At 34.9% G+C, this 128,251-nt stretch overlaps 1 protein-coding gene across 5 annotated transcripts; it reads left to right on the top strand.

The window, feature by feature from the left end:
• The first annotated feature begins 6,712 nt into the window (after window positions 1-6,712).
• LOC126881413 (zinc finger protein 664-like) lies at window positions 6,713-106,640 on the top strand. 5 transcript variants are annotated; one of them, XM_050645682.1, is made up of 3 exons: window positions 6,729-7,145; window positions 40,598-40,699; window positions 106,536-106,640. In XM_050645682.1, the coding sequence occupies exons 1-3, from the start codon at window positions 6,878-6,880 to the stop codon at window positions 106,571-106,573; spliced, it is 408 nt and encodes a 135-aa protein (XP_050501639.1). In that variant the 5' UTR covers window positions 6,729-6,877; the 3' UTR covers window positions 106,574-106,640. The 5 variants fall into 5 exon arrangements, with proteins under 5 accessions (XP_050501635.1, XP_050501639.1, XP_050501638.1 ...); XM_050645681.1 differs by lacking the exon at window positions 106,536-106,640 and adding an exon at window positions 101,307-101,411; XM_050645680.1 differs by lacking the exon at window positions 106,536-106,640 and adding an exon at window positions 51,581-51,686.
• The last annotated feature ends 21,611 nt before the right edge of the window (window positions 106,641-128,251 follow it).

Raw genomic sequence — 128,251 nt, 5'->3', positions numbered from 1 at the left:
GATAATGGAGCGAGTCACCAGTGATGGTGCAGCTGGAACAAGCTATGAATGAGATGGTAAGGTGATCATTGTAGTAAAGGGGACAAAGGGAAAGTACTCAGCGAAGAGGAAGGAAGAGAAGATCTTCGGAAGAAGATCTGTTGGAAGATCTCCAGTCAGGGGTAACGACCTGATGAAGACGGATCTTCCAGAGGAGACAACCTTGCAAAGGAGCTCCTCACTTGGGGAGAAAACACCTAGAGACTTAGAGAGAAGGAGGAGAGCTCGGACATAACAGCCATGGTAAGAGCAATGGTGAAACTTACCAGCGTTACAAATAATTTAGTGAAACTAATGTCCGACCAAACAAACATTAAGGTCGAGATCAAGAATGATGTACAAAACATTAAGAGAGTCACCGAAGACATGGAGGTTACTTTCAGACAAGTCGCCCTCGGCAGCATTAAGAAACGAAATAGAATAGTGTAGAAAAGCGGTGAGGATAAAAACGACTAGGGAGACTGTACGAATGTCCACACAGATGGATTTCGACGAGTTCTTCTCCGAAAATCTTAGTGAAGGAGAGATAAAAATGATCGCAACGGTCCTGAACTCGGGGGAGTGGGGCTTTGAAAAAATAAAAGACATTTTAAAGTCAAATTGGAAGAGGATCACTATAAGGTCGCTAAACCGGGAAGAGGAAATAAACTTGCAGGCGACTTAGTAATAGTCATGGAACATGGACTTTTCGGTGAGGAAGAAAGGTTCCACGAACTGATAAGGGAAAAACATGAACTGGGAATATGGGCAGAAGGTGCAAACACACCAGGAGAGGTGGAGTACCTCCAACTTAATTCTATGACTACAATTACAAGGAAGAGAACCGAGGAAACCGTCAGACTATTTTCATGGTTCCCCGTAGAGACAAGGGTGACGGAAATGGACGGGGACGAGAGACTACTGGCAATTATTTATAAATTGAAGGAAGACATGGAGACCAAAGAGGCATAGCTAAGAGTAGTGGGGGCTACAGAGATAGCAACCTCAGGAAGCTCCTGGAACTCACCTTTATGGGTGTGGTCGTAGAGCGTAGAAACGCCGTAGAGGTTGTCCGGGGCTATCAGGTCCAGGTGTACCTATTTGATATAGACGGAGGAGTCCCAAGGTAGAAATCCTGAGACAAGTTCGGGGGTATACCGGCAGCAGGGAGCCTGACGACGTCTGTATAAGGGAAATAGAGAACACAAACATCACGGTTCGACCGACACGTATCGCAGCCAAGAAGGCACTGGAAAGAGAACATATACCTATTGGCTGGAACTCGTGTAAGATACGAGAGAGCCTGCGTGTCCAGGGGTGCTTTAGATGCCTGCAGTTCAGGCATAGTAAAACGGACTGCAAGAGAGAAAATAGGGAGGACTCCTACTACAGATGTGGTAAGGAGGGGGTACCAGTCACGACAGTGCAGTAGTGAGACGACTTTTTCCCTCACTTGTAAAGAACCCGGTCACAGTGCCCGGAGTGTAAAAAACTGATCCTGAAAAAGCGGGGCCTCAAGAGACACCCTGCCACAAGCGATGAGAAAAGGGTGGGTGAAAACACCTAGGACCAGGAATCAGACAGCATATGGGTAAGTAAGTTAGAAATATATGAACCATCTAATACGCAGTTCCTTTAAATAAATGTGGGAAGAGCGAGGGCCACTCACTACGTTGCAGAGGCACTCGCACGAAGGGAAGGTATGACATTTGGTCTTTCGACAGAGAATCGTTAAAGATAGGAGATCTGACGTGACCGTATACGTGATGAACCGAGGTATTGGAATCACCAGACACTCTGCTAAGAATGTTAATAGGTATGTTAAGGCATAAGTTGTAGACCGGCTGGCGTATAATTGTTATGTTTAACCAAACGTCCCGCTTCGAGAGGGGAATACCTATCAGAATGGATCCACGCCATGGCGCTTACCGTGCTAAATGACGATAAGCCACCTACGTTCGTAAGAAGTAATAGTGAATCCTTTCTGGACCTCTAGCTGGTTTCAACATCACTTCTAAACAGTTTCATAAGCTGGACTGGTTTGGAAGAACAATCGCTCAGCTTCCATAAGTATATGAGTTTTGAACTAACGAGCAAAAGGAAGAAACGGAAAGATGAAGATAGCGATTTAAAAAGATTTTTCAAATCAGGAAGCTTTTGTGGATGCTCTTGGCTTGATTGGTCCGATATGCGAGGATGTGAAGGAGTTGATCGAGAGATCAGGTGTCAGATAACCAAATACCTTAGATGCGACGCGTAGTGCTTTCGCGTATAAATATCCGTTATTTGATAAACAGCGGAAATTGATACCCACAAAAGGTGCCCCAATCGTAAAAATGGTCTTCGAGGGCGCCGCTCGTTGCATCTAAGCTATTTTTTGTAATAGAAACAGCGGAAATTGATACCCACGAAAGGCGCCCGAATCATAAAATAGTCTTCGAGGGCGTCGCGCGTCGCATCTAAGCTACTTATTATAATATTTAGAAACAGCGGATATTGACCCTACGAAAGACGCCTGAATCGTAAAATGGTCTTGCTTTGAGGGCGCTGCGCGTCGCATCTTAGCTATTTGGTTATTTTACCCCTGATACTCGTACAAGTTGTATTTTATTGTACCCACTGGCTTCATTATTTAGGAGTTTGGGACACAACAATCCTGCATGTATAATGTAGTTTTGGAGCACTGAAAACCACACCTGTACATTTTAGTCCAATTGTGGGATGCAACACTCTTTGTATCGAGTATCAGATAGTCAAATAGCTTAGATGCGACGCGCAGCGCCCTCGAAGATCATTTTTCGATTTGGGCGCCTTCCATAGGTATAATACAGGGCCGCCGAGAGGGCGGTACAGCCGATACATTTTATCGGGGCCCGGCCATCTAAGGGGCCCGCCGTCGGCCAAATTTTTCCCGTTTTTTTTGCCCTTCACTTTATGTGCATAATGCGTTTAGTATTAATTCTCAGCTATATTTAATATGACTTTTATTTCGACTTTGAAATATATTTTGTTTTATTGCTGTTACGACATTCCACGTTGTTTTGGTTATGGTGCCGGCGTATTGCTTTCATTGATATAACCATATCCAATGTCACTTTAAAGGAATTCGCTGCTCGTAATAAATCTGTACTGATAGACAAAATACCAAAATACGCCGATAGACAAATTGCTGCATTGCATATTGCTTTGGTAGTTGGGTCATTCAGACACATTCTGTTGTGCTGTCTACTTTAAATTTATAAATAATATCGATATTGTCACGTAATATTCATCTGTTAAGAAGAATTAAGGATTATTGTCAGTAGAAAGGGGATACTCTTATGTTTACTTTGTTTTTATAAGGTAAGTTTTAACAACTGTAAATTTTATACTTGAAATTTTAAAATTGTGATTCATTTTTTTTTTAGAAATTCCGTTTATCCATGAAAATGTCTTATCACCATAAATCGGGTGCTGTAAAACGAAAGATACGGGAAGAAAAAGAAAAAAATGCAGCCGTTGGAAGACAAACCTTAGAAAATATGGGATTTTTGACTTCATCTTCTTCTAAAAATGAAAAAATTGAGCATGATGTAAATGATGCACAAACTGAAATAAATACACAGGACGACACAGTGCCACTTGAAGTCGAAGGAGCTAAATCGTATGTAAATATTCAAACTTTTTTACCAATAGATATAGGATCTTTACCTGTCAATATTACTGACCATCAAATTAAAAATGCTGTTGAACAAGGACCTGAAAGTAATCCCAGTATATTTCCAAATGATATATATGGAAATTCATTTCCAATGTATGTTTTGAGGTGTAAAATGCAAAATAATGAGTATGTAGATCGTGACTGGCTAGTATGGAGTCATAGCAGAAAATCTCTTTTTTGTTTTCCATGTCGTCTATTTACGACAATCCCCCTTTCACAAAGGTCTGCATTATGTAGAGCTGTTGGTTGGGGACAAGAAATTGGTTATAGACAGTTATATAATAGAATTCCAGAGCACGAAAGTACTGCAAACCACAAAAGTTGCTATTTGAAATGGAGACAACTGGAAACTAGTATGAAACATACTACAGGAGCAGATAATTTACTTTTGAAAAAAATGGAAAACGAAATTCAAACCTGGCGGGAATTGTTAACAGTTTACCTAGACGTCATACTATTTCTCGCGGAACGAGGTATTTGCCATTAAGAGGTGCCTCAAATTTAATTGGTGATCCAAATATGTAATGGCTTATTCCTAGGAATGTTAGAATTAATAAGCCACTACAATCCAACGTTGGCGAATCATTTGAGAAAAGTCCAAAATTCTCAAACTGATAAAAGGAGGCTGCAAGTGCATTACCTATCACAGGAAATACAAAACGAGTTTATATCGGTTTGTGCAAACCAAGTAATAAACACAATTTTATCAGAACAAAAAGTAGCAAAATATTTTTCGATTATAATAGATGCTACGCCAGATATTTCACATATGGAACAGCTAATATTTATATTACTATATGTATATCTTCATGACAACGTATATAAAGTGCATGAACGATTCTTAAAATTTGTTAGTTATTCAGAGAAAACCGGAAATGCAATAGCCAATTTAATTACAAATGTTCTTGAGAATCATAATATTCCGATTAGCGATTGTCGTGGACAGGGATACGACAATGGTAGCAATATGAGCGGAATGTACAAAGGTGTTCAAGCACGCATATTGCAGATCAATTCGAAAGCTTTGTTTTCTCCATGTGCCTGTCACAGCTTGAATTTATGTGGAGTGCATGCAGCAGAATGTTGTCCTGAAGTAACAACTTTTTTCGGAATTGTACAAAATCTTTACAATATATTTAGCAGCAGCCCACAACGCTGGGAGATATTAAAGAAAAATATAGGTGTTTCTCTACATTCAATGAGTTCCACTCGTTGGTCTGCTAGATTGAAAGTATTAAACCATTAGCACAGAAATTACCTGGAATTAATAAAGCTATAGAAGAAGTTATAAATTTAAATATAACAGCAGAGGTAAAAACAAATTTAAACCAAATAAAAAAATACATTAACAAATTTGAATGTGTACTAATGTCATCGATTTGGTTTAAGATTTTAGCAGCAATAAATCACAGGAGTCAAATACTACAGTGCAGTCAGATAACTTTGGATATAGAGATTAAAAATATATCAGAGGGCTTCTAGAAGATTTACAAAAAATCAGAAATTCATGGTCTTCCATCGTTCAAGAATCTAAATTAGTTGCCAGCAATTATGGAATAAATCCAGAATTTGCATAAAATAAAGAAAAACGGCGCAAGAAGCCTGCGAGATTTTTTTATGATTTGCCTGGCCCTATAGGGGCATAGTAGTAACGCGACTGATAATTTTGAGCCCGACGCAATATTTCTCTGTGAAATATTGTCATAGATTGTCATAGATTGTATAATAAGTAATTTAACCAGAAGGTTTGATGCTGCGAATGAAATCTATTCGCTATTTAACATTTTATGGACATTCCGAGATGAAGATGACGACAATATTAAGAAAAAAATTTATATATTGCTCGAGTTTTATAAAGAAGACATCAGTGAAGAATTAATGGATGAAATCTTTCATTTGAGAGCAATATACAAAGATAATATTGGTGAATCTCAACTTTCTCCAATAGATTTGCTTAATAAAATTAAATATCTAAAATTGGAATCATTATTTCCTAACGTGATTATCGCATTAAGAATATTTTTCACATTACCGGTGACAGTCGCGGAAGCGGAACGATCTTTTAGTTGTCTTTCTCGAATAAAAAATGCTGTGAGATCGACAATGAAACAAGATGGGTTAACTGGCCTGGCGACTTTGTGCATCGAGAATGGTTTGGTAAAATCATGTGATTTTTCCAAAATTATAGACATATTTGCCAAACAGAAAACTCGAAAAGCACCTACGTTAATAGATATTTTCACTATTATAAATGTACCTAATTAAAATTTAATAAAATATATATTTGAAATGTTTCGTATTATTTTTATTATTGATAATTTTGTTTCTGTAAAAATTAAACAATTTTTTTTCGCTCTTCACTTTTTGCGAGGGCCCGATCTTCACTTCTTACCGGGGCCCGCTCAATCGTAAAAATGGTCTTCGAGGGCGCCGCTCGTTGCATCTAAGCTATTTTTATAATAGAAACAGCGAATATTGATACCCACGAAAGGCGCCCGAATCAGAAACATAGTCTTCGAGGGCGCCGCGAGTCGCATCTAAGCTATTTATTACAATCGAAACAGCGGATATTGAACCTACGAAAGGCGCCCGAATAGTTAAAATGGTCTTCGAGGGCGCCGCGTATCTTAGATTATCTGATATCTGGTATTTTGTTGTACCCACTGGCTTTATTATTGTAGGTTTATGGTGCGTCTTCGGTGCCAAACGGCGAAATCAGAAGCAAGTTAAAACATTTTTTAGGAGAATGATAGCTGCATCATTTTTGTAAAATGTTTTTCAGCATTTAATTTTTTTAATGGACAGATACTAACCAAGGCAAAAGGCGCACCGGCCCGCGGGCCACCAGTCCTGGCCTGTATCTAACATTTGTTATAATATGTAGTATATAAATATTGTGTTCTTATCCGATGTTGAATTTTAGATGTTACAGTAAGAAATATTTTATAATATGGCAACAATGTCAATGTTTTTAGCTTTGATCAAATGTCAACTACATAACTACATTATTATTATTGGTTATGTTTGCATTTGCCATTGCCATGTTTGGTTGCCGTTGCCCTAAACACTGCCATAAACTCTAAACTGTAAGTTTTCACTTGTCCCCGTTGTCCCCCTTGTCCCTAATCTAAAATCATACTGGTTAACTGGTTCAAATAAATGGAAGTAAAACAGGGAATTTGTGATGAGTTTAAACAAATAGAAGTAAAACAAGAAGTTAGTGATGAGACCTGTCGAGCAGAAATATATGCTGTTGATGATGGTAATTTGGATATTGGTAAAATTGAAATAAAGGAGGAAGTCAAACGAGAAAGTATACATGATACATTTGATTATGTAGCCTTAGAGAAAAGTCCCATAAAGACTGAAATAGAACAAGAGGAACATAAACTTACATCCTGTAAAGAAAGACAAACAAATCTAAGAGGTAAGTAAACCACAGAATACTAATAGTATATCCATGTGTTGGAGTTCCATGAACTTAAAACATATCAATGCATTCAGCTTCAGCTAGTGATTCAACAATGCATCATATTGGGTACTCAATGTTATTTCTTATGTATTTTTTACTTAACCCTTTCAGGATGCATATTTTTCCTTGCACTGCCACACAGACTGCAGTTTAAAGCCTGCCTTTGTGGATGGACAGAACATAATATAACGGTCAGAAAAAATAATATGGACTTGTATAAGTAGATCTGTGATCTATTTGGCAGATTAGCAAGTCATCTTATATAATCTGTCAGTTTCATTATCAAACTTTGTACTTTTGCTTCTGTCAGATACATTGGTATATGAAACAGTATATATAACACCTCTTGAAAGGATTATTTCACAGATCATTTTTCACCATGAATAATAATTACACTAGTTTACAACCAATTTGTGACTGGAATGCAAAATGTCGTTTTTTGTTAATTTTTGCTCTCTGAATATGAATATTATGATGATAAAAAGTTCCTAACACCTAAGATTTTTGAGTTATGATTTTTTCAAAAAAAATGAGTTAGGATTTTTGAGTTATGAGTATTTTACTAAAATTTTTTTAAAACAGTAATTTGTAATATATTGGTGTGATGTTATCAAATTAACGTTTTTCCTAAAAATTGTGCATAATTTGACAACACTGGGATATCTAATGTCTACGAATAACATACTTACTTAGTCCTAAGCCTTTCTACCTTTAGGTGTAAGGCTGGTGGAGTTGAGTTTGGCATTGTAGTCTCCATGCTTTCCAATCTTGCATTAGGTTTCTTGCACTTTCCAATGTCAATCCCTTCTTCTCGACTTCTTTCCTGATTTCATCTACCCACATAACTTTTGGTCTTCCTCTTTTGTTTTTCCCCTGCACTCGCGTTTTGAACACTCGTTTTGTAAGCCTCTCGTTCGACATTCTACACACGTGCCCGAACCATCTAAGTTGTCCCTCCACTATTTTTTCATTGATTGGTTCTAGTTTTAGGTTTTGTCTAATTGTTTGGTTTCGTATTTTGTCTGTCCTCTTTCTGTTTGCTATTTTCCTCAGGAACCTCATTTCCATAGCATTGACTCTGGATTTTTGTCTCCCTGTCAATGTCCATGTCTCGCTACTATATATGATTGTTGGTCTAACTACTGATTTAACGACTGCCGTTTTTACTTTCTCCGGTATCTCTTTTTTCCCCAAAAATGTTGTTTTCATAGCGTTAAATAAGCTTCCTGTCCGTCCCATTCTCTCGTTTATTTCTATGTCTTGTTTACCATTTGATTCGATTATTATTCCTAGGTATTTAAAATATTCCACTTGCTTTAGCTGTTTCCCGTCTAATTCTATTGCATGTGTCTTCCTCGTATTTGAAATTATCATTGTTTTTGTTTTCTCTGTATTAATTTTCATATTTATGTTCGGTAGTTCTTCTTCTAGGATTTCAAGATTATTCTGCAAGTCTTCTCTGTTTTCTGCTATCAATACCATGTCGTCTGCAAATAGTAACTCCGATAGTTGAGTCCGTTTCATTTGCCAGTATCCTAATGTTAGTTTTCTCATTCTTCTCTTGGCTTTCTTTATCGCTTCATCCAGTACCACTGAGAATAGCAGTGGACTCAGCACGCATCCCTGTTTGATGCCCTGACCCGTAGTAAATTCTCTGGATTCCTCGTTATTGGTTCTTACTGTATTTGTATTATTTTTGTACATATCCTTTATTACTTCTATTATGTGTCTGTCGACTCCCCTTTCTTTTAGTGTCTTCCATACGTCCTTTCTTCGGATTCTATCAAACGCCTTTTCCAGGTCAATGAAGCACATATGTATCTCTCTATTCTTCTTGATTACCTTCTCATTTACTTGTATTAATGTGAATATTAGGTCTTGCGTGCTTCTGTCCTTCCTGAATCCACACTGTGTGTCTTCCATAGTTGTTTCTATTTGGCTTTTTATTTTTGTCTCTATTATTCTTGCGAATACCTTCCCAGGGATACTTGCTATGGTTATACGTCGGTAATTATTACAGTTTCTCTTGTCTCCCTTTTTGTGTATTGGTAATATAATGTCTTTCTTCCAGTCCTTTGGTAATTCTGCTCTATTTATGATATCATTCATTAGTTCTTTCATGCTATCCATTCCCTCTGTCCCCATGAATTTTATCATTTCCGGAATGATATGATCCTTGCCTGGTGCTTTGCCCAATTTTACTCTTTCTATTGCTTTCTCTAATTCCTCTCTTGTTATGGATTCCACTTGCTGTTCTTCATTCCTTTCTTGTATCTCCCCTAGATGTTGTCCGTGTCTGTGTTCTCTCCATCTTTCCATTATTTGTTTTTCTTCTGTTAGTACGTTTCCATTCTTGTCTTTTATATTCGGCATCGTGTGCTCTTTCTGAGTTGTTTTAATGCGCTGTAGAAGAGTTTTTGGTTTTCCCTATAATTTTTTGTCATTTTTATTTATTTATTATTCATTTACGGACCGAAGTCCATTAGTACATGATCCTATTAAAATGTCACACAAATTAGAAAAAATAAGATCTAGTAGGTACAAAATTGGTAAATACATAACAAACAACAATAAAAAATAAAATTACTTATAAAAATTACTTAAAAGACAATAACAGTAATTGACAAATCATTTTGAAATTAGAACATTAAGGGCCGGTTGTTCGAACGCTAATCAACATTGATCACTATCAAATATTTAATTACTGTCACAACTGTCAATGTCAACTTTGGTTGGGTTGCTGAAAACATAGTTAATTATAATTATGAGATTAGTTAGTCAATTAACATAACAATTATTAACATAATTGATTAACTAATTTCATAATTGTCATGAATAATTATGTTTTCGGCAACCCAACCAAAGTTGACATTGACAGTTGTGACAGTAATTAAGTATTTGATAGTGATCAACGTTGATTAGCGTTCGAACAACCGACCCTTAGTTAAATATAAATTTAATTGTGTGGAAAACGCAGTAAAGTTGTTCACAAAGAAATCAATATGCGGAGATAATGTGTTTGCTAATTTAATAGTTTTACAAAGATAGGAACTTGAACCATAGTTTGTGCCGTTAATGACTTCGTGGAAGGTGGTCACAGAACGGGTGGTTCTTGAAGGTACATGTAGACCAATCTTATTTAAGAGTGAGATACAGAATTTATGACCATGAATTAAGTTATATAAGAAGCAAAGATCTCTATGTTGACGACGACTCTGTAATGAGTCAAGTCGAATAATTTGCAGTAAAGACTCATAACTTTGACCAGTGAGATGCATCTTATAAGCATAATAACTTAAGAATTTACGCTGACCTTGTTCGATTTTATTAATGTGACAGTTATATTGAGGTGACCAAACACATGATGCATAATCTAAATGTGGTCTAACCAAAGAACAATAAAGAAATTTTAAAGAACGACCAGTCGTAAAGTCATAGCTGCATCTTTTAACAAAGCCAAGCATCTTTAATGACTTAGAAACCATGCTATTAATGTGTAGGTTGAAATTCAAGTTAGTGTCAAGAATAACACCCAGATCTATAACTGAGTCAACTAATTGTAACCTAGTGTCCCATATATAATAAGAATTATTCTCAAAGTGTCTTAGTCGAGTAAAAGTTATAGCATGGCATTTGTTTGCATTTAAGTCCATACCATTAAGTGAGCACCATTCCACAAGACCATTAAGATCTGATTGCAAATTGTAGTGATCCAAATCAGAGGTAATTATGTGAAATAATTTAAGGTCATCAGCAAATAGAAGAAATTGAGCAAAATTGAAGCTTTTATTTATGTCATTTATAAATAAATTAAAAAGGATAGGTCCTAAGTGGGAGCCTTGAGGTACCCCCGATTTAACTATAATTTCATTAGAGAAATAATTCTTAATACGAACTATCTGCCTTCTATCTAATAGATAATTTCGAATCCAACTAAGCAGAGGATCAGAGAAACCCACCTGTTCGATCTTATGTAACAATAACGTATGGTTGACTCTATCGAATGCCTTGGAAAAATCTGTATAAATCGCATCTACCTGTTGTTTGCTTTCCAATGCTTCATTTAAGAAGGAGGTATAATTTAACAAGTTCATTTCAGTTGATCTCCCCATAACAAAACCATACTGTTGTTCAATGATTACATTTTGTATAGTAGGCTTAATTTTGTCACATATTAAACTCTCGAATAGTTTAGGTATAGTATTAAGGATACTAATAGGTCTGTAGCTCTGAACCCTGCTTCTATCGCCATTCTTGAATATCGGTGATATAAAACTAACTTTCCAAACGGGAGGGAATTCACTCGTTTGTAATGATTTTTGAAAAATAAAGAATAAGGGACAAGCAAGATTAAAACTACAGTATTTCAGTAACTTGGGTGAGATTCAATCATGCCCTGGACCCTTATGTATGTTTAGCTGGGATAATTTGGTATATACCTCTGAAATAGATAAGTCACAACCAGTAATGTTGAAACTAGTGTTAGCCCTTGCACTATTTGGAATAGGACATTCGTCCTCACTATACACTGCAGCAAAGTACTGAGCAAACATCTTGGCTATGGTAGTGTCATGATGACATCATTTAGATGGCTGGCATTCGCTAGAAATTGCCTATTCAATAAAGTGACAAAAAAGAGAAGAGGAGGGAGCAGCCCCTCTCAGATGTCAATTTGAACCATGTGTTTTATTAATTTTATTTCATCCTATAATTATCCAATTAATCAAAACAAAAGTAAGTAAGCACACAATTATTATATGGCGCAGTCATATTTCGTTGTCTTCGCACCCTAAGGAGAATTGATAAATAATAATACTTTTTAAATTTGACTTAACCTCCAAAATGAACGACCACATTGTTCCAGTAACAGAACTGTGTTTTGATGGTAATATGGGAGATAATTGGAGTTTTTTCGAACAAAAATTTAATATATTTTTGGAAGCCAGCAAGCTTAATGAAGAGACCGACAGTTTGCAAGGCAGCGTACTGTTGAATCGAGTTGGAGATCGGGCTCTTCGTATTTATAACAATTTCGAGTGGTCTTCAGATGAAAAGAAAACGTCTTGTAAAGCTATTCTAAAAAAGTTTAAAGAGTACTTTACACCCTCAAAAAATGTCACATATGAGCGATACTTATTTTTTACTCGAGACAAGATAGGGTTAGAGACATATGACTCATATGTAACAGAACTGAGACAGCTTGCAAGTACCTGTGAATTCGACACTCTAACTGACAGTTTAATACGTGATCGGCTAATCCTTGGAATCTCGGATGTTTCGTTAAAGGATAGATTGTTACGAGAACAAGGTTTAACACTGAGCCGAGGATTAGAAATATGCAGAGCTGCTGAGGTGGCAGCAAGACAGTTGAGCGTTATTAGTGGGGCCAATAGTAGTCAATCATTAGAAGTTCTAGAAATACAAAAACAGAAAAAACATCAATCAAATAGAAACCAGCAGCCGAAATCTGCTCCTCAGTATACAGCTGATCCTGGTCAGTCTTACCGAAATCATCCCCAGACGTCAGGAAATCAAAAGATAAGTAACAATTTTATAAAAAACTGTTATAAGTGTGGTTCTAATCATAGTTTAAACAAGTGTCCGGCTTATGGATTACGGTGTAAAATTTGTAATAAGTTTAACCATTTTGCAAAAGTTTGTAATGCTAATAGTTATAGAAACAGAGTCCATAATGTAAATGTCCATCAAAGTGATACCGATTCAGATTCTGATTTTTCGCCAGATCAGTTTTTTCTAAATAATATAAATGAAAAGTCTTCAGAAAAGTGGTATGAAGACTGTTTTATAAATAATAAAATAATTGTATCTTTTAGATTAGACTCAGGAGCAGACTGTTGTGTTTTGCCATACACTTATTTTAAAAAATTAAATATTCAAACTTCTGAACTTACTAGTAGCACCAATAAAATTACTGATTATAATGGAAAAATAATAAATACAGTAGGAAGTGTATATTTAAAAGTCAGGCAATGCAAAAATAAAGAAAATATAGCTAAATTGAAATTTTATATTGTTAAAACACATAATGATGCAATACTTGGTCTTGATGCCTGTATAATGTTAAATTTAATTCAGAAAAATAATATTAATGTAATAAATGATAATTTACACAATGATATTGAGAGTATTAGTCAAATAATTCATGAATATGATGATGCTTTTAGGGGTGTAGGATGTTTGAAAGGTAAACATACCATAAAAATTGATGAGAAAGTAGCCCCCAGAGTCCATCCACCTAGAAAGGTACCATTTGCAATGCATGACAAACTGATGAAGAAACTGAAGGAGCTGGAAAGACTTGAGATAATTAGAAAAGTGACAGAACCAACGGATTGGGTAAATTCTCTTGTAATAGTTAATAAAAAAGCTAATAATGATATAAGAATTTGTATGGATCCTAAAGATCTTAACAATGTTATTAAGCGTGAGCATTTTTATATCCCTACACTTGATGATATTTCTAGTCGACTAAAAGGTTCTTGTCATTTTTCTGTCTTGGATCTTAGCAACGGATTTTGGCATATTCAGTTAGATGATAACAGCAGTAAACTATGTACATTTAATACCCCATTTGGTCGATATCGTTTTTTAAGAATGCCAAATGGCATAGCTTCAGCTCCTGAGGTTTTTCAAAAGAAAATGCAGCAATTATTTGAAAATGTAGAAATAGGGTTATATTTTGATGATTTATTAATATATTCTGATACTCTTGAGGGTCACAATAAAAAATTAAAACAGGTTTTAGATATTGCTAGAAAAAATAATATAAAATTTAATAGAGATAAATGCAAGTTCGGGTTAGCTTCTGTAAATTATATGGGATATAATATTTCTAAAAAGGGTCTGGAACCTGATGAGAAAAAAATTGAAGCTGTTACTAAGATGCAAAGACCAAGATCTGCAAAAGATGTACAACGATTCTTAGGTGTTGTAAATTATTTATGTCGTTTCATACCTAACTTTTCTGAGCTTACAGAGCCATTAAGACTTCTGACAAGAAAAAATATTTCTTTTCATTGGGAAAACCAACAGGAAACTGCTTTTCAGAAATTAAAAAAGCTGTTAGTTGAAGCACCTATCCTACAGTTTTATTCAGTAAAATGTCCTGTAGTGATTTCAACAGATGCCAGTCAGTTTGGATGTGGTTCTGTTTTACTACAAAATAATAAACCTGTGGCATATGCCTCGAAGGCTTTTACACCAACTCAGAAAAATTATGCAGTAATTGAAAAAGAGATGCTGTCTATTGTTAATGCTTGTTTGAAGTTTCACCAGTATATTTTTGGTCGTGTTGATGTGACAATCGAGACGGATCACAAGCCTCTTGTTGGAGTTTTTAACAAACCTCTAGTGGATGCTCCAGCTAGACTTCAAAGAATGCTTGTCATGTTACAACCATATAGTTTTACTATTGTTTATAAGAAAGGTAAGGATATGTTTTTTGCTGATGCTTTAAGTAGGGCTTTTCCAAAATCATATGATGAAACATTTGAAAATAAATTCAGTGAAATTGAATCACAGCTTCTAAGCATTACAGAGAGTTTCCCAATTTCAAATTGTAAAATTAGAGAGTTTCAAAAACAAACTGCAGAAGACCCTCATTTAATACAACTCATGAAATTAATTACAGAAGGATTCCCTGATAGTAAATACATAAATCAAGAATTTCAAAAATATTTGCCATTTAAAGATGAACTAAGTGTAGTTCAAGGTATAATTGTAAAAAATAATAAATTGCTTGTACCTAAACATCTAAGGGAAGAAACCCTGGATAAATTACATATGTCACACCAAGGAATACAGAAAACAAAATTATTAGCTAGGCAATATTTTTTTTGGCCAGGAATGTCAAGAGATATAGAAAATGTTGTGAAATGTTGCAATATTTGCCTATCAGAGAGAAAATGTAATCAGAGAGAACCTTTACTGCCTCACACCATTCCTGACCTCCCTTGGGATAAAGTCGGAATTGATTTATTTGTTTTTAATTCACAAAATTATATTTTAGTGGTTGACTATTATTCAAAATTCGTGGAAATGTCTGCTTTAACGTCACAAACTAGTAATAGAGTAATACAGTTCTTAAAACAAATTTTTTGCAGACATGGAATCCCTACAGTTGTGTTTTCTGATAACGGGCCTTGCTTTTCTTCTATGGAGTTCAGTCGTTTTGCTGCAGAATGGGGGTTTTCTCATAAAACATCTAGTCCCCATTTTCCTCAATCCAATGGTCAGGTAGAAAGATTTGTACAAACTGCAAAGTCAATGTTAAAAAAGGCATTCAAATCTAATAAAGATCCTTATTTGTGTATATTAGATTTAATGAATACACCAATATCAGATAAAGTTCCAAGTCCTGCTGAATTGCTATATAGTCGCAAAGTTAGAACAACTTTTCCTGTATTAAAATCAAATTTGAGACCACAAGTGGTAAAAAACAATGTACGGAAGGAATTAACACAAAGGCAAAATCAATATAAAAAGTACTATGATAAAAATACTAAAGAATTGCCTGTATTAAAAATTAATGATCAAGTTAAAGTAAAAAATTTTAATGAATCTAACAAAGAAAAATGGCTAGATGGTATAGTAGTTGAAAAACTGTCTAATCCGAGATCATATAAAATAAGATTATGTGGAACTAATAATGTTGTAGTAAGAAATAGAGCTCACCTAATAAAAGTAGAGTTGAAAAATGTAAATTCAGGTGAAGCTTCATGTAGTTACAATCAGTTTCAATATGATAATGCACCTTCTGCAAATAGCACACACATACGCGACACTGTTGAAAATTCATTAAATTCAAGTGTAAGTTCTAATCACTCTTCCAGATGTGATACAGATTTATCAGATCATGAAATAAATAATTCAACTGTAATCTCTGAGCATACATCTTTTAGAACAAGATCTGGGCGAATTGTTAGACCTCCTGTTCGACCTAATTTATAATGTGTAAGCAATGTATTTTATGATTTTATAATTTGGTAATTAACTTTCTGCTAAACTTTAATCATAGTGTATAAGCTGTTTATCTGTATATGTGTGTATATATGTGTATGGGTCTACATGTTTATTATTGTAATAGCTTCTAAGTTCTTGACATGTTCTTTTCTAGCGAATGTTGAATTATTATCTTAGGAAGGGAGATGTCATGATGACATCATTTAGATGGCTGGCATTCGCTAGAAATTGCCTATTCAATAAAGTGACAAAAAAGAGAAGAGGAGGGAGCAGCCCCTCTCAGATGTCAATTTGAACCATGTGTTTTATTAATTTTATTTCATCCTATAATTATCCAATTAATCAAAACAAAAGTAAGTAAGCACACAATTATTATAGGTAGGACCATCGGTACTGGTTTGGCCATTATGGTTTAAAGTGTTCGGAATGCTTGTTCCTTTTAGAATTTACGAACCTCCAGAAGCTTTTAATGTTACTGGGAAGTGTATGTTCAACGTTTGCTACAAACTGATTATATGCTTGACCTGATAAGGACTTGCATTTTTTGTCCAAATGTCTCCCATGACCTTTCCTTTCCTGCTTTCACCGCTATTTGAACCTCTTTCCTTTTTTCTTTATATGCCTCGTAATCTTCCGGATGTTTTGTGCTTAGGTATCTCTTCCATTTTTCTTTTTTGTTCTTTATTTTCTCTCGTATTTCTTCCGTCCACCATTCCGTTCTCCTCATGTTAGTATTTGCTATTTTTGCTTTTCCGCAAGTTTCCTCAGCTGCTTTGATTATGCTGGTTTTTAGATATTCCCATTTTTCTTCTATATTTGTGTTTTTTGCCCTACTTTTCAGAGTATTATCTAATTTTTCTTGGAATTTCTTCTTATATCTTTCCTCTTTTAATTTGTAACTTTTTATTTTTTCGTTTACTACCTTTTTTCTCTTTTCTTCTTTTTCCTCTGTTGCTGTTGTTCTCATTCTCATTATTACTAGATGGTGGTCACTGCCAATCTCTGAGCCTCTTTTCACTTTCGTATCCTGTACTCTTTTCCATTTGTTGCTGCTTACCAAAAAGTAATCTATGATTGATTTTTCGTTTCTGCTGTCTTGTACTCTCGTGTATTTGTGTACTTCTTTATGTTTAAATTTTGTATTTGTTATAACTAGTTTGTTGTCCATACATATTTCTATTATTCTTTCACCATTTCTGTTTAGTATTTCTTCTCCTTCTTTTCCCATACACTCCTCTATTCCGCTGTTGTTGTTTCCGACTCTACCGTTTAGATCTCCCATTAAAATTATGTTTTCTTCTCCATTATCAATTTGCATTTGGAACTCCTCGAAAAATTTATCTTTCTCTTCCTTTCTTGCATCTTCATTTACTCCGTAGGCTGTTATTGTCCATATTTCTTCGTCCATCAGTTTCATTTTCACCGATAATATTCTCTGGTTAACATTTATGTTTCTTCTCTAACGTGTTGTAGCCTATTCGGTGCAATTATTATCCCGACTCCTTCTTTTGCTTTCTCTTTTGTATCCGCTCCTACCCAAAGCAACCAATATCCTTTGTGTATTTTCTTAAGACCTTTTCCCTTCATCTTCGTTTCCGTTATTCCTAGTATTTCTATTTTTTGTTTTATCATTTCTTCTACCAGTTCTTCCTCTTTTCCATTGATGCTTCTCACATTCCATGTTCCCATTTTTATCTCTCCTTTTTTCTGCAATCTAGCTTTCCCCTTCTTCTTATTTTCATCCTTGTTTACCTGTGCATCATCTTTTTCCCTATCGAATAACATATTAACATTTAAATAAACAATAAACCAAAAGTAATCCTTAATCAGTAAACCTACCCATTTAAACTTATTTAGTTCTAAACGGTTTTAATGACTGTTACTTTTGCATGACAAAAGTGTCTGGGTTTCCAAGGAAAAGCAAGCATAAAATTGAATATCCAGATGTTATCTCAGCATTAAAACCGGTTTACCAGTTCCAGGACCCCCGGCAAATTGGGAAGAAGATTTGGAAATGTGTGGCGATAAAAGTAAACCCGATGATGTATCAGAAAATAATGATTCTTATTTTCCCGAAAGCGACGAAAAAGCACCTTATTGCATCCAACAAGCCGAATTACATGATTAGAGACCTTCACTTGCCCAAAGGACATGCTTAACTCTAGGTTCTACATTACAATAATGGATTTTTTTTAAATGGAATTTACTAGCCAGTAAAACTTACAATATTTAGGAACCGTAACCAGGAGCTGTCCTAGTTTTTTACTATGCGGGATAAAATGTGTGTTTGTATTAATCCACATAATGTTATCGGAAAATTGGGATAGGCAGAAAATTGTGTACAAAAGACTATCGTTTTTGTTTCTAGTTCTGAACTTATGTGTATATAGTATAAAAACATTTTTATAATAAACAGCTATATTTGATGTATTCTATAACTCAACATCTAACATTTCACCTGACAAGACAATGTATGCGTGGACCCCTACGCAGAAATGCACGGCATCTTAAGAAGATAACTCAAAATCTATACGTGGTGGAAAATTTTAGTGTTTGAATTCGCAATCAGGACGCTTTAAACTTCCCGTTACAGCCATTTTAACATCAGTCGCAATTTTTTTTGTTTTTTTGTTGACTAGTGTTATTATGTATCATGCTTTATACACCAGTCAATGGGAGCAATAATAGGATATTACCTCCGAATTCTATCCTACTGCATGGTTTGGAAAGAGTCTCTACTTATCTCCTAATTCAATAGTCTACCCTAGGCCGATGTGTGCTTTTATCTTGGGGTTGGTATTAGGGGTGCAAAATTTTTTGGTTAAAATAACCACAGAAGTGGCTAGAGAACCTAATTATAAGCAAACAGTGTTCTATAATTTTTTTTTTGAAAACTCAATACCTACTTTTTGAATTATTCGTGGTTGAAAATTGGCCATTTTCATTGAAACATTAACACCTTTTCTAAGGGTTTTTTTGGGAATACCTTAAAAACTATGCATCTAACTAAAAAACTATATAAAATATTTTTGTAGCTTATAAAAAACAAAACAGATTTGTTTCTTCATAAATCTTCTAGTTATAATACAATAAGAGATATGGTAGGTGAGGAGAGTTTGTTTTTTGGTGTATGCTCAAATCGGTGTATTCAATTTGAAATAACAGAGAAACAGTCGATTTTAGGTGTATAGTGTGACCAATGCGGCTGCCCCAAGTAAAAACACTGTATATCCATTTTTTTAAAATCACTTTTATAGCATTTTTGGATTAAGGGTGTTGTTATCTACCAATTACCAAGGAAGAAAAAAATAAAAAATTAGTAGAACCACAATTTAACATTCCATCTTCACTTCACCAATTTAAAACACATTATATCCATATCCACAAGTATAAACACTAAATACGGGATATACAGTGTTTTTATTTGGTTTGGATTTACAGTGATTTACCGTGGTAATCGCATGATTTACATTTTACATTCGCCAAGACCATTGATATTTCCAAGGCAATTTTTAGTTGTTTGTTAGTTATTGATGGTTATTGTGATAAGTGCAGTAGACATTTATCGTGTATAAAATGTTAAGTTTATAAGTCGGCTGAATTTTGAGTAAGATAACTTTATAATAGACCAAATAAATAAAAAAACTACAAGCTGTAAAACTACACCTTAATATAAATATTGTATATACAAAGTTATAACAATAAACGAAAATTTTTTATTAAAACTGCATAATATAATTTGTTTATATAGAGAATTTAATATAACATAATAGAGAAACTTATTTCTTTGATTCCTGAAAACGGATGATCGTTTTGGCGTAATTGGTCAGTCTCGGAGACACTAGTGGACAAGCTTTTCCATAACCCTGGATGACAGCAATTACATGACCCAGACACTGACCATTAAATTGTTGCAATTTGTTATATATTTGTTAAAGGAACTTGAATAAAGTATAATTTGTGGTACTTTTTAAAACGTGGGAAATTTTATACTATATTATCAGGTTTCCCAAATAAAACACTGTATGTGTTCAAAACCTAGTCAGGAAATAAAATTCAGACATAAAAATATTTACTGAAAACAGGAGTATTTTTTACTAAATTAATGTGTGTTCATTTTAATTTCAAACAAAACAGAAATTTGAAAAGTTGAGTCCTTTACGTTTTCTACTCTGGTGAATATTTTTCGAATTGGCGCTTACAGTGTTTCTACTTGGAACAGCCGAATGCCTTTTGTAGTCCTTAAAAAGACTTTTAAAATGAGCAATATCAAAGGTCGATTACATTCAAACTAAGCGAGGTATGCTGCAAAAAAAATGGATGACTAATGTATTTTAAGAAAAAATGAGAAGTATATTTAACCCCTCATCCACCAGAATTTAAATGCATCGTTTTCCTTCTACAATACTTTTTATTATAGTGTTATTTATATGTTCAAAAAGTTGGACGGGTTTATAATGAACGATTTTTGACAAAAAAGTATAATCAAATTACTTATGGAGCGCATTTTTAAATTTTCTTAAAAATCTTCCATTTTCTGCATGTAACTGAAAATAATAAGAGATATAGTAATGAAAAACAAAATTTTTATTTTAAAAAACCCTACATTTTTGTGCAGTATCTTTTTTTGTATCTCTTATCATTTCCGAGTTACATGCAGAAAAAAAGATTTGTAAGAAAATTTAAAAATACGCTCCATAATTTGATCTTATATTTTTCAAAAACCATTCATTTTAAACCCGTCCAACTTTTTTACAGAGAAATAACACTATATTAAAAAGTATTGTAGAAGGAAAACGATGCAATTAAATTCTGATGGATCAGTGGCTAATATACTTCTCATTTTTTCTTAAAATATCATCCATTTTTTTGCAGCATATCACGCTTAGTTTGAATGTAATTGACCTTTAATATTGCTTATTCTAAAGGTCTTTTTAAAGACTACAAAAGGCATTGGTCGCATTATACACCTAAAGTCGACCGTTTCTCTGTTATTTCAAGTTGAATACACTGATTTGAGCATGCACCAAAAAAACAAACTCTTCTCACCTACCATATCTCTTTTTGTATTATAACTAGAAGATTTGTGAAGGAACAAATCCCTTTGTTTATTTATAAGCTGCAAAAATATTTTATATAGTTTTTTTCGTCAGATGCATAGTTTTTAAGGTATTCGCAAAAAACTGTCTGAAAAGGTGTCATTTTTCAATGAAAATGGCCAATTTTCAACCACGAATAACTCAAAAAGTGTTTGAGTTCTCAAAAAAATTATACAACAGTTTTTGCTTAGAATTAGGTTCTCTGGCCACTTCTGTGGTTATTTTAAGGGGGGGGGTATAGTTAATTCTGCGTTTTTTTGCATAATTTTAAAACGTTTTCCCTTGAAAGTGGTGAGGTTAAATTAAATAGGTAAAAGGATATCTTAAAGAACAACACTTGAAGATGATTCAGTTAAATTTTTATTGAAAAATATTAAAAAATGAAGCAGTGGCGTCATTTTTAAGTAGACGATCCAAAAAAGAAGATGATTTGCGGTGTACACTATATATTCGGACAGAATCATTTGAAACATATAAACCAAAAAGATTATTTTAGTTTAAGCGTTTCTTGAGGTAGTGACGTCGAGTTTTTATGATTATATTGATTTTTAAGTTCATGGTATAACTTTAAAGTGAAAAAATCGAAAAAAACAAAAAAAAAAGTGTGTTTGGTAAAGAGAAAAATGGTAATATAAAACAAAAAAATTGTTAAAATAAGCAAAAACTAGACGTCACTACCTAGTAAAATATCTAAAAAAGAAGTGTGCAAAATTTCAGAAAGATCGGGCATTACTTTTTGAGTTATGATGTACACCGCCTCAAAAAAACATGTTTTTCAGAAAACGCGTTTTAAAAAAAAATGTAGTTTTGTCAATAATACTAAGAAAATTTTTGTATATATCCATATCTCCGTCAATTTTGCTCAGATTAACTTGAAATTTTAATGGTATACTCTTGAAAATATTTACAATCGAATAAGCCAATAAAAAAATCGAAAAAAATAATCAAAAATACTATACCCCCCCCTTAACTAAAAAAATTTCCACCACCAAGAAGGGGTCGGAACCACCCCCAAGATAAAAGCGCACATCGGCATAGGGTAGACTTTGTTTCGTGTTCTATTCCCTACTTACTGTGAAAATATCAAGTAAATCGATAGAGTAGGATTGAATTCGGAGCGAAATACCCTCAATAATCCTTGTCAAAGATGGAAAACATATTAAGTTGTGATATAAAAAGAAATGAAACTAATGGAGGTGGGAGATTTAGCGATAAAAGCCTATAAACTTACATTATATTTATTGTTTCCCACCTTTAGACTTATCAGAGGAGTATATCAACTAAAACTGTCACTGTCACAGTGTGCCAAACTCGTCCAATATGTCTAAAGGTGGGAAACAATAAGTAGAATGTAAAGTTATAGGTGTTTATAGCTAAATCTTCCACCTCCACTAGTTTCATTTCTTGTTATCTCACAACCTAATATGTTTTCCATCTTTTGAGCTATTTTGACGGTGGTTAGTGCGCTCATCACTGTATACAGTTTTTTTGACATTTTGTACAGTAATGCAGCGTACATAACCAATGTTGCCAGAGAAATTTTTGTAAATGTACTGGAATAGTGACAAAAAAATGTAGGTACCAAATCAACACATTTTGTACACATACTTAAAAAAAAATGTTGTTTAATGTTATTTTATAACAAAACTTTAGGTAATAATAAAACACTGAAAACGTTTGTTTTCTATACTTCCACAGAATTTATTATAACTAAGTGACTACAGCTGTTTCGGCAGAGTGCCTTTCTCAAGTGATATAGTTTACAATGTGTTTGCCTTTTTAAGTCTTCAACTGAAGAGGTTGAGGAGTGGGGAGCTGTTTGTCTCGAGTTGGTCATTCAGAATTATATCTGTATTTTTCAGTTTATTAATTTCCATAGATTCTAAAAAAGATAGCTTAAGGCCTTTATTTTGAATATGCAGAATTTGAAACTCTTCATTGAAAGAATGATTATGATCTAGAAGGTGAAGTGCGTATGTAGAAGTGTCTGTTTTTCTATTGTTGAATGCCCTTTTGTGTTCTGCTATCCGTTTGTCAAAAGTTCTGCCAATTTGACCGATGTACGTTTTCGGACAGTCACCACACGTTAGTTTGTACACACCACTCTGTAGTTGCTTTCTCTTTCGGCTTTTATTGTTCTTAATATATTTGCTTAAGTTGTTGTTAGTTTTGAAAGCTGGTGTTATTCCTTTCTTTTTTATGTATCTGGCTATTTTTGTTGTTATCTTGCCAGTATATGTGAGAGAGCAGAAGGTACTGGGTTCTTTCTGTGGTGGTGGATAGACTAATTTCAGGGCTTTCTTATGGAGTTTTTGGTTTAAAATTTTGTTAACTGTTTGTTCGTTATAGCCGTTGTTTACTGCTATTTGTTTAATGATGTTTAGGTCTATCTCGAAATTATTTTTTGTCATGGGAATTTCTGTCAGTCTATGTATCATGCTATGGTAGGCTGCTAATTTGTGTTGTGTAGGATGGGATGATGAATTGTGTATAGTTGTGTCAGTATGGGTAGGTTTATGATATACGGAGAACTCATGTTTGTTGTGTAGTCTGGAAATCGTTACATCTAGAAAGTTTATGGAGTTATTCTGTTCTGTTTCTATTGTAAACTCAATATTATTATGAAGTGAATTAATATATGATAGAAATTGGTCAAGTTGTCTGTTAGTTCCTGTAAAGCATACTAGTATATCATCCACGTATCTCCACCAATATAAGAACTGTTTAAATACGGGATGTTTAGAAATTGTTGTTTCAAGTTGGTTCATAATCTCACATATACTGGCAAGATAACAACAAAAATAGCCAGATACATAAAAAAGAAAGGAATAACACCAGCTTTCAAAACTAACAACAACTTAAGCAAATATATTAAGAACAATAAAAGCCGAAAGAGAAAGCAACTACAGAGTGGTGTGTACAAACTAACGTGTGGTGACTGTCCGAAAACGTACATCGGTCAAACTGGCAGAACTTTTGACAAACGGATAGCAGAACACAAAAGGGCATTCAACAATAGAAAAACATACACTTCTACATACGCACTTCACCTTCTAGATCATAATCATTCTTTCAATGAAGAGTTTCAAATTCTGCATATTCAAAATAAAGGCCTTAAGCTATCTTTTTTAGAATCTATGGAAATTAATAAACTGAAAAATACAGATATAATTCTGAATGACCAACTCGAGACAAACAGCTCCCCACTCCTCAACCTCTTCAGTTGAAGACTTAAAAAGGCAAACACATTGTAAACTATATCACTTGAGAAAGGCACTCTGCCGAAACAGCTGTAGTCACTTAGTTATAATAAATTCTGTGGAAGTATAGAAAACAAACGTTTTCAGTGTTTTATTATTAGATAAAATGAACTTCCATCAAGTAACGGTCGAATCCATCAAAACTTTAGGTTCTTATAGGAGCAACTAATATGATAAATAAAAACTACAGTTTATCCCGAACCCTTTATTCAGTGCGTCTTAGTTAGTTGAATTCGCTCTAACGCATTAAGCTCAAAGTGACAGAAAAAATCATACATCTGTGATTATTATACATAGAACTTCGAAAATCATGTATTTGCTGTAGGGTATTTCCATACTAAACCGACTTATACTTATAAATGTTAAATTACTTGATATCATAATTACAATACTCTAACTCTAAATAGATACTCCACGATGCGATTAATTTGAAACAAAAGTAATCTATTGTGACGGATGAAATGACAATTCTAGGTTATAAATTTGTCAATGATGTATAATGTAAATGTTTTATTTCATTGTATTTAATCACTGTATAAAACTGGCACATGAGGCAAATATCAGATATTGGGCCTGAGCTGAAAGTGTTAATAAATATTTTTTTAATGGTAAAACAAAAACGTGCATTGAATGAGAAACGAACATTCCACATAATTTTGAGTTGCGTAGATAGGTGGTCAAGGTGGTTTAGATATCAAAATTTTGAAAATGTACCAGAAATTGTTAAATTATATTTTTGCACAAGTATTGAACACAACATGCTGAACACAACATGCATTTATGTGGCATCCTGGCCCTGGCATCTGAATCTCAATATTTATATGTTTGCGAGCCACATTGTTGCCATACTTTTTGTATAATCTATAAGAGTGTTTAAAATATAAAGATAAAATTGTACCAAATTATATTTTTTGTTATAAGCTAAACTTTTTTAATTTATATAAAAAAGCAATTACCTATAAAAAATTTTTTCTTAAATTTAAATGCACCTAATATTGTATTTTCTTATGAAAAGTTGTGTGTGTGTGTGTATGTGTTTGAGCATTATTGGCTTCGGAGTCAATGTCCATTCGCCATCTTACCTTTTTGGAATTGTTTGTATTATTTATGTGGAAGATCTAAAGGAGTGCTTCCTGCTTTCTACTGGTTTGTTTAGGTAGGTATCCAATCACAATCCTGCTCCAATTTTACAAAGAACTGTTTTATATATCTATATCTAATTTTTCAACGATTTTTATTTCTATTTGGAATTATTTCCTTTCGTTGTAATTTTTTTAAGCTTTTTTTTTTCATTTTGTTTTTTTTTTAATTTTTAATTTTCCATTTTTTTCATTGTCTTTTTTCCAATATAAATTGGGATATTAGACTAGGACACAATTTGACACTCAGGGTCGATCAGAGCATTTAGACGAGACAGGTGGACCTCGGATAGACATAGGCCTTAACACGAAGGGAAAAAACATAGGTTATATACTTAATCTAATACATAAAATATTTTTGTACAAAATTTGATAAATATTGTAATCTTCTTCTCGTAATAGTTGAGTTAGGTTATACGGTCTGGTGATTTTGGGTATTTTGTCCATTTCTTCATTTAATACTTTAACCTCGTTTATTATTTTAGAACAGTCTAAGATTATGTGCTCCGCTGTACCTTCTTCTCCACTTGAACAATTAGGAGAATCACTCAATTTTATTTTAAATTTGTACTGGGGAGTTAAAACATGGTTGAACCTTAACCTGCACAAAACAGAGAAAAACCGCTTGCTTCCTGTATAATCCCTAGGGCTCAGTGGAGAACGTTGTTCAGATAGAATGGAAACACCAATAGCGATAAAAGTATTTATTTATAGAACCGACACTAGGGTATTTTACCCCGGGAGAACTTTGAATACTGACTTGTTACTGGTACGCGTTTAGTTGAAGACTGTTGAAGACTCTATTTGAAGTTACATCTTGACTGCTTGAGTTGATTCTTGAGAATGATTCTAAATGTGTATACTTTCTCAGCGGTGGCACTTAGCATTGGTGTCAAGCCACGCGCTGAGTATATTTACAAATATTGAGAACAAAGAAATATATTTGATCATCAAATTAAATAATGCAATTGCCCGAATTATTGTTTACAATTTACAATTCGTGAACTAAATTAGAAACCCGTACATGTATTATACCATAACAAATTGGTTCATGTCATATACGGGGTGATAAAAATATACTGTTCAATATCGAATATGAATAATGAATGTTTGATATTGGACATGCTGCGGGGGCGAAATTACTGCCCGACGAAATAAGTAATAACGAATGTAGTCAGTGTTCAAAGTTTACAATAATCATGATACATTAGTTTACAAAGATAGGTTAATATAATGTGTGATGTCAAGACACTAGTCTTTGAACAAATAATAATTTTCCAACTGCAACACCTTAGGTAATAAATCAAGGTTAAATCTGAATCAGAATTTAAATCATAACATTCAAATAAAAGTTTAGGTTAGGTAAGGTAAATAAAGGTATTGAGTTGGATATATTTTTCAATCTGTTAAGAATCATATTATTATTGTATATTATTATAATCGTAGTATTAGTTGTTTTATTATTAATGTTATTGAATTGTACTTCGAGCTCTCTGTCTATAATTATATATAGATATTTTTAATTGTAGTTTATTTCATCCAAACAAACCTGAATGGAATTTGCCACTCCTGCTAACGTGATATGTTTTCTGTTACTCGTTTTATATTAAATCATATTACATGTGTAATGAAAATAAAGTCGTGTTTTCTAACGATAAATATTTTGAAATAGGTAAAGTTATTAGATTTTATTATTAGAGTATTTAATATTCTTCTTATTATAGCATTGTATGTGTGTGTTTAAGTATTAATTATATTGGTCACCTTAATGTTGTTCTGAAGCTATTTTCTTGTGGCATTTTTACAATTTTAACTATTTATAGTGGGAAATAAGCGACAATATTATAAAAAAATTATTTTTATTAACGTTTCGACGCCCAAATCGGGTGCCGTTGTCAAAATACAAAATACTACTAACATAAACAAAAATGTTGTTGCTTAGTAAAAAAATTCTTCTAATAATTTATTTAATTTGACTCATTTATATCGGCAATTCAGATACATATGATACATTTTAAAGTAGAAGACTTTAAAATGATATTGCCAATATTTATGAGTTGCGTTCCTGGGACGACTTTACTAAAAGATAGTTCATTCGATTACATGAAATCAACCCCAACTCAAGAATATCCGTCACAAAATAATCATAGCATGTGATCTGTCTTTAAAAAGACAACCACATGCAACGGTGACATTAAAATTCTCGCGTTAGAGATCTCATAGTAAATCACGAGGGAAAATCAGGAAAAACCTCGTGATACTATCCCGACATCGTAAATATTTGGTCTTACATTTAATTTACTCTCAAAATTAATACCAAATTCTGACTTTACTATAATTTTGTTTAAATTATAAATAATATCAATAATACATGGATATATAAGTAATACTAAAATATAAAACAATATGTACTATGTCATGTAGTGATTTCAGTGCTCTAGCAGAAGATTCCTTTACTTCTTGCGCTAGTAGCATCCTGTCTATTAGTTTAAACAATATCATCCTCGGGTTTTCATATCTTTCCTTTAACATGTTCCATGCCACTTCGTAGTTGGCCTCGGATATGTGTAAGTGTTGTATCATTCTGTTGGCTTCCCCTCTTACTTGAGTTTTTAGGTACTGCATTTTTTCTGCGTTCGACAATTGGTCGTTTTCATGTATTACTTTAGTAAACAGATCGTGGAAAGTTCTCCACGTTTCATATCTTCCTTCATATACAGGGATTTTTACCTGCGGTAATGTCACACCATCTCTTCTCTGTGTGCTGTCTGGCCGTTGCATCCCAGGCCGTATTTTCTTTAAAGTTTCCCTGACTTTCCTCCTTAGCTGATTTATTCTCTCTACTTCTTCACTGTCTAAAACGTCTAGCTCCTCATTTACTGTTGCTTCGATGACGAGTGTATTTATTTTCTCCATGTGTTCTTTTAACTCTGCTTGCAGTTCTTCATCGTACTGCAAGTCTTGCTCATATTCTTGTAATAATTTCTCGATTTTTTGTTTTCTTATCTGTATCTCCTTTACTTTTGTTGTCTTTCCTCTTTTCAAGTTTCTTCCATATTCTTCCAATAGGGTTTTTCCCTCAATATATGTCTTAAAGACCTGATCGTAGTATTTTGTTTCGAAGTATTTGTCTTTCGTTATTCCACTCTCTAGTAATTTCTCGTGGTTATGCAAAAATCTTGTCCAATAATCCTCCAACCTATCCTGACGCTCTTTAATATATTGTTGATTCTTTCGAGATCCAGGGTCCCTCTTAAGAGACGATACTTGTTTACAGATCTCTGATCCGATCTCTACCTGCTTGCTGTGTACAGCTTCCATGTTAAAATTTACCTACTTTTATTCAGTAGTAAGTGTTTTTATTGTATTTTTAAAATGTTGTTTATATTTTCAATTACTATGATTCACGTTTCTTGCAATAATATGATGAGGGAATTTTATTCCGTTTTACCATGCTGACACTTAATTTTACTGTAGGTCAGTTAAAAATATAGGTGAATGTTGTATAATATTATGTTACACAAATATAAATTGAAAACTCTTGGCTACGATGTTTAATTAAATTATGCAATATGAATGAACTACAAACGCAATATGTACCTATTAAAGTATACGTTTTTTCTTTATCAAATTTTTAAATAAAATAAATATTTAATAAATATTTTTAGAGATAAATACCGTTTATTAGTATTATATAGGAAAAAAACATATATCTATGTATAAGTTAAATAGTTTGGGTTTAAATGAAAAGTATTTCGGTATATGATACGTAAAAGTTAAAAAAATATTAACTAATTCAAAAACTTACGGTTTTTTTTTTCTTTGAGCGTTGAGTCGCTCTTCTGGTTGTGGATTCTGCTCTGGATGCTCTCGGGCTCTCCTGGCTCTCCTGATTCTGGTTTCTGATCTGGAAGCTGTCCGGCTCTCCCGATTCTGGTTTCTGATCTGGAAGCTGTCCGGCTCTCCCGATTCTGGTTTCTGATCTGGAAGCTGTCCGGCTCTCCTGCTTCTGGTTTCTGATCTGGAAGCTGTACGGCTCTCCTGCTTCTGGTTTCTGATCTGGAAGCTGTCCGGCTCTCCCGATTCTGGTTTCTGATCTGGAACCTGTCCGGCTCTCCTGCTTCTGGTTTCTGATCTGGAAGCTGTCCGGCTCTCCTGCTTCTGGTTTCTGATCTGGAAGCTGTCCGGCTCTCCTGCTTCTGGTTTCTGATCTGGAAGCTGTCCGGCTCTCCCGATTCTGGTTTCTGATCTGGAACCTGTCCGGCTCTCCTGCTTCTGGTTTCTGATCTGGAAGCTGTCCGGCTCTCCTGATTCTGGTTTCTGATCTGGAAGCTGTCCGGCTCTCCTGCTTCTGGTTTCTGATCTGGAAGCTGTCCGGCTCTCCTGCTTCTGTTCTCCCGGGCCTAGCGTCGTCTATCTGCTACTGGGTTTGTTTAGTGTGGACTGTAGTTGTAGGTTTGTCGAATCTCGTTTCTACCTCGATATCTCCTTTTTTCTCGATAAGGACCATGTATAATCCCCACACTCTAACACAACCCGTATCCGGGAGTCCTTAAGTGACTCGAAGGAGTAAGTTTATAGGCACATGTTGCTTGGTGGAGCTGATTCTTGTCCGGCTCGAAGGACCATGTATAATCCCTAGGGCTCAGTGGAGAACGTTGTTCAGATAGAATGGAAACACCAATAGCGATAAAAGTATTTATTTATAGAACCGACACTAGGGTATTTTACCCCGGGAGAACTTTGAATACTGACTTGTTACTGGTACGCGTTTAGTTGAAGACTGTTGAAGACTCTATTTGAAGTTACATCTTGACTGCTTGAGTTGATTCTTGAGAATGATTCTAAATGTGTATACTTTCTCAGCGGTGGCACTTAGCATTGGTGTCAAGCCACGCGCTGAGTATATTTACAAATATTGAGAACAAAGAAATATATTTGATCATCAAATTAAATAATGCAATTGCCCGAATTATTGTTTACAATTTACAATTCGTGAACTAAATTAGAAACCCGTACATGTATTATACCATAACAAATTGGTTCATGTCATATACGGGGTGATAAAAATATACTGTTCAATATCGAATATGAATAATGAATGTTTGATATTGGACACTTCGCGACAGTCTTTGAGAACCAAGACTGGCCAGGAGGCTTGGTAACTATATGTTTATAAAATTTTCCTTTTGGACTGTTACTGTACATTTCTCTTCATTCTGCTAGTATTATGGGTTTTACGTGGCAGGCAATTTCACTGTGGGGACACTTATATCTTAAAAGCTCTCCTGTTCTACTTCCTTTCTTAGCATCTTCGTCCACTTCTTCATTCTCTTTTATTCCACAATGTCCTTTAATCCAAACTAATGATACATTGAATTTTCTTGTTTGTAATTCATGAAGTTTAATAATTATATTGGTCAAAATATAATTACTACTGACTTGGTGGATATTTTTTATTTTCCACCAAGTCAATAGTAATTATATTTTGACCCAATATAATTATTAAACTTCATTACTCATAACTTATGAGAGTTAGATAGACTTTTATGAAGGAAAAGAGTCTACAAAGAAAAAAAGTCTGTGTGATGTACCTCTCGCTATTTAAAGAGCCTCCACGTAGACACTAAATTCGTACTTACTCTCAAGGAAATTCCACCCCAAAACATTACAGTGCTTCCATTAAACTAACTCGTCTCTCGTATATTGCACTGTGCATACCACTTACCTGGTCCACAAATAATCCTTATAGGTTGTAAGAAGCCGTTGAGCATCTTCTCTTTGGTTTAGTTTAGACTGTTGGAATTGTTTTTCTATTTCTATCGATTCTCTGATTTCACGTTTTCTTTTGATTTCTATGTTAGTTAACATCTTCGGTTGGTTCAGGTTTTTTGTATGTCGTTTATTTGCAACATGGTGTGCAAGGGATGACGTAGTTTCTCTCCTTTATATGGCGTTTCAGTGTTCTTCTCATCTCACATAGATTCTTCGGTTGGTCTGTCCAATGTACGACTTTCACATGGAATCTCGTATGCTTTTTCTCATGAGGATCTTTCAGTGCGTCACAGTTTTTCGGTTTCTTTCTAACGCATTAAATTGCATGTGACAGAAAAAAACGCACGTCGGTGATTACATTTCGTCGGTGACATTTATAACATTTATTCTAGTTGTCAATAGATGGCGCTAAATTGAAAAAAAAATATTTACGAATTATATAATATATCTACGAATATAATCTGTACAATTTATAAGACTGTACAAATCAAAGAAAATACCATTTTATAAATGCAATAAACACAATTGATTTGTTTTTAGGCCAAATTCTAAATAAAACGTGACAACTGTCAGAGTTAACTAAAATGTCATGTCACTAAAATGTATATTATCACGGACTTACCTTTTTTTTTATCATTTGTGACGCACTGAAAAATGCTCATGAAAAGAAGCATATACTCCTTGATTTTCTAACGATATTTTATTTTTTGTTGTTGGCAAAATAGTTAAGATCTTTCTGTCTGCGTTAAATATGGTTTCTATTTTATGTTTCCCAGCACTCTCCCTATTTTCTCCGTTGTACCCTTCACATATGGCAGAATGGTTTTGCCAATCGGTTTTTTGTCTTCTGTTCTTCGAGAATTTTGAGCTTTTTCGCTTTTTCAATGGAATATGTTGAGAAGCCGTCTCGTCTTAACACTGTTTTCACATTATGCATTTATTCATTTTGATGTTCTTGGTCTGTCAGTCTTTCGGATCTTGTAATCAAAGTTTTAATGACTGAATGTAATTGTGCAGGATGGTGATGTGAAAGAGCATGTAGATATCTGTCGGTATGTGTCGGTTTCGGTTACACCGTATGACCTATGTGTCCGTCTTGTTTCTTTATTATTAACACATCTAAGAATGATATTTGATCGTTTTCTTTCAGTTCAACACATCTAAGAATGATATTTGATCGTTTTCTTTCAGTTCCATAGTAAACTGAATTTTTTGGTGGATATTTTTGATGTGTTCTGAAAATGCCTTTAATTTTTCTTCTTCGTAGGTCCAGATGACAACAGTGTAATCCACGTATCTAAGCTAAAGTTTGGGTTTGTATTCAGCTGTTTCTGTTGACCGCTGTTCTATTTCTTGCATAAACAAGTTCGCTATTTCAAGAAGAAAATAAAAAAGTAAGACATTGAAGGTCGAACCCCGTCTTCTTCTTGTTTTCTCAAAATATCATTTTAAGCGATTTTATAGTGATTTGGTATTTATTTAAACACATTTTTGGTAACGGTTACATTTTTGGTAACAAATTTGCATTTTTTATTGTGAAGGATCAATGGAAAAAATAATGTTTTAATAGAAGAGACTCAAAAATGTCATTATTAGGCATTATTACAATTTTTTTTATTCAAAACAAGTTTTTGATTAATTTTAGTGTAGAAAACGTTAAAATACATTACATTTTCCTCCATTCCCAAAATACATGTCCTTCGATTTGGCTGAAAATTTGCACACAGATAGCCAAAACACAGAACTTCAAGTGGTTAAAAGAATTTGTGTAGTTTTACAATACAAGAAAAGTTACATATAATAATATCAGAGTTCATATTATACAGGGTGAGTCACCACTAACGCGACGGAAGATTATAGCCAAATGGTAAAAGATTTGAAAAAAAAATTTAGTTAGTGGTTTGTAAGTTGATAAAATCTACATTTTAAAATTATTTTGAAATATACAGGGTGTCTCAATAAATGGCGGCGTATCAAAGTTATATTTTTTCTTATGGAACCCCCTGTATTTTATTGCATTTTTTAATTGTCCGCAAACAAATAAGATAGTTTCATAAGGCTTCCCTATACCTATGTACAGAGTGTTCTGAGTTATGTTGACTTTTCTTAAAATGTAAAGTTTTAAAAGAAGACTTATTCTCAAGTTATTTAAGAAATTACAAAAAAATACTTTTACATCTAAATAGTTGGATATTGGTTGAATGTATTCCATGATTGATTATTACACATTTATTTACAGGGTGTTCAACATTTACAGTTTCACTATTGGATTATGTGTCATCATGTGATGCTTATTTGCGTATTGTATACAGACCAATCTACCTACTTTTCATAATAATGGTCTAGAAAATAGACATAATTTTCATTTCATTATGATACAGTAAACAAACATTTATTTCGTACAGTTTAAAAATCGAGAGTGCATAAATATTATTTTTAAAATCGATTTACCGTTTAAGAAAATTGTAAATTACACAAAAACTATGACTCCTAGTTATGGAACATCCCTATAGTTTCCATTCGAAAGAGGAACCTGTGTTTAGTATAATAATTTATTAACATACATGGTGTTTTATTTAAAATAAGCATCATATGACACATTAAATAATCCAATAATAAAACTGTAAATTTTGAGCACCCTGTAAATAAATGTGTAATATAATCAATCATGGAATACATTAATTATAAAATAATTACCAGACCGTACTGTCATAAAATGACAATGTCATACAATGCCATTAATTAATTACATCTTTTGTTTTAAAATCGATTTACAGATTAAGAATTTTAATAATTGTAAATTACGCAAAAACTATGACACCTAGGTAACCATTCGAAAGAGGTAGAGTTGTTTAGTATAATTATTTATTAATATACATGGTGTTCCATTTAAAATAAGAATCATATGACACATTGAATAATCTAATAATAAAACTGTAAATTTTGAACACCCTGTAAATAAATGTGTAACAATTAATCATGAAATACATTCAACCAATATCCAAATATTTAGATGTAAAAGTATTTTTTTTATAATTTCTTAAATAACTTGAGAATAAGCCTTCTTTTAAAACTTTACATTTTAAGAGAAGTCAACATAACTCAGAACACTCTGTACATAGGTTAGGAAAGCCTTATGAAACTAGACCTTATTTTTTGCGGACAATTAAAAATGCAATAAAATACAGACTGTTCCATAAGAAAAAATATAACTTTGATACGCCGCCATTTATTGGGACACCCCGTATATTTCAAAATAATTTTAAAGTGTAGATTTTATCAACTTACAAAACACTAATTATAATTTTTTTCAAATCTTTTACCATTTCGCTGTAATCTTCCGTCGCGTTAGTGGTGACTCACCCTGTATAGTCCACTCTGGTTAGCATTTGATCTTGCATGCCGAGCTACCCAAAATTTTATTTCTATAATCATTAGGGAGGTCAATACTAGTCTAAATTTAAAATCGCGAATGACTTCCGCCGTTGCGTTAGCCGCCATCTTGACTTTAAAAGAAGAACCGTTTTTTCTCAATATCTCGGCCATTTTTAACTTTTCGACAAAAAGTGTAGGGGCTGAAATTGTTGAAAATGTGATTTTCTATAATTTTTTTGATTATAATTTTTTTGTGCCGCCAATATTCTCCGACTTAACGGGGAAATAGTGACAGAGCATAATTATTGAATTATCTCGTTTATTATTAGTTATAGAACAAAATGTACGTATACAAAAATGGAGAGAATTAAATTTTATACAATTTTGATCTCAGGTAGTATGTATGAGGTTAACCCAATAACCTTGACCATGATTTTCAAACGCAGACGTATTCATTCTATTCAGCGTTGCAGTTAGAAACATGGGTTCCCGCTCGAATAAGAACGCGTGACCTTGGCATGACCTTGAAGGTCAAGGTCAAAGTAAAGGTCGCCATTGGATAGCCAGGAAAAAGTCCTAGAATTCTATACTAAATTTACAATCAAGATGCAGTAGAAGTAAACAAACCAAGACACGTTAAATGCTACTAGGAGCACTCCCGAATAATAATTTACAATGTTAGGTAAACTTTGGAAATCATGATTTGGGATTTATAATGTAACTATATACATTGTAAATTAGGATTCGGGAGTGCTCCTAGTAGCATTTAACGTGTCTTGGTTTGTTTATTTCTACTGCATCTTGATTGTAAATTTAGTATAGTACTTTTCTTTGATCCTAACCTCTACATGTTGCTAGATAACCAGTAACTCCGGGAATTGGAATACCGTGTTAATCTTATAATTTTCCGAGTTTGTGCCTCTATATCTTGAAAATCTTCCATCAGATTGAGATCTGCCCATGAGAATTTTTCATCAGGATGCTCCAAAGAGTATCTTTCCAAAGTATGAACTAAATCCACTGGGATCTAATTTCCATAAGATTTGTGCGGGGTACTTTAATATTATTTTGACTAAATTGGAATGGTAAAAAATAAAAGATACTAAATTATTCGAAATTTTATAAACAAAATGGAATATTTTAAAAATGAAAAACTCTAACCCATTCTATTCATTGTATCTATGTAGTTTTTCAATAGGTACTTATAGTTTTTACGCAATTCGATATTACTTAGCAAAAACTTTTTATTTTCATCCAGTGGCGGTACTAGACCAAAAAAACTGGGGGGGGGGGGGCAAGTCCCAATAGATTTTGAGTGACCGGAAAAGTGATTATAGTACATAAGTCCTGTAAAAACAGGGGGGGGGGCACTGTTTTCATCCTTTTCAAAGAAATTCCTGTATGTTTGTGCGTTGTACTTATTTTCAAATATTTGTCTTAAAATGTATAAAAACAACTCTCTATTTTTTGCCTTTTGATTAATACTACAATTCTATGTATAACAAACTAATGATGTGTGAATGGGAGTTTTCAAAAACTAATAATATTTATGCTTTTTTGGAAGATTAAACATATTTTTACTATTATTTTAATAGTAATCTTATAAATTGTAAATTAATTAATTTCAAATTCACATTTTATAGACTTATAGAATCTTAATACAACCCTGTACAATGATATAAATATCAGGTTTCACGTGTTCTGTGCATGTATTTGTTGACATGCTAGTTTTCTTTAACCTTTAACTACACGCGCTGGCGTATTTTGTACGCCAGATATAAGAATTCTACTACAAATATATTTAAAAATTTAATATTTGACCTTGTCTATCTTTCTAACCTATCACTGGAATGTGCTTTACAATTTGGTTTTAGTTTCGTTATAATTGGCGTTCTGGAAAGATCGTAATTTACAGTTTATTATTTGTTATTTCCGGTGGTGGGCAATGTACGCCACGATTATATTAATATAAGTAGTAATATAAGTACATATTTCAATAATTGTTTTTAGTCATTATGGCACAAAATATATTTTTCTTTATAAACAATACTTTTTCTCCTGTAAAAAATCACATTTCAAAAAAATTTTTATTAGTAATTTTATTTATCATGGAATCCAGTTATTCCATGATTCCAGTTATAAATCCCAATTGGCTTACTGAGAATTAACTCCAAGTATTCACTAATCTGAATAAGGTTTATAACAAACAACTAAGTGTATTTTTTCAAAAAAAAAACAAACCTGCTGTTTTTAAGTGCATTTTCTTGTGGCGTATAAAGTACGCCACGCGTGCAGTTATGTTATAACTTGATGCGCGGGTAGTTAAAGGTTAAACGAGCACCACACTCTCGGAAAAGTTGACCGAAGTCCAAGTACCCATCACTACACACTCGTTCAACTTCGCGAGGAACACATTCAAGCGGTGCGATACCGACTTTGATCCCTTTGACTTGGACGCGCGAAACCGACAGATAGCGGAAGTAGAACGAAGCGAGGAAAAGTTGCAAGAAGTGACTGTGTACACTCTCGTACTTGCTTAACTTCGATCAACTTCGCCGAAAGTGTGGTGCTCGCTTTAAAGTGAATATAGTAATACTCACGGACAAAAAATTGGCTTATAACATGTGAAGTGAAATTTTTTTGCTGCTATTCTTAACTCGCAGTGTCATAGGAATATGATTTCTTTTCCGAATGCGATATTTTATATTTATAATGTCATATAAATGCTCTATCAGATTTAAATCTGATATTGACTAATGGTAATCATTTAATTTTTAAATTGAACCCCATCAAGGTCAGTACTTACTATTCTAGCGACGTAAAGACCGACATTTTCGTGCATTAGAACGAATCTATCATATCCAGTATGGCTGGCAAATGCCTAAACATGATCTTTTATGGTTTTAATTTATATGTCATTTATTAAAGTTGCCACAGAGATTGCGTTGTATACCTTCAGTTTTATTTCTTTATCTTTTTATTCCTTTCCAAATATTGTTTTATTTAGTGCATATTGTCCTTTTCATGAGCATTTTTCAGTGCGTAACAAATGATAGGAAAAAGGCTAAGTCCGTGATAATACACATTTATGACATTTATTCTAACATGACATTTTAGTTAAATCTGACAGTTGTCACATTTTATTTTCAATTTGGAATAAAAACAAATCAAATGTGTTTCTTGCATTTATAAAATGGTATTTTCTTTGATTTGTATAGTCTTATAAATTATACAGATTATATTTGTAATATTATTATCTAATTAAAAAAAGATATTTTTTTTATTATCGCGCCATCTATCGACAACTAGAATAACTAGAATAAATGTTGTAAATGTCTGTAATCAAGGACGTGCCTTTTTTTCTGTCACATACAATTTAATGCGTTAGAAAGAAATCGAAAAACTGTGACGCACTGAAAGATGATCATGAGAAAAAGAATACCACTCTTATTTGTCTACTCGATTGTCTCTATACACTTTTCTTGCCTGCTGTTCTCTCTCCTCATTTTGTTGGTTACTTGCCTCGAATTTTTCTTTATAGTGCTTATTCCATATGGTTAGTATGTCTCGTATGTTTGTTTTCAATTCATTTCGCTCATTTCTAATTCCTCTTATTTGTTTCCTTTTAGTTCCTTTCATGTTTCTTATTTTATTCCAAAACTGTTTATTGTTATTCCCAAAACCTTCGTTCAATTCTTCACCGAATTCCTTCCAACTCTTCTTCTTCGCATCTTTTACTAGTTCTTTCAATATATTTCTCTGTCTTCTGTATTCGTCTCTGTCTTGCTCTTCATTTGTGTTTATGTATCGCTTCCACATTTCTTTCTTCTTTTTTACAGCTTGCTTTATTTCCTTATTCCACCATCCAGTTCTTTTATTATTCTTACCATTCTTTCTTATTCCACATACTTGTTTTGCAGTGTTCCATAACGTGTCTCTCAATTTTTTCCATCTCTCTTCCATATTCCATATTTCCTCATTGTTTTCATACTGTTCTAGTATTTTATCTGTCTCTCTTTTTGTTTAATATCCTTATTTCCATATTTTTCATCTTATGTATTGCTATTCTTGTATATTGAGGACTCTCTATTATTTCCATTAGTTTCATGTTTATCTCTGCTGTCACTAGTCTGTGTTGGGGACCGAGTTCGGCTTCGTTCACTATTTTTATATTTTGTATCGTTAGTTCTGCAGAATAAGAAATGAAGATATTAGACAAAGACTGAAACAGGAATCGATAATAACCACGATACAAAAAAGAAAATTAAAATGGTATGGACACATTAACAGAATGGACCAGGGAAGACTACCAAAGCAGGTGATGGAATCGAAAAGATATGGTAAAAGAAGGAAAGGGAGGCCAAGGAAGAGATGGATCGATCAGATTATAGAAATTGGACAGGAAAAAGGAAAAACACATCAACAAATGAAATAGTTAGCAAAGGACCGCAAGAAATGGAAGAGATGGATAGAATATGAATAAAACCTCCGACGCCCCTGAGGGGCATAAGGAGTTTCGAGAAAGAAGAAGAAGAATTTATATGCCAGTTTTCATCCGCTCAATCAACTCCACAAATTTGGTATGTCCTTTCCAAGAAATATCACTCCATAGCACTATGCCGCCACCGCTAAAATTAACGCTCTGTATGAGGTTGCATCTGCCATACTACTAACCATATGGAATATGGAAGCGAGATTGAGAAATCTTCGTCTACAGAAGAGTTGGCGAACAGTATGCCAGTTGTAACCTCATACAGAGCGTTAGTTTTGGTGGAGGCGGGATAGTGCTATGGAGTGGTATTTCTTGGAAAGGACATACTAAACTTGTGGAGGTGATTGGGTGAACGACAATTGACATTTACATTAAAAACATTATAGAAGATCATGTTCAGCCATTTGCCATTCATATTGGATATGATAGGTTCGTCCTAATGCACGTTTTAATGTCGCTAGAATAGTGGGTACTTACCTTGATGAGATTCAGTTTAAAAATTATGTGGCTACCTTTTAGTCCATATCAGATTTAAATCCGATAGAGCAGTTATATGACACTATAAAACATCGTTTTCGAAAAAGAAATCCTATTCTTATGACACTGGCGGACTAAGGATTGCAGCACAAAAAATTTCAAAATTGAAAGAAATCCTTTGTAAAAGGTATACATTTTTTTTTATTAAAATCCCTTAAAAGGGCTACATCACAACAAAACGTTTTCGATTTTTATAAAAAATCATCATCAGTGTTCGATAAACTGGATGCTAGCTGAGCCACAAAAGAAAAATATCCGGGTAAAAACCCTTTACATATAATATAGATGCCTTAAAAGTGCATACTTCAATAAAAAGCCCTGTGATGGTCACATGGCAACCAGGATAATGCCCTAAGGTAATGTATTGAGATTTCCCAACACGTGGGATCCAAATTGAGTTGATTACATTTCAATGACTTAATGGCAACTGAAATGTTGAAAAAGTCATTGAAAGCATTGAAAATGCATTTTCTCATGCACAACAATTCTTGCCGGAGATCAATTTAGTTCACAAAATTGCCTGAGACTCTCTCGAATCGAATGCAAAAAGTTGCATGACGATTTATCTTACTGCACAAAATGTCTAGGCTTAATGCTTCGTTGCCTTGCCTAGTTACCTAGTACCTAGGTTTTACAATGGCTTGTTCTTTAATTCTTAAATAGTGTTTGAAGATACTGATAACTTCTTTTAATTTTTTAATTCTTTTTTTGTTTTCCTTTATCTTCTCTATATTTTGTTTTTTTTTAGAATTTCCCCAAGAGAAGAACACTTTGGAAATTATAAAAACAATAGACATACAGCTTTCGAATCTACTTGCTCAAGAAAAAACATTAAAAAGTGAAATTTGTGGTAAGCGGTTTGTTAGAAAAGAATACTTAAATCAACATTTGGATATTCACAGCGCAGAAAAACCTTATAAGTGTGAAATTTGTTTTAGGCAATTTAGTCAAGATGGAAATTTGAAAAAGCATTTAAGGGTACACTCTAGAGAAAAACCTTACAAGTGTGAAATTTGTTCTAAGCGATTTACTCGTAATGCAAAATTGATAAAGCATTTAAGGATACATACTGGAGAAAATCCTCACAAGTGTGAAATTTGTTTTAAACAACTTAGTGAAGCAGGAACTTTAAAAAAGCATTTACAAATACACAGGGAACAGCAATACCAGTGTGAAATTTGTTCTAAGAAATTTAGTGAAGCAAGAACTTTGGAAAGTCATTTGAGAATACACACTAGAGAGAAACCTTACAAGTGTGAAATTTGTTCTAAGCAATTTAGTCGAAATGACTATTTGAAAAATCATTTGAGAATACACACTGGCGAAAAGCCTTACAAATGCGAAATCTGTTCCAAGCAATTTAGTCAAGCAATTTATTTGAAAAACCATTTGATAGTACACACTGGAGAGAAGCCTTACAAGTGTAAAATTTGTTCTAAGCAATTTTTCCACCATGCAAGTTTGAAAAAGCATTTAATAATTCACACTGGCGAAAAGCCTTACAAGTGTGAAATTTGTTCCAAGCAATTTAGTCAAGCAATTCATTTGAAAAACCATTTGAGAGTACACACTGGAGAGAAGCCTTACAAGTGTGAAATTTGTTCTAAGCAATTTAGTGAAGCAGGCAGTTTGAAAAAGCATTTAAGAACGCACACTGGCGAAAAGCCTTAGTAGTGCGAAATTTGTTCTACGCAATTTAGTGAAGCAGGCCATTTGAAAACGCGTATAAGACTACACACCGAAGATAAAGCATTGTGAAATTCGTTTTAACCCTTTGAGTGCTTTTAAAATTTCGATAACAAAGCCACGAGGTTTGCATTTTTTTAGATATTTAAATTTTGACTCATTTTATTGTAAAGACGTCTATTATTGTTATTAGAGAAATACAAAATTAATGTCATAAAGACAGTGACGTGTTTAAACGTCATCAGCCTCCCGTAATAGGGAACTTACAAATTTTTTTTATTACATAATAATGTTAACGTTTTGTTTAAAAATGAGATTTCCAAAATTTCACGCTTCAAAATCTCAATAACAACTTAGAAGTCCAAATTTAAATGCTCTGTGTATTTAAAATGGTTCAAAAGACCTGAGACGTCACATAATGATACTTTCTTTATGTTGATGGTTATAATATGTACTTCCATTTTAACTTTTCCCATACATGAAATTATTCACGAATTACTTTTTATGCTAGGTTCTTTTTTACTCAGAGAAAGTAGTATCGCAAAATTAGTCCGCTTGTCCATAGAAATCACAATAAGTCAAACAAGGATAAACAAATTGGTATGTCGCTGATATCTTGTTTACTATTAATTTTGACATTTATAATTTTAAGTGACAGTGATAGCGGATTTATTGGTTGTTATATGAATAGGGCTTTTCATTCACAGTCATTTGTTTCGAGCTTCTGTCAGATATCGATACATTTTTGGCAAAGTAACGTAAGTGACATTTTTGAAAATCATATTTTTCCATTAAACTAACGCTATTATTGTTCAGAAGGCACTGCCAAAGTGTAGTAAGCCTATACATATATTATGTTTAAAGTAATTCTAGCCTTACTACATTTTGGCAGTACCTTCTAAACAATAATAGTGTTAGTTTAATGGAAAAACATGATTTTCGCCAAAAATGTCACTTACGTTACTTTGCCAAAAATGTATCGATATTGTATAATCCGTGTGTATTAATATTATACACGGATTATACGACATTTGACAGAAGCTCGAAACAAATGACAATCGATGAAAAGCCCTATTTATTGTTTATTTTTGGTTTTTCAAGTTATTTAACTTTTAGTTTAGGAAAGTTGTAATTTTTATTTTCAAACATAATTATTATTAGAACGACTAACTACTATTCTCTCTTAATTCGATTACTTTCGGTAAGTACCTATTTATTCTTTAAGGAAAAGTGATAAGTAATATTTATGAGTGTGGCTATAGTTCTGTCGAATGAAAACTTATTTGTTTATTTTCGAGATTACTGTTTACTTACCTTTTGGTTTTTCAATTAAATTCATTTATTACCATTCTATATTTATCAGCATCTATATTTATACCAGTAATACTCGGTATGTTGTTCAAGATGTTTAATAATGTTGAGTCGATCAATTCCCTTAATAGTGAAAAAAAGATTAAAGAATTCAATAAAATAACTTTATAAAATAACTCCACCGGGATAATATCCATTTCCCAATTATTACCACTGACACTGACAGTTCGTACGTATACGCTCTGAGCTTCGCTGGTGTCGCTCCTAGCGGACTACTAATTCAACTTTCACCGGTAATTTTTAAATTTATTATTTAATTGTTATCGCTTAATATTTACAACACAAAAATTAATTAAATTGTAATCGATTTTTTTAAGATTTTGCTAATCATTTTGACATTCTATTGATAAAATATGAATTTCTTACTTCGGATACTTTCACAATTATCGTCTAGATGGCGCTAAGATTAATAGATTAATTTATAATTACATATTACGGAACATTAAAAAAACTTAAATTCATTATAATAAAACGTAAGTATATTTAAGGTAAAAATATATACCACAGCTTTGACCAACTAATATTTTTTATAATTAATGTTTTTAATTTTAAATTAATCACTTTGCCATTTATGTCAAATTTCCGGTAAAGGTTTACATACTTGTCACTACTGGCGCTCGCGAATTTGTAAATATCCCCTCTACGTACGAGCTCACAGCGTATAGGTAATATAATACACGTGAAACGTACGTTTCAACTAATTTTTTGATTTAACTTGTTTAAAAATGAATCGTGACACATGGTAAAAGTTAGAGTGGAAGAACAATATTTATATTTTAATGACATTTATTGTACATATATCATTGTAATATATATACCAGTTTGTTGAGATTAGAGTTTGATACAGTTTTTGAAGGAGAGGCAAGAAGGTTTACAGTAAAAAGGCTATACGGGAACGGGCGCAATTTGACTCTTTTTTACATGTAAATCTCCATAAGAAAATCTAAGGCCCATTCTGGTCATTTTTGACGCTTTGTAGTGGAGGCGCGAAGGCTCGTTGGATCGTGACGTGTGAGGCATCGTTGGAAATAGGAGGGGGTAACGAAGACGTTAACACAAAAACAAACACAAAGACATTACCAAAAGGGCACTGTATCGTACCTCCGTATCTATTGGTCGGATCGTGACATGTGAGGCATCGTTGGAACGGGGAGGGGGTAACGAAGACGTTACATTCCGGTCAATATTATCTTACTTCGCAAAGTATGAAATCGCTAAAACCAATGCTGGTCATTGTTGTCTCGTTATGATAACACAAAAAATAATCTCAAAGTAAGAAATCGCTAAGGTCTATTATGGTCATTATTGTCTCTGTGTGGGGGTGGGGGATGGGGGGAAGGGGCGATGGCTCGTCCGATCGTAACGTAAGATGGCTAGTTGGAACGGTGAGGGTGTAATGAATACGTTAACATAAAATCAAACGCAAAGACAGTGCCAAAACGGCATTAGAGCATATCTCCGTTGTTATTGGTCCGATTACTATGGGTAAGAGGTTAAACGAAAGAGGAGGGGTAGCGAATACGCTAACACAGAAACAAACGCAAAGACATAGCCAAAACGACATTCCGTTGATATTAGTCCGAGTACTACATATAAGATATTACACGAAAGAGGAGGGGTAACGAATACGCTAACATAGAAATAAACGCAAAGACATAACCAAAACGGCATTCCGTTGTTATTAGTCCGAGTACTACATATTAAACAAAAGAGGAGGGGGCAGCGAATACGTTAACACAAAAAACAAACGCAAAAACATTACCAAAAGAGCACTATAGAGGTCTCGGTGGAAAGAGGAGGGCGTAATAACAATAAATACGCATTTATAGTTCGACCAAGTTATCGCAACGGCCGTTATGACACTGTACCATATATGTATCTTTTGAATTGATAAGCGGAAGTCGATGTATGACCCATAAAATTAAAGGATTTTGAATGACGAATTACGTTGTGATGTCTGTTTTAACACAATGTTGCGTATATGACCTCATTTCTTTATTTCTTAGTATATTTTATTATACCTATACATTATTTCTATGCGCGGCGTGATAGTATTCTATACCCTTATACATATATTACATTCCGTTTACGGATGGTTTGAAGGTAATAATTAGCATATAACTATATGTCCCATGTTGCTCACTACAGCAATTATTTTACTATAAAAGTATATTACCAACTCACAAAACATACTATTATCTGCCTTGTAGTACATAAAATACAGTCTGCAACTTGCAATACCATTTTTGTAATTGACGATTTTCATTAGGTTTGTTCCAACACGACCGAGAACCGTCACGAAACGGTAACGCTCCTGCGCAGTAAAGAAAATCCGTTCCAACAAAAGGGAGAGGGAGAGAGAGAGGGAGAGGGAGAGAGAATACTAGACATATATGTGCTAGATGGCTTGGACATAGTTCCAGGTTGTAGCCGGTAGGGGGCATACTACTAGGTGATATTACCTCATCCCCATTAATTTGACTCGTTAAAATAGGCTCAATAGCAACGAAGATAGCTCTTTTGGCAATGTTGTCATGTTTGTTTCTTCTCTGTTAGCCAATCGCCATTCATTCAATTTCTCTTATGCTTATGAAGCAACGAAGTTGAGCTATACCCTGTTAGCAATATTGTCATGTTTGTTTTTTCTCTGTAGCAATGTTGTCATGATTGTTTTTTTCTCTGTTAGCCAACTACCATTCATTCGACGTCTCTGATGCTTATGAAGCAACGAATATGCGATATAATGCCCTTTTAACAATGCTGTCTTGTTTGTTTTTTCTGTTAGCCAATTACCATTCATTCGATGTCTCTGATGCTTATGAAGCAACGAAAATTCGATATAATGCCCTTTTAGCAATGTTGTCATGTTTGTTTATTCTCTGTTAGCCAATCTCCATTCACTTGATCTCTCTTATGCTAAATTCGGATCAATAGGGCTTTTCATCGATTGTCATTTGTTTCGAGCTTCTGTCATGTGTCACATAATATTAATATATCTATGTCATACGTCTTTGGTTTGTATCATTGGTTATATCAATAACGTATGACGTAGATATATTAATATTATGTGACACATGACAGAAGCTCGAAACAAATGACTGTGAATAAAAAGCCCTATAGCAACGAAGATACGATATAGTGTCCTTTTGGCAATGTCTATGTGTGTTTGTTTTTTGTATCAAGATGTTCATCGCCTCTCCTCCCTCGAGATATGCGATAATGCCATTTTGACAATGCCTTTGCGTTTGTTTTTTGTGTTAACGTCTTCGTTACCCCCATCGCGTTTTAACGAGCCTTCTTACACGACGATCGGTCCAATAACAACGGAGATATGCTGTAATGCCCTTTTGGCAATGTCTTTGCGTTTGTTTTTGGCGCTATCATATTCATTACCCTCTTCCCTTTCGTTTAATATCTTATATGAAGTATTCGGAACCTCTGACATATCGTCGGCTTACTGCCAAAACCAACCAACTCCATTTTTAGAAGTTTTGAGAAATCTACCTTTTACACTTTAATTTGAAATGAAAAATCGTCTGAATTTAAATAATGATTTAATAATTGAAAAATATGACAAAAATATTTTTCAGTTATTAAATAATTTTTTTAAATTCAGTCGATTTTCAATTTCAAATTAAAGTTTAAAAGGTAGATTTCCCAAAACTTTTAAAATGGAGTTGGTTGGTTTTGGCAGTAAGCCGACGATATAGTACTCGGACCAATAGCAGTGTTTGTGACCTCATAAAAGTTTTGTGGGGATTTCGTTCCATTAAACCCCTCCAAACTTTAGTGCCCGTTCCAATCAAGTTATTATTGTTGTCCCATTAGCTAAACACAACGTTTTTAAAACTTTTTTGCCTCTTATTATTTTTTCGATGAGCCAGTTTTTATCGAAATGCGTCTTCGTTTTAATGTGTGTACATAAAAATGGGGGTTTTGTTCCTAACACACCAGATGTTTGTGTACATTCCAATTAAATTATATTGTGGTAGGTACCATTAGTTCGACAGAGTGTTTTTAAAACTTTTTTGTTTCTTTGTATTTTTCGATAAGCCAGCATTTATCAAGATATGGCTTCTTTTTTAATATGTTTCAAAATATACCTGAAAATGTGTGTACATTTTAGGTCTTACCAGGTCCCTATAATCTTATTTACATACATTATATTTACATACCTGTACTTAATCATTTACAAACATTTTTTTGATTTTACAAATGTTCAAAAAATCTCGATAAAACCTGGCTTATCGAAAAAGTACTAAGAGGCAAAAAAGTTTTACAAACAGCGTATTTAACTAATGGTACCACAATAATAATTTAATTGGAACATACAAAAAAGTTTGGGGGGGGGGTTCTTTTTTATGTGCATAGTTGTACCCAAGGTAAGTTAGGTTCAATCGAAGTATTTTTGGTCCCAGAATATGTAATTTAATTTATGACCTGCCTTTTTGTTACACCCTGTATATTTCAAAATTATATATTTTTTAACGCAGATTATTTACATCATTAATGGCCATGTGGAAATTAGAAATAGAACCAACCTGCCTCTTGGCAGATTGAAAATTTAATTAAGCGAAAAGTAATGTAAATTTTTTAAGTACATATTTTCTTTCTATTTTTTGACAGCAGTAAAATGTACCTCTTTTGAATTAAATAAATAACATACATTGTTCTTTTTGTGTCAATTAATCTAATTAAAAAAAAATTTAGCGCCCTGTATAAATAATTATATTAGTGTTTATATTACCGAATAGAGAATTAAATATCCTTTCAAATGAGCTATCAGTCGACCCCAATTCTCATTTCAAAAATATTATCGATTACGTCATCACGCCCAGATGAATGGCGTCACTATTATAATATTTATTTCAAAAAATCGTAATTTAAAAATTAAAATCGACCTGTTTCAGAATGTATTTTCAAAATCGCCTGTTCAGGAAACAATGAATTTATTCCAACCTTTACGTCCTCACTGTATATTAAAAACAAAATGGACGAAAATCGAATAGGTAACTAAACAAATGCTAAATTAGTAAACCGAGAGGAGAAAGAAGTGTAGGGCGGCCATTGCAAAGATTTCGCGAAATTTGACGGATTAGAAGATGAAAATTGGTATATAATTATTGAATAATTATTGTAAAGAAACCATAAAGAGACACACTATCAGTCAAGAGACTGTCAGAACTCGAAGTCGATTTTAGGTTCTGTGGTTTTTTTAATTAGTTATATAGCAATATTATATTTATATAGTGTGGAATGCCCTTATGGAATAAAATGATTCCTGTTCTTGCTTCAAAAATTATAAAAAACGTTGAGATTCGTCTATTTCAGGTATATTATTAGTACATTTACTAACGGTAAAATATTGCAAAGTCTGTAAACCTGCACAGCTAACATATCAAAGAAAAAAAGTGATATTGTGCCGATATATGCTTTTGCCATGGGGGTGAGAACCACCCCTTCTCGGGGGTGAAAAACTATACGTTCAAAATAAGTTCCGGAAATAGATAAAACGACTAGTTCTATACAACTTTCATTCTATAGCGTTTTTTCGCTAAGTTAATAGTTTTCGAGTTACTTGCGAGTGAATATGTTGATATTTCTACAACAAAAAAACACGTTTTTGGACGTTTTTTCGCAAATAACTCAATAAGTAAGTGTTTTATCGAAAAGAATGCTCCTAGCAAAAATATAGCTCATAAAACAGTGAAAACAACGATGTATGCATGAGCTCTCTAGACCCAGTAGAAGAAGAGTTGCAGCTAATGAAAATTGGTTCATGCTGGCCAAATTCCAAATGAAATATTTCAACGTGAAATAACTCAAGAATCAAGCACTTTTTGGGAAAACCTGTTACAACTGTTTTAAAGCGTTTAAAAAAATGTTGAATGGGTTGCATATGTGAGCTTATTTTAAATGAAGTAAACGAAAGACGTACTCACAATCATTTTATTATCACTTAGACGACCGGTTTCGATCTCTACAATATTCAGATCATCTTCAGGTCAGCGTTACAAGTGATTAAATGATGCCGTTGCAAGGGATCATTTGTAAGGTCACCAGTAACATGATTTCAAATCCAAATTATGCTAGCAGGATAATCAGGTAAAGGCATATTTCCTCTGTAATTCTCCAGGTCCGATTTTAGAGATGTATTAGGATGCTTGATCTCCATTCTTGTGGTATTATGTTTTGTTCTATTATTTTTTTAATTAGTTTTAATAGTTGTTTGGTAAGATCTTGTCCTTCGTACTTTAGGAGTTCGATATTCTGTCCTCTCCTGGTGATTTTTTAATTTCCTTAATGCTTCCTTTATCTCTGCTTGTTCAATTATTATTTCTAAATATTGAAAGTTGAAACACCTAAATATTTATTCTTTTTGTAGCAATGCTCCGGTAAAATATTGCTAATTATAATCAAAGTTATGTGATGATATTATACTCGAAAAATGCTGAACACTACTCTGCATAATAAGATACTCCATCATTAACGGACCACGGAGAATTAAAGGGGTGATACACACGCGAGTAAGTACGCGAACTTATGGCTCGCGACCTTTTTCGCGCGTGTATCACCTCAAGTACGCGTACTTTAAGTCCGCCGAGTAAGTACGCCGTCGATCCAACAAGTTTGAAATCTTACTCGTAACCCGTACGTGTATCACTTCCACGAGCCTCGAGCCATCATGTTATTGCGTTTAAAGGTACACTTATATTTTCACTAATTAAGCAAATTGCCTAGAAATAATTCAATCATTTATTGTTGAAAGGAGACAAGTTACGTTTTATAAGTTTTGAGAAAACCGTATAACACTATTTTAAGCTATACTAAATTATTTTTGATTATTAACCTTAAAGCTAATTAGTAAACCTAATTATTTATAGGCTGTTTTATCCTCCTGATGAAAATATTACCATCCGAGGACAGTTTCTAAATTTTTTGCTAAACACACTTCTCACAGCAGGCTACGATAGGATCCATGCATAAGTAACATTTGCAAAGTGTGCAAAATATCTGGTTTTTCTTTTCGTGCAGTGTTTGAAATGCCTTTTACCTGGTGGTTGGATAAGGTCGGTTTTGTGTAGGCATTCCAGAGTATGTATTTCATAACAGCTAATCGAATATGAGAAAGTCATTCTGAGGATGCAGTCCTAATTTGAAAATAACTTTCTACTAGGTCTATTATAATTTTTTAATAAATAGTTGTCTTCGTTGTTTAGTATATTCACTATTAGGGTTATTAGGTAAATGTTTATACTGGCGATATTTAGAACCCCATAAAAAAAATTACAAGTAGCCACCGCTTAATATTTCTAGACAAATTATAAGGTGACGCCATTTTATGTACCTACAATATCTACTCCACATTTGATATCATTATAGAATAAAATCATCTCTGGCGTGTTGCTAATTTCGTCTATTTAGTCTGCTGTATCAGTGTAATGAAATGATGAAACCAGTAATACATTTCTATTCTTTTTGGATACATGATAATCTTCCTTATCTCCACGTAACTCTCTAACTAAATTCACATGTGATAAACGCTCTCTTTGCGTAAGCCAGTGCTATACCCACACTTTTCGATTTTGTCTTTTTTTATTAGTATTTAAAATATAATATGATAAAATTCCTAAATAGCACAAAGCATCTTCTCTCGACGACATTGCAATGAGTTATGAGTAAGTCGGCCGTGACCGACGGCGACCGCGATCTACCGCGTACTTTAAGTCTGCCGTGTATCACCGACGGCGAGCCGAGTAAGTCCGCGATCTTTAAACCCGCGTACTTAAAGATTGCATGTGTATCACGCGCTTGAGGAGTGACATTATTTATTGATTTCGAAGGTAACAAAACGTGTCGGAGTCATAATTAATATGACAAAAAGGACGCCTATATATCAGCGCCCAACGTAGCTAAAAAAATATGAAAATATGATTTAAGTTCATAAAATTAAGTAATAACAATAAGCTTCATAACATAAACGGAAAAATAAGAATTTTTTTAAATATGTATGTACAAGTGAAGTGAACAAGGTAGAAACGCTAGGAATATAATGTACTGTTATGATTTACTTTTTATTACTTTAATATAAATTAATCTTTATTTGATTACTCCAATTAATTATTTAATCAATTATCCAATTGTCGCAAATCATACAAAAAAATTAAGAAAAAATCTCAGGGTGCCAAAAAAATATCTAAATTATCTTATGTTATACTTATCTTCTCTCGTGGTTTCAGTATCTCTTAGTTGGTTCTAATCGGGAAAAAATATTAGGAAAAGGAATTAAATAGAAATATAAAATAAGCATACAGAATTGTCTTTTATTATCAAAATCAATACTCTAAAAATCGATCAAATTTAAAACCTGTGGACACAGCTGTCCGAATGAAATTTTTACCACTTAAATTTATTCTAGTTAAAAAAAACAATTTTTCGGTTTGTTCCCGATGACTTTGTAATGATAGGCTGACGCACCGAACAAGCATCGACACTCGGAACCGTGCGATTCTCTCAAATCGCGCAGGTGCCCTCTCAACTCGAGACGAGACGCACGGTGTACCGAAGTGAGGTAATGTGCGACTCGTAATTCAACGGAGGCAAGCGTAGTGAGCGAGCCCCGATAGATATAATATATTTGAATACCGCCGTTAATTTTGTTCTTCTGTTACAGACGCCCATCCGGAGGAGGACTTCGCTGGGACGAGATAGAATATTAAATTATTATTTTGCGTTATATTGTTTATAATTTAGAATTAATAGATTTGCTTTGTTTTCAACCTGTGTTTTACTGAGTCTGTCGTCCTGAAAGAACTACCTGTTACAAATTTGGCGCCCGAGCAAAAGTCGAAATATACGCAAGTAAACGTCGTTATTCGACGCCCAGATAATAACAAAAATGCCGACAGATAAAGACACAGAACCAGTATCAGGTGCCACGACGGGTACGTCATGGATAAATCGTCTTTCCAAAGAGGAATTACAGCGCGACGCCGAAAGGTGCGGATTGGATTCCAAAGGAACCATCGACGAGTTAAGGTTAAGACTCAGAACCTTTTATAAGGATCGCGGGGAAGCGACAGGAACAATCCCAAAAATCAATACTTCCAAGGAAGCCGAACCAGACACACTGACCCAAGAAATTTCATTAATCAGAAACCAATTACAAGACTTAACAATGACAAAACAAATGAGGCAATCAGATTTTCTAAATCAAGTGCGGAGGTGGAACACACACTTCGACAAGAAACATTCGGATGCAGTAGACTTCATAGAAAGGATAGATGAATTAAGCCTAGCCTACGAGGTCGATAAGCAAGATCTGCTAAAAGCATTACCAGAATTGTTAGGAGACCACGCATTGTTATGGTACCGAAACAACAACAGAAATTGGGATTCATGGACGGACTTCATCAAAGATTTTAAGAAAGCTTTTTATCCCAGAGAATATTTGCTACGGCTAGAGCAAATCAGAAACAGGAAGCAAAGGAAAACGAACCAGTGGATAGATATATCACGGATATTCAAACATTGATCAGACGAGAGGGATCTTTTTCAAGAAACCAAGAACTCGACAGGATATATAAAAATATGCTGCCAGAATATAAGCTTTATGCTCGCCGCCGGGATTTCGAAAACTTATCTGGATTGCAAGAATTGGCCCAAGAATACGAAACTTTGGAAGACGAAAGGACCCGAGAAAATCAAAATTTTCACGGAAATTGGAGACGTACAGACCCTGCAGAATACGATGCCAAAAGGACATGCTTCCGGTGCAAGATGACAGGTCACTTCCGTAGGAATTGTAAAAACCCATGGAAAAAGTTTTGTTCGCGATGCGGCAAAGAAGGGGTCTACAGCAGTGACTGCTGTTTCAGACGTCAGGGAAACGAATAACAGACTGGAGAAACAAGGAGTCGTCCCAGTCTGAGGAGCAAGATTCGAGTCCGCTCGTTCTAGCCGTTACACAACAAGCAAGCAACGACATGCGACTATTCGCATCACTGAAAATCGGACAAAATTCCTACAAAGCATTAATTGACACAGGGACCACCAAAAACCGCCGGAGATAGAATAGCGCAGATATTCAAACACTCCATACATAGCTATAACGGAAGAACTAGACTAGCAAACGGATCTTCAATGGAGCTCAACCAGAAGTTAACAATTGACTGCGAGATCGATAATGTACAAACAAGACAAACATTTATAATAATGCCAGGGTTAACGGAAAATGCAATACTAGGAGTGGAATTCCTCAGGGAACATTCGATCGAACTTAAGTTCGATAGGGATACGTCCAAACAGTACGAACAACATCAAGAGGAAACATGTAACACTTTAAAAGACTCCACTCAAAATACAGAGATAGAAAGATTCCTGAGAAAAGAGCTTAGGGAATTCGAGAAGTTAACAGGTCCCACCAACTTAATAAAGCACGAAATAAAATTGAAGAAAAGGTGCGATCCCGTCAAACAGCCGTATAGGCGGCACAATCCCGCAATGTTGCAGATCATCAACCAAGAGGTGGATAAAATGTTGAAAGAAGGAACTATCGAACCCTCCGCAAGTGGTTGGAGTTCACCGATTGTACTAGTTAGAAAAAAGATAACTCGTACAGATTTTGCATTGACTTTAGAAAAGTCAACGAACTATCAGAAAAGGACGCGTATCCGTTACCTCGGATATCAGAAATTTTGGATAGACTTAAGGAAGCAAATTTCATCTCAACCCTCGATTTGAAGCAGGGATATTTTCAAATACCCCTGGAGGAAGCAAGCCGTCCAGTGACAGCATTTAGCGTACCCGGAAAAGGTCATTTTCAATTCAGAACTATAGTATTTTTACTACAAAAACGTTATTACGTAGGTCAAAATTTTTGACGTAAGAGAACTGTCAAAACATTAGAATGTGACTTTTCATTATTGCCATGTTTATTATATATATGGTAATAATGAAAAGTCACATTCTAATGTTTTGACAGTTCTCTTACGTCAAAAATTTTGACCTACGTAATAACGTTTTTGTAGTAAAAATACTATACCCCGTTCGGACTGCACTCCGCCGGAGCAACTTTCCAACGACTGCTAGACAAAGTAATACCGCCCGATGTAGAATTCGCGTTCACATACTTGGATGATATCGTGGTAATATCGAAGACATTCCAAGAGCATTTATATCACCTACAAGAGAAATTCTTACAAGAGGTCTTCCGAATACTAAAAGAAGCCAGATTACAACTTAACTTCGAAAAATGTACATTCTGCCAGCCAGAACTCAAATATTTAGGACACGTTGTGGGAGCAGAAGGAATAAAAACTGACCCGGAGAAGACCAGCGCTATAACCGAACTTGCAGCACCTAGAAATGTACGTCAGCTTCGTCGCTTTTTAGGAATAACCTCATGGTATCGGCGATCCATAGAGAACTATTCGACAATAGCAGGACCACTAAACGTGCTTCTAAAGAAGAAGATAAGATGGAAATGGACGGATAAGCAGGAAAACGCGTTTAAGGAACTCAAAGCAAAACTTACGACGGCTCCAGTATAGCGTGTCCCGATTTCTCAAAAACATTCTACCTACAGACAGATGCATCAAACTGCGGACTTGGAGTTGCGCTAACACAAAAATATGACGGCCAAGATAAGGTAATCGCATACGCTAGTCGAACCCTCACACCAGCCGAGACAAAATATTCCACAACGGAAAAAGAATGTCTATCCATAGTGTACGGGATAAAGCAAATGAAGCCATACATAGAAGGGTACAACTTCAAGGTTATATCGGATCACCAATCTCTCAAATGGCTGAAGAATCTCAAAAACCCGTCAGGTCGATTAGCCAGATGGAGTTTAGAACTGCAGCAGTACGATTTCGAGGTCATATATAGAAAGGGAGTTCTGAACAAGGTAGCAGATGCTTTATCACGGCAACCACAAGAAACCCTTAATGAGGAACCAGAGCTGGAGTTGTTAGCATCGGAACTAGAGTCATGTAGAATCATGCGATTGGTACGATAATTTATATAGGAATGTGCTCCAAAACCCAGGCAATTTCCCGGATTTACAGATATCAAACGAGAAACTATATAAACACATTTGGAGCAGCCGCAATCTAGCCGACCCAGAATTTAACATCCCATGGAAATTATGCGTACTAAGTTACAAAAGGAAAGAGATTTTGAAAGAAAATCACGACTCAACCACAGCAGGCTATTTAGGAATTGCAAAAACAATTTGCCGGATAGCGCAGAAGTACTATTGGCCTAAGATGTTCAAACAAATTGCAGACTACGTTAGAACCTGTACGAAGTGCCTTCAATATAAACCGTCCCAAATGCAACCAGCCGGGAAAATGCAACCGTCCGCTGTAGAAAAGCCTTGGCATACTGTCTCAATCGATTTAGTGGGACCATTTCCAAGATCTACATAGGGAAACGCTTTCCTGATAGTCGTGCAAGACCGGTTCACCAAATGGGTCGTCGCCCAACCAATAAAAGCAGCGTCTACGAACTCCCTCATCGACTTTCTACGATCAAAAGTAATTATGCAATTCGGAATCCCAAAGAAAATCATCTCGGACAACGGCGCGCAATTCACAAGTAGCAGCTTTAGATGAAGTCATACAACATAAATCACATTCTGACACCACCATACTCATCTCAATGCAATCCAGTAGAACAACCAAACAAGGTACTGAAAACAATGATAGCTACTTATGTGGAGGATAACCATAAAAACTGGGACAAATTCATACCAGAATTCTGCTATGCCATAAATTCGTCAAAACACGATTCGACAGGATTTTCACCAGCGCTTCTCAATTTTGGAAGAGAATTAGATACAACAGATGTGACAAACGACCAGGGTATACAGGGGTACGCAGAAAACTTAAGCAAGTTAAGGGAATTGGCAAAAGTACACATGGAACACGCTTTCGAGGACCAAAAGAAACATTACGATTTAAGGCGAAGAGACTGGTGGCCAGATCCAGGAGACCGTGTCATGAAAAAGGAACACTATCTATCATCGGCTAGCGCAGCGTTCACCAGCAAGCTAGTGCCAAAGTACTCGGGACCATACATAGTAACATCCGTGATATCGCCAGTAATCGTAAAACTGAAATTTGCCGATAGCAGTAGCCGCAAGCAGATGACGGCGCATGTAAAAGATTTAAAGCCGTGGGTGGGAGAAGAAAGCCCGGACGAGCCCCCAGAGGAATAGATGGGATCAAAAGACGGTAGACAAAAAAAAAGGTATGTTACTTCTTTTTTTTTTTCGAAGAAGAGGGGGTGTAATGATAGGCTGACGCACCGAACAAGCATCGACACTCGAAACCGTGCGATTCTCTCAAATCGCGCAGGTGCCCCCACTAAGTTCCACCTCTCCGAACCAACACCGCCAGAGGGATATTTAAGAGCATCGCAAGCGACGTCAGCGATGATCCGTCAGTCCTGAACGACCGTTCTGGGCTCCATAACCAACCAAGCGAAGTGAGCGAGGCCGGCCGACCTGAGTCGCGACGTGCACCGTTCGTGAGGTGATTCGTAAACTCAGGCAGGCCAACTCGAGACGAGACGCACGGTGTACCAAAGTGAGGTAATGTGCGACTCGTAATTCAACGGAGGCAAGCGTAGTGAGCGAGCCCCGATAGATATAATATATTTGAATACCGCCGTTAATTTTGTTCTTCTGTTACAGAAGCCCATCCGGAGGAGGACTTCGCTGGGACGAGATAGAATATTAAATTATTATTTTGCGTTATATTGTTTATAATTTAGAATTAATAGATTTGCTTTGTTTTCAACCTGTGTTTTACTGAGTCTGTCGTCCTGAAAGAACTACCCGTTACAACTTTGATAAAATAAGCTAAACAAACAAATTTAGGTATCCGCAAAATTACCTATACTTCTTTGAAATATTGGAATCTTAATTCATATGCTTTTACTCAAAATTTTAGTTTACGAACATAAAAATATCTTTCACATAAATTGCTGACCTTTTGCTTCACTCACTCTGATGTCTTCTCTTGACCCAAAACAGCTCTCCCTCGTTGACTATGTTAGGCTACCTATCAAAGCCCTCTCCGTTCTCAAGCTTCAAATCTATCAGCATACCAGCACCAATTCTCCAACGAGCCAGGCCTTTTTAACCAGTACTCGATTCAAACAGACTCCAAAAATTCTCTCCTCTCCTTCTCACAATAATACAGAATCAAAGAGGTATTTCGTCTCAATTTGATCTGTCTCTCGTTCCACTTTTCAGCTCTATTCTCCACTATCAAACAACCACTGGTACTTGTATCTAACTATCCACGAAAACGTCGACTGCTCTTCAGCGATGCCAATAACATAATAATAATTTCTTTCTCAAACTGTCTCAACTTTCAAGCTTCTCTTTCCCCATTCCAAATTTCCTAGCCAATCAGAAACATTTATCTCTCCACCTTCCTCTCTTTTCGTTCGAAAACAAACAGTCATTCTTTCAAAAATATTCCTACCATCATAATAATTACTTTCGGGGAATTCTACAACATTTACTCGGAGTTAAACAAAAAGAGATTAAAATTCCAAACTTTCTTTAAACTATTTTTCTAGAAATTAATAATTACCTCTACCTGTAGATTCTACCTTTCCCGTAATAAACAATCTTTTTACATTATGATCCTAAACAAATTTTCCTTTCACTTTAATTATTCACAAAAATCTTTAATTCTTCATCGAAAAGCTCATTAAAGGAGAGACCCACTTACATGCAAGTTAACTTCTAATAAATATTTACAAATCAATATACAGGGTGGATCAAGTTTATGTGCCCGTGTTATATAAAAAAATAAAATTTTTATTCTATCTTTGATTGATAGATTGATCCACAATAACATCCCCGCCTTGTTTTGAGATTAAATCGTTTTTAATAAGTGCAACGAAAAAATGATTTTCTCTCGACAACAACAGTTTTCTCTTATGTCAAAATATTTATTCCCGCCTGAAAAACAATTGCTTCCTTTGCCCCAGTGCCTGTACTTATATGGGATTGGGTACGTTTTCGACCGAAAATTTCCTACATCTTTAACCTCAAATGAATGTTCATACGTTTTGGCTACTCTGTTTTCTTCATTTATTAGATTTTCATACTCCCTCAATATTACACGCCGTTCCTTCTCCTTTTCTTCTCCACATGTCAATTTTCTTTCGTTTTCTTCCGATTCTTTATACATGCTTATTGTGTATTCTGCCTCCTCCATTTTGCATACTTCTTTAAATAACACAGTTTCAATGGTATCTCTTTCGCCTTCTTTTTCTATTCTGATCTCTTCTTCTTCTGGGCTCATCTCTTCTTTTGAGGAATCCCAAGCTTCATTTTCTTGTATCAATCTTTTTTCTTCTTTTTCTTCTTCTGGGCTCATCTCTTCTTTTGAGGAATCCCAAGCTTCATTTTCTTTTGTCAATCTTTTTCTTCTTCTTCTTCTTCTGGGCTCATCTTTTTTTTCGAGGAATCCCAGACTTCCTTGTCTTTACTTATCTTCTGCTGCTTTCTCCTCTTTCTTCTCTGTCCTTGCTTCATTGCCAAATTCATTTCCACCGTTTGTTTTTTGTCTACATTATCCTTTTTCCGTTTCTCATGTTCCTTGTCAATTTCCAGAATGTCCTGTTCTTCTTCTTTTTCCTCTGTGATTTTCATCGTACTATTTTTGAAATCTATCACCACATGTTTTTCTGACAATTATTCATCCACTCCTACGATCATATCATGTATCATGTTCGGTATTATAACACATTGTAGTGCATAAAATTTCTTGCCCAATCGTATTCTTATTCGTATTCCTTCATTTATAGTTGCCAAAGTCCGTTTATTTGCGCCCACTAAATTTACCCTGGGAATTTTGTAAATTAAATTCGTTAAATCAACCTCTTCTATTAATTTCCTGTTAATCAATGTAATTTCCGAACCAGTATCAATCATAATTTTAATCGGTTTCTCATTGATAAAACCATCTACAAATTTTAAATTTACTCCACTTCTTTTATTATTATTTCCTGCTAATTTAATAAATTCCTTCGGGTGACAAAAAATTCCTGTTTTTTCTTTTGTGTTTAGTGAGCGCCTTCGTGAAAAAACGCTTGTTGTTCTTCTTTGCTTCTTCTTTCGTCGCTTTGTCTCTCATCCTCATATTCGCCTATTTGCGTATTGTTTACCGCTCTTCTATTTTCTCTCGGTCTGTTGGACCCGTATCGGTTTCCACGATTTTCCTGTTCATTCCTTCTATTATCATTTCTGTCTTCTTGATATGTGCGGGTGTTATTTCTATTTTGATTTTCTCGATATCTGTCTTCGTCCCATTGCCGATTTCTTTGTTCATAGTTTCCTCTTCCATTGTCTCTATTTTAGTTTTCACTCCTCGGAATAAATTCTCTTCTTGTATAATCTCTCCTAAAGTTTTGTCTTCTATCTCTATAGTCTTGATTTTCGCGTTGTCTATAATTTTCTTGCGATCTTCTTATTTCTCTTTCTCTCATTTTTGCTTTTCGTATTTGTAAGAATTTGCACAAACTGTCGATATCTTTGTAGTTTTGCAAAGTTATGTGATCTTCTAAGGTATCTTCAAAATGTCTGGCTATTAGTTCTACTATCTGTTCGGACGAATAATTGTAGTGTAGGTGTTTTGCATTGTTGTATAATTGTAGCGCGTATGTTTGTTCTGAAATACCCATTCTATCGGGCAGATTGCAATTGCGCGCAGCGGTCAGGGTTCTCAACAGGGTGTCTAAGTTTTATTTACTTCTTATTCGTTTTGAACGGAAATTTTGCTAATTTAAAAAAATTAATTAATTAAAAAATTAATATATTATATATATTATATATTATACAGTACAATTTTCAAAGGAGGAAGACCTAACCCTTCGGTCCAAACCTAACTTTCGGGTATTAGAGTGAAGAGTACCCCAGGAGGTATTTGACCGCTGCGCGCAATCACAATATACCGATTCTATCATGGTACCTCCCATTTTGCAACTCCTTGTTTATTTCTAGCTGTTGTATTTTTCCCCAGAAATAACTCAGGAACTTTTGTTCGAATTTATGCCAATTGTCCAATTCTTCTTCTTTGCTATCAAACCATAAACTCGCCTCATCTTTAAGATGGTTCCTTATCGTTTCTTTGGCTGTTTCGAAGTTACCGACGTATCGTACTTTCTTTTATAAATTGTTTATGAAAATTACTGGGTGTAATTTTTTTACATCCCCGCCAAATCTCATTTTCACATCCTCTGTACTATGGATAATCGTTTCCATTCTTTCTCCGGAATTTTGTTGATTCCTGATTTCCTCCATTTTTCTTTCTATTTCTAGCCTGTCCTCTTGTAATGCGTTTTAAAATTTGGTTTCCAAATTTTCTAGTTCCTTTTTCTGGCAATTGTTTATCTCCTTTATTTTGATTTTGATTTCTTTAATCTCTATCTAGTGTTTCTCGCTCTTTTCTGCAATCTCTTTAATTTTTTTAACCATTTCCTTCTTGATACTCTCTATATTTCTGTTGTTTTCTTCTATTGCTTGTTTTGTTTCCTCTTGATTTTCTTTCATTACTCGTTTTGTTTCTTCCTGATTTTCTTGAATTTTATGTTGTAATAATTTATCTATTCCTGATAATTCCTGTTCTTCTGATGCCATTATTGTTGTTTCGAAAATGTCTTCTTGTTCTATATGTTCTTCTTGTTCCAAATGTACTTCTTGTTTTTGTTTTCTTTGCTTTTGCTTCTGGTTGTTATCGACATGTAGTTAAAATTTATCCCCGCCTGATACGAAATTCGAAAATACCTTGTATGCTGTAGAGACGCAAATTTTTCTCTCCCCAAATATAATCAATTTATCACACAAATGTTTAAATTCATCAAAATTCAAATCAATCAAAAATAAAATAAATATGTAAAACTGTACCTAGATAAAAAAATAACTCAAACAAAATATTTCATAAATTTTAAATATATCAACTTTTTCCGACGGGCAAATAAATTTTCCTTCACCTGTTTTCCGTTTCCTATCCCTTCAAATTCACAACCAGAGATATTTTAATGCCCCACGTTGGGCGCCATGTTGTTATGATTTACTTTTTATTACTTTAATATCAATTAATCTTTATTTGATTACTCCAATTAATTATTTAATCAATTATCCAATTGTCGCAAATCATACAAAAAAATTAAGAAAAAATCTCAGGGTGCCAAAAAATATCTAAATTATCTTATGTAATACTTATCTTCTCTCGTGGTTTCAGTATCTCTTAGTTGGTTCTAATCGGGAAAAAATATTAGGAAAAGAAATTAAATAGAAATATAAAATAAGCATACAGAATTGTCTTTTATTATCAAAATCAATATTCTAAAAATCGATCAAATTTAAAACCTGTGGACACAGCTGTCCGAATGAAATTTTTATCACTTAAATTTATTCTAGTTAAAAAAAACAATTTATCGGTTTGTTCCCGATGACTTTGATAAAACAAGCTAAATAAACAAATTTAGGTATTCGCAAAATTACCTACACTTCCTATTTACTTTTTGAAATATTGGAATCTTAATTCATATGCTTTTACTCAAAATTTTAGTTTCCGAACATAAAAATATCTTTCACATAAATTGACTGACCTTTTGCTTCACTCACTCTGATGTCTTCTCTTGACCCAAAACAGCTATGCCTCGTTGATTATGTTAGGCTACCTATCAAAGCCCTCTCCGTTCTCAAGCTTCAAATCTATCAGCATACCAGCACCAATTCTCCAACGAGCCAGGCCTTTTTAACCAGTACTCGATTCAAACAGACTCCAAAAATTCTCTCCTCTCCTTCTCACAATAATACAAAATCAAAGAGGTATTTCGTCTCAATTTGATCTGTCTCTCGTTCCACTTTTCAGCTCTATTCTCCACTATCAAACAACCACTGGTACTTGCTATCTAACTATCCACGAAAACGTCGACTGCTCTTCAGCGATGCCAATAACATAATAATAATTTCTTTCTCAAACTGTCTCAACTTTCAAGCTTCTCTTTCCCCATTCCAAATTTCCTAGCCAATCAGAAACATTTATCTCTCCACCTTCCTCTCTTTTCGTTCGAAAACAAACAGTCATTCTTTCAAAAATAGTCCTACCATCATAATAATTACTTTCGGGGAATTCTACAACATTTACTCGGGGTTAAACAAAAAGAGATTAAAATTCCAAACTTTCTTTTAAACTGTTTTTCTAGAAACTAATAATTACCTCTACTTGTAGATTCTACCTTTCCCGTAATAAACAATCTTTTTACATTATAATCCTAAACAAATTTTCCTTTCACTTTAATTATTCACAAAAGTCTTTAATTCTTCATCGAAAAGCTCATTAAAGGAGAGACCCACTTACATGCAAGCTAACTTATAATAAATATTTACAAATCAATATACAGGGTGGATCAAATTTATGTGCCCGTGTTATATAAAAAAATAAAAATTTTATTCTCTCTTTGATTGATAGATTGATCCACAATAGTACATAGGGTGGAAGGCACTTGTGGAATAAAATTATGTGTATACTTTTATATTTTTAAAAGCTGCTTAACCTGATTTCAACGAACTATATCATATCTATATTTAAAATTTGTATAATAGCAAGCTGAAAATGTATTAATAGCATAACGGTGTCTAGTCGCACAAACTTTGATGTACGGGAACACTGGAACAAGGGAAGTTTTAATTGTGGAACAGTTTAAAAATTTGAACCCTCAGATTACGAAAACGCCCCATGTATTTTGTCGGACAGAACTTCCAATTGACTTGTTACCGTTTCATTAAACTCTCATGAAAGAATCAGACTACTATTTATCACCAATATAATTCCTGTTATTTGACATGTTCTTTGTGTTGAACTCATTAAAATGCCCAGTTGGTGATAAACAGAAGTCTGATTTTTGCATGAGAGTTTAATGAGATGGTAACAAATCAATTGGAAGTTCTATCCGACAAAATGCATGGAACGTTTTCGTAGTCTAACGTTTCAAATTTTTAAATTGTTCCACAATTAAAACTTCGTTTGTTCCAGTGTTCCCGTACATCAAAATTTGTCCGACTAGACACCGTTATGCTATTAATAAATTTTCAGCTTGCTATTATACAACTTTTTTTGGTACGCGGGATCGAGCCTATATTATGATATTATAGTTCGTTGAAATCAGGTTAAGCAACTTTTAAAAATATAAAAGTATACACATAATTTTAATCCACAAGTGCCTTCCACCCTATGCACATTATATTCCTAGCGTTTCTACCTTGTTCACTTGTACATATTTAAAAAATTTCTTATTTTTCCATTTATGTTATGAAGCTTATTGTTATTACTTAGTTTTATGAACTTAATCATATTTTCATATTTTTTTTTTAGCTACGTGGGGCGCTGATAGGCGTCCTTTTTTGTCATATTAATTATTACTCCGACACGTTTTGTTACCTTCAAAATCAATAAATAATGTCACTCCTAATTCTCCGTGGTCCGTTATTATGGGAAAGTAAAAGTAACATGATGGAATATCTTATTATGCAGAGTATTGTTCAGCATTCTTCGAGTATATATCATCACATAACTTTGATTATAATTAGCAATATTTTACCGGAGCATTACTACAAAGAAGAATAAATATTTAGTGGTTTCAGCTTTCACATTGAAATATTAAATCATGACTTCCATTCCGTCATACTTCCTTTTAGTAATGTAGTCTTTAGTATTTCTCAATTTTGGGCTTATGATGCCATTGGTCAATTGGGGATGTTTATATTTATTCACTGTTCAGTTTATCAAATCAAAACCAGTAGTATTGCATACAGGATATATGCAGTATTCTTCTTCTTCTTCTTCTTCTTCTTCTTCTTCTTCTTCTTCCTCTTCTTCTTCTTCTTCTTCTTCTTCTTCTTCTTCTTCTTCTTCTTCTTCTTCTTCTTCTTCTTCTTCTTCTTTTTGTGTAGACATGACTCTGTTTTTCAATGTGACTCCAGTAAATTGTCATTCCATCGTTATCTTGGTCTTCTCACTGATCGTCTTCCTATTGGGGAACCGTCTTTTGCCTTCCTTACTACTCTATTTGTTGTTATTGGGCTTTATGTGGTTGTGGTCGATCCATTCTACCCTTCTGTTTTTTACCCAGTTATTAGTTGTCAACCTTGCATTTCCATCGTATACGCTGTGAGCTCGTACGTAGAAGGGATATTTACAAATTCGCGAGCGCCAGTAGTGGCAAGTCTGTAAACGATTACTGGAAATTTGACATAAATGTCAAAGTGATTAATTTAAAATTAAAATTAAAAACATTAATTATAAAAAGTATTAGTTTGTCAAAGCTGTGTTATATATTTTTACCTTAAATATACAATACGTTTTAAATACTGAATTTAAGTTTTTTTAATGTTCCGTAATATCTAATTATAAATTAATATATTAATCTTACCGCCATCTACACGATAATTGTGAAAGTATCCGAAGTACGAAATTCATATTTTATCAATAGAACGTCAAAATGATTAGCAAAATCTTAAAAAAATCGATTATAATTTAATTACTTTTTTGCGTTGTAAATATTAAGCGATAATAATTAAATAATAAATTTAAAAATTACCAGTGAAAGTTGATTAGTAATCCGCCAGGAGCGACACCAGCGAAGCTCACAGCGTATACCAGCACTTCTAGCTCTATCCCATAGTGAATATTGGCTTACCATCGATTTTTCGAAGGCTTTTTATCTCTGGTGTTTCTAGCATTTTTTTGTCTTTTCTGTATCAGGTAGTGTTTCTGCTGCATATGTCATTATTGGTCTGATGACTGTTTTGTAAATTCTGCCTTTCACTTCTTTTCCGATATTTTTAATTCGCCATATTGTTTCATTCAGGCAACCTGCGACTCTGTTTGCTTTATTCATTTGCTTTTCCACTTCTTTTCGAGCTTTCCATAGCTTTTAAACTCCATGAGTTGTTCTATAATTTAACCATCCAGCTCTAATTTACATCTTATTAGATTTGCTGTTTTAAACATGAATTTTGCCTTTGTTGGGGAAATTTACTTGTTAAATTTTTTAGCGATTATATCTCATTGGTGTAGCATACGTTGTAAATCATCTTCACTTTGAGAGATTAGTATTGCGTCGTCTACATAGCAGATTATTTTAAGTTCTTTTGCTCCCATTTTGTAACCTTTTTGTTTGTAACCTGTCTTGTTTTTTTGAAGTGAAAACTTCTTTAGGGACGTTGTGCGATTTTTGGATAGGGGAAAAAGCATTGAATTCGCGACCGTCATCACGACTTTTGGATAGGGGAAAAAGCTTTGAATTCGCGACCGTCATCGCGACCATCATTGCGTATGCTATATTTATATTATGTGTATGTATATATAAATTGTGTAGAGTTATTTCAATTTAAAATAAATGTAAAACCTATTTTAGGATGGGAAAAATTGATTGATTTCGCGACCGTCATCGCTTCGGCGAAATAAATTTTGTACATAAATAGGTATATTATGTGTATGTATATATAAATTGTATAGAAGTATTTAAAAATAAATGTAAAACCCATTTTAGGACGGGGAAAAAGGATTTATTTCGCGACCGTCATCGCCACCGTCATCTCTTCGGCGAAATAAATTTTTTACGTATATTTATTATGTGTATGTGTATATAAATTGTGTAGGAGTATTCAAATTTAAAATAAATGAAAAAATCTATTTTGGAATGGGAAAAATAGATTGATTTTGCGACCGTCATCGCTTCGACGAAATAAATGTTATACGTATATTAGTATAATGTACGTATAATAATAGTAATATTATTGAAGTGAAAACTTCTTTAAGGACGTTGTGCACTTTTTAGATGGAGAAAAGTACTGAATTAACGACCGTCATCGCGACCGTCATTGCTTCGACGAAATAAATTTTTGAAGTGAACACTTTAAGGATATTGTGCACTTTTTAGATGGGGAAAAGTGTTGAATTAGCGACCGTTATCGCTTCGGCGAAACAAATTTTTGCGTGCACTTTTTAGATGAGAAAAAATTATTAAATTAGCAACCGTCATTGCTTCGATGAAATAAATTTTTGAAGTGAAAACTTCTTTAGCGACCTTGTGAACATTTTAGATGGGGAAAAGTGTTGAATTAGCGACCGTCATCGCTTCGGCGTAATAAATTTTTGAATTGAAAACTTCTGTAAAAAAGTTGTACCCTTTTCAAATGGCGAAAAAGTATTGAATTAGCGACCGTCATTGCTTCGACGAAATAAATTTTTGAAGTGAAAACTTCTTTAGGGACCTTTTGCCCTTTTTAGATGGGAAAAAGTATCGAATCAGCGACCGTCATCGCTTCGGCGAAATAAATTTTTGAAGTGAAAACTTCTTTAGGGACGTTGTGAACTTTTTAGATGGGGGAAAAGTATTGAATCATCGCGACCCTCATTGCTTCGACGAAATATTGTTTTTAATTGAAAATTTCTTTATGGACGTATTACCCTTCTTAGATGGGGAAAAAGTATTGAATTAGCGACCGTCATTGCTTCGACAAAAATAAATTTTTGAAGTGAAAACTTCTTAAGTACGTTGTGCCCTTTTTAGATGGGGAAAAAGTATTGAATCAGCGACCGTCATTGCTTCGACGAAATAATTTTTGAAGTGAAAACTTCTTTAGGGACGTTGTGCCCTTTTCTTTAGATGGGGAAAAAGTATGGAATTAGCGACCCTCATTGCTTCGACGAAATACATTTTTGAAGTTAAAGCTTCTTTAGGGACGTTGTGCACTTTTTCGATGGGGAATATGTATTAAATTTGCGACCGTCATTGCTTCAACGAAATAAATTTTGGAAGTGAAAACTTCTTTTGGGACGTTGCGTTGTGCCCTTTTTAGATGGAGAAAAAGTATTGAATTAGCGACCGTCATTGCTTCGACGAAATAAATTTTTGAAGCGAAACTTTTTTAGGGACGTTATACACTTTTTAGATGGGAAAAAAGTGTTGAATTAGGGACCGTCATCGCTTCGGCGAAATAAATTTTTGAAATGAAAATTTCTTGAGGAACTTTGTGCACTTTTTAGATGTGGAAAAAGTATTGAGTTTGCGACTGTCATCACTTTGCCGAACTAAATTTCGTACGTATATATATTATGTGTATGTACATGATACTAAAAATAACCAGATAGTATCTTCCCGTAGCCCAAATACGTCCGAGTTCGCGCATGATGACGTAACTGGAGACCAATTTGAATTCGAATTCTTGTTAAATGTATGGGATTTGTATGCATTCTGTCATGAAATTATTCAATTAGCCAAATAATATTAGACGAATTTTTTGTGTTATTTGTTGATAAAAGACATCTCACTTTTACAAAGATAAAATATAAAATACACTTATCTTACATCCGCGAAAGATTCATACTAATCGGACGTTACGAACCATTACGAACGTGCCGGTCTTCAGTTACGTCACGACTCCCCCTCCCTTCAGGATGCGCAATATATTTTCTTCTTATTTATAGTATGATGTGTATGTATCCATAAGTAGCATAGATCGTAAGAAACGCGTATATAATAGAGGGTATAGCACTTCTTTTTGGATGGGGAAAAAGCATTGAGCTCGTAATTTATATACTATAAGAAGTTTTTACTTCTGTCGGCACTCCCATGAGTGCTTTAAATTTTTTTTATTATTTAATCCATAATCAAATTGAGCAATAGAGGACTCAGGGAGTCTCCCTGTCGTATCCCGTTGTCAGCTTCAACTGGGTTAGGTAGTTTTTCATCTACTTTTACTATATTGTGTTGTTCTGGTAGATATTTTAGATCGTTTTAATTATTCCTAGAGGCACCTCTCTTGCGTACAATAAATGGATAACGTCGTTTAATTTGATTCTGTCAAATGCGTTCTTTAGGTCCACAAAATATACACTCACCGGCAGAGAAAACGGGCACCCCAAAAAATGGGTCATTTTTAATGTCTTGTATTTCCTAAACCTGATGTCCGATTTAAGTAATTTTTTAATATGTATGTAATATAACCTTATTCTTTATCAATATCGCTGTAATAATATTGTTGCTAGACAGGTACATTGTCATTGTATACAGGGTGTACGAATCAAACTGTGTTTTTTTCTCAAACTTTGGAACAACCTGTGGAATGTTCTAGCTTTTATAAAATACTAAAATTAAAACACAACTATAGCCACAGATTTTCTTAACATTCTGTTTTTTTATTCATTTGCTTATGTTGGATAATAAAAAAGTTAGGCACTTATAACAACTACCCCTGTTTTTCGTTAATACAGGGTGTTTTTAAATAAGTACGGCAAACTTTAAGGGGCAATTCTGCATGATAAAATAATGACAGTTTGCTTTATAAACGTATGCCCGCAAATGCTTCGTTTCCGAGATAGGGGGTGTTGAAATTGTTCTTACAAACTGACGATTTATTTATTTCTCTAAAACGGTTTGTGATATGCAAATGAAATTTGGTAGATTTTAAGAGGTAGTTATTGCGCATTTTTTGGCATACAATTAAGAATTTTATATTCACCATTGGCGTGCATACGGGTATAAATATTTTAGATATATCCCGTATGCACGCCAATGGTGAATATAAAATTCTCAATTGTATGCCAAAAAATGCGCAATAACTAGCTCTTAAAATCTACCAAATATCATTTGCATATCACAAACCGTTTTAGAGCAATAAATAAATCGTCAGTTTGTAAGAACAATTTCAACTTTTTGTAAGAACATCTCAGAAACGAAGTATTTGCGGGCATAAGTTTATAAAGCAAACTGTCATTATTTTATCATGCAGAATTACCCCTTAAAGCTTACCGTACTTATTGGAAAACACCCTGTATTGACGAAAAATAGGGGTAGTTGTTAAAGTGCCTAACTTTTTTATTATTCAACATAAGCGAATGAATAAAAAAACAGAATGCTAAGAAAATCTGTGGCTATAGTTGGGTTTTAATTTTAGTATTTTATAAAAGCTAGAACATTCCACAGGGTGTTCCAAAGTTTGAGAAAAAAACACAGTTTGATTCGTACACCCTGTATACAATGACAATGTACCTGTCTAGCAACAATATTATTACAGCGATATTGATAAAGAATAAGGCTATACCATATTAAAAAAATTACTTAAATCGGACATCAGGTTTAGGAAATACAAGACATTAAAAATGACCCATTTTTTGGGGTGCCCGTTTTCTCTGCCGGTGAGTGTAGATAAGCCGGTTTGTTGTATTCTAATGATTTCTCTTGAACCTGCCTCATTATATGAGTAAATATAGCATCGGTGTACGATCTTAACGACCTAAAAAACCTTGTTGTTCTTCTGCTAATGTTATAATTTTATTTAGTTTGTTTGTTATCACTTTGGTCGTTAATTTTAGTGTGGTGTTTAATAGATTAATTCCTCTGTAAGTCTCTTGGTCCGACTTTAGACATGTATTAGGATGCTTGACCTCCATTCTTGTGGTATTGTTTAAACTACTTTATTTAATGGGTTATAAGTCAAACAATCATAGTATTGAGTAAACTTATATATTTTTATAAAACTTACTAAACATCTTACATACAATAAATCATACAAGTGACAACCATGTTGACTGGCTTGAAGTTAGCCATGTCATGTCTAGCACGCAGCCCCTTGCTACGCTGTTACACAGCTATATATATTAAACACCTTCCCCCTAAGATCGATATCTATAAGGGGTCTTTATATTACGACCAACTCTCGTCTTATAACTGTTAGAAGTCTCAATATTTGGGTTGACTTTATGACTCAATGTAGGTACTGATTTTACATTTGGGCTTGGGCAACTAATGGTTTTATTAACACTATCATTTACGTTAATGTGAGTGGTATCTTTATGAACACTTTGTGACTGAATATCAGGGTACAACTCGGGTTCTAAAATGAGTTCTTTTTCAAGTGTTGTGGTGTATGAATGTTTCATTTGGTGTGAATTCCGTCTAATAATTTTATTGTTATCTTCTTTTTTCACCCAATATGATCTAGGTTCATTGGCCTTTTCTAACACAATTGCTTTACGCCAATAATTATCTTTTGAACTTCTTATTACTACCCTATCTCCCTTTCTAAACTCTACTGGTTTTCTTCGTGCTGTCTTATCATAACGTACTTGTAATTTCTCTTTTTCTTTGCATAAATTCTTATATACTTGTTTCTGGATTGTAGGTTCTAATTTATTAGCTGTAGTTGGTAATTGTCCTCTCAGGATCCTGCTCTGTAAAATTTGAGCTGGAGATGCATCAAGATTTATTATGCAGGTATTATTATATTCCATCACCAAATCTCTAAAATCAACATTTTCCTCATTACTCTTTCTTAAAATTTGTTTGCTTATATTGACTGCTTTTTCTGCAAGTCCATTACTCTGGTGGTAATGTGGAGTGCATGTCATAATTGTAATGTCTTTTTCTCTATAATAATTTTTACATTTTACCGAAGTAAATGGTAGATTATCTGCAATTAAAATTTCTGGATATCCAAATCTACTAAAAGTATCTTGAAATGAGTTGATTACTGAACTGGAGGTTTTATCTTTTAATATTAAAATGTCCAACCAATGCGAAAAATAGTCTACAATTACTAAATATGCTTTTGAACCATACTCTAAAATGTCTGTACCAACTTTATTGAATCTTAGTCTGGGAATGTCATGAGGCATCATTGGTTCTTTAAAATTATTTGGTCTGTATTTCTCACATATCCTGCATTTTTTTATATAGTTTGTCACATCATCATTAAGTCCTGGCCAATAATATATACTCCTGGCTTTGTTTATAGTTTTACTGACTCCTATATGGCCTTTGTGAAGCAATTTTATCATGTCAAGCCTAAGTTTTTTCGGAATAATTATTTTGTCATCAATAAATGCGATGCCAGCTTCAAAATACAGTGAATCTCTTATACCATAGTACTTTTTACACACTTGAGGAACATTTTTTTCTTTTGGCCACCCATTATAATAAAAATCAAAAATTACTGCTAATGCCTCATCCTGGCTAGTAGCTAGTCTTAACTCAGATTGCTTTTCCTGGCTCATAGGTAAATGTTTACTCACTGAGTGGACCATTTCAAACATTTCTGGGTCATGTGTCTCTATATTTAAACTGGACCTAGATAGCATATCAGCAAAATGTATGTCTTTCCCAGGAACAAAATATACATTTAATCTGTACTTGAGAAGTTTAAGCCTTAAACGTTGGAGTCTAACTGATCCAATTTTGGAAATTGGCTTCTTCATAATGGAGATTATAGGTTTGTGATCTGATTGAACGTCAACATCAAAATTATAAATAAAATTGTGAAATTTTTGAGTAGCATAATAAATTGCCAATAGTTCCTTCTCAGTCTGACTATAATTTATTTCACTATCATTCATATTTCGTGATGCACAAGCTACTAATTTTAAAATAGAATCATATTTCTGGAACATACAAACACCTAAACCATTTTTAGATGCATCACATTGTAAAATAATTTTTTGATTAGGATCATAAGGGACTAACGCTGGTGATTTACAAATTATGTTCTTTAAATTATCAAAACATTTTTGATGTGACGGGAGCCACACCCATTCTACATTATTTTTAAGTAATTGACAAAGAGGTTGAATATGTTCAGCCATGTTCGGAATGTACCGTCTAACGTAATTAAATGCGCCCAAAATTCTTTGTAATTCTACTTTACTATTTGGTTTTTCAAGTTTACAAAGTGATTCCACTCTGTCAGGATCTATTTGCATCCCTTTATGTGAAAAAACTTGACCCATAAATCTGACCTCTTCTTGACAATATTGAAATTTGTCCCCATTAAACTTTGCTCCTACTTCTTTAGCCCTTTCTAACACTTTTTTAACAGTTGTATCATGTTCTTCTTTTGTTGTTCCCATAACAATCATATCATCATGACAAATCAATAAATTCTCTATACCTTTAAATTTATCTTCTACTACTTCTTGAAACAGATCTTGGGAATTTGATAATCCATATGGCAATACTTTATATCTGAAAATTCCATAAGAAGTTGCAAAACAGCATTTCCATGATGATGTCTCGTCAAGTTCTAAATGATGATACCCTTCAGAGAGATCAAATACAGAAAATATCTTTTTACCTATCATTTGTGCACAAACATCTTCCAATTTATGTACTACTCTTGGTTTGCGGACTATTTGTTTGTTTAGATCTAATGGGTCTAAGCATAAACGTAACTTACCATTTTGCTTTTCCACAATAACAATGCGGTTTATGCTTGCTCTGGGGTCAATTTCGTTAACTTTGACAATTGCCCCTCTTTTTGTCAACCTATCTAATTCATTTTTTAAATTATCTCTAATTGCGACAGGTACATTTACAGGTGGGTAACTTACTGGCTCAAAATTGTCTACTGTAGTGATCCTATGTTTACCACAAAATTTACCATGACCTCTAAAAACTTCAGGGTTAAGGTTTATAAATTTATCCCTTTCTGCTAATTCTAAAGTACCACAACTCTCAATATTGTTGATTCGTTTAACTAACCCCAAATCAATACATAATTTACCACTTAAAAGAACTCGAGTTGCCCCATTAATAATTGTAAAATCCTCGTAAACATACTTATTTTTATGTTTACAAAATAAATTTACGACACCCATTGTTTTAGCCTGAGTACCCTCAAACCCTTTCAGTACATAATGATTATCCCTAATTTTAAATTGTTTATCAATTTTCTTAAAAATTTTTAATGGAATTATACTTACATCTGCACCTGTGTCAAGTTTTACTTTAATTCTCTTGTTTTCAATTTCTATAATTTCATCCCAAATATTTTGACTACTTACATTTTGGTATACTTTATTGACATTTCCTACAAAACTATCAGCTGATCCATCACTGCTATCTTCATCTATGACATCAATATTCTTCACTCTACACGACTTTGCAAAATGGTTTAAAAGCCCACATTTCTTACATTTCTTTCCATACGCTGGACATTCTCTGGCCCCATGAGTTGATTGACATCTTTTACACTTGAATTTTTCATTGGTATTCGCTTTACTTCTAGAGTTATTATAATTTCTATGGCCCTGGTACCTATCTTTACGAACTTCTCCTATGTCTACATCTTTTCTTTCGGTATGAAATTTCAAATTTTGGTTCTTACTTTGTTCACTAGTTCTACAAAATTCGATGGCTTTTTGTAGGGTAAGTTTGTCCACTCTCAATAGAGCTTCTCTAGTAACTGGATCTCTGATGCCCATTAATATTTTGTCTCTCAGAGCTTTATCTTCGGCTGTTTGTTCTGGATCAATTTCATTATAATTACATGTTCGAATCAAATGTCTACAACTAGTAAGAAACTGCTCAAACGACTCTCCTTCTTTCTGGACCCTCATGATAAAATTGTATCTTTCAAATGATTCATTCATCCTTGGATTAACATACTTATCGATTAGTGATATCATCAAGTCATACTTGTTATTTTCGGCTTCTGGGATCTCGAATGTGGACATAATTTTGGCAGACTCAGCCCCAATTATATTTCTTAAAATTGACATTTTCATTTTATCTGCTGACTGGTCTTGTCCCGTTGCTAGTAAATAATCTTCGAAACTAGTCTTCCAGAACTTCCATTCGCTTGCAGCATTTTGATCCTGCAGGTCAAAATCTGGTGGTAATTTTACATTTATTCCCATCACTGCCATTGTAGGTTATGTATGGTACCTCGTGTACAAGTTGCTATAAATTTAGCTTTTCGACTGTAAACTGTAACCCAACTAGCTGTTTGACTGCGCCATGTTTAAACTACTTTATTTAATGGGTTATAAGTCAAACAATCATAGTATTGAGTAAACTTATATATTTTTATAAAACTTACTAAACATCTTACATACAATAAATCATACAAGTGACAACCATGTTGACTGGCTTGAAGTTAGCCATGTCATGTCTAGCACGCAGCCCCTTGCTACGCTGTTACACAGCTATATATATTAAACAGGTATTATGTTTTGTTCTATTTTTTTTTGGATTAGTTTTAATATTTTTTTAGTCAAATCTTGTCCTCCGTGCTTTAGGAGTTCAATATTCTGTCCTCTCCTTTCGATTTTTATTTTTTTTTATTTTCTTAATGCTTCCTTTATCTCTGCTTGTTCAATTATTATTTCTTCGTTTGTTGTCACTTCAGGTGTTGGTAGTTCATTATCGTCACTATTAGCAAATAGAGATCGAAAATAGTCTGCCCAAGTTTCCTTCTGAATGTGTTTTTATTAGCTCGTTCATATGTTTTCTTTATCCTCTGATCACTCTCAATATTTCCTTTTGTGTTTTGTAGAAGTCGTGTTCCATCTGTTTTGCGAAGCTCTCCCAGTTTTCCCTTTTTATTTGTCTCACTAAAGTTCGTTTTGTTTCTGATTTGTTTATAGGGGTTATATGCCTGTTATCTTCACTTCCTCTCTAAACCATGGGGTTTTCTTTTTTTGTTATATTGGCATTCGTTACTTTCCTGTCTCCAATAATGTAGGAAACAGAGGTTGAACCTCGCAAAATGGACACAAGTCCGGTTTGATTTTTTTTCTGGTATATCAAGGGGTGCTTATTATGAGACTAACTTTGTCTTAAAAAATTTCGCCCCGGAACCCCCCTTTTCATCCCTTTAAAGGGGGTAATTTGTGGTTTTTGCGAAACGTAGCCCTTCCTGTACGTTTTGCAAAAAATTTACGTAATAGTAAAATGAAGAGGATTATATTTTCTACTATTTATTTCCCGAGAGCACATGTCTATCACCCACCGTTTAGTGGGGGTGGCACCCCAAAGTTGACAAATTAAAAAAAAAAGATATTTAAAAAAAATTATTTTTCCCTAACTGTAACGGATATCAAGAAGAAATCCTGCGGCAATTAATCACAAATAAGTGGCTGATTTTTTGGTATAGGTTTCATTTAAGGACAATTGCCCATTTTTTAATTACAGGGTGTTGAATTTTAAAAAACTCCTTTTTATACCATCTGCACCGCTTATGCTAGAGTACAAAAAACTTTCAGCGATTACCCATGTACTAGTATTATTTACAAATTTGTATAATGCACCCCATATTTTCCCCAGAACCACCTTAAAAAAGGAGAAATAATAAAGAAAATAATCAAAATTGATTTTGGGCCACCACTGTGGCTTTAGGGTGCAAAGAAAGTGAAAAATCATAGGTCATAATGTGTAGCAGACAGTGTGTTCTTTTATTTTCCATAGATACGTTATCAATAAAATGAATAATCAATAAAATGAATAGGTGGCGAAAAAAAAACATAAACTGGAGCTCGCCAAACCATTTCTGGGGTTTACGGCGCCACTGTGTCGTAACGATTGCTTATGCGAAAAATATGCATAGGACCTTATTTGTAGGGAAAATAGTGTCCTTTAATTCTGTATAAGTTTTGTTTCAATAAAATTCATAGGTAATGAGAAACTCGTAAAAACATAATCGCCAAGGGATAGGGGTAGTTTCTGCAGTATTTTTTCAAGGATAGGGGTAGTTTCCGCAGGAATGTTGCAATAACCATATATATTTATGAAAAAGCCTATTGATGGAGCATATGCCCATATGGGTCAAAAGCAAAAATTTGTTTTTCAACCCCCCATTTTATTTTTTTTTGCTACAGGGGTTGCACCAAGAAATCGCTTTTGATATCCATGCATGGGTAGGAAGAACGTGCACAAAATGATATATGAAGCATTTTAATAAAGGGCATGGTGTGAAGGATTCCAAGAAAATAACTTTTTTTATTAATTTTTTTTTGTGTGGTTCCGCGGAAAAATGGGGATGAATTATACAAATTTGTAAATAACACCAGAAGATGGATAATCGCTGCAAGTTTTTTTACTCTAGCATAAGCGGTTCAGATGGTATAAAAAGGGATTTTTTAAAATGTAACACCCTGTAATTAAAAAATAGACAATTGCCCTTAAATGAAACCTATACCAAAAAATATTATTTTAATAGATAGCCACTTATTTGTGACTAATCGCCTCAGGGTTTCTTCTTGATTTCCATAACAGAAAGGAAAAAATATTTTTTTAAAAACATCTTTTTTTTTTAATTTGTCAACTTTGGGGCGCCACTCCCGCTAAACGGTGGGTGATAGACGTATGCTGTCGGGAAATAAATAGTAGAAAGTATAGTCCTCTTCATTTTACTAATAAGTACATTTTTTGCAAAACGTACAGGAAGGGCTCCGTTTCGCAAAAACCACAATTTACCCCCTTTAAAGGGATGAAAAGGGGAATTCCGGTGCGAAATTTTTTAAGATAAAGTTAGTCTCATAATAAGCACCCCTTGATATACAAGAAAAAAAAAATAAAACCGGACTTGTGTCCATTTTGCGAGGTTCAACCTTTGTTTCCTACACTACAAGTGATTCTGTTGCTGCGTTAATTATGTTAGTTTTGAGTGAATTATGGTTTTGAGGGTCATTTTCTACCGCTCGAAATATGTAGTGTTCATATATATCCAGATACTGAAAAAAAACATGGTGGGTATTACAAAATTTTTTTTGTGACTATTGCCGAATGGCAACAAGTTTGAGAAAAAATTGGAGCATTATTTTATTATTTATTCTTACTATCGTTTGATATTGGCAAGATTATTTTTTAATGTTCAAATACAAAATTCAAGTCTTTGTAAATAAACATTCAGTGACATTCATCACAATTAATGTTTTACAACATGCCAAAGTGAACACCATAAGCTGTTTTATCAAATATTTAGAAGAAGATATCAATAAAATATTTAAAATCATTTTTAAATATCTACAGTTTTATTCATGAAATAATCTTACCGAATTACACTCCAACGCTTAATATTGTTGATTTGTATTTACCCCGTGACTATTTGACATTAGATGCAGAACTAAAAGTTTACTTTGGTTAATTTTCTTAAATGTGACAGTTGTCAAAATATTAAAACTCGTTGGAAATAAACAGAAACAAAATACTTAAAAATTATTCTCAGTATAATAATGTACGTAGATTATTCCCAGTGTAATAATAATCTGATTGGACAGTATTAAACACGTGATGAAAAATCTTGCATTACATGATTGCAAATTAAAATCATTAAAAAATAATCAGGCAATGATTTTTTTTCTGAAAATTTTTGTTATGTATGTTATCCTCAACTTTTGATTCACTCCAGGGAGCGATTGCGACATAATCTAAAAAAAGAATGTGTGTACTTTGTACGCACGAACGCACGTAAGAAGTTGCACTTCTATTACATGATTTCAACGAAATCAATATACTTTAAACAGTTTATTTATATTTTTTTAAATATTAAACTAATTTTAATACTTACTACTTTCCAAAATTTTTTATTAAAACAATACCAAAAATTAAAAAAAATAAAAGAATAAAACACACACAAACACATTGAAAAATGCCACAAATAAATATTTTCTGAACAATAATTGTTGCGCAAAAATTTTAACTAAATACGTATTTTCTGAAAAAAATTATATAATAATATACTTACAAACATAAAATGTATAAGAAAATAAAAAAAAATCAAAACTTGCATTGGGGATCGAACCCGCGTATTAAAGGGCTGTTAGATTGAAAATCCAAGCGCTTTGCCATTTACCCCCTTACACGTATCAGTCATGTGGGAAGATATAGCAACTGAACGTTTACTCTATAAACTTTTTGACAGTTGCATATTACTTATATGAATTTAATCAAATTAGTTTAATTTTTGTGGAATTAAAATATTAAAATAGAACAAAACATAAAGTAAGAAAACAATATATTAGATGAAGATTGGTAGAAATTTTGTTCGTAATCAAATTATGTAAATTAAAGCATTACGTACTAATAGGTAAGTACATTTTTTTTTTCATTTTCCAAATAGGTATGTAAATAATTTTTTATTAGAATACTAAAAGATTTACAATTACGTACCTGTTGCTTTTAAAAACTATTTAAAGTCACTACAAGTATAAACTTGCTTTTGTTTGTGTCCTCACAACAATAAAAACTAATATACCCAACATTTGTTTACCCATCACCTCCATATTGAACAATTATTGACAGATCATTTGAACTCCCAATTACAGCCCGTATAAGGTTTGAGCTGCGCCCCGGACCAAGACTTTTGATGAATACGCGCACATATACATTTACTCCCAAACGCGGCTAAAGAAGTATAACTTCAAAAACCACGTATGTGACTAACTTAAAAATGAAATGTACCTACTTGAAAAAGATACCTATAATTTTTCAATTTTCTTTTCGAACTTTGGAGGCTCAATACTCTAGGCCGTCTAGTGGTGTGCTTCTCGTAAGTCATTTTTATATTAACTATTAGCTGTGGGTCTTCCAGATAGGATACAAACCAGTGCAAACCAACTATTTGCAACTCTTTAACACCATATCTGTACAATCTATCTAAGGGCGCGTCCGTAGTGTACGCTGGTTTCCGAGTCCACAAGTCGATGCCGACTCATTGTAGCTAAATCCTTCGTATTTAAATTGGCCTGTCCAAAGTGCACCAGCGCGCTGACAACTAAATATGAATGATCATTCGCACACCGACTCGGCGCTGGATGTCTGACTCGGAAACCAGCGTGCACTATGGACGCTCCCTTAGAGTACGAACACATAGAACGCTTGTTGTTGCTGGTGCTGACGAGTAAGCACCTACAAGTGTGTGCGCGCAAAGCATGCTTTGATATGCAACGGTACACAAAGAAGGCTTGTCTGAATTTGTCGGTGTTTGAAATAGGCGCTGACCAGCAAAAAAGAATGTTCAGTACAGCTTAAATTATTCTCCAGCTTCTATTATGCTGGTATTTGGGAGTGTTTGTTTAAGTACATTTACACAATATTTGAAAATATAAAAGCATTTATTAACTATTTTGATAAAATTTCTTCTATTCCCCGTACTTCCGCCGTTCACGATTAATTTCATGCACTCCAACTTTCCTCTATGTAAAATTTTTAAGTGGACAGTTTCTAATAAAAACATTACTTCATCTTCAGTTTAGGAATCCAACGACGAACAAACTGATGCTGATATCCAGCTTTTTACGTGTCCACGTAAAAGGGTGCGTCCATATAGTGCACGCTGGTTTCTGAATCAGACAGCCAGCGCCGTTCGGTGTGCGAATTATCATTTGTATTTAGTTGTCACCGCGCTGGTGCACTTTGGACAGGCCCATTTAAATACGAAGAATTTAGCTTCACCGATTCGGCGTCGGCTTTCTGACTCGGAAACCAGCACTGAAGTCGGTGTGCGAATTATCATTCGTATTTAGGTGTCAGCGAGTTGGTGCACTTTAAACAGGCTCATTTAAATACGAGTAGCTACACCGACTCGGCGTGGGCTTTCTAACTCGGAAACCAGCAAGCATTTTTGACGCGCCCTAAAAGCAGACAAACGTCGGTCACCACCAGAAATAAGTGCGCTGCTTTACCGGCTTTATACGTGTTGGGGTAGTCCATGGTGGACGCTGGTTTTCGTAGACTGCACCTGCGCGCTGACAACTGAATACAAAGGGTTTTTCGCACACGGACTGGGCGCTGACTCCGAAAACCAGCGTGCACCTTAGATGTACCCTAAGGGTGCGTTCATAGTGCAGCCTGGTGTCGAGTCAGAAAGCCAACTCCGAGCCGGTGTAGCTAAATCCTTCGTATTTAAATGAGCCTCTCCAAAGTGCACCAATGCGCTGACAACTAAATACGAATGATAATTCGCAAACCGACTCGGCGTTGGCTGTCTGACTCGAAAACCAGCTTGCACTATGGACGCGCCCTTAGGGTCGAGTTGGTGTGCGAATAACCCTATGTATCCATTAAATTAAAACGGGATAGTTCTCGAGAGTTGGCTGTATACCATATAGTTAAATCACTTTTAACATGAAGTAAAAACTTCTTTATGTAATTGGTATAATTTAATCAAGAATTAATATTCTAAAATTAAAATGGATTACATTAGTCGTTAAAAACGTTTTCGGTCTTATCAGTCCATCTTCAGTGAATGCATTGCACTTACCTAATATGTAATTTACGTTATAAATTTTTAAAAATAATGCGCCTTAAAGTCTATGAACATGTATTACTTTCCGGAAACATGTGATTGCTCTACTGTAACATTTTACCCGTATAGTTTGGACTAAATTCGTCTGCCAACTGATTAAGATATATGCAGAAAATCATTTTTTGCAATCTTTCTCTTTCTCCTGCAATCTATTTTCCGCATATATCTTAATCATTTGGCAGACGAACGTAGTCCAAAGGGTAGGGTAAAATGTTACAGTAGAGCAATCACATATTTCCGGAAAGTAGTTTATGGTAACGGAAACATTAATGAGGAAGCTGGAGGCATTCGAGATGTGGGTGTATCGACGTATCCTCAAAATATCCTGGACGACTCACACCATCAACGTAGACGTATTGCGCCGAATGGGAAAACAAAAAGAAATCTCTTTCACGGTTATTAAGAAATGGAAACTTGAATACATCGGTCATATTATGAGACGTGATAAATATCATATACCTACTCCAACTAATAATACAGGGTAAAATAGAAAGCAAGCGCGGACCCGGAAGAAGAAGACATTCATGACTTCAAAACTACGGCAACGGTTTGGACTAACATCGATCGAGTTATTCAGAAACGCCGCAAACAAAATTAAAATTGCTATGATGATAGCCAACGTCCGCAACGGACAAGGCACATGAAGAAGAAGAAGAAGAATCCATGGTCATCGACTTAAAATTGCATTATTTTTACAAATTTATAATGTAAATTACACATTAAATCAAACCATTGTTTGGCTTTGTGGCTATATATGAAGTGCAATGAGTTCACTGAAGATGGACTGATAAGTCCGAAGACGTTTTGAACGACTAATGTAATCCATTTGGATTTTTTAGAATTTTCATTCTTGCCAAAGAAAAACAGCGTGCACCTTGGTCGTGCTCTGTGAGTATATCATCGTACACAATCAAAAGCACGACTGAATTCACAAAAAATTATACTATGATTTTCACTATTCGCGGTGTGCAAGTATTTGGAAGGGATACGCGAAACGATCGTGCGCGAATAGCGGAGAAAAATTGCAACTTTCTTAAATAATTCATATTGTCAATTGAAATTGTCAAATTGACGTACATTTCATACCTATTGTCATTTAAGAAGAAAAATTATGTATTGCTCCACAATATTGATATGATATGCAATTATTATATAAAGGTAAATTTAATTATTTGTATTTTGCTTACAGTACTGCATTTTAATAACTAATTTTATTTACTACATACAATTATTTACGTTTTAATACATAACCTAAATCTTATTTTTTCTTCTTATTATTTTTTTTGGACTATGGCCTTGACAATTATCCAGTAACCAGGACCATATGATTGGCCAATATAATTAAAAGTGTGAATAAAAGTGCAGAGCGTAGAAACCAGGTGTCGCTTTTCCGAACTTGCACGGTCCCAATAATAATTGAGATTAAAACTTCAGACTGTCAAATAGATGTGAATGTATAAAATTGATTTCGAAATTTATGTTGATGTTTTGTGCTAACTTGGTTATTTAATAGGGATGGCGGTTGTTGACAAAACACCGGTTCTCGGTTATATCGGTTTTTTAGTTAACCGGTTATAACCGCCAGGTTATAACCGATTAATAACGGTCAAAAAAACGGTTTTTTCAAAAACCGGTTTTTAATCAAAAGCCAGTACCTATTAGGTTACAATATTACATTTATATGCAGTTTAGTTTGCAATATTCCATTATAGTCGGTATCAATATTATCGGTAATGATATCTACTATTAAAAGAATACATGGATACTAAGGTAATAAACCGATATAATATAAACGGTTTGCGATGGCTTGTAGCAGGATATCGGTTATTCTGAAATTCTATACTAAATTTAAAATCAAGATGCAGTAGAAATAAACAAACCAAGACACGTTAAATGCTACTATAGGAGCACTCCCGAATCATAATTTACAATGAATAAACTTTGGAAATCATGATTTGGGATTAACAATGTATATACATTGTAAATTATGATTCGGAGTGCTCCTAGTAGCATTTACCGTGTTGTTACAAAAAATAAAGATCGAGAGATGTTACTGAATAAATAAAATGAATATCAATATATTCCATAATATATAATACAAAATTCAGTTAGTCTCTCTATCTCATCTCAGGGATTTATTATAGGTTAGTAGAAGGTGACCCTGTTATTAAAACAACCTATAACTACAAATATTTGTTGAACATAAAATGAAAAACAGAAAATGAAGAATAGGAGGAATTGTATTAGAATATAAGGAACTATTAACTATAAAATATTGCTATGACTTAAAAAGGCCCTAACTTATTACATACAATACAACCTGATGAATGAAATGTACCCACGTTCAGCAAGAATCAGATATATACCGTTACCATACTATAATAATATAACTAGTACCAAATAGTGTTGCCCAAAATCGGTCTTGGTCTTGCAGTCTTGGTCTTGTTCTTGCGTTTTCGCAAGACCAAGACCAAGAACAAGACCGCCTAATTTTAGCAAGACCAAGACCAAGACCAAGACTTACCGTGCAAGACCTGAGCAAGAACAAGACTTAGCCTGCGAGACTCTTGCGTCTTGCAGTTAGAACTGATGGTCGTTTTAGGGAGTATGTATATTAGTTCGGCTATATTCTTACATACTTTATGAAAAACAAAAAAAAAAAAATTGTAACAAAAATTTTGAAAATTGGACTTATGTTCACTACGAACAATACCATAAACATACATAGCGATTCAAAATATCCATTTAAAGAACACTTGACACATTTGACACGTACTCAGGTCATTATTACAATGTAAAAATAAAATATTTTGTTATTAGTCGTCCGGGTTATAGGTCTGGATCCCGCGTATGAAAAAAAAGTTGATTAATAGCAAGCTGAAAATTTGTTAATAGCTTAAAAGTGTGTAATCAGACAAACTTTGATATATGAGAACACTGGAACAGAGAAAGTTTTAATTGTGGAACAGTTTAAAAATTTGGAACGGTCAGACCACGAAAACGTTACATGTATTTTGTCCGACAGAACTTAAAATTGATTTGTTACCCTTTCATTAAGCTCTCATGCAAAAATCAGGCTGCTATTTATCACCAAATGGGCATGATAATGAGTGGAACACGTAGAACATGTCAAATGACAGGAATTATGACAGGTGATAAATAGCAGTCTAATTTTTGTATGAAAGTTTAATGAAAGGGTAACAAATCAATTGGAAGTTCTGTCGGACAAAATACATGTGACGTTTTCGTGGTCTGACCGTTCCAAATTTTTAACCTGTTCCACAATTAAAACTTCCCCTGTTCCAGTGTTCCCATATATAAAAGTTTGTCCGACTAGACAGCCTTAAGCTATTAATAAATTTTCAGCTTGCTATTAATCAAATTTTTTTTCATAAGCGGGATCCAGACCTATTATGAGAATAGTCGCCTTCTAATCATAACATAATATTCTTGCTTTGCGACGCCCGCCGATAGTAATATCAAATATCGTATCCAAACTTTTTAAAAATATCTCACTTTGCTGATAAAAAATATACCTGATAAGTAATTAATTTTTGTCATTATTACTTTTCTAGGAATTTAAACACCACAAATTTAATCTTATCGGTATATAGAATAGTAAGACTATTATGTATTGTTTTTGCTGAATGTGCTATGACCTATAATATGAGATCACTTGGTTACAGAAAATTTGCCGAAACAGCGCGACTATTATTTAAAAGTATGATAACGAGACAAAGGAACAGTGTAAATAACGTGTAAATACACGTCTCCAAAAAATTTAAAATTTACTCACCACCTTACAAACAGGTCATTGTTAATGTATTGAATTTCCTAAGCCTATTGTTCGATTTAAGTCTTTTTTTAATATGTATTGTCTTATTTTTATAAATATCGCTGTAATATTATTGTTGCTAGACAGGTCAATTATTATTGTCACTGTAGACCGGGTATACCAATAAAAGTGTGTTTTTTCACAGAGCTAGCATCACTCTGTGGAAAATTCTAGCATTTATAAAATACTGAAATTACAACGATAACCTCATATTTTCGTATTACGAGGAAAACGAAAAGCCCTAGATACAAAGTTTACTACTTTTTAAACAATTAGAATAATTGAAATAAAAATATAATAAACAATATTTTAAATCCAAGACTTTTCGTTCATAAACTGCTTTCTGGCTGCATCCCATATCTCCGGATTTTACAATATATAATCATATAGAGACGACGAAATAGGAGAAAGCAAATAGAGGACACTTAGGCCACGCATTTACCTTCTCTTCGTCTAGGAAAAGGACCGAAAGACAGTTTCTAAATACTCACAAATTGAGTAAAAATGAAAAAGATAAAAAAGGGTTCAAGGCAGGTTTTGTTTATATTCGATTCAGAGTTGGACCACCATCTCCATATAGTAACTATTTCAGCATCCTTATGCATCATCAGTGAAGATTATGCAGTCACAACTCTGAAGGGAATACAAACATTCTGCCTCTTTTAAAGCAAACCATCGCGATGCGATGAACCCGCCTTTTGAGACGCAAAACAGCGACATCTCTCGTATTACGAGGAAAACGAAAAGCCCTAGATACAAAGTTTACTACTTTTTAAACAATTAGAATAATTGAAATAAAAATATAATAAACAATATTTTAAATCCAAGACTTTTCGTTAATAAACTGCTTTCTGGCTGCATCCCATATCTCCGGATTTTACAATATATAATCACATAGAGACGACGAAATAGGAGAAAGCAAATAGAGGACACTTAGGCCACGCATTTACCTTCTCTTCGTCTAGGAAAAGGACCGAAAGACAGTTTCTAAATACTCACAAATTGAGTAAAAATGAAAAAGATAAAAAAGGGTTCAAGGCAGGTTTTGTTTATATTCGATTCAGAGTTGGACCACCATCTCCATATAGTAACTATTTCAGCATCCTTATGCATCATCAGTGAAGATTATGCAGTCACAACTCTGAAGGGAATACAAACATTCTGCCTCTTTTAAAGCAAACCATCGCGATGCGATGAACCCGCCTTTTGAGACGCAAAACAGCGACATCTCTCGTATTACGAGGAAAACGAAAAGCCCTAGATACAAAGTTTACTACTTTTTAAACAATTAGAATAATTGAAATAAAAATATAATAAACAATATTTTAAATCCAAGACTTTTCGTTAATAAACTGCTTTCTGAATGCATCCCATATCTCCGGATTTTACAATATATAATCACATAGAGACGACGAAATAGGAGAAAGCAAATAGAGGACACTTAGGCCACGCATTTACCTTCTCTTCGTCTAGGAAAAGGACCGAAAGACAGTTTCTAAATACTCACAAATTGAGTAAAAATGAAAAAGATAAAAAAGGGTTCAAGGCAGGTTTTGTTTATATTCGATTCAGAGTTGGACCACCATCTCCATATAGTAACTATTTCAGCATCCTTATGCATCATCAGTGAAGATTATGCAGTCACAACTCTGAAGGGAATACAAACATTCTGCCTCTTTTAAAGCAAACCATCGCTATGCGATGAACCCGCCTTTTGAGACGCAAAACAGCGACATCTCTCGTATTACGAGAAAAACGAAAAGCGCTAGATACAAAGTTTACTACTTTTTAAACAATTAGAATAATTGAAATAAAAATATAATAAACAATATTTTAAATCCAAGACTTTTCGTTAATAAACTGCTTTCTGGCTGCATCCCATATCTCCGGATTTTACAATATATAATCACATAGAGACGACGAAATAGGAGAAAGCAAATAGAGGACACTTAGGCCACGCATTTACCTTCTCTTCGTCTAGGAAAAGGACCGAAAGACAGTTTCTAAATACTCACAAATTGAGTAAAAATGAAAAAGATAAAAAAGGGTTCAAGGCAGGTTTTGTTTATATTCGATTCAGAGTTGGACCACCATCTCCATATAGTAACTATTTCAGCATCCTTATGCATCATCAGTGAAGATTATGCAGTCACAACTCTGAAGGGAATACAAACATTCTGCCTCTTTTAAAGCAAACCATCGCGATGCGATGAACCCGCCTTTTGAGACGCAAAACAGCGACATCTCTCGTATTACGAGGAAAACGAAAAGCCCTAGATACAAAGTTTACTACTTTTTAAACAATTAGAATAATTGAAATAAAAATATAATAAACAATATTTTAAATCCAAGACTTTTCGTTAATAAACTGCTTTCTGGCTGCATCCCATATCTCCGGATTTTACAATATATAATCACATAGAGACGACGAAATAGGAGAAAGCAAATAGAGGACACTTAGGCCACGCATTTACCTTCTCTTCGTCTAGGAAAAGGACCGAAAGACAGTTTCTAAATACTCACAAATTGAGTAAAAATGAAAAAGATAAAAAAGGGTTCAAGGCAGGTTTTGTTTATATTCGATTCAGAGTTGGACCACCATCTCCATATAGTAACTATTTCAGCATCCTTATGCATCATCAGTGAAGATTATGCAGTCACAACTCTGAAGGGAATACAAACATTCTGCCTCTTTTAAAGCAAACCATCGCGATGCGATGAACCCGCCTTTTGAGACGCAAAACAGCGACATCTCTCGTATTACGAGGAAAACGAAAAGCCCTAGATACAAAGTTTACTACCTTTTATACAATTAGAATAATTGAAATAAAAATATAATAAACAATATTTTAAATCCAAGACTTTTCGTTAATAAACTGCTTTCTGAATGCATCCCATATCTCCGGATTTTACAATATATAATCACATAGAGACGACGAAATAGGAGAAAGCAAATAGAGGACACTTAGGCCACGCATTTACCTTCTCTTCGTCTAGGAAAAGGACCGAAAGACAGTTTCTAAATACTCACAAATTGAGTAAAAATGAAAAAGATAAAAAAGGGTTCAAGGCAGGTTTTGTTTATATTCGATTCAGAGTTGGACCACCATCTCCATATAGTAACTATTTCAGCATCCTTATGCATCATCAGTGAAGATTATGCAGTCACAACTCTGAAGGGAATACAAACATTCTGCCTCTTTTAAAGCAAACCATCGCTATGCGATGAACCCGCCTTTTGAGACGCAAAACAGCGACATCTCTCGTATTACGAGAAAAACGAAAAGCCCTAGATACAAAGTTTACTACTTTTTAAACAATTAGAATAATTGAAATAAAAATATAATAAACAATATTTTAAATCCAAGACTTTTCGTTAATAAACTGCTTTCTGGCTGCATCCCATATCTCCGGATTTTACAATATATAATCACATAGAGACGACGAAATAGGAGAAAGCAAATAGAGGACACTTAGGCCACGCATTTACCTTCTCTTCGTCTAGGAAAAGGACCGAAAGACAGTTTCTAAATACTCACAAATTGAGTAAAAATGAAAAAGATAAAAAAGGGTTCAAGGCAGGTTTTGTTTATATTCGATTCAGAGTTGGACCACCATCTCCATATAGTAACCATTTCAGCATCCTTATGCATCATCAGTGAAGATTATGCAGTCACAACTCTGAAGGGAATACAAACATTCTGCCTCTTTTAAAGCAAACCATCGCGATGCGATGAACCCGCCTTTTGAGACGCAAAACAGCGACATCTCTCGTATTACGAGGAAAACGAAAAGCCCTAGATACAAAGTTTACTACTTTTTAAACAATTAGAATAATTAAAATAAAAATAAAAACAATTAGAATAATTGAAATAAAAATATTTTTATTTTTATTTCAATTATTCTAATTGTTTAAAAAGTAGTAAACTTTGTATCTAGGGCTTTTCGTTTTCCTCGTAATACGAGAGATGTCGCTGTTTTGCGTCTCAAAAGGCGGGTTCATCGCATCGCGATGGTTTGCTTTAAAAGAGGCAGAATGTTTGTATTCCCTTCAGAGTTGTGACTGCATAATCTTCACTGATGATGCATAAGGATGCTGAAATAGTTACTATATGGAGATGGTGGTCCAACTCTGAATCGAATATAAACAAAACTTGCCTTGAACCCTTTTTTATCTTTTTCATTTTTACTCAATTTGTGAGTATTTAGAAACTGTCTTTCGGTCCTTTTCCTAGACGAAGAGAAGGTAAATGCGTGGCCTAAGTGTCCTCTATTTGCTTTCTCCTATTTCGTCGTCTCTATGTGATTATATATTGTAAAATCCGGAGATATGGGATGCAGCCAGAAAGCAGTTTATTAACGAAAAGTCTTGGATTTAAAATATTGTTTATTATATTTTTATTTCAATTATTCTAATTGTTTAAAAAGTAGTAAACTTTGTATCTAGGGCTTTTCGTTTTCCTCGTAATACGAGAGATGTCGCTGTTTTGCGTCTCAAAAGGCGGGTTCATCGCATCGCGATGGTTTGCTTTAAAAGAGGCAGAATGTTTGTATTCCCTTCAGAGTTGTGACTGCATAATCTTCACTGATGATGCATAAGGATGCTGAAATAGTTACTATATGGAGATGGTGGTCCAACTCTGAATCGAATATAAACAAAACCTGCCTTGAACCCTTTTTTATCTTTTTCATTTTTACTCAATTTGTGAGTATTTAGAAACTGTCTTTCGGTCCTTTTCCTAGACGAAGAGAAGGTAAATGCGTGGCCTAAGTGTCCTCTATTTGCTTTCTCCTATTTCGTCGTCTCTATGTGATTATATATTGTAAAATCCGGAGATATGGGATGCAGCCAGAAAGCAGTTTATTAACGAAAAGTCTTGGATTTAAAATATTGTTTATTATATTTTTATTTCAATTATTCTAATTGTTTAAAAAGTAGTAAACTTTGTATCTAGGTCTTTTCGTTTTCCTCGTAATACGAGAGATGTCGCTGTTTTGCGTCTCAAAAGGCGGGTTCATCGCATCGCGATGGTTTGCTTTAAAAGAGGCAGAATGTTTGTATTCCCTTCAGAGTTGTGACTGCATAATCTTCACTGATGATGCATAAGGATGCTGAAATAGTTACTATATGGAGATGGTGGTCCAACTCTGAATCGAATATAAACAAAACCTGCCTTGAACCCTTTTTTATCTTTTTCATTTTTACTCAATTTGTGAGTATTTAGAAACTGTCTTTCGGTCCTTTTCCTAGACGAAGAGAAGGTAAATGCGTGGCCTAAGTGTCCTCTATTTGCTTTCTCCTATTTCGTCGTCTCTATGTGATTATATATTGTAAAATCCGGAGATATGGGATGCATTCAGAAAGCAGTTTATTAACGAAAAGTCTTGGATTTAAAATATTGTTTATTATATTTTTATTTCAATTATTCTAATTGTTTAAAAAGTAGTAAACTTTGTATCTAGGGCTTTTCGTTTTCCTCGTAATACGAGAGATGTCGCTGTTTTGCGTCTCAAAAGGCGGGTTCATCGCATAGCGATGGTTTGCTTTAAAAGAGGCAGAATGTTTGTATTCCCTTCAGAGTTGTGACTGCATAATCTTCACTGATGATGCATAAGGATGCTGAAATAGTTACTATATGGAGATGGTGGTCCAACTCTGAATCGAATATAAACAAAACCTGCCTTGAACCCTTTTTTATCTTTTTCATTTTTACTCAATTTGTGAGTATTTAGAAACTGTCTTTCGGTCCTTTTCCTAGACGAAGAGAAGGTAAATGCGTGGCCTAAGTGTCCTCTATTTGCTTTCTCCTATTTCGTCGTCTCTATGTGATTATATATTGTAAAATCCGGAGATATGGGATGCAGCCAGAAAGCAGTTTATTAACGAAAAGTCTTGGATTTAAAATATTGTTTATTATATTTTTATTTCAATTATTCTAATTGTTTAAAAAGTAGTAAACTTTGTATCTAGGGCTTTTCGTTTTCCTCGTAATACGAGAGATGTCGCTGTTTTGCGTCTCAAAAGGCGGGTTCATCGCATCGCGATGGTTTGCTTTAAAAGAGGCAGAATGTTTGTATTCCCTTCAGAGTTGTGACTGCATAATCTTCACTGATGATGCATAAGGATGCTGAAATAGTTACTATATGGAGATGGTGGTCCAACTCTGAATCGAATATAAACAAAACCTGCCTTGAACCCTTTTTTATCTTTTTCATTTTTACTCAATTTGTGAGTATTTAGAAACTGTCTTTCGGTCCTTTTCCTAGACGAAGAGAAGGTAAATGCGTGGCCTAAGTGTCCTCTATTTGCTTTCTCCTATTTCGTCGTCTCTATGTGATTATATATTGTAAAATCCGGAGATATGGGATGCAGCCAGAAAGCAGTTTATTAACGAAAAGTCTTGGATTTAAAATATTGTTTATTATATTTTTATTTCAATTATTCTAATTGTTTAAAAAGTAGTAAACTTTGTATCTAGGGCTTTTCGTTTTCCTCGTAATACGAGAGATGTCGCTGTTTATCGTCTCAAAAGGCGGGTTCATCGCATCGCGATGGTTTGCTTTAAAAGAGGCAGAATGTTTGTATTCCCTTCAGAGTTGTGACTGCATAATCTTCACTGATGATGCATAAGGATGCTGAAATAGTTACTATATGGAGATGGTGGTCCAACTCTGAATCGAATATAAACAAAACCTGCCTTGAACCCTTTTTTATCTCATATTTTCGCTTATATTGGACATTACATTCGCTTATATTGGATAATAAAATACACTACTACTACTATTACTATCGGTTTACAGCGTTCTTCGACGCCTTCCGACTCCTAACCGCCATTCTTCTCTGTTTAACCATAGACCTTCCCTCCAGCTTCTTCTCGGCCTTCCTCTTTTTCTTCTCCCTTGTGTCCATGCCAAAATCTGCTTAGGGATCCTGTCACCTGGCATTCTCTGTACATGGCCGTACCATACTAGTTGTTTTGTTTTTATGTCATCAATTATTGTATGTGTGACTCTCATCATTTCTCGTATTCTCTCATTTGGTATCCGATCTCTTCTTGATTTGCCTGCTGCTCTTCTCCAGAAGTCCATTTCTGTTACTAGTAGCATTTTCTCCGGTCTTTGTTTCAGTGGCCAAACTTCACTGCCATATGTGATTATACTTTTCAGTATGCTATTGTATATGAGCTGTTTATTCGCTTTAGATATTGTCTGGTCCCACAGAATGACGTTCATCATGGACATGACTTTTCTACACTGTATTAATATAATAAAATATATAAGTTTCTAATAAACTTTAGTTAGTTAGAACATAAGCACGGATCACTTAGATCATGGGTTCAAACCCCACCCGGTATCAGTTGTCTAGATCAGTAATTCTCAATCTTTTTGAGTCATGAACCACAAAATACTTTTTATTATTTTTGTTACCAACTAACTGAAATATGTAGGTATCTAGCTAGGTAATCTAATTAAGTATAATAATAATCGTGGTGCTGATTTTAGCTGTGTTTGCGTTTTGTGTACCACCGCAAATAATGATATGTACCACCAGTGGTACATGCACCCCAAATTGAGAACCGCTGGTCTAGATATTTATTAATTTGGCTGATCTTTACTATGGCTATGATATTCTAGCTTAAAATGTACATCTCTGTCACGTTGTTCAAAAATATGCAATAGGCTAATAGGCAACTGCGAGACTTGCAAGACTCTTGCTGCAAGACCAAGACCAAGACCGGGAGCGCAATACCAAGACCAGGTGTACTGGCGCAAGACCAAGACCAAGACTGTCTAAGTCTCGTCTTGGTCTTGCATTTGGGCAACACTAGTACCAAATATAAAGTGAATAATTTATACCATGGAGTGTCAAATTCCTACTTCTGTAAGTCTACCTGTTAAATTATATACCCTGTAATTACTCTGTTATAGCTATATCCAGGTGTACAATGAGGGTAGAGGAAGGACTTATATCTGGACAAAAATGGTAGGTATAGACACACTATCGGATATAAATATGGTATATATAAAAATGGTTATGTTGCTACTGTTATCGACTTATCTCTGTTCTTGCTTACGGTCTCGTGGTGGGTGTTCCTGTGGTGGTGACTCTGGTTACAACTAAATACTGGTTACTAGCTACTAGGTACTAGAAGTGTTAGACAGCCACTTGTCCCCAAGGTGTGTCCTCAGGAAGTTGGCCTACCAAGGAGAGAAAAGACACTGTAAGTAGGGACAAGACAGGAGACACACAAGAGATTATACGCTTAGTAATGGCTTTAAAGATATTTACCTGTGATGGTATATGGCCAACAAATAGGGGTTGTTACCAGGACCTTCCCTTAGCGTCGAGCGATGAAAGACAGCCTATGAAAGACACAGGGCATTAGTCCAAGAATACCACAACGACCAACACTATTGATTATAGTATAATCTTTTAAGGCCGCGTCTCACCATTAAATAATTTGATCAAACTGATTTGAGCAAACTGAAAGTGACAGTTAGTGACGTCACATCCTGAGTGTTCATTATGGATAATAATGAAAAATTTTAATTTTAAATAAAGTACAAACAAGTTAGACAACTCAATACAAAAAATTTGATCAAACTAGACTGATAGTGAGAGCACAGATTTTTAGAATTTCAAAAAAACTGCAATTGTGACGTCACTTTGACGTACTTCCGGAGTTTGCTCAAACTGTTTGATCAAATTATTTGATGGTGAGACGCGGCCTTTAAGATACTCACGTGTCTCAAGCTGAGGTTATGTCACAGTAACTAAACCGAAATTATTCATCCGCACACAAAATTTATAGGTTCAAATCCGTCTTAGACGATGGTTTCCTATGGCGGATGAATCTAAAACCTATTTTATGGCGGATGAATCTGGATCAGCAAAACACAACTTAAATTTTGCAATCCTAGCACTGTCGTTAAGATAAGAATCAAAATGGACAGACCGGATGTCATCCGTCTTTGCTTAATGTCATTCATCTGAGTTCCAACTCAGACGAACCATTAAAGCACGGAACCACTGATTGATTCAGTTACGTGACAAGAACCTATGCACAACCTGTGAACGAGAGAAAGACAGCCTATTTCTAGAATCGCAAACTATTCCTAAACAAATCGACAGAACAGAACCTTTTTGCGAAAGAAGCAACTGTTTTTAAAAGAACTGCCATAGGCCTAACCAGGGGGTTTAAAGTATTTAAATATCTTTCAGTTTAACATACCTGAATGAATTGTGAAGGTTTAAAAAAACCGTAACAGTGTCTTGGTTTGTTTATTTCTACTGTATCTTGATTGTAAATTTAGTATACATTCTTCTGAGAACGTCCTCATTTACGACTCATCAGTCCACGAGATTTTTTGCGATAGTAGCAAAAAGAAATATTTTGCGATAGGTACAGCAACATCTTAAGTGCTTATAATTTTATGCACATATTAATTTAGTTAAATCCGATTAAATACCGTAAAAAAATCACAGAAAAACGTAGCATCGTCACATTATTATTTTCATTCTTAAAGGATGCCCTCATCCGGTTGAAGGTGGATCTACTTTTCCGATAGTGCTTTTATATCCTGGTTATTCTTCATTCATTATGGTGCCGAGATAGCTGTAGTTCATCACTCTTTCTTCTGGGGTTTGGTTGACGTAAATTTGATCTTCTGCTATCTTTTTCTTGAGAATTGTCCAGAGTTTTGTGCTCTAGATTTACAGTAGTCTACAATTTTGGCACAGTGATGAAAAGACAGTCGATCTATAGATAGATAGATAGACATTTATTGTTTTTAAAAACTACAGTTTTATAACAATGAGTTTAGTAAGTACAGAATATAACTAACAACTAGTCTAGAACATAAATAACTATTAACAAATTTAAACAAAAGTTAAGCGCTATCACTAACTGAAATGGAGAACTTGGTTTTTTTAATAAACACCAATGAAGGAGAAACTGAAGTACAGAATATAACTAACAACTAGTCTAGAACATAAGTAACTATTAACAAATTTAAACAAAAGTTAATCGCTATTACTAACTGAAATGGAGACTTGTTTTCTTAAATAAACACCAATGAAGGAGAAACTGAAGCTTATTCATTTAAAACAAAAGATCTAAGTTTTATGATATTCCAAATATATATTGAAATTGCTTTCAGAGATATTATAGTTACATTATTAAGACAACCAATAAGGTCGGTGCAATTATTAAGGGGGGCCATATTAACCGGTTTCATTGAACTGTAAATGGGACATTCAAACAGTAAATGTTCAAGAGTTTCCAACTTGTTTGTGTTACAAATAGTACAGATTTCAGATGGTCGTATATGATATGTTATACCATTATAGGTAAATTTTAACACATGCCGATTAGATGTTCGAAGTTGCGCCATGGCACGAATGTATTTTATGGGAATTTGAAATTCCAGATATTTCTGTACTGAGGTATCTACGGATAAATGTTTGTAAATAGTTGAGAATGTTGACATGGAGACTGCTTGAATGTCTTCTTGATGAAGCATATCCATATACTTTTTTAACATGCGTTTCTTGTTTTTTAATAGCCAATCAGAGATGTTTTCATCCCAAGAAAATTCATAATCTAATATTTGAAAATATTGCTTAAACTGTGAAACCCAGTTGTATCTGTTCGTATTTATTGAATTATTTGCTGAAGAAATTTGAAGCTGACGCAGAAAACAAATAAGAGGAAGTCTTAAATCATGCATTTGCGATAGCTTGATAAGCCAATTTAAAGTTAGCTTGAAAATAGTAAAAGAAATTTTTACTCTTCCTGTCTCCAACCTAACAGCATAATCAGGTGTATTGATACTGAGATGTAAAAGTTTTTTAAAGAAAGTTATTTGTATTCTTTCTAACTGGTCAGCATATCTCATTCCCCAAACGGGCACACAGTTCATAACAAGGCTTTGAACTAGCGAATCGAAAAGTTGCACACGAGATGTCCAAGAATTCATTTTGGTTTTAGCCATTAAACCTATCACGTTACCAATTGCGTGTTTTGCTCTTTCCACTGTTGTATCGGCCATTGCTTTAAAAAGTGATGTTGTGGTTAGGGTGACTCCAAGATATACAAATTTGTTAACAACTTCTATTTTTTCATTCTTATATAGGAACTTAACGCCTTTATTGCCAATTTGACCGCTTCGGGCAAATGGAAGAATTTTGGTTTTGCCAACATTTACAGTTAGCTGGTTTTTGTCACTGTATTTTTCTAGATAACTTAAATTTTTACCGAGTTCAACTTCCGAGTCACAAAGAATGACCAAATCATCAGCATACAATAGCATTATTATTTGATTTTGGCTATCAATGGAGATACCTTGTGATCCTTGACTAATAAAAAACTGTTCTATATCCGCAATAAATAAACTAAATAATAGTGGACTCAAAGGTTCACCCTGTAAGACTCCTGTTGAAATATCAAATGGTCTTGTGTAGCCGTTTGGAGTTTTGATGTACATCCTAGCATTATCATAAATGTTTTTCAAAATGGCTATTATTTTAGAACTCACCCCAAGGCCAAATAGCTTTTGCCACAGCAAATGATGGATAATGGAGTCAAAAGCCCGCTTATAATCTACAAAGGCAGCGTACACTTTGCGTTTTTTCAGTCGTAGTTGCAGTTGTACAGCAGAAGTGAGGGTGAATACATTATCAATGCAACCCCTTGATCCCCTGAAACCCGACTGACATTCGGGAAGAACATTATTTACTTCAACCCAATCTCTGAGTCTGTTTAACAAAATATTAGTAAATATTTTTTCAACACAATTAAGTAAGGCAATACCTCTATAGTTTGCTGGATCATCTCTGTTGCCCTTTTTAAATATCATAGTAAAAATGACTTCACTCCAGTTATGCGGCGTAATGGTTGTTTCCAGTATTCTATTAAACATGCCCGTTAAATACAGTATCCAATTATTTGGAAGATTTTTAAAGAATTCATAAGAAATATGGTCAGTTCCAGGTGCTTTACGATTGGGACAGTTATTTAGGACTCTATATATTTCGTCACTGGTTATAATAGCGTCAAAAATGGGATGTCTTGCATCAAAAAAACGGGCATTATGATATAGTTTTGGGGGATATATATTCGAATAAAATTGCCCCTATACGTCTACATCGATAAAAGAAGTATTGTGATTTTTCCGATATTTCCTAATCACTGACCAGAATGTTTTGGAGTCCCTGCTGTTTGCAAGTTGAGAATACAGGTTATGAAAATATATATGTTTTTTCTTTTTAATTATTTGTCTATAGGCTTTTTTTGATGTCAAAAAATTTGTTTTATAGGGGTCGCGGAAGTTATTTGATTTAGCTGTTTTGAGGCTTTGTTTCATGTTGTTTTTAGCTGAGGTACATTCATGATCAAACCATGGAGGACTTTGCCTGATACACGACGGGAAAGATTTTTCTTTACAAAGTTGTAATTGCGAAGCAGTTTCTTTAATTGCTGACATTAGATTATTGTATAGTTCCTGTGCATCAATATTTATAGAAAGAGACGTTTTATTCGAATGTTGCATAGAAATTTTATAGAAAAAGGCAAGGTCAGTATTCCATTGATATATAGTTTTTTTTTGTATAGGAAGTGCTTTTTTGAAACGACTTTCTCGAAAAAAGTCGGAAACGCAAGTTACCAGTATACCAAAGTGGTCAGAAGGGCTGTTATGGTTCATTACACATAAATCTTGGATAATAGGTATTGCACTGTTCTGGATAAATGCTAAGTCAATTACACTATTTCCAGCTTTGCTAATGTGAGTAAATTGTGCCGGTGTATCAGACTCAGTCCTCCCATTAAGTAGACAGAAAGAGTTGGTGTTCATGAAGTCAATAATATGGCGCCCCTTAGTATTTAAAACCATGTCATTGCTTAGACGATACTCCGATAGATTTGTGCCCTCCAGCATCTCTGGCGGAACTTCTCCAATATCTGATATTCTACTGTTAAAGTCACCGCCAATTAGAAGCGGAACATCGAAATGGTTTTCTAGAATTTCCGACAGAGATACTTGAAAAAGTTCTAGAATATACACAATATCTAAGGACGGTTTAAAATATACTGTGCAAATAATAATAGACTCTTCCGAAGGAGAAACCAGTCTGCAAAATAGCCACCACGGTGTTTTTTCTAAAATTACACAGTTGTCTACATTTTTATAAAATATGTAGATACCACCGCTTGCTCTGCCCACGGATTTCTCTTTCGAAGCAGGACTACTTATAACATTATAGGATGACAAAACAATTGACAAATTATTACACTCATTAAGTAGCCATGTTTCAGTAAGACATAAAACCGAAAAATCATCGTAATCTCTAACAAATTCATCCAGGTTGGCAAATCCTTGACAGTTCCAAAATACTATTTTGAATGATTGCTATTCAGGTACAGATGAGTTTGCCCCACATAAAGCAGGCTTTGAAGTCTTGAGTCCCTTTTCACGTCTAGGTGATTCCTGTTCCTCTCTATCACGTTTGGTTGTTCCTCTTGTAGTAATTCTAGGTATTTTGTTTATGTATCTAATCGTTAAATTTTTCTCCCCATTATCTATACGACTTTGTAGCTCTGTTCGTAATTCAGCTAGATATTTTGACTGGCAAGGTGTCAGATCTTGTTTTATGTATATGTTTGAGTTTGAGTTTTGATTCAGTTTAGATTTATTTTTAAGAACAAAAAGGGCATCTTCACTGGACATCATAGTAACTTTCAGCGGCCTTGGTTTCATATCTTGGCGAGGAAAGCCAAGCCGGCGATGCGAAGCTATTTGTAAGTTAGGAGCTACCTGATTTAATATTTGTTGTGCATTAACTTCATCGGATTCTGTATTTTCTGGAACACCCATGAGCAAAACATTTTTTTCCCTTTGTTTTCTATCAGCCAGCTCTATAAGGATATTTTCGGGAGGAGAGGATTCTATTTTCTGGATTTTAATTTTTAGCTGTTCGTTTTCTCTTCTTAGAACCGCTATTTCCGAGATGCAAGCGTCAATTTTTGTCGACTGAGAATTTACTAAATTATGTAAGTCAGACATTCGAGTGTTACATGTTGCGATAGCGTTACTTAAATTAGCAAGCTGAGCCATAATTGCGTTGAAGTGCATTGTGCTAGCATCTGCTTCTGTGGTACAATTTTGACACTTCCATGTCAACAAGGTTGCAGGTGAAAAATTTAAGGGTTGAGGTTGAGCACAAACACCGTGCCATGTTGTTTTGCATCCAGAACATTCCAGTTTGCTACCATCTGTCGGTGTTATAATTTTATGGCATGCCTGACAATTTAAATCCATTATAGTAATATTAACCGTACTATTAAAGGTACCACTAATTACTTAAGTTTTTGTCTAAGGCAATACTCAAGTTTCAATTAAGTAGATCGCTGAAATGTAGATTGTATTTCTTGTTTAAAAATTGGGTTTTTCTCCTTACAGGTGTGTTTATAGTAAAAACTATTCAACTGTTCTAAGGCAATATTCTGGTTTCGATTGAGTAGAACGTTGAAATGTAAATTGTATTTCTTTTTTAAAAATTAAGTTTTTCTACTTACAGTTGTGTTTACAATAAAAACTGTTTAACTTTTAACTTATATTGGTTAAATTCACAAGCCACTATTAAACGATGTTACCTCTACGGCTGCTAGAACTAAACTCCGATGAAAAGACAGTCGATCTATATGCTTCTTTTTAGAAATGTTCGTGATAATATACATTTTAGTGACATGACATTTTAGTTAAATCTGACAGTTGTCAAATTTTATTTGCAATTTGGCATAAAAACAAATCAATTCTGTTTATTGCATTTATAAAATGGTATTTTCTTTGATTTGTATAGTCTTATAAATTGTACAGATTATATTCGTAGATTCGGAAATAATTTTTATTTCGATTATAGCACCATCTATTGACAACTAGAATAAATGTTATAAATGTCACCGACGAAATGTAATCACCGACGTGCGTTTTTTTCTGTCACATGCAATTTAACGCTTTAGAAAGAAATCGAAAAACTGTGACGCACTGAAAGATCCTGATGAAAAAAAGCATACTAGTCTAAGAGCTAGTGAACCCTCCGAGTAACGGTCTTCCTGTAATGCTAGGCATTTGTATAGTGATAATTCATAGCATAACAAGGCTAAAACCATGACCTGGCAGGCATCAGCCCTGCACGTATATCTACCAGGTGAATCGAAAAGAGAATAGTTTAGGGGTAAAATTAACTTTCTCCTGTAAGGTTTAAATTTAAGTATGTGTTTGAGTAACTCATTTAGAAGAAATGTGTACAATGACAGACGATTCTGAATAGCATAAGACCTTGCCAGGCGAGGGGAAAGATTAGGGTTTTTTCCTAAAATTATTTTTTTTAATCGAACAAAGTTTTTTTTTAACTTTTTTGAATCATTCCAAACAGAAAAGGTCTTTAGTGACTTTTCTCTTAGGTTACTAGTTTTTGACATATAAGCGATTACCAATTTTAAAAATTGCGAAATCGGCCATTTTAAACCCTGAATCGGACATTTAACTGAAAATTTCAATGTTGCCAAGGTAGATAGATATTCTTTAAACAGATATTGATGAAATCTCGAAGAGTTTTTTACAATACAATATCGAAAACCCCTTTGTTTATTAATTGCTTATCAAGCGGGTGCGACATTGTAGTACGAGTGATGACGTTTGAGTTTGTATAAATTCATTATCTCGAAAATGGGCAAATTTGAAGAGAAATACTCAGACAGGTCGATTTTTATATTTAAATAAGGACTCTTTGGCATATATATAATACTAGTGCCGTCATCCATCTGGGCGCGATGACGTAATCGATGATTTTTTTAAATGAAAGTAGGGATTGTGAGATAGCTCATTGGAAAGGTTATTTAATTCTCTATTAAGTAATATAAACATTAACATAATTATTTATACAGCAATACACAGAAATATACAGAAAAGGTGTACAAAAAAATATATTTTTAAGAAATTAATTTACACAACAAGAAGAAAATTTTTTTGCACATCCTGTATAAATAATTATGTTAACGTTTATATTACTGAATATAGAATTAAATAACCTTTCAAATGAGCTATCACACGACCCCTACTCTCATTAAAAAAAATCATCGATTACGTCATCACGCCCAGATGGATGACGTCACTAGTATTATATACATGCCAAAAAGTCCTAATTTAAAAATAAAAATCGACCTGGCTGGGGATTTCTCTTCAAATTTGCCCATTCTCGAGATAATGAATTTATGCAAACTCAAACGTCCTCACTTATACTACAGTGTCGCACCCGCTTGATTAGCAATTAAAAACAAAGGTGTTTTCGATATTGTATTGCAAAAAACTCTTCGGGATTTTATCAATCGATGTTTAAAGAATATCTACCCACTTTGGCAACATTGAAATTTTCAGTTACACGTCCTATTTAGGGTTAAAAATGGCCGATTTCACAATTTTTAAATTTTTAATCGTTTATATGTCAAAAACTATTAACCTAAGAGAAAAGTAGCTACAGACATTAAAAAAAAAACTAATTTTAGGACAAAACCCTAATCACCTGGCAAGGTCTTATGCTGTTCAGAATCGCCTGTCATTGTACACATTTCTTCTAAATGACTTACTCAAACACATACTTTAATTTAAACCTTACAGGAGAAAGTTAATTTTACCCCTAAACTATGCACTATTCGATTCACCTGGTAGATACACGTGCAGCGTGCAGTGCTGATGCCTGCCAGGTCATGGTTTTTAGCCTTGGTATGCAATGAATTATCACTATACAAATTTCTAGCCTTACAGGAAGACCGTTTCGGAGGGTTCACTAGCTCTTAGGCTTTGCTCACACGGGCGATTTTTTACGGCGCGATAATTTACGGCGCCCATTGGTTTGACTACCTCCTCCACCAATTTTAGATGAAATGATTTCATATTTACGATAATTTACGGCGCCCATTGGTTTGACTACCTCTTCCACCAATTTTAGATGAAATGATTTCATCTAAAATTGGTGGAGGAGGTTGTAATGATAGGCTGACGCTCCGACCAAACATCGACACTCGGAACCGTGCGATTCTCTCAAATCGCGCAGGTGCCCCCACTAAGTTCCACCTCTCCGAACCAACGCCGCCAGAGGGATATTTAAGAGCATCCCAAGCGACGATCCGGCAGTCCTGAACGACCGTTCTGGGCTCCATAACCAGCCAAGCGAAGTGAGCGAGGCCGGCCAACCTGAATCGCGACGTGCACCGTTCGTGAGGTGATTCGTAAACTCAGGCAGGCCAACTCGAGACGAGACGCACGGTGTACCGAAGTGAGGTAATGTGCGACTCGTAATTCAACGGAGGCAAGCGTATTGAGCGAGCCCCGATAGATATAATATATTTGAATACCGCTGTTAATTTTGTTCTTCTGTTACAGACGCCCATCCGGAGGAGGACTTCGCTGGGACGAGATAAAATATCAAATTATTATTTTGCGTTATATTGTTATAATTTGGAGTTAATAGATTTGCTTTGTTTTCAACCTGTGTTTTACTGAGTCTGTCGTCCTGAAAGAACTACCCGTTACAAATTTGGCGCCCGAGCAAAAGTCGAAATATACGCAAGTAAACGTCGTTATTCGACGCCCAGATAATAACAAAAATGCCGACAGATAAAGACACAGACTCAGTACCAGGTGCCACGACGGGTACGTCATGGATAAATCGTCTTTCCAAAGAGGAATTACAGCGCGACGCCGAAAGGTGCGGATTGGATTCCAAAGGAACCATCGACGAGTTAAGGTTAAGACTCAGAACCTTTTATAAGGAACGCGGGGAAGCGACAGGAACAATCCCAAAAAGCAATACTTCCAAGGAAGCCGAACCAGACACACTGACCCAAGAAATTTCATTAATCAGAAACCAATTACAAGACTTAACAATGACAAAACAAATGAGGCAATCAGATTTTCTAAATCAAGTGCGGAGGTGGAACACACACTTCGACAAGAAACATTCGGATGCAGTAGACTTCATAGAAAGGATAGATGAATTAAGCCTAGTCTACGAGGTCGATAAGCAAGATCTGCTAAAAGCATTACCAGAATTGTTAGGAGATCACGCATTGTCATGGTACCGAAACAACAACAGAAATTGGGATTCATGGACGGACTTCATCAAAGATTTTAAGAAAGCTTTTTAACGCAGAGAATATTTGCTACAGCTAGAGGAGCAAATCAGAAACAGGAAGCAAAGGAAAAACGAACCAGTGGATAGATACATCACGGATATTCAAACATTGATCAGACGAGAGGGATCTTTTTCAAGAAACCAAGAACTCGACAGGATATATAAAAATATGCTGCCAGAATATAAGCTCTACGCTCGCCGCCGGGATTTCGAAGACTTATCGGGATTGCAAGAATTGGCCCAAGAGTACGAAACTTTAGAAGACGAAAGGACCCGAGAAAATAAAAATTTTCACGGAAATTGGAGACGTACAGACCCTACAGAATACGATGCCAAAAGGACATGCTTCCGGTGCAAGATGATAGGTCACTTCCGTAGGAATTGTAAAAACCCATGGAAAAAGTTTTGTTCGCGATGCGGCAAAGAAGGGGTCTACAGCAGTGACTGCTGTTCCAGACGTCAGGGAAACGAATAACAGACTGAAGAAACAAGGAGTCGTCCCAGTCTGAGGAGCAAGATTCGACTCCGCTCGTTCTAGCCGTTACACAACAAGCAAGCAACGACATGCGACTATTCGCATCACTGAAAATCGGACAAAGTTCCTACAAAGCATTAATTGACACAGGGACCACCCAAAATTACGCCGGAGATAGAATAGCGCAGATATTCAAACACTCCCTACATAGCTATAACGGAAGAATTAGACTAGCAAACGGATCTTCAATGGAGCTCAACCAGAAATTAACAATTGACTGCGAGATCGATAATTTACAAACAAGACAACCATTTATAATAATGCCAGGGTTAACAGAAGATGCAATACTAGGAGTGGAATTCCTCAGGGAACATTCGATCGAACTTAAGTTTGATAGGGATACATCCAAACAGTACGAACAACATCAAGAGGAAACATGTAACACTTTAAAAGACTCCACCCAAAATACAGAGATAGAAAGGTTCCTAAGAAGAGAGCTTAGGGAATTCGAGAAGTTAACAGGTCCCACCAACTTAATAAAGCACGAAATAAAATTGAAGAATAATTATTTATATGGGAAATAAGCCACAATTAAAATGAAAAAAATAATTTTATTAACGTTTCGATGCCCAAATCGGGTGTCGTTGTCAAAATACAAAATACTACTAATGGAAACAAAAATGTTGTTGTTTAAAATTATTTTTTTCATTTTAATTGTGGCTTATTTCCCATATAAATATTTAATCATAAAAATGCCACAAGAAAATAGCTTCAGAACAAAAATTGAAGAAAAGGTGCGATCCCGTCAAACAGCCGTATAGGCGGCACAATCCCGCAATGTTGCAGATCATCAACCAAGAGGTGGATAAAATGTTGAAAGAAGGAACTATCGAACCCTCTGCAAGTGGTTGGAGTTCACCGATTGTACTAGTTAAAAAAAAAGATAACTCGTACAGATTTTGCATTGACTTTAGAAAAGTCAACGAACTATCAGAAAAGGACGCGTATCCGTTACCGCGGATATCAGAAATTTTGGATAGACTTAAGGAAGCAAATTTCATCTCAACTCTCGATTTGAAGCAGGGATATTTTAAAATACCCCTGGAAGAAGCAAGCCGCCCAGTGACAGCATTTAGCGTACCCGGAAAAGGTCATTTTCAATTCAGAACTACCCCGTTCGGACTGCACTCCGCCGGAGCAACTTTCCAACGACTGCTAGACAAAGTAATACCGCCCGATGTAGAATTTGCGTTCGCATACTTGGATGATATCGTGGTAATATCGAAGACATTCCAAGAGCTTTTATATCACCTACAAGAGGTCTTCCGAAGACTAAAAGAAGCCAGATTACAACTTAACTTCGAAAAATGTACATTCTGCCAGCCAGAACTCAAATATTTAGGACACGTTGTGAGAGCAGAAGGAATAAAAACTGACCCGGAGAAGACCAGCGCTATAACCGAACTTGCACCACCTAGAAATGCACGTCAGCTCCGTCGCTTTTTAGGAATAACCTCATGGTATCGGCGATTCATAGAGAATTATTCGACAATAGCAGGACCACTAAACATTCTTCTAAAGAAGAAGATAAGATGGAAATGGACGGATAAGCAGGAAAACGCGTTTAAGGAACTCAAAGCGAAACTTACGACGGCTCCAGTATTAGCGTGTCCCGATTTCTCAAAAACATTCTACCTACAGACAGATGCATCAAACTGCGGACTTGGAGTTGCGCTAACACAAAAATACGACGGCCAAGATAAGGTAATCGCATACGCTAGTCGAACCCTCACACCAGCCGAGACAAAATATTCCACAACGGAAAAAGAATGTCTATCCATAGTGTACGGGATAAAGCAAATGAAGCCATGCATAGAAGGGTACAACTTCAAGGTTATATCGGATCACCAATCTCTCAAATGGCTGAAGAATCTCAAAAACCCGTCAGGTCGATTAGCCAGATAGAGTTTAGAACTGCAGCAGTACGATTTCGAAGTCATATATAGAAAGGGAGTTCTGAACAAGGTAGCAGATGCTTTATCACGGCAACCACAAGAAACCCTTAATGAGGAACCAGAGCTGGAGTTGTTAGCATCGGAACTAGAATCATGCGATTGGTATGATAATTTATATAGGAATGTGCTCCAAAACCCAGGTAATTTCCCGGATTTACAGATATCAAACGAGAAACTATATAAACACATTTGGAGCAGCCGCAATTTAGCCGACCCAGAATTTAACATCCCATGGAAATTATGCGTACCAAGTTATAAAAGGAAAGAGATTTTGAAAGAAAATCACGACTCAACCACAGCAGGCCATTTAGGAATTGCAAAAACAATTTGCCGGATAGCGCAGAAGTACTATTGGCCTAAGATGTTCAAACAAATTGCAGACTACGTTAGAACCTGTACGAAGTGCCTTCAATATAAACCGTCTCAAATGCAACCAGCCGGGAAAATGCAACCGTCCGCTGTAGAAAAGCCTTGGCATACTGTCTCAATCGATTTAGTGGGACCATTCCCAAGATCTACAAAGGGAAACGCTTTCCTGATAGTCGTGCAAGACCGGTTCACCAAATGGGTCGTCGCCCAACCAATAAAAGCAGCTTCTACGAACTCCATCATCGACTTTCTACGATCAAAAGTAATTATGCAATTCGGAATCCCAAAGAAAATCATCTCGGACAACGGCGCGCAGTTCACAAGTAGCAGCTTTAGGGCATTCATGAAGTCATACAATATAAATCACATTCTAACACACCATACTCGCCTCAATGCAATCCAGTAGAACGAACAAACAAGGTACTGAAAACAATGATAGCTACTTACGTGGAGGATAACCATAAAGACTGGGACAAATTCATACCAGAATTCTGCTATGCCATAAATTCGTCAAAACATGATTCGACAGGATTTTCACCAGCGCTTCTCAATTTTTGGAGAGAATTAGATACAACAGATGTGACAAATGACCAGGGTATACAGGGGTACGCAGGAAACTTAAGCAAGTTAGAAGCGTTGAGGGAATTGGCAAAAGTACACATGGAACACGCTTTCGAGGACCAAAAGAAACATTACGATTTAAGGCGAAGAAACTGACGGCCACATCCAGGAGACCGTGTCATGAAAAAGGAACACTATCTATCATCGGCTAGCGCAGCGTTCACCAGCAAGTTAGCGCCAAAGTACTCAGGACCATACACAGTAACATCCGTGATATCGCCAGTAATCGTAAAACTGAAATTTGCCGACAGCAATAGCCGTAAGCAGATAACGGCGCATGTGAAAGATTTAAAGCCATGGGTGGGGGAAGACGTCTCGACAGAAATCCCATCCCCACCAAAGGAAATCACTATATAAGCAGCAATATTAGCATTCAGAATTTAGTTCGTCCACATCCACCATGGAAGATATTCTAGAAATTCCTGAACAGATGACCCCCCTAGGAACGCCAGAGAGACACGGTCTGCCCGTGACACCAGGGAAAGACGCGGAACGGATGTTAAAGAGGTTCCACGAACTATTCGGAACGCCGCCATCCCCGCCAAGGAAGCAGAGTGTCCTCGAATCCCCGGCGGCCCCAGATACACCAACGGGGCTCAAGCCCAAGCCGCATCCACTCCAGGAAAACCTCAAACCGCAGAATACTCTGACCTATTGGAAGTCGTCCCAAAGCGACTAATCGAAGGAGGGACCAAAAGGTACAGAATTTCATGCAATAACGGGATAAAAATTGTAATAAACGACCCATTGTCCTGAACGACCGTTCTGGGCTCCATAACCAGCCAAGCGAAGTGAGCGAGGCCGGCCAACCTGAATCGCGACGTGCACTGTTTTGAGCTGATTCGTAAACTCAGGCAGGCCAACTCGAGACGAGACGCACGGTGTACCGAAGTGAGGTAATGTGCGACTCGTAATTCAACGGAGGCAAGCGTATTGAGCGAGCCCCGATAGATATAATATATTTGAATACCGCTGTTAATTTTGTTCTTCTGTTACAGACGCCCATCCGGAGGAGGACTTCGCTGGGACGAGATAAAATATCAAATTATTATTTTGCGTTATATTGTTATAATTTGGAGTTAATAGATTTGCTTTGTTTTCAACCTGTGTTTTACTGAGTCTGTCGTCCTGAAAGAACTACCCGTTACAAGGTAGTCAAACCAATGGGCGCCGTAAATTATCGCGCCGTAAAAAATCGCCTGTGTGGCCAAAGCGTTAGACAAACTAGTCAAATCCGTGTTTATTGTTCAGCCAATACTGGGCTTGAAGAATAATATAATATATTATGTACTAGCTGTCTAGGATATAGATGCTATTATATCAGCTTATATACATTTTTTTTAAATATATGAGGGTGGATTAAAGTAGATATATGGACCTCCTAATATATAAAAAACTTCCCCATTCTCTCTGAATTAATTATTTTTTCCAGAGGTAACTTATCAATTCTTGCGAAATAAAAAAACCGGTTATAGGTTTAGTAATAGCCGGTAGGTTTTTTCAATCCCTATTATTTAGATACATGAACCAGGTATCAGGTACCTAACGTTATGGTTCTAATAATGTAACGTTACTAGGCCTGGATCCGGCGTACCAAAAAAAGTTGATTAATAGCAAGCGGAAAATTTGTTAAAAGCTTAACGGTGTCTAATCGGACAAACTTTGATGTACGGGAACACTGGAACAGGAAAAGTTTTATTTGTGGAACAGTTTAAATATTTGGAACGTCAGATTACGAAAACGTCCCATGTATTTTTCAGACAGAACATCCAATTGATTTGTTACCCTTTCATTAAACTTTCATGCAAAAATCAGACTGCTATTACTAACCAACATGATTCCTGCCATTTGACATGTTCTTCGTGTTCCACTCATTAAAATGCCCAGTTGGTAATAAACACCAGTCTAATTTTTGCATGAGAGTTTAATGAAATGGTAACAAATCAATTGGAAGTACTGTCCGACAAAATACATGGAACGTTTTCGTAGTCTGACGTTCCAAATTTTTAACCTGTTCCACAATTAAAACTTACCCTGTTCCAGTGTTCGCATACATCAAAGTTTGTCCGACTAGTCACCGTTAAGCTATTAACGAATTTTCAGCTTGCTATTAATAAACTCTTTTTTGGTCTATACTAGGTCTATACCTGCCTTAAAGCGAGTTCTAATGATCGTTAAAAGCAACTATACGTATTATAACAACATAATACATACAATGTATTTTTTCGTTATGGCACTTTTTTCTTATAGGTACACGTTTGGCAACCCATTGTTTAACGATAAATAGCAAACATAGCTGCCGTCAATAAACGAGTCGGTATCCCTTATACGGCACTAATAAAACGGCGCAAAGTAGTAAAAGAATTAAGAACAGGATTCGAAAGTGCGTGCTGTAAGCATATACCGATTCAATAGGTATACTTTTTGTTTCGGTATCATTTTCATTAGTTCTAAATGGATACCGACGTGGATATCATCCGTGAAATTGCAGAATCTGAATAACTTAGTGCCGCGCTTCTTAAGGCCCGTTTTCACGCTACGTCTTATTGTAGGTTTTGTGTGATAGGACAAATCCTATACAATAAAATGTGGCGTGTAAACAGCAAAACCTACGTCTTGTCGAATCGATAAATGAAATCCATGTTTTATATGGTATACACTTGACAAAACGTACGTTTTGTCGTACGTTTTGTATGACCCACAAAACTTACAAGAAAACATAGCGTGAAAACGGGCCTTAAAGGCCCTGTTCACTGTAGTTAATTTCTGAAGTTGGTAACACGCACAGGGATGGAATTTGGATTCTTAGTAATATTCTTATAAATTAAACGCATAAGGTCTTACCTCTTAAAACCCATCAAATTTCATTTGCGTATCTCAACCGGTTTTGGAGCAATAAATAAATCGTCAGTTTGTAAGAAAAATTTTAACACCCCGTATATTGGAAACGAGAAATCTAAATAATCTAATTTCACTGTCTCATTATATTTACCTATATAAATATGTAAGAATCAATATTTTATATAATTTCTAATATAAAATACAAAAGTCACAGTACCAATTTTTCTTATGTTAATTTTCCTAGAACTTAATAGGTAAATACTTAATCCGCTTAACCACGGGAGCGAACTAGTATGTAATTAAGAGGGTTTTTGATCTTGGGAGCGAACTGGTGTGCTCCGCTTGAAATAAGTAATAGGGCTTGTCGTGATAATCCACAAAACATTGCACGACTAGTACAAGCTGCTCTTGCAGAATAGAACAAGCTACCCCCAAAAATATTGACAATTTGATCAGGAGCACGGCTTCGCCAATTTAAGCTTGGATAAGGACTTGGGGTGATAACACTGACTACTAAAAAAAACTACAAATAAATAAAAACAATTTACACATAATTCGTTATTCATAAAACTTTTTTATGCTATTGACAAAAAAAAAACACATAGTTTCAATTTGTTATTTCAAGACTTTATTGTTTGTTTTCATTTTTATTATGGTGTATGTATTGGTGATTAAATTGCTTTAAAATAAATATTGTTTGACATCGTATGTATTGTCAGGCCATGGAATTTGGGTGTCTACATTGTAAAAATGGCGTACACCCATCCTCCATGCTATGGCATGCTGGACGAGCCATAAAGTCTGTAGTCAACACCCCGAGGTATGGGCGGGAACACAAAGTGTATTAATACTCATACCCTTATGGAACGCACCTGGCGCATCATAAGAGCCTTCACATTTTACTCTTCTTCAACTTGTCTTGAGTGAAATGTCTTTAATCTTTCCTATCAGCCTCTCTTGGCTAACCCTTGTTTTTTCCGACCCCGAATGGCTATTAGGTTTCCGAGGGCAGACGGGTCACTATATTTCTTTCTATTACATACTCTTGACTAAGGGAGTAAACCCTAACAGAAAATCCTGGTCCTCCTGGTAGGGGGTTAGGGCGTAGGGCCTGCTCCTCTACACCTGTAAAAAACCAACTGCAAAAAATTCTAAAATCCGGCCTCGGAACACGGACGAAAAAAAAAACGAAGACGACGTAGCAAACGAACAAGGACTCTGAATATAAACACATGGAATATCCAAGGGTGGAGAACTAAGTCAGACGAAGTCATGACAGAAGTAAAGAAAATAAAATCAGATATCACAGTTCTCACTGAAACAAAGAAAAAAGGCCAAGGAAGTGAAGATATAGGAGGTTTTATCCATATTTATAGTGGAGTAGAAAAAGACAAGAGAGCACAAGCAGGGGTATCAATATTGATAAAAAAGACTTAAAAGCAAACGTGAAAAACTGGGAACACATCAATGAGAGAATTATTAGAGTATCTATTATGTGGAAAGGGCACGACCTCGAAATCATTGGAATATATGCTCCGTCAGAAAATGCATCAAAAACAGCCAAACAAATATTCTACGAGACCTTATCAGAACTTATAAACGGAGAGGCAGGGCTGAAAAATCTATTTGAATTTACTAAAGCTAGATTTTTTACAGTTGATTACTGTGAGTGTGTAGAGAAACATACTGCGGTCGGTCAAGCGAAACGTGTAACGCGCAAGACGGGTTAGCACGTAGTTAAATACTAAAACAAACACCACAGCACTAATGCTACTCACCTTGCAGTTATATGTAGGCCGTTGTCGTTCTTCAACGGTACTGGCTCCGAACTAACTCACCGGTGGCGGGGTGGATTCAAATAGAACGATAAAATATACTTGGGCGCCAGCTTCCTTTATTGCCAGCCAGTACAAACAGATAACTATAACTTATTCCCCAAATGAAGCAAAGGAATAATAATAAGACACGAGTAACCCATATACAACTTTTATTACCCTATGATGTAATACTAACGTCGGTTACGAGGTTGTCTCTTACAAACACACTATACAAGTGATTAGGTGACATTAACTATCTGAAATATTCAAAGAGTGACTACAAGTATTTTTTTTTAGTGACAAATTATCTAAATAATGTAAAAAGAAAATAAAAGTGACAAAATTATCTTACAGCAATATAACTATTAAAATTTAAAATCCACTATTTTAAATATATATATTTCCCCCATAACATTAAATTCAATTAAAAAAAAACACCAAAGCTTGGTAACAAAGACTAAGGCGAACGAACTTCGGGTAACGCGGCGGTTAGCAATGGGCCCATAGCATACGCAAGCGCAGAATGAAACACACCGTAGGTAATATTTGAAAAGTTTTAAACTATAGATTCCAATAAAATCCCTGCCTTTGCCCCATTACAATTTAAACTGTGATGTAGGTATTTTAAAAACTTTAGATATTGTTTACTTTAAATAAATGGTAGCAGTAAAAAAAAGAAAAATTAATAACTGGCTATTACACCCTAAAGTTATATGTTTCTGTTCACGAAAAATAAGTTACTAACATCGGCAAAAAAAATCAATAGATACTCCTAATGATCCTAGATGATCTATCCTCTTAATGAAGTTTAAATTAAAAATGTACAAATAATAAAGTTCATCCTCTTAATACTATCAAAAAAATTAAGTCCAAACAAAGCATGAATATAACTTAATTAATATAATGAAGTGTAAAAAAAAAAACCTTAATTCTGACTCTTCTTCACAGATTACCATATCTACAACGGATTATGTAGGGGCTTATGATTCTACCATCGGGTCCATCAGTCCATTCCCTGACATGCCATGACGCTCAAATGGCATCTCTGTTGAAAGCGTGTGACTTCAAAAAAACGTCCCGTACTAAAACGTCCCGTACTAAAATGTCCCGTACTAAAACGTCCCGTACTAAAATGTCCCGTACTAAAACCCTTAAATAAAAATAGTCCCATTAAGTACCCAAATTATGTACTTTAATTTACAAAATTTAAATATCCCCATAATAACAAGTAGCTGTTTCGATTAAGTATTTTATTTCTCTACAAAAAAATTAAATAGAACTACTTTGAAGAGCACTTCAATAAATAAATGCCTTCATAAAATGTAATGTATCCAGCTCTCGGACTATCAACTGCGTCGGGCGCGCGCAACGAAGAATTATTTACAAGCATGCGCGAATTACTTTCATACGAGCATGTCGTCCTCATGAATGGTTGTTTACATGTAATTAGTTATATTTACGTAATATGTACCTACGTTTAATAAATGGGTAGTAATTCCAAATTACTGTTGTATTAATTAGATATTATGTCAACCCAGGCTTGTACATTAAACTGGCGACGAGGATGGGATGCGAATATCCAGTGGCGTACCATAGTCGTACTCTATCGTCTGCGGAAAGAAACTTCGCCCAAATCGACAAAGAAGCACTGGCCATAATATCGGGCGTTAAAAAATTCCATGAATATGTATATGGCAGGAAAATAAGCATAAAAACGGACCATAAACCATTGCTGGGTATTTTTAATCCAAAAAAAGGTGTCCCAGAGATACTGTCACCCAGAATGCTTAGATGGGCCCTTATGTTATCTGCGTATGATTACGAATTATGCTACATACCTGGTGCAAAAATTCAGAATGCAGATGCTCTTAGCAGGTTGCCACAAAAGGTAAATGCGCCAGAACCGCCAAACTCAGATGACGTTTTGATGCTCGAGAACATCCCAGAAAAACTAATATGTGCCAAAGACATCGCTAATGAAACTAAGAAAGACCCAGTGTTATCTAAAGTTTTGCAGTGGGCATGGAAAGGCTGGCCTGAGGAGAAAATTAAATTTTCAGACGAATATACTCCTTATCTACAACGTAAACACGAAATTAGCTGTTATCAAGACTGCCTGTTATGGGGTACGAGGGTAATAGTTCCACTTGGAGGGAGGAAAACAATACTGAACTTGCTACACTCAGCACACCCTGGAATCGTAAAAATGAAGTCACTGGCACGCTCATATGTTTGGTGGCCAAATCTCGACAAGCAAATTGAACACCTAGTAAATACATGCAGCGAGTGCCAGGAGTCTAGAAAATTTCAATACTAATGAGCCAAAAAATTGGGACTCCTACGTCGAACGTATGGATTTTTTCTTCACGGCCAATAATATTACCGATCCAGAGAAGCAAAGAGCCACATTTCTGAGTCTGTGTGGGGCAAATACTTATGAAATTATAAGGTCTTTGGTTGCACCAGCAAAAGTTAGTGATTCGAGCTACGAAGAGATCACTGCAGAGTTGAAAAAACATTTTGCGCCAAAAACGTCTGAAATTGTCTGCAGATTCAAGTTTTATAGACAAAAATCAGCTGATCGCGAACGGAAAAAGTGTTTTCGGTGCGAAAAGGAACATTCTCCTGAACATTGTGAACACATTAAATCTACCTGTACATTTTGCAGGAAAATTGGACACATTGAAATAGCTTGTTTTGGTAAGAAGAAAGACCAAAATCAAAGACGCAAAGTGCATCAGACTACCGAGGAATCGACATCAAATACTCAAAGTGTTTGTTATCAAAGTAGCGACTATAATTTTTCGTTATTTAACGTGACGTCTGATAGCATTACCGGTAAATATTTAGTAGACGTGCTACTCAATGACCAAAATGTGAATATGGAGGTTGATTCGGGCGCAAGTTTCTCAGTGATTAGCAAATCGACCTACCATAAAATATTTAGTGAAAATCGACCTAAATTAAATCAATCCAGTGTTATTCTACGCGATTATCAAAATACAGTGATACCCATACTGGGTGAGTGTCTAGTGAATGTGAAAAGGGGTCAACGATCAGCCAAGCTTCCCCTTATAGTCACGGAAGGAAACCGCGCCAGTCTTCTGGGTAGAAACTGGTTTGAGAGGTTAGGATTAACCATAGCAGGGGTAAGTCAGATTTATTCCATTATTAATTATCCAGAAGAATACCCAGATGTATTTAATACGGATTTGGGATCTTACCGGGGTCCCCCAGTAAGTTTTTCGTTAGACAAAAATGTAAGGCCAATTATGCTAAAAGCACGTAAGGTTCCCTTTGCACTAAAAGACAAGATTGAAGCTGAATTGGACAGGCTTATAGCGCAGGGTGTTTTAGAGTCGATTACACACCCAAAATGGTGCACCCCAATTGTGACCGTTTGCAAAGAAAACGGAGAGGTTCGGATCTGCGGCGATTACAGATCTACATTGAACTTAGCGCTAAATCCAGAACCTTATTCAGTGCCAGCGGTACAGAACATTTTATCCACTCTCGCGGGCGGTAAAGTGTTTGCAAAACTGTACATGGCGCAAGCTTATCTGCAGTTAAGTGTCAACCGCGAAGCTGCGGAGGCACAGACAATTATTACGCATAAGGGAGCTTTTAAATGCAATCGTTTACAGTTCGGTATATCCGTGGCTCCACAAATTTTTCAAAAATTCATAGACACTAGATTAACGGGTATTTCGGGTGTACTACCGTATTACGATGACATTTTAATAGTAGGTACCTCAGAAATAGATTTAGACTCAAAAGTGCGCGCAGTATTATCGCGTTTCCAGGAAGACGGGCTGCATTTACGTAAGGAAAAGTGTGTTTTTCGAACAAAGACAATAGAGTTTCTCGGGTTTCAAATTAGTGAAGACGGTTTACGTCCCACTAAAGACAAAATCGCGGCCATCACCAATGCGCCTGCTCCGACTAATAAAACCGAATTACAAGCTTTTCTTGGACTTTTAAATTTTTATCATGCTTTCCTAAAAGACAAGGCAACTATTGCAAATCCGTTACATGCACTGCTCCGAAAGGACGTTCCTTGGCAGTGGCGTTTCAAAGAACAAAAAGCTTTTGAATTATTAAAAGACATTTTGGCAAAAGAACCGGTGTTGGGACATTACAGTGAACGGAAGGATTTATTTTTGACGTGTGATGCTAGCCCTTACGGGGTAGGTTGTGTGCTTAGCCAGCGCGATGATGAGGGACGCGAATATCCAGTGGCGTACCATAGTCGTACTCTATCGTCTGCGGAAAGAAACTTCGCCCAAATCGACAAAGAAGCACTGGCCATAATATCGGGCGTTAAAAAATTCCATGAATATGTATATGGCAGGAGAATAAGCATAAAAACGGACCATAAACCATTGCTGGGTATTTTTAATCCAAAAAAAGGTGTCCCAGAGATACTGTCACCCAGAATGCTTAGATGGGCCCTTATGTTATCTGCGTATGATTACGAATTATGCTACATACCTGGTGCAAAAATTCAGAATGCAGATGCTCTTAGCAGGTTGCCACAAAAGGTAAATGCGCCAGAACCGCCAAACTCAGATGACGTTTTGATGCTCGAGAACATCCCAGAAAAACTAATCTGTGCCAAAGACATCGCTAATGAAACTAAGAAAGACCCAGTGTTATCTAAAGTTTTGCAGTGGGCATGGAAAGGCTGGCCTGAGGAGAAAATTAAATTTTCAGACGAATATACTCCTTATCTACAACGTAAACACGAAATTAGCTGTTATCAAGACTGCCTGTTATGGGGTACGAGGGTAATAGTTCCACTTGGAGGGAGGAAAACAATACTGAACTTGCTACACTCAGCACACCCTGGAATCGTAAAAATGAAGTCACTGGCACGCTCATATGTTTGGTGGCCAAATCTCGACAAGCAAATTGAACACCTAGTAAATACATGCAGCGAGTGCCAGGAGTCTAGAAATATGCCAAAAAAGGCTCCAATCCATCCGTGGGAGTGGGCCAGAGCTCCATGGACAAGGATACACCTCGATTTTGCCGGTCCATTTAAAGGGAAAATGTTTCTGATAATCATAGACTCATATTCAAAGTGGTTGGAGGTAAAAATCGTTCCAAATACCTCTAGTGCTGTGACTATAGACATTGTACGCGGTTTATTTGCCACTCATGGCATCCCAGATGTTGTCGTATCGGATAACGGAACTAGTTTTACGTCAGCTGAGTTCCAAGATTTTTTAAAGAAAAACCTTATTAGACAAGCATTGGTTGCACCGTACCATCCAAGTAGTAATGGGCAAGCGGAGCGCATGGTACAAAATGTAAAAAATGCACTTAAGAAAATGACAGATAGCAATGAACAAACCAACATACAAGTAGCACTGCACAGATATCTCCTTACTCAGCACATTACACCCCATTGTGCGACAGGGAGATGCCCATCCGAAATATTAATGGGGCGGAAGTTAGGCTCACTTTTTGATCGTCTACAGCCTCATTTTAGGAAAGAGATGCTATCCAAACAAGAGATCAAATATCCTAAGGAAGCAGGGCCCAGAGTTTTTCACGAAAACGAGACTGTATTTGCAAGGTCATTTACTCCTGGTCAAAAGTGGCTTCCTTCCAAAATAATTGAAACCACCGGGCCATTAAGCTACAAAGTTCAAACACCTGATGGTAAAATTTTACGTCGTCATTCTGACCAAATAAGAACTCGTGTATGTGACCAGGAAACCACAGACGAAGTTACACCGTCAACCTCGATGGAAACGGGAATACGCGAAACTCCGCAACAGCTTTTCCCGCATTCTAACGATTTGGTAGATCCAGAACCAGAACTTGGAGAGCAGGTCTCTGAAGTCAAGAAGCCACCCGCTCGAATAAGAAAACCTCCAAAGTATTTGGAGGACTATGATGTGAAAATTCATCTAGGAGGAAGGAGTGTAATGTATCCAGCTCTCGGACTATTAGTCCAGAGAAATAAGATTTTTCTCGTGACACATCCCCCTCCAGGCCGAAACTAAATTTTTTGAGTAGTATGGACATCTATATTAATAACCTATATGTTTCCTGCAGCCGATTTTGATGATATACATAGTTATAAACAAATGAAAATCAAAAAACGCTAAATTTTCGCTTTTTTCGTCTATTACTAAAAAGTGAAGCATTTTAAACAAATTTGAGAGTAAGAAACTAATAAATCATATAAAAAACTTCAATATGACGTTCGCTGCACATCTATATTCTTATTTGTTGCTTAGAAAATTGCAAAATATGTCAAAAATTTTGAGATTTTATAAATATTCATAACTTATGTAAAAATTAAGTTAGAACATTCTTATTTCACAAAATGCTGAGACTTCTGGTGCTTAAATTATATTCTAAATTTCAAAACAATCGGTCAAATAGTTTAAAAGTTATTTAATTTGTTTATCCCAAATTAATGTTTTTTGCGACACTATAAGTCAGAAAACGATGAGGTTATAGTAATACTTCCGACAGTTTATGAAAGAAGAAAATTTATGCTATTAACTTAATTTAAAAAAAATGACAAAAAATAATTTTAAATAGCGTAAAATTATTTTGCAAGAACATGTCGATTTTTTGCTTATAAACAATTAGAATAACTTTTTAACCGTTCGCTGTAGAAAAATTATTTTTCCATATTTAGAAAGACTGAATTTTTATACATATTTATAAAGAAAAACAATTGTCCTAGCATAATTAGGGACGAAGTTAGCACCCTTCTTTTTTTAATTCACAGCAGCTTTGTTTATAACAATTAAGAAATAAAATTAGACGCATTTGAAAGATCATACTTCAAAGTTTTAACTTACCAAGTATACAAAAGATTTCTTTTTAAGGAAATCGTCCACAAAGGTTAAAAATGTGGCCCTTAAAATCGGCCGGCGTTGAAACTTGGGATGGCGATGAGAGGGCGGAAGGAGCTGTTAACTGTATCTCTGGTTCTCGATTATTTATTTCGTTGTTTCTTTTTTTAATTTGTATGTACTTTTTACGTACATTACGAATAGGCGTTATTTAAATAAACTAATTGTTACATACACCATCAAATTTGTTTAAACAATTTTTTTTCAATTTTTTAAATAATATTTGATGTACCTTTTATTGTAAAATGTACATATTAGTTATACAGGGCGTAACAAAAATACATGCCATAAATTAAATCACATATTCTGGGACCAAAAATAGATCGATTGGACCTAACTTACCTTAATACAAATGTTCACATAAAAAAAGTTATAGCCCTTTGAAGTTACAAAATGAAAATCGATTTTTTCCAATATATCGAAAACTATTAGAGATTTTTTATTGAAAGTGGACATGTATCATTCTTATGACAGGAAGATCTTAAAGAAAAACTATAGTGAAATTTGTCCATCCCATAAAAATTTTATGGGGGTTTTGTTCCCTTAAACCCCTCGAACTTTTGTGTACGTTCCAATTAAATTATTATTGTGGTACCATTACTTAAACTCACTGTTTTAAAACTTTTTTTGCTTCTTAGTATTTTTTCGATAAGGCAGTTTTTATCGAGTTGCAGCTTCTTTTTTAATATGTTTACATAAAAATTTTATGGGGGTTTTATTCCTTTACACCCCCCAAATGTTTGTGTACGTTCCAATTAAACTATTATTGCGGTACCATTAGTTAAACACAATGTTTCTAAAACTTTTTTGTCTCTTAGTATTTTTTCGATAAGACACCTTTTATCAAGATGTGGCTTCTTTTTTAATATGGTTCAAAATATGCCTAAAAATGTAAATTATAAATAAATTTTCATACGATTACCAAGTCTCCATAATCGTACTTAACCATATTTACAAATATGTGGTGGATTTGACTAATATTCAAAATATCTCAATAAAAACTGACTTTTCGAAAAAGTACTGAGAGGCAAAAAAGTTTTAAAAACATTGTGTTTAACTAATGGTGCCACAAAAATAATTTAATTGGAACGTACACAAAAGTTTGAACATACACAAAACGACACCCCATAAATTTTTATGGGGTGTCAAAATTTTACTATAATTTTTTTGTAAGATGCTCCTGCCATAAAAATACCACATGTCTATTTTCAATAAAAAATCTCGCGGAATTTTCGATATATTGGACAAAATCGATTTTCATTTTGTAACTTCAAAGGACTGTAACTTTTTTTATGTGCATATTTATACTAAGGTAAGTTAGGTTCAATCGAAGTATTTTTGGTCCCAGAATATGCGATTAAATTTATGACCTGTATTTTTGTTACGCCCCTTAATTATTATACACTAATCCTATTCAATTATTCCTAAATCTAACATTGGCTTATAATATTGAATTGAAAATAAAAAATCTCAAATAAACTAAGTTTTATTTCTTGATAAACATGCTACTAGAAAACGAAAAATGAAATGTAACAAAATTAGAGAGAAGATAAAAAGAACAAAATTATTTTCAGAAATTTTCTACAACATTGCAATAATTGTATCTTACAAGATTAAAAGTTATAATTTTAAGATTGCAAAAAAGCAAAAATTAAGATATTTCATATATTTTGGTATTATAACAAGGCTATTAAAATAAAATTAAAGGAGATTTATTTAGGAATACTTGTATTTTTATGAAAAACGTAACAATTATCAGTTACCTATTTATTATAAGTTATTGTAAAGTTGGAAAGAAATCCTTTGTAAAAAGTATAAATTTTTTTTTTTTTATTAAAAATCCCTTAAAAGGGCTACATCACAACAAAACGTTTTCGATTTTTATAAAAAATCATCATCAGTGTTCGATAAACTGGATGCTAGCTGAGCCACAAAAGAAAAATATCTGGGTAAAAACCCTTTACATAAAATATAGATGCCTTAAAAGTGCATACTTCAATAAAAAGGCCTGTGATGGTCACATGGCAAACAGGATAATGCCCTAAGGTAAGGTATACAGGTTTCCCAACACGTTGGATCCAAATTGAGTTGATCACATTTCAATGACTTAATGGCAACTGTTTATCGAACACTGATGATGATTTTTTATAAAAATCGAAAACATTTTGTTGTGATGTAGCCCTTTTAAGGGATTTTTAATAAAAAAAAAAAAATTTATACCTTTTACAAAGGATTTCTTTCCAATTTTGTGATTGATGGTATACAGCCAACTACAGGAAAACTTTTTCTTTTCCTTGTGGATTTTATTGTAAAGTCAAGTGCATATGATCCAATCCTATGATTGCCAACAAAGTCATTCTAAAAATATCGTAAAAGAATTTCCAAAAATTGTTTACACAATTTACATAGTTATTTAAATACCCACTTTATTATCCAAAAACATATCCGTAACGTACGCAAAGAGTACATACAGATTAAAAAAAGAAACTCCAAAATAGATAATAGAGAAAGATAGAGGTTTTGGTTATCGAAATCCATAAACTATTTATATCTCTGTACTAACAAGTACTCGGTGCAACCAGTTTTGCAAGAGCAGATAGTTTATTTTAATAAAATATCTGGTATAAAGATATGCCATGGGCAGGGGGGGCGTGGCCTAGCTTTTCGGGTGCTGTTAACTATATATGGTTATCCAAAGTATACAAAATATAATGTGCAACATCTTCACGTCTGCCCCCCCTGAAAATTTTTATATGGGCGCCCGTGTATAAAGAAGATCTGTTGATCGGATTGATACTAACGGTTCTTAGCTTAATTTCCAAACCCAATCAATTATGTTTATCTCTTGTTTGGCGGTTCTGTAACTTCAGTTTTTCATTCATCTAATAGCATGTTTACCAGTAAATAGTCTATCAAAATCTTATTTGAGATTTTCTGATTTCCATAGACCAATATTATTTTTAGAAACAATTGAATGGGATAATTTGTTTTTTCATACTTTAAATTATTACTAAGTTTAATAAAAAACTATGTATTATTATATTATTCATAAATATTCATGTTTTGTGATTAAAATTACTTAAAAATATTATAAAAGAAATTGAAAAAAAATTGTTTAAACAAATTTGATGGTGTATATAAAAATTAATTTATTTAAATAATGCATACTCGTACTGTACGCAGAAAGTACATACAAATTAAAAAAGAAACGTCGAAATCCATAGGCGAGAACAAGAGATACAGCTAATAGTTCCTTCCCGCTTCTCATCGATCTCCCAAGTTTCAAAACCGGCCGATTTTAAGGCTCACAATTTGAAGCTTTGTGTAAGATTTGCTTGTAAGTATATATTTTTTATATTTGGTACATTAAATCTCTGAAGGATGTTCTTTCAAATGTGACTGATTTGATTTCGTAATTGTTATAAAGAAAGCTGCTGTGACTTAAAAAAAGGGGAGGGGGCAACTTCATCCCTAATAGTCCTAGGACAATTTTTTCTTTTTTTAAATTTGTATAAAAATTCAGTCATTCTAAATATGAAAAAATAATTTTTCTACGGGTAATGGTTAAAAAGTTATTCTAATTGTTTATAAGCAAAAAATCGACATGTTCTTGCAAAATAATTTTGCGATACTTAGAATTATTTTTTTTCATTTTTTTTAAATTAAATTATTAGCATAAATCATCTTCTTTCATAAACTATCCAAAGTATTACTGTAATTTCATCATTTTCTGACTTACAGTGTTGCAAAAAAAATTAATTTGGGATAAACAAATTAAATAACTTTTAAACTATTTGACCAATTGTTATGAAATATAGTGTATAATTTAAGCACCAGAAGTCCCAGCATTCCGTGTAATAAGAAGGTTCTAAGTTAATTTTTACATAACTTATGAATATTTATAAAAACTCAAAATTTATGAATTATTTTGCAATTTTCTAAGCAACCAATAAGGATATACATATTCAGCGGACGCCATATTGAAGTTTTTTATACGATTTATGAGTTTCTCACTCTCAAATTTGTTTAAAATGCTTAACTTTTTGGTTATAGACGAAAAAAGCGAAAATTTACCGTTTTTTGATCTTCATTTGTTTATAACTATGTATATCATCAAAATCGGCTGCAGGAAACATATAGGTTATTAATATAGATCTCCATACTACTCAAAAAATTTGGTTTCGGCCTGGAGGGGGTTGTGTCACCAACATGATATTTTTTTTCCTTATTTCTCTGAACTATATCAACTGCGTCGGGCGCGCGCAACGAAGAATTATTTACAAGCATGCGCGAATTACTTTCATACGAGCATGTCGTCCTCATGAATGGTTGTTTACATGTAATTAGTTATATTTACGTAATATGTACCTACGTTTAATAAATGGGTAGTAATTCCAAATTACTGTTGTATTAATTAGATATTATGTCAACCCAGGCTTGTACATTAAATAAAACTACATCTGTATAGTTGATTACATTTAAATCCTCTATGGCAATATAGCCTAACTTTTACCAAGTTATCCCCCCCCCATGTAATGAAACAAAAAGAATATATTCAAATGCTGCTAAACCCATCCCAGAATATATATTACATTACCAAAATCTGCCGCTTAAATTTAAAATACGTTTTAAAGTTATTCCTTTAAATGTAGCTACTTTTTTATCCAATCAACTTTTTTACACCCACAGTAAAACAGTTGACAAGCAAAATGAATTTGACTCTATTTATTACTAACCTACAGCTATTAAAAAAAACAAAAGAACAACGACATACCTGTTTTCTTTCAAACACAGGGTTAAAATTAATTTCTCCACTCAGTTTTATCTCTCCTTCAATGCAATCCTTTTTTTAACTGGTCCGGTTTGGAGCAAATTTATCCGAAAATAATTCGGCTTTTCCTATTCACTATTACAAAAGATTCTCAGCACTTCCTTAAGAATCTTACCACAGCCATCACCAATTCGTAGGAAAAATTTCACCAAAAATATGGTCGTCTCCAAAACATATATTTTTGATCGCCTTCATCGGCAATTTTACACCATACACTTTTTGTAACAGCTCCAATGACTAGTTTCAACAAAGAACCACACCCAACAACGACTCGTTTGTCCAAAAATCAAGCACCATCGTCTTAGAGAGAAATAGAAAATCACAACGAAACACATGCGCCATCCATCAAAAAGGCCGTGTTTCGAATATGTCAAGTACGTACACATCATTCAACAATATTATTTAATTGTTGGCTTTATCATTGACGTATAGAAGGTAGAACTGGTTGTCTACACTCGAGGAGAATGTCTTAAGTTTCTTAGCAAAATATTATACCGTTACAGACCCCCCTTACTTAAAGAAAATTTACCCAGAGAAATTTTCTGCCGCGCTAGCTGCTTTAAGATCCTTAATACTATAGGTACCCTGATCATTCCCTAACTCATCAACCAAATTATATGTCCATTTTGATACCTTCTTCTTGATAAAGAATGGTCCAACCCAACGAGGAGCAAGCTTCTTCGAGAAGTAAGCAGTAGCATCTGATAAAAAGTTCTTCCTCCATACGGCTTGATTAAGACTGAATTCCTCTGGTCTCCTTCGGAGGTTATATACCCTCTCGCTCTTCTGGGAAGCCTTATCTAATCTTCTTCGAACGTCTGCAAACAACTCCTTTAAAACTCGAGTCCTCTCAACTACAGTTTTCTCCTGATTCTGATCGTCATTCACATCTCTAAGTTGTTCCTTTTTACGGAACTCGTCACCATCTAGTATCATGTTTCGTCCAAAATTCACGAAATAAGGATTCTGCCCAATTGATTCATGATAAGCAGTCCTTGTGGCACATGCCACCTTAGCCAAATTAACATCCCATTTCCTATGATTGTCCGACACATACGAAGAGAGCATAGTCTTCAGTGTCCGATTATACCTCTCGGTAGGGTTTGCTTGAGGGTGGTAAAGAGCATTGTACCTAACCTGCACTCCATAAGTTTTCATGAGATTAGTAAACACTCGTGAAGTGTATTGTGGTCCATTATCGCAAAGCAACAACCTAGGAGCTCCGAAGAGTAAAAATACGTTCTCCTCCAATTTCTTCACAATGTGGGCGGTTGTAGAAGACCGTAGTGGAAAGACAAGTGGAAACTTAGTAAACAGATCCATGACAACTAATATGAAACGATGGCCTTGCGTTGACCTTGGCAATGGTCCAATTAAATCTGAGCTTAAACATTCCCACGGTTGTGTGGCTCGCGGTTGAGCAGTCATCAAACCCTTCGGCCCTGTATGATCCACCTTATGTGCGGCGCAGATCCGACAACCTCTCACATAGCGTGCCACGTCACTTTTAAGTTTCGGCCAATAGTAGCGTTCACAAACTCGCTTATAAGTTTTTAAAACTCCCGCATGACAAGATAATGGTGAGTCGTGCGATTGTTGAAGAATTTTTCCCCGATCTTGTTTGGGTATTACCTCTTTCCAATTATCAACTTCGTCCACTAAAAATCCCAACCTAGGTTTAACGTACTTCCATAGCTTCCCATCAACAATTCTCCATTGAGAATATTTCAAAGGCTTATTTTCCACTTTATCCTTAACTTTAGTGTACCAACGATCTCTGATCTCAGTCTCTACGGAATCTATCACTGGTACAGATCTGGAAAGCATATCAGGAACGACATGGTCCTTTCCTTTCCTATGAACTATTTTAAAATCGTATTGTTGTAATCTTACTGCCCAACGCGCAAGACGACCTGACGGGTCTTTTAAATTCTGTAACCACACTAGCGAAGCGTGATCTGTTACAACGGTGAACTGTATTCCTTCCAAAAATGGCCGTAGCTTCTCAATACTGTATAATACTGCTAGACATTCTCTTTCTGTGGTTGAGAAGTTACGTTCTTGTCTAGTTAGAGATCTACTCAGATAGCAAATAACTCGATCTCCATCGGGATGCGTCTGAGTCAACACCGCTCCAATGCCATAACCAGAGCTATCACATTGGACGACAAAAGGCAACGAATAATCAGGGCAATTCAGCACTAGTGCCGATACTAAATATTCCTTAATCTTCTGGAATGAAGCATTACATTCCGATGTACAATAAAATTCCTCCCCTTCTTTAATAAAGCGGTAATTGGGGAAATCAAAGTCGCAAAATCTGGTATGAATTTCCGGTACCAAGAAAATGTGCCCACTACAGAACGAACATCCTTAACGTTTTTGGGAGTTGGTAAGGTAAGCATTGCTTTAACTTTGTCTAGATCGACATGTATCCCGTTTCTATCCACAACATGACCAAGATGTTTTAATTCAGGCCGACAAAATTGACACTTGTCATAACTGACAGTCAGTTTAGCCTCTCTTAAACGTCTGAACACTTCCTCTAATATCCTTAAGTGTTCCTCGAAACTCTCGGTTAATATTACCACATCATCTAAATAGCAGAAGACGTAAGGCTCCAAATCTGGTCCTAGAACAGTATCTATAAGTCGTTGCCAACGCGCAGGTGCGTTATGAAGACCAAAAGGTAAGCGTTTAAATTGGAATAAACCACGCCTAGGCACTGTAAAAGCAGTGAATGGTCGGGATGATTCTGCTACTGGTATCTGCCAATAAGCAGACTTGATATCAAGAGTTGACAGATAATGCGCATTACGTAGCTTATCAAGGATGTTTGACATGTAAGGAAGGGGATAACTATCCCTTTCAGTTACAGCATTAAGCTTCCTGTAGTCAACGAAAAATCTGTAAGTCCCGTCCTTCTTTTTCACCAACAGAATCGGCGAAGACCATGGGCTGGTAGATTTTTCTACGATTCTCTGAGCCAACATCTGATCCAGTTCTTTGTCAATCTGAGCTTGTATGATCGGAGAGACAGGATAGTATCGCTGTTTAATAGGTGCAGCTTTACAAACTATAGTGTGTTCAGTAACATCTGTGCATCCGAGGGTATCTCCCATAAGCTCACGATTCCTACTGACAACAGCCTCAAGTCGAGTTTTCTGCATATCCGATAAGACAGTTTGACCTCTAAGATGATCAACTGCAGATAACATAACTGGTGATTCAGAAAAATGCCACTCGTTATGCCTAAGATCTGGAACTATTCCCATAAGACGCCAAAAATCGCTTCCCAATATCAGAGTATGTGGAACTCCCATTACGACCAAAACAGATATAACACGTAATCGATCCCTAACCATAAAGGGTACTGAACATTCACCTTGTACTTCACAGGATTGTCCATTGGCTACACGACAAGTAGTCGGTTTGGAACTATCGATTTCTAAACCTAAACTTCTCAATAACTTCCATCCAGTACTACCAACAATGGTTCTAGAAGCACCTGAGTCCAATAAGCCAAGCATTTCCGTCCCTAGAACACTTACTCGCAGATAAGGTCGCTCATCATTCTGTGCATGGTCTAAAATAAAATCTAGTATTGGTTGTACATTGGTCGAAAGTACATCAGCTTCCTTATTTCGACCAGTTAAAGGGGCTGTGATCCGTTTCCCTGTTTCTTGCATTTCGGACAATTCCTCACAGTTACTCCTTCCTTTTTGCATCCAAAACAGTAAATTTTCTTCGGCATAAGACATCCAATAGCCTTATGTCCAGGTTGCTTACATCTAAAACAAGTAACCATCCGTTCATGATTGCCTGAAGCATTGGAGGTTGAAGCAGCATCTATAACATTCGCTTCCCTCTCTACTTCAACATCAACATATGCTAAATCCTTTTCCAGTATGTTTCCGCGTCTAACTGAGGGTTCGACATAATTTCGAATAGTATCCCTCCTTTCCTCCATCCTTCTACAAACCACGCGAAGTTCTTCCAAAGTCGTTGGTAGTGGATCTCGAAGTCGATCCTGATAAAACGGATGTAAGTTCCTCATGATTATAGACAGTTGAGCCTCTTCGCTTAAGTGACAACGCAATCTTTTAAAGTAACTGGACATGACGGCTAAATAGACTCCTATCGTCTCAGAGGAATGTTGAGTACGTCTCCTTAGTTCTTCAAATACAGCTTCATTGTGATGGGCAGACAAGTACTCCTTACGAAATTCTTCTTCGAGTTCTTCCCATGTGTTAACTCTCAGACGGGCATCTTTGTAAAATTGGTACGCTTTATCACAGAATAGATCTACACCAGATTCTAGCAAAATATGCTTTGGAACATGACGGGCCACACTGAATTCTTCTACCAACTCAAAGAAAGCTGATATTGACATGGACTTGCTACATCCTGAAAATTTTTGTATGCCCCACTTATGTGGTAGTACCATTCTAGAAGCAACAGCACTCGATCCAACCTGACCTACAGCAACTGCAGGTCTACTTGGGGAAGAACTAACAGCAGTTCCTAAATTAGCATGGAAAGTTTGGCTAAGTCCAGCTATAACATCAACTATGGGGGGTACTGGGTTAGCTGGATGTACCTTCTCATGAAGTAAATTCAGTAACGACAACACTCGAGCAAGTAGTGCTGATCTAGTAGTCTTCATCTCGTCATCATTTCCATGTTCCATCAAATCTACTCTTCCTAACAAGTGATTTAACTTCGTCTCCCATTTTGTATATTCAGATGTAGTAGGTATTCCAATTATACCCTGAAGAGCTGTATCCACTTCTACAAGATTCTTATCCACTGCATTTTTGTCCTCCGTAAATGTATAAGGATGCGCTGGATATTGAATTGTTTTATCACCATCACGTTCCATCCGAAGTAGAGGAGCTAAAGCTTTCCTATCATCTTCCACCGATACAGATTGGACTCCTCGAATCCTTAATTCATACTCAAGAGCCTCTTTATCCAACCGGTTAACAACTAATTTTCGAGACATAATTCCCAAATATTTTCTCAATAACAAAAATTAAATCTAAGGTATCAATACAACTAATAAATTGATAATTGCTTCCTAGTTTAGACCAATGGGCAATAATTCGTAGGTATATGTCAAATATATAAGATTTATTAAGTAACCAACTCAAAGTTCGCTAAGTAATACTAAGCGTGTTACTTCAAAATAATTTACTTTTTACTTAGTTACAGTAAGGAAGAGGGATTACAAATTGGATACCAATGACAAGGATGAAGAGTTACATTTATTAATCATAAACTACATAAAATGTCACCTTCTATAAAATATTCACTGTCAGCTTAATCCACCAAATTCCTCAAAATGTTGACTCCACACCCAGTGGACCTATCTTCTACTAAACTTCAGGACTCCTAAGCCAGTTGTAGTAGTTCCAATATCCAATGTTTGAGCACTATGCACTTAGCATCTCCAGGCGATCGAGACACTGCTGAATAGGTACTATTCAAAAATATAAACTCAAATATGATGTCACTAATATCACAAACACTCCAACCGTCACTAATGTCGCCACTAATGTCACCATATGTCACCTCTGTCACCATATGTCGCCACTTACGTCACCATGTGTCGCCACTACTGTCACCATATGTCACCACTAATGTCACCATGTGTCACCACCAATGTCACCATATGGTGCCCCACGTTGGGCGCCAAATTATAACGCGCAAGACGGGTTAGCACGTAGTTAAATACTAAAACAAACACCACAGCACTAATGCTACTCACCTTGCAGTTATATGTAGGCCGTTGTCGTTCTTCAACGGTACTGGCTCCGAACTAACTCACCGGTGGCGGGGTGGATTCAAATAGAACGATAAAATATACTTGGGCGCCAGCTTCCTTTATTGCCAGCCAGTACAAACAGATAACTATAACTTATTCCCCAAATGAAGCAAAGGAATAATAATAAGACACGAGTAACCCATATACAACTTTTATTACCCTATGATGTAATACTAACGTCGGTTACGAGGTTGTCTCTTACAAACACACTATACAAGTGATTAGGTGACATTAACTATCTGAAATATTCAAAGAGTGACTACAAGTATTTTTTTTAGTGACAAATTATCTAAATAATGTAAAAAGAAAATAAAAGTGACAAAATTATCTTACAGCAATATAACTATTAAAATTTAAAATCCACTATTTTAAATATATATATTTCCCCCATAACATTAAATTCAATTAAAAAAAACACCAAAGCTTGGTAACAAAGACTAAGGCGAACGAACTTCGGGTAACGCGGCGGTTAGCAATGGGCCCATAGCGTACGCAAGCGCAGAATGAAACACACCGT

This window comes from Diabrotica virgifera, chromosome 3 (assembly GCF_917563875.1).
Source record: "Diabrotica virgifera virgifera chromosome 3, PGI_DIABVI_V3a".
In the NCBI taxonomy this organism is placed as follows: Eukaryota; Metazoa; Arthropoda; class Insecta; order Coleoptera; family Chrysomelidae; genus Diabrotica; species Diabrotica virgifera.
The sequence above is the reverse complement of the archived record's forward strand: the minus strand, read 5'-3'. Positions and strand labels throughout refer to the sequence as shown.

Coding starts and splice junctions, on each gene's coding strand:
- LOC126881413 (XM_050645678.1), top strand. CDS start 6,878: ATGGAAGTAAAACAGGGAATTTGTGATGAGTTTAAACAAATAGAAGTA. Junction 7,146..40,597: donor AAGACAAACAAATCTAAGAG/GTAAGTAAACCA, acceptor GTTTTTTTTTAG/AATTTCCCCAAGAGAAGAAC.